The sequence below is a fragment of the Pinus tabuliformis genome, chromosome 6, assembly GCF_031772625.1.
Source record: "Pinus tabuliformis cultivar Carrire ecotype Pingquan chromosome 6, CPIR1, whole genome shotgun sequence".
NCBI classification, from domain to species: domain Eukaryota; kingdom Viridiplantae; phylum Streptophyta; class Pinopsida; order Pinales; family Pinaceae; genus Pinus; species Pinus tabuliformis.
The window spans coordinates 2,106,284,650-2,106,428,828 of NC_142292.1; the positions used below are offsets into that span (position 1 = coordinate 2,106,284,650).

At 40.8% G+C, this 144,179-nt stretch overlaps 2 protein-coding genes across 2 annotated transcripts; both read right to left on the reverse strand.

The window, feature by feature from the left end:
- Positions 1-23,000: 23,000 nt before the first annotated feature.
- Positions 23,001-94,211, reverse strand: LOC149267664 (dolichyl-diphosphooligosaccharide--protein glycosyltransferase subunit DAD1-like). Its single transcript, XM_089433807.1, has 5 exons — positions 93,994-94,211; positions 93,854-93,901; positions 23,710-23,797; positions 23,511-23,554; positions 23,001-23,340 (listed from the first exon to the last, which is right to left on the reverse strand). The coding sequence occupies exons 1-5, from the start codon at positions 94,075-94,077 to the stop codon at positions 23,257-23,259; spliced, it is 348 nt and encodes a 115-aa protein (XP_089289933.1). The 5' UTR covers positions 94,078-94,211; the 3' UTR covers positions 23,001-23,256.
- On the reverse strand, positions 78,903-92,600 carry LOC149267665 (uncharacterized). The gene is made up of 3 exons (XM_089394542.1): positions 92,520-92,600; positions 79,359-79,610; positions 78,903-79,235 (listed from the first exon to the last, which is right to left on the reverse strand). The coding sequence occupies exons 1-3, from the start codon at positions 92,598-92,600 to the stop codon at positions 79,050-79,052; spliced, it is 519 nt and encodes a 172-aa protein (XP_089250668.1). The 3' UTR covers positions 78,903-79,049.
- Positions 94,212-144,179: the final 49,968 nt, after the last annotated feature.

A 144,179-nucleotide genomic window follows, 5' to 3' on the forward strand; every position in this document is an offset into this window, starting at 1 on the left:
TGGAAAGACAGGAACAAGAAATTCAACCAAGCAAAATGGAGGTGATCTAGAAGATTCTGATTCACCTGTTGATATGGATGTTTCTTATGATTGTGAATTGAATTTGTCTACATATTTTGAACCAACTTCCTTCAAAGAAGCCGCTTCTCATGATGAATGGAAAGAAGCGATGCAAAAGGAGTATGATGCCTTGATAAAGAATGACACTTGGAAGTTGGTTGATCCTCCATTGGAAACCAAACCAATTGGCTGCAAGTGGGTCTACAAGAAAAAGTATAAAGTCAATGGCTCACTTGACAAGAACAAAGCCAGGCTTGTGGCAAAAGGTTTTGTATGGAAGGAAGGGGTCGATTATGAGGAGACTTTTGCCCCCACAACAAAATGGGCTACCATCCAAACACTTTTTTCCCTAACAGCTCCAAACGGCTGGAAATTCCATACAAGGATGTAAAACTGATTTCTTAAATGGAAATCTAAAATAAAATGTTTTTATGTCTCAGCCTAAAGGATTTGTTGTGAAAGGACAGGAATATAAAGTATGCAAACTTGTGAAATCCTTGTATGGATTAAAGCAAGCACCGCGAGCCTGGTATGAAGAGTTAACTGAGCATCTTGTGAAACACAATTTCAAACATTATGATCTTGATGATGCAACTTTGTTTGTCAAGAAAGTTGGCAAAATAGTTGTATATCTTGTGGTATATGTAGATGATCTTTTGATGACAGGGAACAATGAGAGCTACATTGCATCCATAAAGAAGGAATTGAGGAAATGTTTTGAAATGACTGATTTGGGCTATGTTCATTACTATCTTGGTATTGAAGTAACTCAACATCTGAAGTCTATATTCCTTTCTCAAAAGAAGTATGTTGGAGATCTATTGAACAGATTTGGCATGGCTGAGAGCAATCCTCTAACCACTCCAATGGAACAAAACTTAATGCTCACATCCATTCAAGGAAAATAATTTGAGGATGCAACAAAGTATAGACAGCTTGTAGGAAGTCTCAACTACCTGACTACTACCAGACCAGAAATTTCGTTTTTTGTTGGAATCCTCTCCAGGTTTATGCAAAATCCTTGTGAGGGACATTGGTCTTCTAAAGTACTTGAAGAGAACTCAAGACTTTGGACTCAAGTATACACAAGTGGGTGACTTCAGCTTGATTGGATACTCTGATTCAGACTTCGATGGAGACAAATAAACTGGGGTATCTACTTCTGTTTATGCTATGAGTCTTGGATCAGGAGTCGTCTCCTAGAGATCACGCAAACAATTAGTTCCAACAGATTCCACAATAGAGGCAGAATATGTGGCACCAGCTGAGACAACAAAAGAAATTGTGTGGCTCAGGAAAATTTTGGAAGATTTGCAGGTAAAACAAGTACATTCGATTCCACTCATGATTGACAACACCTCTGCAATAAATTTGGTGAAGAACCCAACGTTCCATGATCGAACGAAGCACGTCAATGAAAAATACCATCTGATTCGACATTATGTTGAGGCCAAGACAATCCATCTACACCATTGTTCCACTAATGAGCAGATTGCAGACATCTTCACCAAAGCTCTTGGAAGAGAAAGGCTTGAATGATTCAGAATAATGCTTGGACTCACAAACATCCTTCAGATTAAGGGGGGGAACGTTGACACCTAATCATGAGGATTGGATGAACAATTGTAAATAATGTAAATAATAAATAATGGAAAAGGAAGATTCATCGGGAGATGAAACTCAAGAGTCACTCCCTCATGTATATAACTATGAACAATCTAAATGAATAAACACAATTTCATTTGAGGAGTTACCTCTTGGCCTGACACTTCTATTGCTAAAAACACTCATTCTTTTGAGGTACTCACCGGAGATCAAGGATCGAATCCCAATCCTCTGTTTCTGCGTGTTCGTTAGACTGCGAAAGAGAAATGGGGAAAAGTGAAAGTTGAATAGGAATGAGCCAAAAGGGCCTGATCTTCTTGAGATCTACCTGGAGATCCAACAATAGTTTCAACAGGTCGGATGGAAAGAATTCTTCAAGCGATGCACTGATTTTCACGATGAAGTGGCCCAAGCATTTGCCCAGGGCTTTGGTAGACAGCAAGTAGAGGTTGGAGGAATTTATTTCAAGGTGATAGAGGAATTAATCTCTGAGGTTATAGCTTTGCTCACAGATGGAGAAAAAACTTTTAGAAGCCACATCTTATCTGGAATTAATGTGACTTTCTTTTTAAAGGAGAAATTCAAAGAAAGGAACTGGAGAGAAGGAGTGCAGAGGGAGTGGTTAAAAGATGAATGGCATGTTTTACTCCATAATGTTTAGTACTATTTCCCCTACGAGGGGTGCTACAACCGTGTCAACCTCTACCATTTCCATTCTCTTGCTCATTTGGCATGTTAGATAAGAATTAATGCCTCTTATTTTTTGTAAGAAAGTTTGAAACATATGGTCACTCGGGTTCGAGCCAGGAAAGACCCATATTCACAAAGCTTTGACAAAATTATTAATTGAAAATCAACTAAGGAAGGTTGGGAGAAAATGGAATCATTTTATATTCTGGGGAGGTTTTCAACCCCAACCTATTAAGTCTAAAATGTAACAGTCCAAAAATAAATATCTAATTAACTTTTCTAATTAACATTAAATTCAACTAAGAATAGTTCTTACCTGTCGAAGAAGTAGGCTTACCGCAACAAGGTTTTGGGGACGACTCTCCACCCAACCGTAGGCTCAATTGTGCAAAAATTCTGCCACAACTGGCCACCCCCGAACCCTCAATCAACGTACTACTGCCAATGACTCCTAAGTCTTAGAACACCATTCTCCCAAGAGAATGCAAGATAGAATCTCGGAATGATGGAATGCCTCTCATATTCCTCACCATCTATTAAATAGAACAACATTGGAAGGGGAACCACATGCACACACTCCATGTGTCTACATGCAACTTTCTTTTGATTTTTAGCTTTCTTGTTTTATTTCTTTACTTTTCTTTTGATTTTTAGCTTTCTTGTTTTATTTCCTTCTTTTTGATAATTTTCTTGTTTTATTTCTATTTATTCTTATTTAGAGTTTTTAGTATGGTTATTACTATTTTTATTTTTATTATTTTTATTTATTTTCTTTGTATATATTTTTAATATGATTTATTATTTAACATTTATTATTTATTATTTATTTATTATTAAGTGATTTATTTATTATTATTTATTATTTCTATTATTAATTATTTATTATTTATTATTTTTATTATTTTTATTATTTATTATTTATTATTAATTATTAAGGGGAGGGATATTACATACTCTCCCACTTTAAGGAACTTCGTCCCGAAGTTAAGTTGAATTATTTATTATGTATTATTTGTATTATTTATTATTTAATTTACTTCATGTTGCCAACACCCTCTGCTGAACTAGTATAACCAGCAGGCATCGAAAGTCCCCAACACCCCGGGAAATCTCAAGGAATCTCTGTCCTTTTTCCCACTTTTGGCACCAGGCTAAGCCTGACCCGATCTGTATCCTAGTCCAAGGCTGGCCCCAAGGCTCGCGCCTAACTCAGACCTCATCTGCCCCAAGGCAGGCATCCGGTCCGGTACTCAATGACCCCGGGCATCTCGCAAGGCTGGCCCACTCCCTGCACAACTACTTAAGGTGCACAGCCCCAGGCGTCAAAGTCCTTGACATCCCTTCCAGATTTCGGCATCCCAATCCAATAATAGGCACCTAGCCTAGAACATCAGGCACTTGGCCTCCTCAAGATGGTCCCATAGCTCTTCAAGAGTTATCCATCAAGAGCTATACACAAGACAAAGGAACCACTGGCATATGTAGTGTTGATTGAGTTTTGTCCCCAGCCCATATGGTGTTACTTATTCTCCCTCGTGCGTATGGGCTCGCACGAGATCATCAAATAAACCGGCCCTCTCGGCCCATTTGTGGAGTCTTGTGAATCATCACATCTCAACATGCATCCAATGCATTAACCATACCATCATAGTATCATAGGAAATAATCCACATGCCAACTATTTCATGTCATCATGAGAACGTTCATCTTTGTTAATCACAACATTAGGAATAATAAGAAACTGCATGCTCATGCATGTCATAGATTTGTGCGTAACTATCGCATGCTTCAGTTATACCATCAACATAATTATATTAAAGACATATCATGACTTCTCATAAATGAACCACATGTCAATAATCCTCATATTATAGCATCATAATTCCTATGCCACATTATGCATATCATATCCATCATGAGTATTGAACATTAAATACCTATCATCACTGAGTAAATGAATGTGTCGATATACATAATACCTATGCATATCGCTATTATCATATGGATACATTATCACTATAAGAACCATATGTAAATCATTATCTTCCTACCATGAAACATCGTCAATATGTTTTCATCAAGTTGTCAATTATTTTTCAATAATCATTTCGACTTCTTTCTACTAGGTAGTTGATCATTTACACGAACGGTATAATCATCTAAGTATATCGTTAAATTTCACATGAGCCTCATCATCTTGAGTCTTAATCTCTCGTAATATATTCTTCCTTCCCCAAGGAAATTTTGGTGAAATTCATTGTTTTAGATATTACTAGTGATACCATCATTATTTAAATTAAAATCCCTTGATTTTACATCCATTTACCCTTTGGCTTATTGATTCCAATATCGCTATATGCAATTGCATATAAACACTATTTCATCATGATTTAATCTTTATATCATGAGGATTTGTTGATCCATGTTGACTTATTTAACAATTAGCACTTCATCCACCAAAAATATTTTCTTATCTCATCGAGTTCGTAAAGTTCGTATCTCAATACCACTTGATTTCTTTATCATAAATTCAGTTTCCTCAAGTTGGGCAAAAGACTCTTTCTTATTAAATAGTATCATTATTTTAGATTTTGAAACAGTTGGAAACACTACTACCATCTTTATCCATGGGAAACTTATATGTGAGGTGTTATGTGGAAACCACCTCTTTTAACGTTATGGGAAGTCTTACTCGTGAAATAATGAGTCAAGTACAATCTCTATTAATTGACTTTTACTTCTTTTGTCACTATGTACACAATCCTTCTCAAGGTATCCATATAAAATTTCTAGCAACATTCCTTCCTATATCTTCCTCGTTTATTATCATTTGGTCATCATGCAACTTCACCTTCACATTTTTTTAAAATATGTAGATCATCATTATGACCATTACTAATCATGTTTCTAGCTCTACTCATCAATACCTTTAAAATAACTTTCTTCTTGATAGAACATCCCTACTATTCCATGTCTACTAGCTAAAAATGGAAGTTTCTTCACTTCATAAATTGACTTGAATTGTGGTTTCTTCTCCTTCTCTCCTATAGCATTGATATCCTTGGAAATGTTGTTACTATTTCCAACTTGGGTAATACATAAAATCTCCTGATCATACATCTTGTTATCCATAATTCATTCATATAGTTAGTCACCTATGAAATATTTACAATGTGGCTCTCCCATTGTTATAGATGTTGTTATGCACACAACTTATCTTTTCCAATCATTCTATTTATCATACCTTACAGGTTCCTTCATTATTACCCTGATTTTTCAAGTTCATTAGTTGATTGTCAATATTTTCTTCTTTATGTGCATCATCCTTAGATAGACCTTATAGTGATACCTTTAGAGTACCAAGTCATGATTATACCAAACTCTTCCATTATGTTCTAAAATAGGTTGTTTCTTCTTATTGATTTCTTACCCCTGTTGTGATACTTCTTCTTTACCTCCTTAAACATCTGATCCAAGTTGGCCATTATCACATGAACTATCATTAGCAAGTTTCTCCTTTCCATTTCTCTTTAGACGTCTTTATCCACTATATGCAATTAAACTTAAATCACGAAACCTGATGAAACATTATACTTAACATCTAAACCGAAATCCAAGTCTGTACGATTTGCCATTGAGAATATAGTAGTAAATGAGCAAATACATGTAATCTGAATGGTAATTGCAATGCAAAATTAAATTTATGAGAAGATCATATTGAGAGAGTCGTGTTCTTGCAATAATAGACCAGAGAAATGCCAAGCAACTGCTATTGCTAAAGGATAATGAGAACAACAATCCAACCCAAATAATTAGTGAATAGGATGATCAACATTCAAGGAATGTTATCTCTGTGTTTTTAGATCAGAATGAACAATAAAATAATGAACAGATGCTAGTGAACAATGATCATGTAAAGGTAATAAGATATCAGAGTTTATCCATTGTAAATTGGAACAGATTTTATCAATAATCACTAATTTTGTAGTATTAAAACTTAGAGAATTGTCTCAACATAAAATCAAAATTCCAAAGCTTAAGAATATTTGTGGCATTATTGTGTTAAAAAAGTACTTGAATTTCGAAAGAATTATTATATGTCACACCAAGATTCATGATTTTTAAGGATAAAGATAAATTGAAATTTTTTTTGCTGTAGAGTGAAATATTTAAGTGTCTGTTTAAGCAATCATAACTTATGTTAGAATAACTAAATGGACTGCTTTTAACAAAATAAATCATTAAACAAATTTATTAAATGTATCTTGAGATTTTTTATGGCTATTAAATAATTACTCTAAGGAAATTTAAGAAATCAAACCATCAAAGAAATATTCCACACCACAATAAGAAGAGACACTGTCACCCGACCCAGAACTGGATCGGATGACTGGGAAGGTTATTCCTCCCCAACAAAAAAAAATAATCATTTTATTAATTATATGGTCTGCCTGCAAGCGCACCCGCGAAGGCAAAACCATTTTGAATCCCTTAAATTACAATACCTTTAGCCATAGAATTGCCTGCATAAGACAGAGGATTGTAAACTTGTGGCCACGGCTACGCGTGTTCCTGCAAATTCCATTGTTCCTTTCGACAATAATGTCGAGAAATCTGCCCATACTATAAGATCAACTGATTAACCTCACATTGTGATTTGAAACATTCGTTAAGATTGCTCTGTAAATTAATCTTTGTGATCAACTCAGGTCTGCAGAGAGCCGCAACTTACAAATTACAACTTACAAATTAAAATGCCATGCCCCAATAGACCCTGGAAAAAGTCATGGTAAGAAATTCCCTAGCTGGTAAGATTCAACAAAATAGAATGAGATTCTAGAATTATAAAGTAAAAACAAAAACAGTCGGATGAAAAAGCATGATTTACAAATGTCAGACTTGGACACGCAATGCATGCTAAAACAAAGCGAAAGTCGATCAGATTCAGACATACATGCATGCTAAATGCAAAGTCAATTCACACTTCGGAAATAATTGAAATATGCAGGTAGAATTTTACCTTTATACAGCCCCGTGATGCAACTATTGTATCCTTGAAAATAAATAGAAGAATACCTACAAAACTACCAATCTTTTTTTGATAGGTAATGAGACCCTTTTTTGCACAAAAGGTTCAATTTTAATACGGTGTTAGGGAAGTCATCCTTTACTATAATCTGCAACGATATTTACTCCACGAAAAAAATTCACAGGTATAAGTTTATCAGCCATGCTACGTTTGTGGTCTCAAAGCATGAAATAGCCGACTGTAAAAAAAAACACTCCTTATTAATCCTTGATACAATTTGCACTAACATGTGTAGTGCATGGTGCTACTTTACCTCTACTGTGAGATTTATTGTGAAAAAAAAAAATTGATTTCGCTGCTAAAAAAAAAAAAAAAAACACTTTGAAGTTTTCCAAATTTGTAATTTCAGAATGATGTCTATTAGATTTAAAGCAAGAGATATTCATGATATACTACTTGCAGGGCATTTCCCTAGCTCGTAAGCCGATCTCAAAGGGGTCCTTACAAACCGCACAGTGCAAATCATTGCCTAGATGCTTCTGAACAATTTCGATCATGGGCATCGCCTCCACGGCGCTTCTTGAAGCCAGAGGCGGTTCACAGTGCCCGTCATCGTTCTGTGTAAGATGCTCGATAAGCCGATCGAGGCCAGGGCACTTGGGTTCAGAGTTTAATACGTCATGGGTTCGAACTCGATCAGGCCAGACTCCCTCCCTTGCGCTTCATTGTTTAACTCAGGGAAACAAAGATGAAGCTGATATTTCGCAGTACACTCAACACTCAGGTATTTCAAACAGCTTGCTAATAAATGTTGTAAATTATTTTAGAATTTTATTTTTCCAGAATCGTAAACTATGTTTGAAGATAAGCTAAAGCAATTTTAATGGATTGAATTACAATCAAATTCATGAAATACGTAATACCAGGTCAGATGAATATTTCGTCATGAACTCCAGTAGAGTTTAGTAATTATGAAAGAAGGGAATTGGGGATTAGGACTTTAATACTCCCCATAAATTTTGGGATACCAGCCATCGCGCGGTGGCACGAGCATCACTAGGATCCGGCTTGGACTGCAATTCATATCCGTATGCAACCCCGCTATGAAAGGCAAATAAAACAGCCCAAACACAACGCTTGACATCCATTTCGCTGCGATGCGTTTGTGTACTGCGTTCAATTATGAAACCTACGGACTCGTAAGGACAAGAGTATCACTTTTTGATAGTTTTGGGTATATTTTAGTCTCAGTGGCCAAAGATGAAATTAACAGAGGATATATAAAACCATGGAGGCCTCAAATTACCGGCATCTTATAACAGAGGAAGACAAAAGCAGAAACATCTAGCAATATATATATAATTGTCCCTCTGCCCCTATTTTGTTTTACGACAGAAGAGAGTTGTTTTTAGAGTTGTTATTAGTGTACAATAATCATTTTAAATACCAAGTGATTCAATTTATTTCCAGGAATACAGTTCACTTCACTCGTTAGACGTTTAGGACCAACAACGCCCTGAAACGGCAGAGGCTCTAGAATAGATTTTTGCAGATAAAATACCTTATTGCATAAGTATCAAGGAGAGCAAGTTCACAATAGGTAAATCCAAGAGTCCATAGCTTTTGCAACCAGAATTACTACGTGTATGGAACATACATATCAGGTCAATTCACAAGTGTTTAATTTTTGGCATTCCATGTGCAACGAAGATGCCAGAGGAGTTTCTAGAAGCGATTTTCCCGGGGAAAAACAATATTATCCACTTTCATATTTTCACAAGACTAATGGTAATAAGGCACATAGAAGGCATGCCAAATATCTCCGTAGCACACAATACTAGCAGAATCTATTAGTTTTTCCAGGGACGCAAATACTTTAGTAATCACATATTGGGAAACTTATATCCAGTGCAGTCCCAAATTACCAGTCTTTAACTCCAATAAAAGTAAGAACGTATTTCTGACCAATATGATGGAAAATAAAAAAGAAATGGCATGTCAACAGTCTCCTTTTTCCACGAAATTCCCAGAAAGGGCGACAAATTTATATCACGTTGGTCGATAATTCTCCCTTGGAAAGTTTAGTTAACAGATGAATAGAAAGAACACTGTAATGTGTCAGATTTGATGCCAAATGGACCAACTCATTGTGAACACAACCAGTGAAATTGTAAACAGATAAAACTCTAATAATTGAAGCTCGTAAGCGGCCAATGCAGATCTGTAAAGATATAGTAAGAACACGAATTCCTAATAAGCACGGAGTTATATTTAGGCTTGGAACTTCGCCACATCAAAATCCGATTGGATACAAAGCAGAATACAAAAAGCAAAGATTCCAATAACTCAAATCACTCCCTTAGTCAGAATGCCTTGAAGTGTTTCAATTCTAAAAATAAAAATAAAAACTAACAAACTATAACATATTGTAAGTAGTACGCTATGTCTTTCACTTAAGCTGAAAACTAAGTTTTATTGAATGCTAAGTTATGAGAAAAAGTGAACGGAGATTTGGAACATCGCAGGTTAGAAATCATAAAATGCACAATACTTCTTAAAAATTCACAGAACAAAAAGAACTCGGGAAAACCAAATCCAATAGGCCCTTAAAACTAGAATCTCTGGCACTTAAGTCATTAGAAAGCGAGGGTTTGAAGACAGGAAGCTTCTCGTAAGTAACGATCCTGTAACTTTCAGAAAAAGTCGAGTTAAAAAAATCCCAACAAAACAAAATAAAGAAAAAATAATAATTTAAGATGCCCATAGGCCCTAAGGGTTGAACCCTGCTCTGATACCATATGTAACAGTCCAAAAATAAATATCTAATTAACTTTTCTAATTAACATTAAATTCAACTAAGAATAGTTCTTACCTGTCGAAGAAGTAGGCTTACCGCAACAAGATTTTGGGGACGACTCTCCACCCAACCGTAGGCTCAATTGTGCAAGAATTCTGCCACAACTGGCCACCCCCGAGCCCTCAATCAACGTACTACTGCCAGTGACTCCTAAGTCTTAGAACACCATTCTCCCAAGAGAATGCAAGATAGAATCTCAGAATGATGGAATGCAGGAATGCATCTCATCTTCCTCACCATCTATTAAATAGAACAACATTGGAAGGGGAACCACATGCATACACTCCATGTGTCTACATGCAACTTTCTTTTGATTTTTAGCTTTCTTGTTTTATTTCCTTCTTTTTGATAGTTTTCTTGTTTTATTTCTATTTATTTTTATTTAGAGTTTTTAGTATGGTTATTACTATTTTTATTTTTATTATTTTTATTTATTTTCTTTGTATATATTTTTAATATGATTTATTATTTAACATTTATGATTTATTATTTATTTATTATTAAGTGATTTATTTATTATTATTTATTATTTCTATTATTAATTATTTATTATTTATTATTTTTATTATTTTTATTATTTATTATTTATTATGAAGGGGAGGGATATTACATAAAATAGGTAGGAGAAAGGGCACTAAGAAGGAAGCCAAACAAGTCAAACACCCTGAAACAAGAACCTCCTCTCAAAGAACTTATGTTGTACAAACAAGAAGTTGAAAAAGGGTAGAGAAGACCTATCCTCTTGTTCCTTAATTTCCTAAAGTTTACACTAGAAGAATTGATAGGCTCAGAAAGGCATAGCAAACCTCTCCTCCTATTGAAAGCCTACCTACAGGAAGCCAGTTGCCAGAGAAAACCAAAGGAAATATGATTGAGCCCCAAAATGAAAGAGCCTCAGCTGAGAAAGAGCCTACCCTGTTTGAGATGTTTAAAGCGGGGGGGGAATCCTCACACTAGGCCCTAGAACAAGCTCAGATTGAATATCAAGTTAAAACAAAACCCAAAGCTTGCTAAAGAAGTCATAAATGTGGATGATATCCCACTAAAGGACCTAATTATAAACAAGGAGAGAGCTACAGGTTCGAAAAAGTCAAAGAAAACAAAGGCTGCCAAGAAGGGAATTCCCATGGAGACTAGAGAAAGTAAAAGACGCAGGATGGCTAATGTTGATGTTCTATTGGAAGCAGCTAGTACCCTTAGCTAAAATTGTTTTTGGTCTTTTGATTTTTTTTACCCCTTACTATCAAAAGGGAATTTTGGTCTTCAGTCGACGAAACGCTTGTCAGTGTTTGATCATAGGAAAGCGCAGAGGAGGACAGTTTCATTGTCAGCGCATTTGGGCAGACATTTCGGACAAAAACTCTAACAGTCGGCCTGTCAGCATAATTATCAGTTTTTGGCTGCTAAAATATGATAACAGGATTATCAGCGATTGCAGAAAAGATACCCGAGGAAAGCATAAGCTACGCAACAAAATTCCATGTTTGAAGGAATGAAAAGGTGTGAATCCCAAGAAATGAGGCATAACAACGATGCACATTTTAGTCCCAGTTTTTAGCATGATTTACAGCAAGTCATTTTTTATTAGAAACAAATATGTTTTAAAGATATTTTACATGCATGTACTTAAAAAATATACACTATTATTTTTAGATTACTGTAATTAAGGATAAGCTAGAAAATTGTTTTATCTATTGTACTCTCTATATAAACAATTTCTGAAGAAGGAAAAAGGGTTGGAACTTTTGAAAGATAGTTTTTTTATGTATTGTGTGATCAGATTATAATAAAGCAGTCTATGTGAGCAATTTTGTAGAAATTCCTATGTCATAATTCCTTATTTGTCTCTTGGTTTAATATTTTCTTCAATGTATGAATGCTAAGTGGTTTGAAATTGGAATTCATATTGTTGTGCTCCATTTTCTTTATGTTTCAGATATTTAAATACTTGTTTTTCACATATATATCACATTGATTTCCTTCACTATCCTCCAACTTTCCTAAAAATTGTCAAAGGAATTGTTACTATCTCTCTTTTGTGATGTTTGCTCACTGAACTTGTGATTATATAAAGCTGATTGGGTCAGACTCCATGCCCAATGGTGAAATTTTCCTACAATCCAACCAACCTCAGTTTTTCTTAAATAAATCTGGCCATAGGACTTATTGCAAACCTTCTACCACTGTGACCTTGGGTAGTTGAGTTTTAGGGAGAGATCCCTCTCCAGGTTGAAGGGCCAGCTTTCAACCTCAAAGCGGTTTGAGGTTACCTTAGAGTTTTTCCCACAACCAAGGTTTTCTCTAAGTGATAATAGGACCAATCCTAGGAAGCAGTGAATACCCTGCCAAGTCTACCATCTAAGACAATGGAACTTTCCAAGCATTAATCTGAGACAGCGCAAGGTTTCGAAGGTACATTTGGAGACACCCCTTTGTGGCAGCAGGAATCTCAGGAGTTCACCTCTAACAGCAGACACATTCTAGGGCACGAAAGGGAGTCACAACCTTCCTCTTGAGGCTTGTTTGGATACCTAAAAAATCTGAAGGCATCAAAGAAGATTCAGGATGTAGCATAAGCCCTTGAACAATGAGGTTCATTGGAGTAACAAAGGTCCAAACTAGCACCAGCCAAAGCATCCAAACAAGGGTTTGGAGTAGCTAGACATGCAGTTGAAGGCAACAGCAAGATAATAAGGACTGTTAGGGTGTCACTAGTAGAGTTTGTAACGATTAATGTCAAGCTGTCCCCTGAGATAGCAAGGATAGAAAACAGTTTTGTAAGTTGGTTAATGAGTCAAATTTTTTCCTAGGAGTACTTAATTTTTGTAGTAATCATATATAAATTGCTAGTGTTTACAGTAGAGGGACTGCCACTGTTATGGATGTTATACAACTAGGTCTGCTAGTGTAATAGCACAAGGAGCAGTTGCAAAATTGAAACCTAATGTGAGTTATTGGCGCATTGTGAAATCCACTGCTTGATTATATTGTTGTGTATTCTATATCATCTCTGTCTAGAATTGAAAGAAACATTGTGAAATCGGTACAATTTATCGTGTTCGTAAACCAAAGGGAAAAATTTCTCTAGGGATATTACATACATTTCAGATCTAGAATTTTAATGGGATTAATACACATTAAATACCTCATAAACCCTAATTCCACCTTAATAAAAATACCAAAATAATAAGGTCAGAGCTTAGCCATCGAGAATTAACTTTATTTACAACCAGAAACCATAGATAGCTTATTCAAATAAGTAATAATCTAGGCCATCTTAAATTTCTTGTTGTTGGAAACCTAGTTGCAATTATGGAAGTCCCCCTTGTGTTAGATCACTCAACCCAAAGTGAGGGAAGTAGTTGTTAAGGTCACTGACAACTCTTAGAAATTGCACTTGAGCTTAGGACCTAGTAAGGCTTTGCATTAAGGGGTGTCAATTTGGGGGATGACAAAACCCATCCACAAGCCCAAATTCTTTGTGCCGGGTGGATAATTCTTGCCATAGAAGGAATAGAGTCTTGGAAAATTCCCTTGTGCAATCATATCAAAATGGGGGTTCCCAGTAGTAAAATATCGTGGTCATGGATGAACCTTCTGACTTTAACTCTTCTCTAACCATGGTTAAAATTAAAGGAAATTTTGCAGCCCAATATTGGAAAGCTTGGAAATATATCAAACCATGACTGATTTGGAAGAGCCTTAGATTTCGATTTGGCCTATCATTTAATAAGCACTCAATTTGTTGGTTGCCTATTCTTAGGCATTAACAAAATCCTCTTGGTCGAATCACTATGGTTATCGCAATCGAAGTATGCATGGCATTTTCAACTCCTATACTGGGGCTAGCCATCTTATCTAGCATTCAAATAAATTTCAGACTCTAATATGGACATGCTGCTAGTAGAAAATGTCAAGGAGCTTATTCTTGATTCCCTTTTGTTCATTGGTGGCTCCATAATAAGCCAATCTCATATGCTCAACTTGATAAAATATGGAGGCTCAAATCAAAACAATCTCCATGGTTTTTTTTGCTCAAAAGTGTATTAAAACCCTTTGTGGACCTAGCCTCTTTCTCTTGGTCCCTTATTCTAGGAGTCTAGCCACACAACATAGCCTTGTTCACCCAAAAATTCTTCAACCCTTCTGCCCTTTCTATGGTCAGTCTAAAAGCTTTAAGCACATTTTTTGGTTCTTCTTATTGACAAGTTTTCTTGGCAGTGGATTTCACAATTCAAGATTCAACTTCTTCCTAAACCCCTTTCATGGAAATCTTCCTTAGTATGGAATAACTTGCCCTGGGCCATTGTTTTTCATTCTGCATGGAAACTCGTCAGAATTCATGTAAACTCATTAGAAATTAAGTTACTTTTCTGATTTGGAAAAGGACATATAATTCACTTAATCAAACCATTGGTAATAGACTTTTCTCATGTGTTGTGATATGCATTAACCTCTTATCGTTGATTACAATACATATGCAAAAGAAAGTGTTGGTTGTGGTGCACCTACACCAACTACTAGACTGCTACGAAGAGGCACCATGCACCATACTGCCTCCCCAACCCCCTCTACCAAGTCTCAATAGCCTTGGCAAATTTGGGGGAGGCCAAAGCACGGAATTGGTTGGGTTGTGCGGTACAGGAAAGAGAACCACTGCAATTGGTTGCATAGCCCTTCTACATAGCCATTCAATAACAAGTTTCCAAATCTCCAACTGGTTATTTCAGAAAAAGATAAAACAACATGAGAATGATTGCCAACGGGTTGTCATACTGAACGTGGAACTAACAAACAAGGGATGGGGATCCCTCTAAGAATGACAAGGAACCTCCACCCAATATAAGTCTGATCCACTTGCATCATGATCCTATAATATGTATTGCTATGTGTTGAAATTTGATGACTAAAACAAAGTTTCGTGCAATCCCAACCCGGTTTTAATTTCACCTTATCACTCCCATTCAGTTAAATGCCTTTTCCCATAAACATACATTCAACATATAGAATTCTGGAAATGAAATTTTCAGATTAAAACACATGGGACTATCAACGCACACTGAAAATAAATATGGACATAACCATACCAGCAACACACATAAAAATACACACAGATTTTTGGTCAACTTAGACCCAGGAAAAACCCCTTCAATATTCTCCGGGGAAAACCTATTAGAGAGCTCTTCAAATTTATTTATGTTTCAAGTTCAGGAAAAATACATTTGCAGACAAAACAAAACAGCAAAATACAACTTATCTCTTCAACCCAAAACTCCTTGAAAACCGTGCCCACTTTGCCTTGATTTCTGTGCCCACTTGAAGTTGAAAATATGTATTGTATGGATACGACTGTACGGACTGGACTGTACAGATTTTTTTCAAAAAAAATCAAAAACTTCTCTCGAACAGCATGCAGCTCACAACATTAAATGTTATCTGTATTGTACCTTCTATTGCCTTCTGTGCCTTGATCTCCATGCCCATCTTTGCCCATAAATCACTCCTTCAACTTGCTACAACAAATTTCTCCTTCATAGCTTTTCTCCATCTCTCAGCCTCCTTTCTCCAATCTGCTCATGAAGAATGAATGCATCCTCTCTTTTCTTTTCCGCCTTCTATTTCCCTAAATGACTTTTGGGCAACCCTAAGATCTAATGACTCAGATTCATTTAGATCAAAGGATGAGAATAAATGTGCATTTAATTCTCACTTTCTATTTTTTAACTCACCCATTAAATAAACATTGTACTTTATGTCTAAAGTCACATTTCACTTCATAATTTAGCATTGACTTTACCACTTATAAATTCATTTTCACTTTATAAAGTCACACTTAGGAAAAGAATTATTTTGAAACGTTTCCCTAGGTAGAGACTAACCCATGGGAAATCATTTGTCCAAGGTACATTAAAAATCAACACTCCTTACCAAGGAAAGTGTTTCTCACCACACCCATTTTGTCCCTGAAATGGACATGTTTGCCTCTTGGTAAGGACTTCGTGAGAACATTGGCCACCTACTCATCTGTTGATATATACTCTGGCTTCACTGCCCCCTTCTAAACATAGTCCCTGATGAAATGATATATGATGTCAATGTGTTTTGACCTATCATGAAACACTGAATTCTCCGTGAGTTTAATGCAACTCTGATTATCACAATGAATAATCGTCGGTCCCAACTCCTGATCAAATAGGCCATACAACAACTTGCGAAGCCAAATGGCCTTACAACTAGCCTGGCTAGCAGCCATATACTCAACCTCAGAAGAGCTCAAAGCAACTGAATTTTGCTTTGATTGAACCACGACACAACTGCCAAACCCAATCCGAAGCAACACCCTGAAGTGCTTTTCCTGTCAGAAGCACAGCCTCCCCAATCTGAATCAGTGGAACCTGCCAACCTCACTCCATCTCCCCACCTATAGTCCAGACCATAATCAACAATCCCTGCACGTAGTGAAGAATGTGTTTTGCAGCTACCCAGTGCACCCTCCTGGGCTCAACCATGAACTGGCTAAGTGTGTTCACTGCAAAGCATATATCTGGCCTAGCGTTGACGAGATACATCGAGGACCCAATAAGATGCCTATACAATGTGGGATCCACTGAACTAGAATCTAAAGCATGAAGATTCTTCCAGTTGGTAATCATAGGTGTAGACATGGGTCTACAGTCTGCCATGTGAAATCTACTCAACACATCCACAACATACTGCCCTTGCCCCAGAAAGATATGCCCCTCCTCCTTCCACACCTCAAGCCCCAAAAAGTAATGCATCAACCCAATGTCTTTCATCTCGAACTCCATAGCAAGATTCTCCTTGCAAACACTTCAGTGTCTCTGCCCCAGTAATGAACAAGTCATCAACATACAACACAAGAATGAACGGATCATCCCCTACAACAATGTAGTATAGGTTCAGATCTGCATCACTCTTCGTGAAACCCATCTGCTGCACGTAAGTATCAATCCTTGAATACCAAGCTCTCGGAGCTTGCTTAAGTCTGTAGAGTGCTCGCCTCAACCGAGATACATGGATCTCCCGCCCAAGTACCTCAAAGCCCTGTGGCTGCTCAACATACACCTCCTCTATAACTCCGTTCAGAAATGCGGTCTTCACATCCATCTGATGGATCTGCCAACACATTTCTGCATCAATAGAAATAAGGCACTGGATAGAAGTGTACCGAGCTACGGGAGCGATGGTCTCATCATAGTCAACTACCTTTATCTATGAGAACCCTCTAGCCACAAACCTCGCCTTGAACTTCTCAATGTTGCCATCCGCAGCATGCTTGATCTAGTAGAGCCACCTGGAAGTCACAACTGACTTGCCCTCAAGCCTAGGCACCACTTCCCAGACATTGTTCTTAATGATAGAGGCATACTCCACCATAGCCTCTCTCCATACCTCCTAGCTGACAACCTCCTCATAGCTAGCAGGCTCAGAGTCAACAATGCTGGTAGCCTTGGCTACACAACTGCAAAAATACTCAGGTGGCACACTCTCCATGTTCATCCTCTTCGGAGAACCAACGGACTCTGCTTCCTTCAAGGTGTCTTGAAGCCACTTGGGCATCCTCTTCCCTGAAGAAGCTTCCCCATAGGGAACCTCATCCTCTGCCCCCCAGTTTGGTGAACCTGAAGGTCTGCCAACTGACCCTGCTGTGCCTATACCAGCACTTGTCCTCGAAGAACCTGTATTGGCAACTGTGCATGTGTCAATTGAAGTGCCATGTGAACTTTGTACCAATGGACTCCCTAAAGAAGTGCTCGGTGAACTCGCCACTGGTGCCACAGATGTCACTGACACTGAAGTACCTCCTGTACCATTCGATCCAGAACCCTGAGGTCCTGCTCCTTGTACCTAACCTCCCTGCTAAGGAGAAGTTTGTGACTCTCTCTCATCATACTCTCGTGATCTCTGATAAGCCCTCTCCTCCTCAAACTTCACATCCCTCCTAATCACCACTCTTCATTTAGAAGGAATGAAGATCTGATAAGCCTTCGAAGTCTCGTTGTAACCCATAAAGATACCCTTCTCAACAATGGGTTCCAACTTCGTCCTCTGCTCCTTAGGGATACAAGAATATGTGAGACATCCAAGGATACGAAGATGTCCCACATGAGGCTTCTCTCTAGTGAAAGCCTCCTCCAGAGTCATATTCTCCAATACTCTGTGAGGACTCCTGTTCTGAAGATAAACAACAGTATTGCAGGCCTCAGGGCACAAAAACAAAGGCAACCCCTGATCATGAATCATCACTCTAGTAGCCCAAACAATAGCTTTGTTCTTCCTTTCAGACACCCCATTCTGTTGGGGGTTGTAATGCCCTCTGTGCACAAAAGTCAGAAAACCCACCATCGGTGTACTCACCACCATTGTTTGACCTCAAGACCTAAATCTTCCTACCTATCTGCTTTTCCATAAGAGCTTTGAAATCTTTAAAGCCACTGAAGACCTCACCCTTGGTCTTCAGGAAATTTATCCAAGTTCTCCTAGAGTAGTCATCAATGAATATAACATAATACTCATAACCACCCAAAGTCACATGAGGCATACGACCACTAACATCAGTATGAATCAAGTCTAGTATACCTGTAGATCTGTTGTCGCTCACTGGTAATGGTAACTTGGTGTACTTGCCCAAAGCACACTCTCTGCAGACCTCATAATGCTCGACACTGAAATCAGGAACCCTAGTAGTGATCTCCCTTAGTACACTCAAAGTTCCATGATGCATATGCGCCATCCTCCGGTGCCATAACTCGCACAAGTCTCTACTGCTGGTGGTACTAGTGTCACTGCTACCAGATGTGCTACTCACCAATGCTCCGGCCGACTGAAAATTGGACCTGTATAGTTTCCCAGAGTGGACTCCAATCACTTTGGCCAAAGTAATGGAAGCTCCCCTGAAATGCATCAATACCTGCCCTCCTAAGAAAGTGACGTCAAACCCCTTCTCCATAGCAGACATTGAAATCAAGTTATTCTTCATCCCAAGAACATATAAAACATCCATGACCTTCAAAGGAGTCAAAGACTCCCTCTCAAAGGTCACAGTCCCCACAACAACAGCTCTCACAGTGGGATTATCTCCTAGTACAATCTCAATATCAAGTGCCCTCTCTACAAGCCCTAAAAAGAACTCCCGTGCACCTGTCATATGGCGGGAAGCCCCGTTGTCTATGTACCACACATCGGATAATGTACTCCTACTAGATGTAGAAGTAATAAATGCAAATTCCTAGTCAAATTGTGAAGCAAACTACTCCACCTCTGTTGAAGTTGCAGTACCCTTCTTCCCCTTGTTCTTCCTCTTAGGACACGTAGCAGCATAGTGTCCCATCCTCTGACATGCCCAACATTTGACTTTGAACATATCCGTATCTTTCTTCTTCTTCTTCTCCTTTCCCTTAGCCCCATCTGATGAGGCCTCTGGCATGCCCAACATTTGACTTTGGACATATCCGTATCTTTCTTCTTCTTCTTCTCCTTTCCCTTAGCCCCATCTGATGAGGCCCCTTTCTTGGCCTTCCCTTTGTTCTTCCCGCTCGCTGTCAATGCTACATCCTCCTCATCTTCTATCTTCACCCCACCAATGTCAATCTTCCATATCTCATGTTGCACAATCATCTCAGAATCTGTTATAATTGGGAAGATTCTCCCTAGAGGTAACAGCATCTCCAAAGACCTCTCAAGACTTAGGAAGTCCCACTACAGCTATCATGACTAACTCTGTGGGTGCAATTGCCTCACCAATAGCAGTCAAATCATCACGTACTTGTTTGACCCTGCCAAGATAATGAACTACACTTTCAGTCTTTGTCAACCTGATATTCTTCAAATGTTCTTTGAGTACCATCTTTCTACTCTCATTTGTACTTTGATAGAGAGTGGTTAGAGTTGTTCACATCTGATATACATATGTGTTTCCTCCCACCTGAGGAACCACATGATCCTTCAGACTATCCATCAAAATCCTTTTTGCCTTTGCATTTTTTTTGTGAATTCAACAAGTTTATTTGCAACAGTAGGAAGTACAACCACTTGTCGCACTATGTCCCAAACTGTTGCCTCCTCAAACATTGTCTGGATTTTGTCCTTCCAAACAACATAGTTGGATATCCCATCCAGTCTGTCTTCTATCCTTAAGAACAGGCTATGACTGTTGTCCAAATTTTACAAAACCAAGAAAATGGAGAAATGAAATTTCCAGCATTCCTTGTTGTCCCAAAAGTTCAGTGTGTGTGAAATTTCACCTTGTTGTCCCAAAAGTTGTTGTCCAAACCACTGTCTGTTGTCCCAAACTACTGTATGGTGTTCAAACTGCAATTTTCAGCCTGTAGCTCTGATACCATGTTGAAATTTGATGACTAAAAAAAAATTTCTTGCAATCCCAAGCCAGTGTTAATTTCACCTTATCACTCTCATTCAGTTAAATGTCCTTTCCCATAAACATACATTCAACATATAGAATTCTGAAAATGAAATTTTCAGATTAAAACACATGGGACTATCAACACATGCTAAAAATAAATATGGACATAACTGAACCAGCAACACACATAAAAATACACAGATTTTTAGTCAACTTAGACCCAGGCAAAACCCCTTCAATCTTCTCCAGGGAAAACATGTTAGAGAACTCTTCAAATTTATTTATCTTTCAAGTTTAGGAAAAATACATTCGCATACAAAACAAAACAGCGAAATACAACTTATCTCTTTAGCCCAAAACTCCTTGAAAACTGTGCCCACTTTGCCTCGATTTTCGTGCTCACTTCACGCTAAAAATATGTATTGTACAGACTATGCATATTTTCATATCGATGTACGAACTGTACAGATTTTTTTCCAAAAAAAATCAAAAAACTTATTTCGAACGGCATGCAATTCATAGTGTTCAATGTTGTTCGTACTGTACCTTCTATTGTCTTCTATGTTTTGATTCCCATGCCCATCTTTGCCCAGAAAACTTGCTGCAACAAATTTCTCCTTCAGAACTTTTCTCCAGCTGTCAACCTCATTTCTCCAATCTGCTCATAAAGAATGAATGCAGCCTCTCTTTTCTTTTCCCCCTTTTGTTTCCCTATATGACTTTTGGGCAACCCTAAAATCCAATGGCTCAGATTCATTTAGATCAAGGGATGAGAATAAGTGTGCATTTAATTCTCACTTTTTATTTTTCAACTCATCCATTAAATAAAATACCCACATTGTACTTTATGTCTAAAGTTACTTTTCACTTTCTAATTTAACATTGATTTCACCACTTATAAAGTCACTTTTCACTTTATAATTTAACATTGACTTTACCACTTATAAAGTCACTTTCACTTTATAAAATTGCACTTGGGAAAAAAATTATTTTGGACACTTTTCCCTAGGTAGGGAATAACCCATGGAAAACCACTTGTCCAAGGTACATTAAAAATCATCAGTGTGCATGTCTTCGCATGCCTTGAAGGCAAACTGTTGTGGACACTTCATATTTTGTACTTCCAAGTGGCATTGTCATCAAGAATGACAACCTAGGACAATTTTAGTAGCTTCTAAGCCAACTTCGGTTATGTTTTGTGGCCATTTTGGTAAAAAAATGCTATGTATGTACATATCTGAATACATTAATAGTTAAAGGAAGCATATTTTGAGAAAGCAGTAGTTATTTAAAGAGAATTTATCATACTGAAGAAATAACAATTCGCAAACACCTGTAGAGGAATGATTTCAAGCAAAATATATTGAGCACTAAATCGATAACAAACAGGCACTAAAAAAATCCAGATAACCCAACCCTGTGCAAATTAGTTGTGAACCCAAACAGGCAATTTAATCACTGATGCCTTCTAGAGATGTTTATGTTGACATAATCTCCTTGCTGATTGCTAGAGCATGTGCACGAACAATATAGAAAATTTATGAGTGAGCAATATAAACTTCTGCAAACAAGAAAGACCATGTCAACCAAAAATCAAGGGTGGAATTTATAGCAAGAGTTTCTGTAGTTATGTTTAATCCATAGTACTTTAAGCTCTGGAATAATCTAGTGTTCATCTATTGTTAACATATTATGTTTAAAGTAATCTCCATTTATTATTCATTCTCTATTTACGGTAATGCATTATCATTAACGCATGATCTGCTCATTGTCATTTTATTATATACCAAAATATACCACAGATAGCAGTTTTCTTTTATACCATAATGCCCTTGGGTAGCAAGAAAATACAAGGAAATGTTCAAACTGTCATTTCATTCATGAAAAACTCAACTCAATAAACCTCAGCAAGAACTCGCAGGTCAGAGTTTGACCCACATGTATTCACAAGAAAAAACTGTTCGCAGCAAGTCAGTTTGGCTTGTTTTCTGTGTCAAGTTTGACTAATAAGATGTAACATTGTGATGATTTATATTTTGACAATGGAAATACCCCTCAAACACGACAGTTTAGCCAAAAGCATTTGATTCTAACAGTGCACATTTCCCATGTAAATGTCAGGGAGTGTTACTCATATCTTCCTACCAGAACCTGTTAAACTAGAAGTAGGTAAAAGATCTTGAAGCCCTGGACTTCGCAGTTAGATTCTAGATAACAATAACTGATCCTTTCTATATTTATAGATACCAGGAAAGTAAAAGACAAGAAAATTCTCTATCATTTCTGCTTGATACTTATTGATAGCACTGACTTCTCAAGAGTCAAACCATATAACAGAGTTCAAAGACTTGAACCACATTATGAAATGATCAATATGAAGGTATAATAATGCAATAGCTTATATTTATGTTTGCAATATGTAATAGTACAATGTCTTCTACGCCAAGAATCAAAAGCACGAGAAAATTAAGGGAGCTACATTAACCAAGAAGCCAATTTCAGGCATTTGTGTATTTGACTACCACTAAATCCTTAGCAACGAAATATTTCAAGGAAAGGCAAGTAGCCAATTCTTATTTTGTTGCTTTGTGATGGGTACCCTCTCATTCCAATTCTGCAAGTCCTTGTCCACTAACCTAGGAAGTTCATTATCACCAAGTGAAGTACAAGATTGCACAAAACAAAATCTGCAAATGCTCTTTCTGGAGGGAGATCCTGTTATACAAATCAGAGATACTTGTCAACTACTAGTAAGATAACATAACACCTACATAAAATCTAAAGAATGTATACATTCAAATGTAAAGCCAGAACAGGAGCATCTAAATAACATTTGTCATGTTCCTCTATTATAGACAGAATTGATAGAATTTTACAAGGCATACCTTGAATTCCTTGTTTTCTTTGTTGACTTGCATCCGCAAACAAACTATACACAGATGAGGAAAAGTATGAACAAACAATGATCTATTTAAAACATTTCCATATCAAATAAGAATGAAAGGTGAAAGCTTGATAAAACAAGATAATTGATCTCCAAATCAGTTTGTTGCTGTTAATAGTAAAATTGGAAAGGCCATGCACCTGCAAGCACAGCTGACCCCGTGCAAGATAGAACTCCTGAAAGAAAAGCATTGAAAGGAAATGATCCAACTATTGCCATGTAGACAACCTGCAATATATACACTGCAGCAATTAGTATTCATATAAATCATAAATATAACCCGAGGAAAGACTTGCAGAGTAAACCACTGAAACATGATGTAATATTTAATAGTCTAGGTTACCAAACAAACTACTGAATCCTTTGCGTGGGTTAAGGCAGGGGTGTCCTTTATCCCCTTACCTGTTCCTGCTGGTGGCTGAAGGATTAAGTAGATGGCTGTTGGATGCCAAATCCCAGAGAGTTCTACAAGGGGTTTAGGTTAGCAGGCACATTTCTATTACCCATCTCTTAATTGTAGATGATATTTTACTCTTTTTCTATGGGAGCGATTGGGAAGGAAAGTTTGGATATTCTCAATTTCTACTGTATGGGTAACGGAATCGAAATCAATAGATACAAATCAGTTGTCTATTACTCATCTCTGGATGACCCCCTCTAGGCTTAGTTAGACCCAATCCTGCCCTTTTAAAGCGGGGCCGTTTGATGAAGGTATTAAATATCTGGATTTTTGTAGTGAGGGCTCGAAGTTGAATCCAAAATTCATCTCCTCAATAGGCAAAAAGCCTACTCTGTTTAGAAGACCTATGAAAAGTCAACATGGTTCAGAGCTTAGATGTAAGAACAGCCACAGAAAAAAAATCCCTGGTCCAAACTCTGTTTGTGATTGATAGAAGTATCTCATCCGAACCCTGTTCTGGTTAAATGGAGGACGAGTTACATCCCAAAGAGGCCAAGATCTGCTGAACGTTAGCTAAAGTTTTGTTTGTTTGTGGAAAAGGGCCGAAGCCCTAGGTTCAGGGCCACAAGGCCTCAGTCTGGAGTCTGGACCACAGAATTGCAGGAAGAAGCCTCAGTTCTAAGGAGGCCGAGAGACCTTAGTTGCAGAAGGCCGAAAGGCCTCAACGCTAACCTCAGGAAGGCCAATAAGGCCCCAATAGAAGCCGAAAATTCTCAGGTTTGTGAGAGTTGTCTTAGGCCTTAGAAAAGGCTAGCAAGAAAAACTGGATGAAGATCAATATTTATGTAAGACCCTTTACAAGTTTACAAGTTTAATCTGTGTTGGAAGGATGGCTATGATCAGTACAGTTTTCATAATATTTGAAGAATTCCTGAAAGTCAAACTTTTCATCTCATCAGCCTGTTATCACTGAAAATTCCAATGCCAAAATTTCAAAACCGCTCACATTAGTTTGATGCGCATAAAGCCTTTTTGTAATTTCGCAGCGCAACATGTTTAGGTAGTTTCGTAGCGCATAATTCATATTTTGCACTGGCTGCGCTACGAAATTGGGGAAATGGCTGCAAGAGTTGGAGAGAGAATTTTTTAGTGATTTTGATGAAGCAAGTATCATTAGCCCCGCTCAAAGCTCTCACCAAACTTGGAAACATTTACATGGAATGGAATATGATCAGTGCAGCTGCCAATTTTATAAGGCAACCCTAGCTGTAACAACAGGCTTGTCTGCCCCATACAGTAATTTAGTAATAGTCTACAAATAGCAGGGGCATTATGAAGAAGCTATTGCTTGCTATAATGAAGTTCTTCGGATAAATCTAATGGCAGCTGATGGTCTTGTAAACAGAGGAAACACTCCCAAAGAGATTGGTCGTGTTAGCAAAGCTAATTCAGGATTATATACGCGCTGTTACAGTTAGACCTACCATGGCTGAAGGCCATGCAAACCTTGCCTCCGCTTACAAAGACAGTGGTCATGTGGAAGCTGCTATTAAGAATTGCAAACAAGCCTTGGCGCTGCGCCCTGATTTTCCAGAAGCTGCATGCAATCTTTTGCATACCTTACAGTGTGTATGTAGTTGGGAAGACCGTGAGAATAAGTTTGGGGAAGTTGAGGCCAAGTGGGAAACCGATTAGAGAGAAGGGAAGAAAGTCCTCTCAGTACCAGTGAATCAGTCTACTTGTTTCAAATAGATGCTGGAGAAGAGGTAAAAGCATGCTGTTTTAAATAACACAGCAGTTTCGTAGCGCGCTACGAAACTGCTGTAGGTGATGTTTGTTACAGGCATATTTCTCTGTTTTGAGCAGTCAACTTCCAGGGGGTATTTAGCGCAGCTGAAAGAATATTTTCAAAAATTGAAAGAGATTTTTATTCCTAACATACTGAACTAGAAAAACCTCTTTCAGTTTCTTCAAATTGATTATGAGCTGGGAGAAATGAGTGACTAAAAGTTGCACTACGAAACTGCTGTAGATGCAGTTTTTAATTTCCTGTTTTACACATCTTCTTCAAGGATCGATTCTGGGCAGCTGGAGTAGTTTTTCAAAAAACTAAAAGAGGTTTTTGTTAAGCACGGATTGGTTCACAAAAACCTCCTTCAGTTTTTCCAAATACGGTTTCTATGAGAAATTATGAGCTCTGTCCCAAGACATATTTTTCAGCCAGAATCTTTTTGAAACTTCAAGTTAAGGGAATTTAAAGTGGTTAAAGAATGGTTTCAGGTTGATGCTGCTCGTGGTAAAGAACGCATTTGGATAAGGGAGCTCATGTATTATGCTGCTATAACCATTTTTGTGCTGTGGTTATCACCGCTTGCAGTTTCTGTTATATTATTTGGCTGTGGTTATCACCGCTTGCAGTTTCTGTTATGTCATTTGGCTCATGTGTACTAATGCATATAGAGCTTACTCCAGGCCGAGTTTTTACTGAAATTGTGACTTTCCGCATACTCCAAGAACCTCTGAGATCCTTTCCTCAAATAATCACTGCAAAAAAGCAAGCTGTTTAAAATAATACAGCAGTTTCGTAGCGTGCTACGAAACTGCTGTAGGTGTTGTTTTTAAAACGCAGGCAAACAGTTTGATGGGAGAATCAGAAATTTGCAAAGGGAACACCTCAGTGACATGAAAGGGATCAAAGGAAGCTGCTACAGCCATTCAACATTTGCCAGGTGTACCTTTAACAAAAGGTGAAATCTTTTAACCTAAGTTTAAGATTTTTGGTTATAAAGCCACTTTATTCTCGGTGATTAGGGTTTGGAGAAGAGCTGCATACGAAAAGTTTTGGTTGGCACACCTGTCTACCAAGGAAGCCTCCAGCATATCAGGAGCATGGTGTTACCCTATTCTCTTGGGTTATTAAAGAATTAAAGTATCCACTGCTGCATACTCGGTGATGGGGGACCAGAACCGAAAATTTAGGGATATTTTCAGCCAATACAGAACAGATCAAAGCCTTCGGTATTCAAAGCCAGCATGGGACATTAATTGCCCATCTTATGCCATCTCATGCCATCTCAGCTGAACGAAGAGAAAGCCAGGTGTCAAAGCTGCAAGGAGGAATCAATTTATGAAGAAGATAGAGTTAGAGTTATGGTTGGTTTAGGACTCTTAAACACTACAGTTAGTTCCTTATTGAATTTATGAGTTTGTTAAAAGCAAATAGGTGTCATTAGTGGCAGTCATCGAGCTCCCCTCATGCTAGAGGAGGAAGCTCCAAGTAGTTAGAATTATGTTTCTATATATAGCTGGAAGATCTATGTAATCAGGGTTGGATATTTTGAAGACGGTTTTGGCTTGTGTGTAAACAGAGTTTTAGTAATACAGAGGACTGTTTTTCTTCTCAGGATTCACAATGGATCTTCTTGTTCAAATGTGTGATGGTATATTTTCTTTAATGTTCTTTTACAGTTTGGTAAATGCATAATCACTCAGAACTCATGGATCATGCTCTGACTTCCTGTATGCCTTTGCAAACTGTGGTTTCATGTAAGTTATGCTTGAACATTTAGATGTTAAGTGCCCTGATTTCTATGAAAGATAGTGTTATTGTTTACTGAGATATGAGTGACTCCATAAGCCCAATGGGAATCAATTTAATGTTTGTCCAGCCAGCATACTTTTCATGTGTCTTATAAGAGTTAGCCATCTTGTCATTAGTCAACATTCATAACCTTTGAGAGAGCCCTCTCAGACTAAGGAGGCTAAGCCTTAGTCAAAAGCCTGGTTTGAAATAGTTACACAGAATCTTTCTGATTGGCAGCCTTCAGTGCGTGATTTTGTGATAACATAATGATATTTCAGTTTTTAAAAGGAAGTAATGAGTTTGGTAAAAAGGGAACCAAAGTTAACAAATTCAACTTCCAGCACTCCAAGAGTATGGTCGGTATTAAATAGTAAAGTCAGCCCTCCAAGAGTATAGGTCAGCCTGCCCTTATAGTCAATCCTATTCGGCTCATCATATCACTATATAAAGGTCATTTCGTCCTCCTCTTGGCACTCGATCTCGGATCAAGCAAGATCTGCTATTTATGCATGCGAAGGAGAAGAAGAGAGGCCAAGTTCCCCTAAAAGAAGAAATATTCTGGGGCAGATTGAAGAATCTCTAAGACGTTGTCTGAGGCAGATCCACTCTGGGAAGGAGGCCGAATTCTAGGTAGGAGGCCAAATTCTGGGCAGGAGGCCGAATTCTGGGCAGGAGGCTGAACTATGGAGCAGACCGAAATTATGAGCAGACCTATCTCTGGACAGAAGTTTGACCAGGTTTGATGTGGACTTTGCTATTGGTCAGTTTGACTGTTGACTAAAAGAATCAGATTGTATCTCTCATTGAATTGCATGATTTCTCTATGGAAAAGGTTGTTGGGTGTTTCCCCCAAGTGGATTTTCCCAGGGTAAAATTCTTGTGTTTCTTGCTTGGCTGTCTCTTTATGATCCTACTGGCATTTTCTTTCTACTGTTAATATCTTCTGTGTAATTGCTTTATGATGAATGTGAATGCAAGAAAATTAACCTAAGAAACCATAAGAATTAATTATCAGTTTAGAAGATCATTGAAAAATCAACATCGTATTGAGCATGGTGAGAGAGCACCTTAAAGAAGCCATTTCTATTTCAAGTTATTCTCTAGGGCCTGTTCTGTCACTAGCCCTAGAAGCCATAGTACAAATCTGTGTGTAAGAAGGAAGGAGTATATCCCAAAAGAGGCCAAGAACTGTCCCCTTGTTTGTGCCCTAGAAGAAGGCTGATTTGAGATCAAAAATCTAAATTTTTGTTGAAAGGCCAAAACCTATGTCAAAGGACCGAATGGCCTCAGTCCTTTACAGGCCAAAAAATCTCAGAACTGGTTGCAGGTGTCCGAGAATCCTCAGGAGGGCCGAGCAGCCTCAGGACTAGGCCACAGGCCTAGTAGAATCCGAAAGAAGGCCAAAAGAAGTCCAAAACGATGTAACAAGAAAGGCGGGGTTATTTGAGGAAGTCCAAAAGGCCTCAGAAATAATCTCAGGAGGACCGAAAATTATACATGTGATAGCCATCTCAGAAGGATTCCGAAGTTTCTAAGATAATGAAAAGGGTTATGAAGAGATTAGGGGCTGATTTGAAATTGCATGATCACAATGATACTTTTTCCTAAATCAAGTAAGGGCTACCAAGGCCCTGGCAGCAGACGGAAGTAATGGAAGAACAAAGCAAAGCTTGTGACAAGAGGACTCTCCCAGAATCGGTAATTTGTGATATTGTACAGATGGGATCCAAATTCACAGGGAGCAGGCAGATCAGCAAGTTTGAAGTATGCCTTAATGAAGAAAATTGTGCTGAAAAGAAGTCAACTGTAACTTCCAAAAAATGATGGGATAAATAGCAACTTGAGAGAAGTACAAAGCAAAGGATTCTCCTAGTAAGAGGGAGAGGAGACATTTGCTCCAAATTGTCAGGTACACTTCTATTAGAATTATTATCTCTATGATTTATGTTGAAGGTTACATCAGTTGGATGTAAAGACTGTTTTCCTCAATGAAGTAATTAGAGACAAAGTGTACATAGATTTACCTCAAAAGTTTTTGAGGTACATGAAGGAGTCCCTTGCTTGCAAATAGAAGAAGGCCTTGTCCAAGTTTCTCAAACCTTGTATACTTCAATTGATGGATCAAGGTTGATCTTGTTATTATATGACTTGTTTCTGAAGAACGCAGGACTCACGTGACAGAGGGAGCCGCAGTTGCTTCCATGATAGAAGGACCAGTCAAGCTGTGCTTCAATGTCAGAAGGAATTGAACTTTGAGTTCGAGATGAAGGATCTAGATTTGACGCTTTATCTCCTTGGTCAAGGAAAGGTTAACACTGGGATCCTCCAAATGATGGACTGCTAGATTGTCTCTAAGAGCAGTGTGCTTTATATGAGTGGACCATGTTGATTTGTGGTAGCATCGGATGTGCTCTAGCCCATGAAAATTGGTGGAGAGGCTAAAGCACATGAGATCTCCAAGACCCAGCAATGGTTTGGGCAGATTCTACCCGGTTAAGGAGATATTAAAATAATTAATATTTTTAATTGAGTTCTAAGTCTAAACTTAGGAAAAATAAAATATTAATGGGTATTAATATAAAACTGGGTTAGAAGGTTCTAAATGACATGGATCAAGCCAAATCTAATCTTAGCCGTTGATTAGAGATGTAATCTCGTCCGTTGAAGGACCAACAGGAAAAGTATAAGAGGAGGCTTGAGGGTCAATTCGAGAACACACCAGAGTGATCAGTCATTCGATTTTCTAGAGCGGAGTTTGCTAAGTCAAATCGAATCAGTGATCAATTTGCAGCAAAGGGCAGTGAGTATGAGGCAGAGAGGCAAAGGCAGTGCCGGAAGACCAGCGCAGAGGCAGAGAGGCAAATGCAGAGCCAAAGGGAGCCACACAAAGGCAGCAAAGACTGCGCAGAGGCCAGAAGGACCTGCATCATCCAAGCAGAGGCTGCAGGAGTGACGCAAAGAGCCAGAGAGGTTGCGCAGAGCCTCAGAAGGTTGACGCAGAGGCCAGGAGGGATGACGCTAAGCTTCAGATTGCGCTGGAGAGGGATTTCTTGGAGCAGACTTTTCGAATATCTGCTTCTGAAGAGAGGTATTGCTGCCGGATTTTTTTATCTCTGTCAGGTGAACCAGTTTGGCACCCAGTGTACTCAGAAAAGTGTTGCTTAATAATAAAACCCTTAGAACTGCTACACCAGTTTTCCCAAGTTGGGCTTTTCCGAGGACGAATGTCCAAAAATAACGGTGTCCCTTGTGTGTTTGTCTATTTCTTTCAGTTGTTGATCTGTAGATGGTTGGTATTGTGTTTATTTTAGTGTTTATATGGTTAAATAACTTGTTAGGAATTAAACAAGTAGGTGAAATAAGCCTGAGAATATAGATAAAATTTATAACGGGTAAGCCGGTTAGGCACCCAGATGTACTCAGATAGACTGCATAATAATATAACCCTCTGAATCGCTCCACCAGTTTTCCCGCATTGGGTTTTTCCGAGGACATTTGTCCAAAAATAACGGTGTCACTTGTGTGCTTGTTTTCTTTCAGTTGATGATATGTAGATGTTGTGACTATATAATGTAGATGTTGTGACTATATAGTGTTTATTTCAATATTTAAATGTATTAAATAACTTGTTCGACTTAAACAAGTAGAAGAAATAAACTAGCAGAATACAGATTAATTTTCTAACAGATAGACTTCGAAAATTCAACACTTAGAAATTTCAACATGGTATCAGAGGGTTGCAGATCACAGGAAAGTTGAAGGCACCAGCTGAATCATAGCATTTGCAGTAGAAACAGTTGTCCCGGGTGACAGAAGTTGTTCCTAGCAGAAGGCAGCAAAGAAGGGTTGACGCAGAGGGACTGCGTCATTAGTTTGAGCCAGAGAGAGGCCAGTGCAGAAGCTGAGGAGGGTAGAAGAGGCTCACGCAGGGCCACGCAGAGACTAAGAGGGTTGGCACAGTTGGCTAGTGGAGCATTTCAGCCAGTGTCGAGACTGCGCAGAGCCTAGAGGCTCAGTCCTTCAGTTGTTGGGGCATAGGAAGTTGTGGGCGAATTGCGGGGAGTGAAGCTGGTGGGGTGTTGTTGCTGCCGAGACAGAACAGTACCTAACAGGGCAAAACCAGGGTAGGAGGGAATTGCTACCTAGGAGGATTTCTAGCCGAGAAATCCAGATCAGTGTTGCAAGTGCATAGGAGATCAGGAGAGGTGCGACTCGACGGTTGGAGGGAGGATTTCTAGGAGGGAAATCAAGACTCAAAGGGAGTCTAGCAGAGAACTTCCAGACGAGAAGTAGAGACTCAGAGGGAGTCTAGGAGAGAACTTCCAAAGGGAAGTAGAGACTCGGAGGAGTTGGAAAGAAGAGCAGAGAGATGGCCATGAACGGACTGAGGGATCAGGATAGGCTGGATGGGGCTTCCAACTTTGTGATCTGGAAGGTTAGGACACTGTCCGTTCTAGATAGACATCGCATCAAAGCCTTCGCCTTGAGAACCATGGCTATCCCAGTCGACCTAGCTGACAATGAAAGGTATGAGGATACAATGGCTAAGGCGAAATGCATAATCCTTGATGGGGTCAAGGATCATGTGGTCCAACATATTGCCGAGAAGGAGACAGCAAAGGAAATGTGGGATACCTTGAAGACATTGTATCAAGGCACTTTCGTGCAGAGGACGATGCCACTGGAGAATCAGTTGCGGTCGTACCAGATGCAGAGGGGGGAGTAGATGGATCACTTCCTCAGCAAGTTGCAAGAGATTCGAGACCAACTGACTTCCATAGGGGCCATGCCAAATCAGGAGTTGATGGTGAGGACCGCCCTAAACACAGTCTCCGAGGAGTGGGAGACATTCATCCAGAGTATTTTGGGCAGAGCGAATCTTCCAAGATGGGAAGAATTGTGGGAAGCTCTTCGCTAAGAAGAAATCAGACGGCAGACCAAGACAGGAAGCAGCAGCAAAGGGGCTCGAGTCAAGAAAGAAGAGGAAGAGGATGCAGCTCTGGCATCTGCGGGAGAGCATGGGAAGAGGAAGAAAAAGGACCTCTCCAAGATAAAGTGCTTCAACTGTGGGGAACTGGGGCATTATGCGAACCAGTGTCCAAGGAAGAAGAATAAGGGAGAGGCATCTGACTCCAAGGCAGCACTAGCGAAGGCGAAAAAGGAGGTAGAGGAGGATGACGATTGTGCCATGAGTGCTCATGTACCTCTAGAGAAGAGGTGGGGTGACATCGAGTTGTAGTCAGGAGGACTACAAGCGATGAGGGGCAGGATCCTTGAGGTACCCAAACTCTTGGATTATACCTGGCTACGAGAGCCCCGAAGTGAGAGTAGCAGGATGGCGGATGTTAGTAGAAATGGATGCAGATGAAGTGGCAAAGAGTGCTACAGTGCAGTGGTCCCTGGCAGAGCAGTGGGTTTTGCAGCAATGCGAGAGGCACGATGGACATTGCAGCAATGCAGGATGGCACAGAGGGGTTTGCAATGGTGCGAGAGGCACAAAGGTGTTGCGACAGCACAAAGATTGCAGAGGGAGCACGAGATAGCAACAGAGGGAGCTTCAGCATCGAGAGTGTTTCTAGCCTGACAAGGATGTCAGTAGTTGGGTGGATCAGTTACTTAATTCTCAGTAACTGAGTTGCAGTGCAGTAGCAGTGAGTAGTAGCACGAAGAAGCATGATAAGAGGGGGTTGCAGTGCAAATGCAGTGTTGGGAGAAAGGACCAGCAGCAACACGAATGCAAAGAAGTTGTCGTACAGATGTAGCTGTGGCAGTGGAAGAGCCATGGGCAGTAGTATAGGATGTAGCAGTGCAGAGGATGTTGGGCGGGAAGACCTACCATCAGCACAGGGACCGGTGTCGTATAATCAGGGTGATGCTCAGTGGTGGAGTATCACTAGAGCACAATATTCGCTAAGAGGGAGTGTTGATTTGTGGTAGCATCTTATGTGCTCTAGCCATGAAAATTGGTGGAGAGGCTAAAGCACATGAGATATCCAAGACCTAGAAATGGTTTGGGCAGATTCTACCCAGTTAAAAAGATATTAAAATAATTAATATTTTTAATGGAGTTCCTAAGTCTAAACTTAGGAAGAATTAAATATTAATGGGTATTAATATAAAACTAGGTTAGAAGGTTCTAAATGACATGGATCAAGCCAAATCTAAACTTAGCCGTTGATTAGAGATGTAATCTCGGCCGTTGAAGGACCAACAGGTAAAGTATAAGAGGAGGTTTGAGGGTCAGTTGGAGAACACACCAAAGTGATCAGTCATTCATTTTTCTAGAGCAAGGTTTGCTAAGTGAAATCGAATCAGTGATCAGTTTGCAGCAAGGGGTAGTGAGTACGAGGCAGAGAGGCAGAGACAGTGCTAGAAGACCAGTGCAGAGGCAGAGAGGCAAACGCAGAGCCAGAGGGAGCCACGCAGAGGCAACAGAGACTGCGCAGAGGCCAGAAGGACCTGCGTCATCCACGCAGAGGCTACAGGAGTGACGCAGAGAGCCAGAGAGGTTGCGCAAAGCCTCAAAAGGCTAACGCAAAGGGTTTCAGGCTGAGGTAGAGGCCAGGAGGGTTGACGTTGAGCTTCCAATGTGCTGGAGAGGGATTTCGTGGAGCAGACTTTCTGAATATCTGCTTCCAAAGAGAGGTATTGCTGTCGGATTTTTTTATCTCTGTCGGGTGAGTCAGTTTGGCACCCAGTGTACTTAGAAAAGAGTTGCTTAATAATAAAACCCTCTAAACTGTTGCACCAGCTTTCCCAAGTTGGGTTTTTCCGAGGACGATTGTCCAAAAATAACGATGTCCCTTGTGTGTTTGTCTATTTCTTTCAACTATTGATCTGTAGATGGTTGTGACTGTATTGTGTTTATTTCAGTGTTTATATGGTTAAATAACTTGTTAGGAATTAAACAAGTAGGCAAAATAAACCAGAGAATACAGATAAAATTTCTAACGAGTAACACTTGGAAATTTCAACAGACAATGCTAGACAACAAATATGCTTCAGTGTCTAGAAAGCAGCAATGGTAGCAACTAGGATTGCCACAGCAGGATCTGTTTCAGTGTCAGAGGGAGCACCAAGTCAGAGTAATCGGAAAGCAGTTGTGGTGATGAATTCAGTAAAAGAAGTTTGTCTACTTATGGTTGAGCGAAGGCATGTGGCTCAACATGTGTTGAAGTACTAGCAAGGTACAGTTGGTCATGAAACAGTTAGTTATGATATGTCTCAAACAGTGAAGTATAGCTACAGGGGTTCACAAATTCAGATTGGGCAGAGAGTGCAGAAGACAGAAAGAGTTCCTCAGGATCTCGCTTCAATTTGGGCTCCATTATGATTTTTGGGATGAGCAGATAGTTGGCATCCTCATAAACCCCCTGTCCAGAGCGAAGTTTGTAGTTTGGACTTGTTGAAAATACATCCCTCAGTGAGAGGGAGTGTTGATGTGATAGCATTAGGGACAGACATTCTCCCTAGGTCAGGTATGATTGACCGGGATTAGGGAGAATGGTCTGGAAGACAACAGACATTCTTCCTAAGTCAAGTATATTGACCAGCATTAGGAAGAATGGTCCTAGAGGCCCATAATTACTCAACCATAGAGTTCAATATGTGCCTTTCAGCATCATGCTCAGATTGCGCTCCAAATAGGTTGAATGAGCTCATTTAGCATCATGTCCTAGAGTGAGGCCTTTGGATTTGGGACCAAAGTACTCAAATGAATTGAGCGTGTCCCTAAGGTTTCACCACAAGTCAAAGAGATTGACCAAGATGATGGTGAACCAGGACTAGTCAATATACCATGGGTTAGAGGTGCCAACTCTTGAATTTTCCTTAAACCCTCAATCTAGTTTGAGGCTAATCACGCACACAAATACACTAAGAACCTTCAACCTTCTAGCACTTTGCACAGTGGAAATCTTCAGCAGTGAAATCAATTAAGTACACAGTGATTTGAGCCCAAAGCTCGATTATTTTACTAGCCAATCAATAAAAGAATCATGGGGCTCTCGTACCAGGGATCATGGCCCTCGATCACCAATACAACTAGTATACACAGTATACAACACTAGGACTTGCAATCTACAACATCAAATCTGCAATTTGGCCAATGAAAAATAGACAAGAACAAACACATAGCTTACTTGTCGAAGTAGCCCATCCAGATCAACCCTTTCTACTCTTGTTGTCCTTCACACCTAGCAGGTCCTTTTGCCTCCTTTGACTACAGAGAACACTTCTCTGTCCAGCAGCTGCTAACACTGGTTTTCCTCCTTGATCTACACTATACATCAGCCTCTAAACCTCAGCAACAAGGATTTTGATCTATTAAGATCACTGTACATTAGCCTTCAAGACATGTTGTTCACAATTGTGTTTGTAAACAAACTTCGAGATCTATGCTCAGAACCTCATTGTCCTTCTTGCCTCAAATCCAGGGCTTGAATCACTTCCATATGTGAAAATTTCACTATAGTAATTGATTTATTTCTCCTACTTGTACAATAATAAGTTATTGCCCAATGCTTTAGTAAATATCAAAATAAATGCAGTTGCAGACTTCACAAATTAAGAACTGAAGATTAAAACGCAAGAGAAACATCAACATATGAACAATCACATTAACACGCTTGTTTTTGGACAATCGTCCACGGAAAAACCCAATGCGGGAAAACCGGTGCAACAGATCTGAGGGTTTCTATTATTGGCAGTAAATTTCTGAATACAATCTGGATGCCCCAAAGAAAATGGCAATCCACTCAGAGAAGATAACTGAGAATTCTCTCACACTGAATCTGGAGATTTTATACTGTCCCCAGCTCCTGGATGACCCACTGCACAGTCTCTGCGTGAGCCTACGCAGCCACTGCGTGGCTTCTGCATGGAGACTCCCTCTGACTGCGTCAACCTTGGTTGTTGTTGCTTCTGCTACTGAGAAATCATGATTTCTCCTAGCGAGAAATCGAGGTTTCTCCTGCCAATCACTCACAGTGATTCCTAACACTAATCTCTGCTATCCCCCAGCACTTCTGCATCAACCTCCTCCAGTTACTGCATTGTCCCTCCTTGGCACTGCACTGGCTCTATTATCCTTCACTATCTTCTCTGAAGTATATTCACTAGAACTGGAAATCACTTCCTTCCAGTACTGCCTCTGATCCTCACTGCTTGATCACTTGTTCGAATTCCTTAGCAAACCCTACCCTAGGAATATCGAACTGACTGATCAACTCTCTGTGTGATTTCAAATGAACCCCAAGCCTCCTTCTTATACTTTTCTCGTTGAGACTTCAACGGCCGAGATTAAGTCTCTAATCAATGGCTAAGATTAAATCTTGACTTGATCTGCTTTCTAGAACATTCTCACCCATATTTTAATTAATACCCATTAATACTTTAATTTTCCTAAGTTTAGACTTAGGAACCCATTTAAAAATATTAATTATTTTAATAAAATACAATCCGTGTGGAATTTCACCAAACGGTTTCTGGGTTCTTTAGAACTCATGTGTCTTAGCCTCTCCACTGATTTTCATGGCTAGAGCACATCTGATGCTACCAAAAACTAACACCATAGCCCTCGTAGACCTCGGATCTGTGCTTATCAACCAACCAACACTAAGCACAAGCCTCATACATCTTTGTCACACTATTAATTCAATACTCTTCAAGACAAATCAAGCGTCTCGGCCCTCCACAACCGGATTTGCCTGGTTTTGAGGCCTTACGCCCTTGTTGTGCCAACCTGAAGCCCTTACAACCCTCTCCTAAACAAGACTAAGGCCCTTATGGCCTACTGTAGCACAAACAGAGGTCTCAGCCACCTCCACAAGGCTCTGACCCTCCCTTTCTAGGCAGAACAGAGTCACATGAGCCCCTTTCTAACTCGGTCTTGCTCGAAATGTGAAAATTCTATCACTACAGCAGCTGATTTACTTTTCCTACTTATTCCACAATAAGTTATTCATAAAATTACTTCAATAAACATTAAAATAAATATTGCTGCAGATTTTACACTGTAATACAGAAACAAACATATGCACAAGAATCAACACATTGACACAGTTATTTTGGACAACAGTCCCCGGAAAAACCCAATGCGGAAAAACCGGTGCAGCAAGGGAGGTTTTTATTATTCAGCAATTCTTCAGTACAACAGGGTGCCAAACTAGCTTACCCACAGAGAGAAATAATTCTCCAGCACTTCTCCCAATCCCAGAGTCAACGCGGCTAACCTGTGCATGGCTCTCCAACCCTCTGCGTCAGCCCTTGCTTGACTACGTCAGCCTTGGGCCTCTTTGCGTCACACACGCAGGCCCAGCTAGTGACTACGCAGTCTTCTGCTGCCTCTCCTACCTCAACGCTGATCTTTAATGGCTGATCCTGCCTCTCCTACGTCAACGCTGATCTTCAGTGGCTGATCCTGCCTCTCTGCTCCGTACTTGCTTCCTCCTGACTGCTCACCAGACCACTGGTTCAATTTCTCAACTAACCCCGCTCCAGAAATTGAACTGACTGGTCTCCCTCAGTTTTTTCTCCAAGTGACCCTCAAACCTCCTCTTATACCTTTCACGTTGACACATCAACGGCCTAGATTAAGTCCCTAATCAACGGCTAAGATTAGATCTGGCTTGATCCATGACTTTTGTACCATTCTAACACAGTTTTATATTAATTCACATTAATATTTTATTTTCCCTAAGTTTAGACTTAGGGACTCCATTGAAAATATCAATTATTTTAATATCTCCCAAACTGTTTAAAATCTACCCAAACCCTTTCTGGGTATTGGAGATCTCATGTGCCTTAGCCTCTCCACCAATTTTCATGGCTAGAGCACATCCGATGCTACCTCAAATCAACACTCCCTCTTAGCGAGGACTCTGTTCTAGTAATACTCCTCACTGAGCATCACTCTGATCATCCGGCATCGATCCCTGTGCTGATGCTAGGCCTGCTGCCCAACATCCTTTGCACTGTTGCATCCTGTACTGCTACCCATGGCTCTGCCACTGCCACTGCCACTGTTGCATCCGTACTGCAACTCCCTCTGCATCCATGTTGTTGCTGGTCCTTTCTCCCAACATTGCATCCGCACTGCAACTCCCTCTGCATCCTTGCTATTATTACTCCCATTTCTGCTACTGAAATGGGTTCTTTACCATCCCCATCTTTTCCCTGAAGTAGTCAAACTTAGTCCTTCCAAGGGCCTTGGTGAGGATGTCCGCCACCTGTTCTCCTGTAGGAGTGTAGCTCAACTGTACAACTCCTCGTTGGACAGAGTCCCTGACAAAGTGACACCAGATATCAATATGCTTCGACCTACCATGAAACACTGGATTCTCAAAGAGCTTGATATAACTCTGATTATCGCACATGATCCTGGTCGCCTCCATATTCCTTCTTAATAGGTTAATAAGCAATTTTCTAAGCCATATGGCCTCACACGAAGTTGTGCTTGCCGCCATATATTCTGCCTCAAATGAGCTCAGAGCCACGGACTTCTGTTTCCTACTGCACCAAAAGGTCATTCCCGATCCAATGTTGAAACAGTACCCAAACATACTTTTTCGATCCACTGAACTTCCTGCCCAATCTGCATCAGTAAATCCACTCAATCTGATATCCTTGCTCTTGGTGTACAAGAGTCCATAATCAACTGTTCCCTGTAAATACTCGAGAACATGTTTGGTTACTGCCCAGTGCGCCCTCTTCAGTTCCACCATGAACTGACTGAGGGAGTTGACAGTGTAGCAAATGTCTGGCCTGGTATTGACCAAATACATCAGGGACCCTATGAGCTGCCTGTATAGGGTGGGATCGACATCCTTGTCTTCTGATGCATCAATCTTCTTCCAGTTGGTGATCATTGGCGTACGCATAGGTCTACAGTTCTCCATACCGAATCTTTTCAAGATTTCTGTAGCATACCTCCCTTGCCCAAGGAAGATTTCTCCCTTCTGCTGCCAAATTTCCAACCCTAGGAAGTAGTGCATTCGTCCCAAATCCTCCATATCAAATTTTGTGGCTAGATTCTTCTTGTAGTCCCCAACGAGTCTGGATGATCCTGTCAGGAAGAGATCATCCACATACAATACTAAGATTAGTGACTCGTTCTCTACAACCAGATAGTAGAGATTCGGATCCGCGTCACTCTTGACAAACCCCATCTTCTGCAAGTAGCCATCTATTCGACCATACCATGATCTCGGTGCCTGTTTCAGCCCATACAAGGCTTTCTTCAATCTGCATACATGAGACTTCTTCTCACAAGTTTCAAAGCCCTCTAGTTGTTCAATGTATACCTCCTCTTCTATTACCCCGTTCAGAAATGTCATTTAGACATCCATCTGATGGATCTCCAATCCCATCTGGGATGCAAGAGATATCACGGTTCTAATAGATGTATACCTGGCTACCGGGGTGAAGGTCTCCTCATAGTCAATCCCTTCCTTTTGAGCATACCCCTTAGCCACAAACCTGGCCTTGTATTTCTCAACACTGTCGTCTGCAGCGCATTTGATCTTATAGATCCATCTTGAACCTACCATTGATCTGTCTTGAGGTCTTGGCACCACCTCCCACATATCATTTACCATTATGGAGTTGTATTCCTCCACCATCGCATCAAGCCAAACCTGATGTTGAGTTGTCTCCTTGAAACTGGCAAGCTCTCCATCCTGAGCTACTAATCCCTGATATCTATCTGGCTGTTTTTGCTTCCTCTTATTGTTTCTTGGCGCACCGATGAAGTCCTCTACATCTCGCAGAATCTAACGAATTTCCCTGCTAGTTCTTCCTCTGCTAGCAGGTGCTTCTGTTCACTCCTCCTCCTCATCCTGAGAATCTTCCTGTCCTGAGGAAGAATTCTTTACTTCAATTGGTTGAAGAGGCTTAACCAACAGCTCCTCTTTCGACTGCTCCTCGGAAGGCATCTCGCGAGATCTTCTGAAAGCCCTATCCTCCATGAACTTTACATCTCGTTGTACTACTAGCTTCCTGCTCCCTGGAAGATAGATTATGTATGCCTTAGTGTTCTCGCTATAACCCATCAGATATCCCTTTTCCGCAGTCTGATCCAGCTTCTTCCTCTTTTCTTCGGGTATGCGGCAATATGCTAAACTCCCAAAAATCCTGACTTCAGGTGTCTTCCCTGTGAAGACTTTCTCTGGAGTAATCTTGCCCAATGCCCGATGAGGAGTCCTGTTTTGAACATAGACTGTTGTGTTGCTTGCTTCCGCCCACAGGAATTTTGGCATACCCTGATCATACATCATGGCCCCAGTTGCTTCTACAATAGTCCTGTTCTTTCTTTCTACTACCCCATTCTGCTCCGGATTGTAGGGAGTTGTCCACTGTCTTTTGATGCCCTCCTTAGCACAAAAATCAGTGAAGTCTTTATCAACATATTCTCCACCATTATCTGAGCACAAAACTTTTATTTTCTTCCCAGCGAGATTCTCCACCAGAGCCTTGAACTCCTTGATTCGATAGAAAACCTCATCCTTGGTTTTCAGAAAATAAATCCAAGTTTTCCTTTAGTGGTCACCAATGAAGGTAAGGAAATACTCAGCACCACTGAGAGCTTTGATGGACATAGGTCCACAGATATCTGAGTGTATCAATCCTAGTACACTCTTGGCCATGTGTTTGCTCCTAGGAAATGCTGCCTTGGCATACTTTCCTAGAGCACATCCCCTGCATACATCATCTCGTTCCGTACTTAGATCCAGAACCCCTGTTACAGTGCTCCTGAGAAATAAATCCAAGTTTTCCTTTAGTGATCACCAATGAAGGTAAGGAAATACTCGGCACCACTGAGAGCTTTGACGGACATAGATCCGCAGATATCTGAGTGTATCAACCCTAGTAAACTCTTGGCCCTGTGTTTTCTCCTAGGAAATGCTGCCTTCGCATACTTTCCTAGAGCACATCCCCTGCATACATCATCTCGTTCCGTACTTAGATCCGGAACTCCTGTTACAGTGCTCCTGAGATTTCTCAGAGCTCCATGGTGTAAGTGACCCATTCTTCTGTGCCATAGTTCGTTCAAGTCCTTGTCTCCATGACTGCCTATTAGTGCCATTGGTGATTCTAGTTGTAATCTATACAACCGATTACTTTTGATCCTGATCTGCACTTTCTTTTTCCAGCTCAGGTGTTTGACGTATACCTTTTCCTTGATGAAGTAGACGTCATAGCCCTTGACTTGTAGTTGTGATACGGAAAGTATGTTCATCCCCAATCCTGGTACATGCAGCACATTTGTAGCACGAAACCGTTCTCCCGATTTTGTTTGAAAGACTATGGTACCCTTCCCTACTGGAGTACATTTTTCCTTGTTCCCCATGGTGATCTGAAAGTTCATCTTCTCTTCTCGATATTCTGAGAAACACTCCCTGATTCCCGTCATATGCCACGAGGCTCCACTGTCTATATACCATACTTCTAATGATGCAGCACTAGTCATACTTTTGTTTGAAAGACTATGGTACCCTTCCCTACTGGAGTACATTTTTCCTTGTTCCCCATGGTGATCTGAAAGTTCATCTTCTCTTCTCGATATTCTGAGAAACACTCCCTGATTCCCGTCATATGCCACGAGGCTCCACTGTCTATATACCATACCTCTAATGATGCAGCACTAGTCATACACGCCACTTCTTCTTCCAGCCTAGAAGCTAACATAGAGAAATCGACATATCTTTCTCTTATGAAATCTTCTGAAAATCTATGTGAGTCCCCTGACGTGGATGCCTCTACATCGTGGTCTTGACCCATAACTGATTTTCCCTTCCTGTCTCTGATTACTCGCTCTAATACCATGTGAAAATTCTATCACTGCAGCAACTGATTTACTTTTCCTACTTATTCCACAATAAGTTATTCATGAAATTACTTCAATAAACATTAAAATAAATACTGCTGCAGATATCACACCGTAATACAGAAACAAACATATGCACAAGAATCAACACATTGACACAGTTATTTTGGACAACAGTCCCCGGAAAAACCCAATGCGGGAAAACTAGTGCAGCAAGGGAGGTTTTTATTATTCAGCAATTCTTCAGTACAACAGGGTGCCAAACTGGCTTACCCACAGAGAGAAATAATTCTCCAGCACTTCTCCCAATCCCAGCGTCAGCCCAGCTGACCTCTGCGTGGCTCTCCAACCCTCTGCGTCAGCCCCTGCTTGACTGCGTCAGCCCTGGGCCTCTCTGCGTCACCCATGCAAGCCCAGCTAGTGACTACGCAGTCTTCTGCTACCTCTACGTCTGCCTCTCCTGCCTCAGCACTGATCTTCAGTGGTTGATCCCGCCTCTCTACTTTGTACTTGTTGCCTCCTCACTGCTCACCGGACCACTGGTTCAATTTCTCAGCTAACCCCGCTCCAAAAATTGAACTGACTGGTCTCCCTTAGTTTTTTCTCCAAGTGACCCTCAAGCCTCCTCTTATACTTATCTCGTTGACACATCAACGGCCAAGATTAAGTCCCTAATCAACGTCTAAGATTAGATCTGGCTTGATCCATGACTTTTGGACCATTCTAACACAATTTTATATTAATTCACATTAATATTTTATTTTCCCTAACTTTAGACTTAGGGACTCCATTAAAAATATTAATTTTTTAATATCTCCCAAACTGTTTGGACTCTGCCCAAACCCTTTCTGGGTATTTGAGATCTCATGTGCCTTAGCCTCTCCACCAATTTTCGTGGCTAGAGCACATCCGATGCTACTCGAAATCAACACGGAACACATGGCAGATATAACACATCATCCTTCTTTGCTCGATCTACTCAGATTTACAATGTATCTATTCTGGCTTGGCCTTCTTGAGGGTCTACAGCGAGCTCTTGTTCACAAATGGATGACTGCAATATTGTTTTCACTCTGCCCATGGACTTTCCTCAGGTCTCTTTTACACGCGGCCAAGTATTTTGAGGCCCTCGGCCTACATCCTTCAAGCCTCGGCCTCCTATTCAGCCCTACTCGACCATCCTCTATCAGCAAAAACCCTGGATCTCTTCCATGGATAGATCTTGAATCCTTCTACAGCCAACTCAGCGTCTAGAAATGGCTCCTCCAGGGCTACATCTTTCTAGCCTTCACACATAATGAAGTCCTTCTCATTAATGTTTCCTCTTTTTTATACTTTTCCTAGGGTCACTTAGGAAACCTTCTATATCTAGGGTTTTAGCCTCTTTGACCCTTAGAATACTTAATTATTTCTCTTTTGGTCCTAAACCCATTGCTTGAGTAGAAAACCCCACTTTTGGGTAAATCGCCCAACAAACAATGATCCAGGTGGATATTGGTGGCCACCTGCCAAGTCCACCTGGACCCCCACCATTGTTTCTCTCAGCATTTTCAGTTTCCTTAATTGTAGCACAACTTACTATTTTTAGCAGTTTTTCGGGTCCTGAACTTCTGGAGCCGTTTTGAGGCCCTAAACGACGTTTTTTGGGAAATCTGGGGGCAACATGGGTCCATGGACCGATGTTGCCCTTACCAAAGTGGTAGTGCTCGGATAGATCTTTCTAACGAGCTATTGTACGCATCAAACGGAGATCGTATGCCAAAGTTACGACCCCGGGAAGTTGATGTACCAATTTACCCAAACGGGGCCCACAGTTTGGCGTTTCATCTCCTAGGGTTAGGTTTTGGAATGTTAAGGGTTTTCCATTGTTTCTCAACAATAAATAGGCCTTCGAGCCTCATTGTAACACAGTTCAGAGGCATGTAGCCACCACATCTCTTCTCAGAGATAAGCTACCATCGCCCTAGCTGGTTTATTTCCATTTCTGGTTGTAAGCATATTTCAATATTTTCCATTAATGAAATGAAGTATTATTTCCGCTGCATCTTTGTGTATATGGTTATCTCTGTAATTTGTTGCATTCCTGTTTAAATCCGGATCAGTGGTATCAGAGGCGTCTGCTTTTTCTCTGTTTTTCTTTGCATGTCCCCAACAAGGTCGGGATATAAGGAGTTAGGGCTTGAACTGGTCGAACCTTTGCAAGACCAGCCTCGCAAATCCCGACGGCCTCCCATGGCAGATGAGAAGAAAGACAAGGGGGCAGAAGATCCCATCAAAATCTTGCTCGAAGAAGCCCTCGAGCGACAACGGAACGCGATGATGGACATCTTTGCCCAGATCCTTCAGCGGCTACCTAGAAGCGACGCATCGGCTTCCAGCAGCTACTCGGGAAACGCCACGCCCTTTAAGGTACAAGTTAATTTTGAAATCCCCATATTCGAGGGTCAGATAGACGCAGATGCCGTAGATAAATGGTTAAATCTGCTAGAGGGTTATTTTTCTGTTCATGAATTTTCGAGTCGGGAAAAGATTGTTTTCGCTCTTCTCAAAGCAGCCCCCCACGTCAAGGACTGGTGGGAAACCTACTGCGAGCAGAAGGATGAAAGTACCGGCTCACTATTTTCAGCCACACCCACCTGGAATTCATTCCGGAATGCCATCAAGGAGCAGTACTACCCTGTCGGAAGCTATGAGGATGAATACATAAAGTGGACCACGCTGCGGCAGGGAAGGGACCAAGACGTGCCGGAGTTCACCAATCTTTTCCATACCCTTCGCACAAAGTTGGGTATCAAGGATTCGGAGCAACATTTGATACTCAAATACCGTGGTTGCCTGCACAAGTACATCCAGGAAGAAATACAATTCCTGAACATCTCGCTCGGCGCAGCATACCGATATGCCGTCAAAGTCGAGCAGAAGTTTAAACAAAAGAAGCGAGACTTTGGATCTGCGAATCCAAAGCAGGGGAAAGGTGCCCCTAAACCACAGAACAAAGGACAAAGCCAAGGCGGGACAGCCCAAGACAACCTGCCGAAGCTGCAATCAAAGAACAGCGCCGCAAAGCCGAAAAAGGACACTGGAAAATGGTGTGAGTTCCATAAGAGCTCCACTCACAACACAAGTGAGTGTCGGGCCAAGCAGTCACTGGTGGCTGAGCTAAAGGTTTCAGAATCAGATGCATGTTCCGACTCTGAGTCAGAACCCGATAAGGGGAATGACAAAGGGAAGCAGATCATTGATGCGGATCCCAACGCCACTGTTGCTACCGCCAAGATCCAGAAAAATGAACCCGAAGATCCAGGAGGAGGAGCGTCTCTTCCACTCCCAGATGTGGGTAAAGGGCTCCCCGATACAGTTGATAGCGGGAGTCAAAAGAACCTCATCTCGGCAGAGGTCGTGAAGCGGTTGGGCTTACCGACCACAACACATCCACAACCATACACCATTGGGTGGCTTCACCAAGGACGAGATCTTCGCGTGAGCCAGCAGTGTCGCCTTCCATACAACATCAAGCCCTTTACGGATGAGGTATTGTGTGACATTGCTCCCCTTGAAGTTTGTGATGTATTATTAGGACAGCCATACTTGTGGAAGCGACATGCTGTGTATGAATCAAGGCCCCGTGCTGTTATTATTACATTGGGAAATAAGTTGTACAGGATACCAGAGGTAGCACCACCTACCGCCATCTCTTTGATTACTGCAAAACAATGCAGTAAGATCATTTCCAAAACCAGGAAATTTGTTTTCCTGATGATACACCCTCAAGGAAAGAAGAAGACGGTGGCCGCGGCCTCCAGATGGGGTCCCTCTGCACGACAACTACAGATGGACAAGGTTGTGGAGGAGTACGAGGACATCTTCACCTCCCCTGCAGGGGTTCCTCTGCACTTTCAGGTCAAGCACTCCATCGATCTGACCCCAGGTGCGCCGCTACCCAATGGACCAATTTATCGGCGCTCCGTTCTGGAGAACAATGAAATCAAGAGACAGATTTAGGAGCTCCTGCAGAAAGGTCACATCCGTCCGAGTTCATCGCCTTGTGGGAGCCCGATCGTGTTGGTATAGAAGAAGGATTGGACGTGGAGACTCTGAATTGACTATCGGGCGCTGAACAAGATCACTGTCCGTAATAGGTACCCGATCCCGTGGATTGATGACCTCCTAGACCTCTGACCAACTAAAGGGGGCGAAATATTTCAGCAAGATCGATCTGAAGTCAGGATATCACCAGGTACCAATCGAACCCTCTGATGTGTGGAAGACTGCCTTCAAATCCAAGGAGGGCCTTTTCGAATGGTTGGTTATGCCTTTCGGATTGACGAATGCTCCTGCAACCTTCATGAGGCTAATGGATGACATCTTGCGGCGATTCACCAACTCCTTTGTAGTAGCATACTTGGATGACATTCTGATCTTCAGCCAGAGTTGGGAAGAGCACCTCCACTACATCCGACAGGTTCTCCAAACACTGCGGCAACACAAGCTATGTGCCAATTTGGAGAAATGCACTTTTGGCATGACCCAGGTTCAGTATCTGGGATACATCATTGATGAACAGGGGTGCATGTCGATCCAGCCAAGATCCAAGTCATTCGGGATTAGCCATCTCCAACCACTCTAACAGAGCTCCGCAGCTTTCTAGGTCTTTCCAACTTCTACCACAGGTTCGTGTTGGGGTTTTCTCATATTACTTGGCCCTTGAGTCAAGTCACCAAGGGAGGGGCGAAAGCAAATTTCTTTTGGTCTGAATCTCAACAGAAGGCATTCATGGAGTTGAAGGATCGCCTCTGCACGGCACCAGTGCTCGCGTTACCAGATTTACAACAACCATTTCAGGTCGAGACAGATGCGTTTGACTATGCTATTGGGGCAGTCCTTACTCAACATGGACATCCAGTGGCATATCACAGTGAAACACTTTCAGACACAGTCTGGAAGTACCCCACTTATGATAAAGAGATGTATTCCATTGTACAGGCCTGCCGACAATGGAAGCATTACATTTTGGGGAAGGAAACGGTCATCCACACAGACCACCGACCCCTGCAGTTCATACAGACCCAAGGGAAATTGCAGAATGATCGCCATCAGAAGTCGTCTACATACCTACAACAGTTCCACTTGAATATCAAGTATAAGAAGGGCAGCACCAATAATGTTGCAGATTGCCTCAGTCGACCACCGATCATGGCGTTAACCACTGTGCTCAACTCTTGTGGGCACGAGACTTCTGATTGGCCACTTCTCTACAAAAGCGACCCAGAATTCGGCCACACATACCAGACACTCTTGGAGGGTCGGCATGTTCCAAATTTTCACCTCCAGGATGCCCTGTTATGCCACCTGGGTCACCTTTGTGTTCCTTCAAGCGAGCGTGCCAAGATGATTTGGGAAGCACACTATAGTCGGGTTGTTGGGCATTTCAGGGTCGAGAAAACAGTGGCAGTACTGCAAAATTATTTCTACTGGCCGAATCTTCGACAGGATGTTGGGAAGTACATCAGATCATGTACTGCCTGTGCCATTGCCAAACTGACCATTAAGAAGCACGGCCTCTATACCCCGTTGCCTACCCCTAGTCGACCTTGGGAATCAATCTCCATGGATTACATGTCAGGCCTTCCTTCCACTAAGCATGGAAATGACTGTGTTTTTGTGGTCGTCGACAGGTTCTCGAAGATGGCCATTATGGTGGCCTGCAAGAAGAATATCATAGCAGAAGCCACTGCTAAACTCTTCTTTGAACGAGTGTGGGTGCACTTTGGGATCCCACAGTCTATCATCTCAGATCGGGACAGTCGGTTTCTCAGACATTTTGGTCCAGTCTCTGGTCAATGCTGGACACCAAACTCACGAAGTCCACAGCCTTCCATCCTCAAACTAATGGCCAGACAGAGGTTGTCAACAGGATGATTGTGCACATTCTGCGCATGTATAACTCAAAGCATCCACGCACATGGGACGAGAGCCTCCCCTATGTTCAGCACAGCTACAACCGAACTCTTCACAGCTCCACTGGCCATAGCCCTTTTCAGGTGGGTTTGGGGTTCCAGCCACTATGCCCCATTGATGTGGCCATGCCACTTGCAACTACTCACATAAATTCAGCTCATGTCCAGTCCGAAACAAATAAGGCCACCAGCTTCATTGAGCGCATCCAACATATTCGCTAGCAGGTCCATGACATTCTGGAGAAATCAAATGCCAAGTACAAGCAGCGACATGATCAACATCGGGTGCCACACAAGTTTCAGGTGGGCGACAAAGTCTGGTTGCATTTGCAAAAGGAACGCCTTACTGGAGCCTATCGGAAACTGAGACCACTCCGATATGGTCCTTACACCATTACTAAGGCTATGGGAGACAATGCATTTGAGCTCAGCATTCCCCCATTCTTTGGCCTGCACCCAGTGTTCAATGTGGACCGCCTTCGGCCATACTTTCCACCATTGCTAGACACATCCGACATTGCAGAACAGCTCAAACCCACAGAATTAAATCCAGATTGCATGGAACAAGCTGCAACTGATCGGATCATGGACACACAGATCAAGAACACTCGCCAACAGAATATCCAACTGTATCGAGTTGTCAAAGCAGGCCAACTCCTTCAGCAGGGCAAGTCGCTCACCAGGGAACAAGTTCAGCAAAAATTTCCTCATCTCATGGAGGAACTCAACGCAATGGGGACCATTGCTTCCTAAGGGGGGAGGAATGATCCAGGTGGATATTGGTGGCCACCTGCCAAGTCCACCTAGACCCCCACCATTGTTTCTCTCAGCATTTTCAGTTTCCTTGATTGTAGCACAACTTACTATTTTTAGCAGTTTTTCGGGTCCTGAACTTCTGGAGCCGTTTTGAGGCCCTAAACAACGTTTTTTGGGAAATCTGGGGGCAACATGGGTCCATGGACCGATGTTGCCTTTCCCAAAGTGGTAGTGCTCGGATAGATCTTTCTAACGAGCTATTGTACGCATCAAACGGAGATCGTATGCCAAAGTTACGACCCCGGGAAGTTGATGTACCAATTTACCCAAATGGGGCCCACAGTTTGGCGTTTCATCTCCTAGGGTTAGGTTTTGGAATATTAAGGGTTTTCCATTGTTTATCAACAATAAATAGGCCTTCGAGCCTCATTGTAACACAGTTCAGAGGCATGTAGCCACCACATCTCTTCTTAGAGATAAGCTACCATCGCCCTAGCTGGTTTATTTCCATTTCTGGTTGTAAGCATATTTCAGTATTTTCCATTAATGAAATGAAGTATTATTTCCGTTGCATCTTTGTGTATATGGTTATCTCTGTAATTTGTTGCGTTCCTGTTTAAATCCGGATCAAACAACTTATTGATAGGTTGTCCTTTCTCAAAAATACCTTCCGAGTGACCCAAAATCTAACACTGTCATGGTGACTAGTTGATGTTAATGGCATACCATAGGTCAGAAATGTTGAACAAAATTATGGTGCCTAGTTGATGTTGTATATTTTTACCATAGGTCAAAGATGTTGACCAGGACTATGGTAATTGAATGATGTTGATGCTGATGATGAATTGTTATAACCTTTTCTTAGAGAAATTTGGCAAGAAGAGAACATCTAGATAGTCATTATAAATACCTCCTTAGCTAAGAGGGAGTGTTGAATTTTTGTAGCTATGGTCGGTCTTCATGATTAAATATTTTAGCCACTCAAATATATGTAAGACATGTTCTTCATGCCAACTTCAAAAGAGCAGTAATTTTGAATTTCTAAATTTGAATTTTTGACTAGAAAATAATAAAGTCGAACCTCCAAGAGTATGGTAATAATACAGTGAACTTCCTGCCCAATCTACACATATGATAAGGAAATGTTGGTCATCATGCACGCACTTGAAAAGTTTCATCAATATCTTGTGGGCAACAAGTTTAATGTGAGGGCTAATCATAACAGCCTCAAGTATTTATGGAGCAAAAAGGATTAAATGGGACACAACAACATTGGGTAAGTAAGCTACAAGGGTATGACTTTAACATTGAATTCATCAAGGGGAAGAATAATGTTGTTGCTGATACATTATCTAGAAATCCTTCGTTTTGGTCACTTTTAGAAATTTTAGCCTCTTGGAAGGATCATATACTAGCAAAATATGCAAAATATCAGCATGCTTGCGATATTTTAGATGGTAAAATTGATGATGGAAGATATAAAGTGATGAATGGGATCATCTATTACAAGAATAGAATCTACATAGTGCCCAAAAGTAAGTTTAAGCACAAAATTATAATTGTTGTTCATAATAATCAGATTGTTGGTCACCCTGGTTATTTGAAGACACACAGGTTTGTTGGTGAAAGGTTCTCATGGAAGGATATGAAGGATGATGTTCTCAATCATGTGAGGGTATGCATAGATTGCCAAACAAACAAGGCAATAGTTTCCTTCCCTGCAAGGCCACTACAACCACTTCCTATTCCCAACCAAAAGTGGGGAAAATATCGATGAATTTTATCACGGAGCTACCTAAGGTAAATGGTAAGGACTGTAATTTTTTTTCAAGAGAATTCTTTCGGTAAATCACATTCCAGTGTTTTTGGCCGACGTGTTTCGAACCACTAAGTGTGGTTCATCATCAAGACTTAGATCAATGTCTTGATCCAACCCAGTTATTATATATTGTAGAGACGCAAAACAGCTAGAATCACAGACACGTCTCTACAATGCTTTAAAAATGATAGATTAGCCATTCTCTTAGAAACCTTTAGCGCGTTCTTTCAAATTGTTGAACTTTAACAGCAATTACCCTCCCATGCAGGGATAATTGACAGACTTACAAAAACATGCTCATTTCATGCCAATGCCTTTTGAATCTAAAACTCCACAAGTTGTTGGTCTATTTTTTGAACATGTATTCAGACTTCATGGTTTGCCTAAGAGGATTGTAAGTGATAGGCATATTCATTAGCACTTTTTTGGCAAGAATTGATGAAGTTGGCAAGAACAGAACTTGATCATAGCACTAGTTATCATCCTCAAACAGATGGTCAAACTGAAATTGTTAATAAATGGCTCGAGGGCTACTTGAGGAACTATGTGTCGTGACAACAAAAAGCATGGGTAAGATGGTTACATTTGGTAGAATTTTGTTACAACACTACATATCACATGAGCATCGACATGACTCATTTCAAAACCTTGTATGGTTATGAAGCTTCTACATTTGTGGATTTGGTCTTTTCTGATTCTAGAGCTCCAAAAGTTCTTGAGTGGGCTAAAGAGAACCAAGATATCCTCAATACACTCAAGAAGAATATTCCAATTGCACAAGAACAACAAAAGAAATGTTCTGATTGCCATCAAATCGAGAGGTCTTTTGAGGTGGGAGACAGGGTATTTTTTAGTCTTCAACCTTATAGACAATCTTCATTGAAAATCAGTGGGGTGGAAAAGCTTAAACCCCGGTTTTACGAGCCTTTCAAGGTGATTAGGAGAATTCGTGAAGTAGCATATGGTTGGAGTTGCCTTCTACAAGCAAGATTCACAATGTATTACATGTATCATGCCTCAAAAAGGCTCTTGGGCAACATGGGACTCATTCAACGGAATTACCTCCCATGGATGAAGAAGGTAAATTGATACTTATTCCAGAGACCATTCTACAGGTAAGGTAGAAATGATTAAGGAATAAAGTAATCTTCGAATATCTCATCAAATGGAAAAACTTGCCCTTGGAGGATGCAACACGGGAAGGGGAGGAGATTCTTAAGCATCCTAATCTACAAATGCTTGAGGACAATCATTCCTTGGGTGGGGAGGACTATAATGTCCCCAACTCAAACCATGAAAACTAACAGCAAATTGGTTGTCCTTTCCTGGGCTTACCCAAGAGGAAAAGGACGGGGAGCCACATTGGTTTTGCACAGGGTTGTGGGGGAGCATCCCACCCCCCCTTGAATCGCCTCCCAAAGCACGCTCTGATCAGGAACGCATCAGGAGCGCGCTCCCTAAAAAATTTGCCCTCACTGTTATAACGAGAGCGATAGAGGGAGTGATCACTCCCTTCACTCCAGGAGCAACTTTTAAGGTCAGGAAGCGATTGCTCCTTATCTCCTACAAAAAGAAATAAGAAACAAAATAATAAAAATACAAGTACACAAGAAAAGCTTAAATCCACATTTTACGAGCCATTCAAGGTGATTAGGAGAATTCGTGAAGTAGCATATGAGTGAGTTACCTTCTACAAGCAAGATTCACAATGTATTACATGTATCATGCCTCAAAAAGGCTCCTGGGCAAGATGTGACTCATTCAACGGAATTACCTCCCATGGATGAAGAAGGTAAATTGATACTTATTCCAAAGACCATTCTATAGGTAAGGCAGAAATAATTAAGGAATAAAGTAATCTTCGAATATCTCATCAAATGGAAAAACATGCCCTTGGAGGATGCAACACAGGAAGGGGAGGAGATTCTTAAGCATCCTAATCTACAAATGCTTGAGGACAATCATTCCTTGGGTGGGGAGAACTATAATGTCCCCAACTCAAACCATGCAAACTAACAGCAAATTGGTCGTCCTTTCCTTGGCTTACCCAAGAGGAAAAGGACGAGGAGCCACATTGGTTTTGCGCAGGGTTGAGGGGGAGCGTCCCACCCCCCCTTGAATCCGCTCCTAAAGCACGCTCTGATTGGGAACGCATCGGGAGCGACCCTAGGAGCACGCTCCCTAAAAAAATTGTGCTCCCTGTTATAACGGGAGCGATCACTCCCTTCACTCCAGGAGCGACTTTTAAGGTCGGGGAGCAAACGCTCCTTATCTCCCGCAAAAAGAAATCAGAAACAAAATAATAATAAAAAATACACAGAAAAAGAGTTGTGCAGTTTTTTTGGAGGGAAAGGGAGGGGCCAAAAGAATAAAAGGCCTCCTCCCCTCCCACAGTGTATCATTTTCATGAGATTGAGAGAGATTGAGAGGATTTGATCTTGAGGAGCTTGCAAGGGAGAATAGGGTTTAATCCCATTCTTTTTTTTCCATGTAGCATTTGTGTTTTTTATATGTTGAATGAAAGATGTTCTCTTCTCCTACTCTTTCCCAATTCCCATTCCTCCATTTTATTGCAGGCAAGAAACTCAAACTTCACCAAACATGATGGGTATATGGCTTAAGCCTTCTCTTGTTGGTTCCCTTTTTTATTATGATGGTGGTGGGGAGCAAAAGAAGAAGAAGTGATGAAGATGATGAAGAAGTAGGTAGTGGTGGATTAGGAAACCCTGGAGAAGTGGAGTACCAATATGTAATCTCTCCAATTTTGATTTTTCATCTGAGGGAGTTAATGGAGTTTATTGGGGAGGTGCTAAGCATAGCACAATTTTCTAAATTGATGTTAAAATTGGCAACTAGGGCCAAACTCCATGTGGGTCATCTTATTTATGGCAGTTGATATTTTTCTTGGATCCCTCTCATCGAGAGGTGTAGATTGATCTAAAGATTATCCGATTCCGATAACTTATAAGTATTCATGGAGTTATGAATTTATTTGTGTTATAAGACAATTCGTCAAGGTCGGCCAGCAACCAAATAAACCCCACATGTGCTCAACGTTTTAGTATAAAAGGAGATGACTTGAGAGTCATTTTACACACACACTTCTATCTTGATTTCTCTCCACTTGTCTTAGGTTTTAGTGGAAGAGAAATATAGGAGTGGAAGCCCTAGACGTTGGAGGAAAAGAGGCTGCCCTAGACGCAAATGGAAGGTGCACTGGACGCAGATGGAAGGCAGCCCTAGACGCAGACTAAAGGCTGCCCTAACGCAGACCTAAAGGCAGCCCTAAATGATGGTCTAATCCAACCCTAAATGATGGTCTAATCCAGCCCTAAACACTGGTCTAATTCAGCCCCAACCGCAGTCAAACAAGAGAGTCTTAGCCGCAGCATGAAAGGTCAAAAGGGACAGCATGAAGGGCTGTGTGGACAACCAAGTCTTAGCCGCCGTATAAAGGGTCAAAGGAACAGCGAAGAGGCTGCCCTAGAAAGCGTGAAGGAGCTGTAAGGACAGCGTGGCCCTAACTGCAGTTAAACAAGCCAAAAGGAATAGCATAGGTGTGGAGGGTTATTCCCTTGGAGAATCGCAGTCTTTAGAAGGTTGTCTTGCTGAATTGTATGGAGAATAAGCGCTGTAGGGTGATGCCCTAACCTGTGATGCAGTACAGTAGTGCAGCATGGTGAAACAACAGATGGTAAGCATGGCAAGCATGGAGTTGCAAGGGACAGTTGTATAATAAGTGGGACAGCAAAAGAATGCTAAGGCAAGACAGCAGTTGTGACATGGCAGCAAAGGTACATGGTGCTGCAAACTCATTGGATAGCAGCAAGCATGGACAGCAGATGCATGGGACAGCAAGCATAGTGCTGCTAACATGTATGGGACAGCAGCAAGGTATGTTAAGATGCATGGGGCAGCAAGCATAGTGCTGCTAAGATGTATGGGACAGCAAGCATAGTATGTTAAGATGCATGGAACAGCAAGCATAATGCTGCTAAGACACATGGACAGCAGCAAGGTATGCTTAGACATATGGGACAGCTGCTAGGTATGGCAAGGCTAAGTGGGACAGCAGTTGTGACATGGCAGAAGGCACATGGTACAACAGCTAGCATGGACAGCATGGCTATCATGAACAGCATGGATAGCAGCAGCAAGCATAGTACTGCAAGCACATGAGACATGTTGTATGACAACATGGTTCAACAATGGCACATGGGACAGCACTGCAGCATTAGGTGAGCAGTCATGAGGTCTAGCATTGTGATGATGGGTTTTGCATGGTGCAACACGGTGAGGTGCAACATGGTGATGAGATGCAGCACGATGATAGGTGAAGGAGTCACCTTGGAGAATCAGTTGAAGCAGCATGTTTTCAATTGATCTCATGTATCATATTCTTAGAAATGATCTATGCTATTATCTAGATAGGTCAAAGTGTTGACTTATGCGGTAAATGTACTATCTCTCTCTCTCTCTCTCTGCTGAACTATTGAGGAACATATAAGAAGAATTGATCAAGGGTTTCCCCACATTGGGGTTTGTCCCTGGCTAGCGCCACATCTTGTGTCCTCTTGTCTTGGCTTGTCTTCTACGATTTATGTTTATGTTCTATCTGCAATTTACTTTAATGCTGATGTGATTGTTAATCTGAAAAAGATATTGAGCTAACTGTGAAAATTGAAATAAATTGCTCTAAGCATAGAACATACCTAAAATTAACAGTTGAGCATTGGAGACATTATTGGCATATGGGACTTAGGAGGGATAGAAAATTAAATTGCTAGTGGAATGTGAGGGCCACACCTAGAAGGAATACGCACCATTTGGAGATAAAATCGAAGTGCTAAGGGAAGGAATTCGAAATATTGGATGTAGGGACCCACATGAGGAGGCAAGGAAAAATTATAAATAGAAAGAGCATAGAAGCTATTGGGGTCTTTTGTTCACTCATCTTTTCCTTTGTTGCTCAATTTGTTTAACTGGGTCACTAGTGTTGCTTAGCACAGAGTTCTCCAAGGGGAGAACTCATCCTTCTTTCGGTGGACTTTGAGTGCCACCCTAGGGAGGCAAGCCATTGTTACTTTGGTGAGAGGGTTGTGGAGTATTGTGGCACATCTCAACAGATTGTTTCAGCCAAGTCATACTCCAGGGAGGATGCAATAGAGAAATCATACCACTCATTTCAGCTAGCTTCCGAGGGTATTTTGCTGAGATAAAATTAGTGGAGTCGCTTGAGGGGGAGCTCAGCCTTTGTGGAAAATTTTGGAGTTGGAGGTGGCTGTTATTAAGGGGAACGAATTTATACTCCTAGGGTCTGTGCAAGGGGTCACTGTACAGCATTTCTGTGGAGTTAGTTTCAGCTATCTTGTCTCAAGATTTGATGTGAGACTTCTCCCCTACATCTGGGAAAACTTCCTTTATCATTCCTATTACAGATTAAGGAGAAATAATGAGGATTTCCACAGATTTCATCACTGGGGGACGCAGTCTTTGTTCAGGAAGGCATAGTGCCAAAATAGGGCAATTTTGGAAGGTCGGAATTAGCCAAAACCCTTTCTAGGTTTTTGTGGTTTTGTTGAGAGGAGTCCGGGGTTAAATTCGCAGAATTTTCCAAGCAGTATTCAGGTCAGAAATTCTCTTTTTTTCTAGCAGTACGTTTTATTATTCGGCGAGTAATTGCACCATTTTGTGGGTTTTCCGGGTGGTTGATTTGGGGTAGATTCCTTTCTGGGTTTGGATGAGTATTTTTGGGAGAAGCTACAGCTGCATTTTCAGGCAATTCCAAGCATCATAAAGGAACATTCTCAGCATTTCTAATGCAACAGCAGTTGCCAATTTCTAGGTCTGCGCAGAAGGATATTGGGTCGAAGTTTCCTAACTCTTGGGGTCATTTCCTCCTCTTGGATTTGCTCCAGCTGCTTATGCAAGCCCATGTTGAAGAAAGTGTAACTAGGTTCGGTCTTCATAAATGTAATTTTGATATTTGTATCTATACAAGAAAAGAAAAATTATTTTTGTTATATTTATCAATGAGTTTCTTGCTCATTGAAATAGGTCTAGCATATGTCAAAGTGCTATAGGTAAGTCAAAGAGTCAAAAGAAAAAGTTGAAGACCCTTAAGGGCATGTTACACCATGTATATATTTGTATAAGAGTCAAAAGAATACCTCCAAGCAAAGTCACAAGTCCTCCATGCAACAACATCATCAAAAGAAGCAATTTCGAAGAAGAAAAGTCAAGTCGGCCTATAGTCTCTTAGTCGGCCTAAAGAAGGGACAAACCTCTATACATAGAGGTTGTCCACTCCTTAACGATAAGCAATGATACCTTTGAAATCAGTGAGCAAGAGAAGTTGAGTAAAAGGTGAAGAAAGACAAGTATAAGGAGCCTCTAGTGCAGCGAAGAAGGAGGAGACATAATCGAACTTTAAAGGAGGAGACATAATCGAACTTTAAAGGGTTGTTTTTAGGGGGAATTGCAGTCACACGTGCGAGGAAAGGAGGGTTGTTTGCAGTCACTACGGCAGCAACATCACAATTACTCATCTCTCATTGTTTGGGCTAGAAACTTAGGCCTATAAGGTCTCCTACTCAAGCGAAGAAGAGACTCTCTCAAGCGAAGGAGAAAAGAGTCAAATACACAAGAAAACCTCACACGTGCGAAAAACTAGGGCTGCAATAAGGTCACATTAAGTTTGCAACCTCACATCAAGAAGGAGCTCGGTTGGTCAAGAGAAGGAAGGTATCATCATTAGTGAAGGATCAAAGATAAAGTATCTCTCCTAAGAGCTAACATAACAAGGACTATCATCAGTTGTCGGGGAACGAAGTGCCAAAAGAAGGAGGCCGATGTGCTAGGAAACAAAGTGTCAGAAGAAGGAAGGGCTTGACTTGTGCTTGGAGGATATTCTTGTCAAGGGTCTAGGGTTTGCCATTGATCAATAAGAAGCATCAATAAGAGAAATTTACAAAACGGTTTTCCTCTTTAAGAGAGAGAGGTTTTGCCCTGGCAGAGAGCCAATATCTTGTGTTCTTGTTTCTTGTGTTTTGGTAGCAATTTGATGAAGTAAACACACATACAATAGTAATAAGAGAAGAAGATCAAGCTAACAAGTTAAATTGAAAAAGTGCTTCACAAATTGTTATTAAGTATAGAAGAATCCTACGATGTCTAATTGCCATAGATTCTTCAACAACATATGTGCACTTGTTCCTTGCTATATGTACTCCTTATAGCTCAAAATTTAATAAAATGGCTCAGCTTATTTGCCCACCTTCTTGGCGTTTTTGATGATGCATGCATGTTTATGATTTTATTTGCTATAGCCTAGTTCCTGTGTCTGTTATTAGTTGTAATTTCAATTTGGAACATTATACAAGAGGAAGAGGAGGAGGATAATGTGAGCGGGGATGAAGATGAAAAGAAAACCAATGTAGACCAAACCCCCTTGTGATAATATGTTACTAGGTTTGCAAGAGGGAAAGGGGGTGGAACCACTAAATTTACATGCCCCATTGCAAAATCACTTACACAGGTTAATCTAATTGTGCCAAAAAGCATATCTATGGGAAAATGGCATGGTATGGAACTAAGCAAATAGGAATCAAAACTTGTGTAAGTGTGTCAACACAATGACAACATTTGGGAATCAATCTGAATGGCGAGGGTTTGCGCGAGGAAATCTATGGCCGAGCTCAACGAGAGGGCAGGCACGCTCCAAACGGGAAGCCGGGGACTAAGCAAACGCAGTCATGGACAGGGGGAAATCCTCAAGTTTTATGCATGTCAGTCTCCAGACCACTTCTTAAACGCAGATCATGACATGCAGGGTTTCAGGCGAGCGTTTTCGAGGACTGGTTGGGCCTTTTTCCCTCTGATCCGAGACTTGATGCATAGACCCAGTTTAATTTTCACCCTTTCAGACTTTCGTTTGCCGGATCGACCCCTATACTGGTCGGATCTGGGGACCCTTATTGGAAGGGATCGGGATACTGAAATGAACAGGACTGGCATACCACAGCAATCGTTGCCGCTGGCCCGCAGATGGATCTCCGGTTCCTAAACAGCGCCATCAACCTGACGGTGTTTCAAAAGGGGCTGCAAGATAGGTTTGGGATACGAGCAGTACTAAAGTGGGGATCAGGGAACATTCCCACGGATCCCTTTTCAAGAACAAAGGATCTGCGTAAGGCAAGTGAGATCCAAAGCTACACTCAGGAAACAAATTTTTTCAGCAGATCGGATAAGGTTTTGGAAGGCTCAGATCTGACAAGAATAGAGCCATCCCAGATTGACAGACCCGGTGGGCAAATCTTTGTAAAGACGCCAAAAGGGAACACAATAGTGATTTGGTCTTTTGACAGTGACAGGGTTTCAGACTTGCAGAACAAAATTGCCGAACAGTCTGGCTACCCGGCTAAGGAACAACACCTTTTATATGAGGGCAGATGGTTGCAGGAATGCAGAACCATGCAAGAATACAACATCAAGGCAGGCTCTACAATCATTCTCAATATGAGGTTACGAGGGGGAGCTGAAAGCGCTGGAACTAGCTCGCAAAGAAGAGGGTCTTTTAAGGAAGCAGTGAAGGGTAAGGGGAAAGATTCTACAGCTGTCACTGAACCCCCAGGGCAGTATATTGTAGATCAAATGCCGGAGAGCCCCTCTATCTCCATCGATATACCAGAGGTAAATATCATATTCTTAGATTTACAAAAAAATGCAGTTATTTGTAGATTCAATGGTTTCTGGCCTAGAACTGATGCATTGTACCAATGGATCCACACGGTTTGGACAAAAAATTGCCAAATCTACCTATACCCTAAGGGGTTCTTCATAGTATGTTTTCACACAGAAGAAGAAAAGGAAACAGTTCTCAATCAAGGGCCATGGTTCTGGGACAGTGCTGGACTTTTTATTACTCCATGGTTTCCTGAGTTTGATGCCAACACCATGGTGGTATCAAGGATGCCAGTATGGGTTAGGTTGCATAACCTTCCTTTACATTTCTGGCACTCAAAGGCTTTAACAGCTATTGGAAATACCCTGGGGAGAATGCTAAAGATAGACGGAGAGAGACATATAAAAGGAATTTTTACCTTTGCCAGAATATGTGTCGAGGTAGATCTCAGCCGAGGACTACCTGAAAGCATAATCCTGAACTTCAATAATACACAGTGGAAACAACCTTTGGACTATGAGAATACAGCTTTCAGATGCCGAGGATGTCAACAAACAGGTCATTTGTACAATGCATGTCCAAGCCAAAACAAGAGCAAGCCACAACAAAGGAAGCCGAAAGGATGGCAGAACATAGATGCTACTTTAAAGAAGGGAGATACAGCAAAGAAGGAAGAGCAAAATACAGCAAAGGATAAAGATCAGGAAAATAAGGAAAAAGAGATTAATGAAGAAAAGGAAGAAGATCTCCAGCTGGAAATAAGTGGTAATAAACGAAGTCATAGTCCTGAAGGATCAGATTCAGATAAGGAACAACAAATGAACACAGTGGAAAACCAGCTCGCCATTATTGCCTCCACGCACAACACTGATGGTTGGCGAAAAGTGGAGAAAAAGAAGGGCAGGAAGACTTAGGTCAGCTGGTTTCTGTGGACTGCTCTTCGGATAACTGGAGAGCCTCTTTCTTTTTTATGCTTGTAGGCAGGTTTGTATCCTGCGGGCTGTATGATCCATTTTTCATACAGTCAATTGAATGCTTAACGCATATACTTGTAACTTTTTATTTTTATTAATAAAAAGTTCGATTTTTTTCTTTGGAAAAAAAAGTGTGTCAACACAACAAAGAGCCAAATACATAACAAAAGAGGAGGAAGCCCAATACAAATCAAAAAGATCAAAGGGTGAAGTTGAACATCACACCTCTAGCCCATAAAGAGCAAGAACTGCATCAACATCCACCCATGGTAGTAGATACAGAGCCACAGGCACGTACATCTCTTTAAGGCGTAGAACATTATCAAAATTCCTTGTTCAAAGGTGTAAGGATATGTGGATGCAAAGAAATTTTGGTTTCTCTTTGCATGTGGGATACCATTTGGTCACCTTATTGGCGTGAAATGGTTTCCGCTATCAATGATGCCCCTAAAGGATACAAGCGCCCTAGGTATGACAAAGCTAGAACCGTGGGACTTGATCATGAAAAAGCGAAAATAACAAATGCTTTAGGTAAATTCACAAATGCTTGGAATAAATATGGGGTATCCATTGTATATGATGGCTGGACAAATGTAAAAGGCAAGCCATTGATAAATGTTCTTGGTGTGTCTACTACTAGTGCAATCTTCCTTTCATCACATGATTACTCAGAAAAGTTCAAGACCGCCATCAACATTGCACAACCATTAATTCAAACAATTGAAAGTATTGGGCCATACAATGTCATCCAAGTCATCACTGATAATGCTTCTAATTGTAAGGCAATGGGAGCAATCATTGAGGATAAATACCCCAACATATTTTGGTTTGGGTGTCTGGTTCACACAATGAACCTTTTGATGCATGACATTATTAAGTTGGACAAGCCTCAATACAGATGGATTGGTGAATTGTACAAGAGGGGCAAGAAAATTATAAAATTTATTACCAATCATAGCAATACCCATGGCCTTTTCCACAATCACTCAAGGTTGGAGTTATTGAAGCTTGGGAAGACTAGATTTGCTAGTTATTATCTCACCTTCAGGCGCCTTTTGAAGGTAAGAGAGTCATTGGCTAGCATGGTATCAAGTCCACATTGGCAGGTATTAAAGGACAGGGCTGCAACCGCAACTAACAGGGATGATTTTGAAAAGGTGGAGGACACCACTCTTGACGGTCAGTTTTGGTCAAGTGTGAGGGATGTTTTGCAATACACCAAGCCCATTTATATCATGATTCGTTTTGCGGATACAAATGCACTAGTGATTGGGGAGGTGTATGAGCAAATGAATAATATGTTGGGGCAAATAAAAGATATTGTTCAGCCGAAAGATCTCATTTTGTATGATCATATTCACAAATATGTGTGTGCATGGTGGGATAAACTTAATGTTTCACTACATGCCTTGGCATATATCCTTATGCCAAAATACTACTCTCCATCTTGGTTGGGCAAACCTACACCTAGGGGTGGGGTTAGGATCAAACCCCATACAGATCCAAAGGTACAAGTTGGGTATATGGGAGCATTAGATAAGTTGGTCCCTAACAGGGAAGAGTGTGCTAGATTGTGTGGAGAATTAGGCAAATACTTCAGTCAAACTGAAGTGTTTGGTTCTTTGCATGCAATCGAACATAAGGACAAAATGAATCCTATTGAATGGTGGAACATGTATGGGTTTGGGGGACCTTTGGCAAAATTGGCAATAAAAGTGCTTGCACAGGTCATTAATATTTCTTCTGCAAAGAGGTATTGGAGCACCTATAGCTTCATCCATAACGTGAGAAGAATCTGCCTTAATGAAAACCGAGTAAAAATCTTGGTTTTTATGCACTACAACTTGAGGTTGTTGACACATTATTGTGAATGGGCTCATGCTAATAGATCATATATGACTTGGGACAACAACCCAAAGGAGGATAATTTGGAGGATGGAGCTATACATTTAGAAGAATTGGAAGTAGAGCTTTTGAAAGATGATGATGAAGTAGCAACAGCCATACCACCCCCATCATCCACTAGCAATGCTCAAGTTGCACCAACGTTGCCTTTGCCGCCACCTCCATTTGCAGCATTGCGTGGAGGTCATGTGCCTTCTAGTTCTAGTTCTAGATGTGGTCATCCCACTATGCAAGAGGAGACTCCCATTGCTCATGGATCCTCGAAGAAACTAGAAGTTTCTCATGGAAAGAAGAAAATTTAGAGTATAGATTTACATGTCTTTTCTAGTTTGTACTTTGTAGTACTTTTTATAATTGTTGATTCTTTCATATTTATTATGGTATTTTTTGTAAACAATATATGACAATTTAAGTTTGAAGTTTGAAGTTGGCATTTATAACTCATTGGTAATGAATTATGAATATGATGCTTCATGAAACGTTTCATTTCATGTTTGAAACTTTGATATTCTTTGTTATAGTTTGGTTACTAGTAATGGTTACAAGTACAACTTTAGTGATGACAAATGTTATATAATGAATTTTGAAACTTTAAGATTGATGAAAAACGAGATGTTGCAACTTGTGGACCTATGGTTGATGAAGTATAACTTATTAACTACTAGATGAATGATGTTATATGGTTTAATCCATGTTTTTATGTTTTTGTCGCTAATTCATCATTCTACATGCTTTTATTGACATAGATGCATCCAAATATATAAAAATATATATTATATAAAATTTGCTCCCAAAATCGCTCGCAACCCGAGAGCTTTTGAAAATGTCGCTCCCCGCTTTAGCTCCTGCTCCCAAGCAGTCGTGTGTGTGACAGAGATCCAAACTTGTACAGGGGTCTGTGGTTTGCAAACTGCTATCCAAAGTCTGAAGTCTGCTCTAAGTGCAAAAAATGAGTCTCAAAGCAGGTATGAATTTTGTAACAATAATCAACCAATCAAAGTTGAAATTAATCCATCTTTAGGGCATAATCCAAGTTACTTTATAGTAAGTCCAAATGTCCCTCTAGAAAAATATCCAAGCCTCTGTGATCAAGTCTTTAACATTCCAAATTACATCTTTGTGATTCATATAAGCTAAATTTGTGGCATGGTCCGAAGCTATGGTATATTCATCTAAGTTCAAGTTTCTTATCTCTAAGAATCAAAGTTTGAGAGCTTCCTCACTCATTTAATCCGAGTCACTTATCTCTACAACAAGAAGGCTTATCTAGCAAGCAACTCTAACACATAAACTTTTGTACACTGATGCAAATTACACTATGGATATGAGAAGTATGAAATACATTATGTATTTGGCTATATATGAATTTCATCCATGGGTGAAGCCACATCTAATTTATATAATTACATCTAAGTCTGAGATCATGTACCATTACTGAGATGCAACCTACTCTCTATACCTAAAATTTATGGCACTCTTTCTCTAAATTTGTGGATTGTTGAGATACTATCTTCGTGGATACAGGCAATCAAGTTCGAATTATGATGATAGCAATCCAAGTTTGCATGACTAATGTTGTTGATAAATTGAAGACTTTGTTAAGAAATCTTGAACAAAATTGGAGGATTGACCTGGTTGTTGAACTTTGTAAAAGAAGGATGGCTTTCATTAAAAAAGTCGACATGATTGTTATTCTATCCAAAAATTGTTATGTCTGAGTAATGAGTGGAAAGTTGTAAGTCTGCAGAATCCAGATAAAGTAAAAGACTTGATGTGTCAAGTTACAATCAGTGTGTTGAAACCCTAGCAAGAGTTTGAACAAGAAAGGTCTAGGGTTTGTACCCTAGTATTGATTATTTCCGCTGAAAGAAGAAGCAACCCTAGCCTAAGCATGATGATGAAGTTGTTTTACAAACTGGATGGAGCTAACAAAGTTACATAAGGTCCAAGATTAAGAGGGAGTTGATTCTTTCTCAAAAGATAAGTACTCTATGTCTCCTCTCTTTGATTACTATTGTTGCTATTGTCTTTACCTTTGTCTGTTGTCTATATAATTTGCTTAATTGTATTTGTTCTTCCATGGTCTCTTACTGAGGATTGCAAGTTGATGACAAGGTCCACCTAGGCCTTGGCAGCAGATAAAGGAGATAGAAGAACTAGAAGAATGAAGAAAAGCATGAAGACTTTCCCGATGTGTAGAAACAAGTTCAAAGGAGCGGGTTGTTTAAAGTATGCCTTGATTGTGCCAAAGACAAGATAAGATCTAGCATGTAGCAGATGGCAACATGGTAGCAATATTTGAGAAAGCTCACCCAGTAAGAGGAAGAAGGACCATGTCAAGATGTTTGCCTCAGTTGCCTCAGATTTTTGAAGAAGCCTCATGATTGGAGAAGATGTTACACTTTGGGCTTGAGTAAATGGATCAAAGATGATCCTATATATGTTGTCTTTGACAAAGGGAGTTGTTGTGAAAGAAGTATTGTCTTCAGAGGGAGCAATCAAAAATCCCTATTGTGACCCCAGAGAAAGCTAACCTCAAATCCCTGGATGATGAATTGTCAGTATGAAAAGAAGCTTTCAGTTTGGGTATCCATTGTGATCTAGTGAAGGGAACAGAATAGTCTATGGTTGAGTTAAGATGTGTTGCTCAACATGTGTTACCAGCATGGTATAGTTGGTCATGAATGTTTTGAGAAGTATAGCTATAGACTTAGCTTGGGCTTGTGGAGATTACCTCTCTCATTGAGAGGGAGAACTTATGAGATGGACGTTCTCCCTATGTCACTATGACCTTGGTTGGAAAATGGTTTGAAATATTGGATAGCATCATCGACTAACATTCTTCCAGTGTCATGTACTTTGACCTGATTAGGGAGGTTATCCCTGTGTCAAGTACATAGATCTTGGATGAAGAATGGTCTAGGGGACTTGTTAATTTTAGGTATGTTCTATGCTAGAGCAATTTATTTCAATTTCTTTTCCACATTAGCAATCACATCAGCATAAAGTAAACTGCAAATAGAACATAAATATAAATCGCAGAAGACAAGCCAAGACAAGAAGACACAAGATGTGGCTAGCCAGGGACAAACCCCACAATGTGGGGAAACCCTTGATCAATTCTTCTTTTATGTTCTTCAAAGTTCAGCAGAGAAAGTGAGAGAGATAGTACATTTACAATAGAAGTCAATCACTTTGACTTTTGATATCGTCATGAGATTAGTTGAAGACATATTGCTTTAACTGATTCTCTAAGGTGACTCGTTCACCTATCATAGTGCTGCATCTCATCTATTTGCTGCACATTACCGTGTGACACCTTGTTGTACTGTCACATGTGTTGAACCTTGACGACTGAGCTGCTCTCATCTTCACGCTACTCATCATGTTGCATCTTCCATGGTCTTATTCATCATCATGCTACCCATGCTCATGATCTCATTCATCATTATGCTGCCCATGCTCATATCATCATGCATCATTATGTTGCTCATGCTCATATCATCATGCTGCTTATTATGCTGCCCATGATCTCATACATCACGCTACCTTCCTTCGAAGAAAGATGCTCTGGCTGTTTCAGCAGTTCCCAGTAGTTCCGGCTTTTCCGGCAGTTCCGACTTTTCCGGTATTTCCAGCTTTTCCGACGTTTCCGGCTTTTCTGGCAGTTACGGCTTTTCCGGCTTTTCCGACTTTTTCGGCTTTTCCAACTTTTCAGGCAGTTCCAGCATTTCCGCCTTTTCCAGCTATTCCGGCTTTTCCGATAGTGCCGGCTTTTCTGGCTTTTCCTTAGTATCTCTCCTCCTACTAAAACCCAAAGACAAGTAGAGAGGGGAAGAGATCCAAGTGTGTGTAGAAATGACTTTAAGTCCTCTTCTATTTATACTAAAACGTAGAGGTTGAATAGACATGATTGTTGGGCTTTTGAGCCTACATAAGCTGCTAGCCGACTTAACAATTTGTCCATAACATAAATAAATTCATAACTTCATAAATACTTATCGGAATCGGATGATCTTTAGATCAATCCTACACCTCTCAATGAGAGGGATCCACTAAAAATATCAGCTGCCATAAATAATATGACCCACAAGGAGTTTGGCCCTAGTTACCAATTTTAACACTCACTCTCAACTAGGAAGAACTCCATCCGCTAATCCATATGTCCAACTGTACTATCTTTGCCATCAGTGCCCTACACTGCTCTACTCAGCTCTGCTAGCTCTGCTCAGCTCTGCTGGCTCTGCTGGCTTTGCTCTGCTCAGCTTAGCTCTGCTGGCTCTGCTCAGCTCTGCTGGCTCTGCTCTGCTCAGCTTAGCTCTGCTGGCTCTGCTCAGCTCTGCTGGCTCTGCTCTGCTCAACTTAGCTCTGTTGAACCATGAAGAAGAAGAATTGATCGAGAATGTGTCATACCATTCTCCACTGACCCGAAGTCAGTCTCAGAGTGTGTACCACTGGTCCCAGACCAGTCCTCAACCGACCCGAAGTCAGTGTCATAGTAGGTACAACTCCTACCACTGGTCCCAAACCAGTACTCTATTGACTCGAAGTCAGTCTCAGAGTATGTACCACTGGTCCCAGACCAGTCCTCAACCGACCCGAAGTCAGTGTCATAGTGGGTACAACTCCTACCACTGGTCCCAAACCAGTCTTCCACTGACCCGAAGTCAGTCTCATAGTATGTACCACTGGTCCCAGACCAATCTCAACCGACCCGAAGTCAGCGTCATAGTAGGTACAACTCCTACAACTGGTCCCAGACCAGTATCATTGATCCTAGATCAATGAAGGTCATCCTAGCATAGGGAGTACGGTAGATACAGTGATGCGTCCATCAGTACTACTATGGTCCCTATCCTCATTTCCCTGCTCATTGATCAGATGAGAGGTACTTCCCATGAGTCCTAGACTACATGGGTAGGATGCCTCGACAGGAGAACTTAATCAATCATGTCCTCACAAGAGAACTAATCATCCTGCTACACAATCGCCATGGAGAACACATCATCCAGGCCTCACAGGAGAACTAATCATCCTGCTACACAATCGTCATGGAGAACACGTCATCCAGACCTCACAGGAGAATTAATCATCCTGCTACACAGGAGAGCGAATCATCCTATCCCACAAGAGAGCGAATCATCTTGTCCCACAAGAAAGCGAATCATCTTGTCACAGGAGAGCGAATCATCCTGCCCACAGGAGAGCGAATCATCCTATCCCACAAGAGAGTGAATCATCTTGTCCCCAGGAAAGCGAATCATCCCGTCCATAGGAGAGCGAATCATCCTGTCCCAGTGCGCACCACCAGGGGAGGGTGAGTCACCCTGTGGTCGTATGTTGCTCCAGTAAGAACGCAAGCCCCCAGAGCTCATAGAGCTCAATGTATGCAACATGCAGGACCCTTTTACAAGGGTCTCTCGACGACTCCAAGTCATTCGAGAAAATCACAAATTTGATCTTTCCCCGGGGCTTTGACAAAGTGTAGCGACCTGTACATCATCTCAGTGCAATGGAGCCTCCTTGCTCATCGACTTACCATATCCCAGATAAGGCAGTATCTGATGTCTATCTGTTGGAGCAATCATTGAATACGGGATTCCTCAATAATCGAATCCCACCTCTGGTTGTCACAGAGAATCACAGTGGTATTCATCATGTGTACTCACTGAAGAGTTTCCACAACCAGGCAACTTCATATGAGGTCATACTCGTAGTTATGTATCCGGTCTCGGCGGTACTTATAACAACCGATTTCTGCTTCTTGCTCATCCATGATATCGAAGCAGAATCCAAAGAGAACCAGCATTGAGAAGTGCTCTAGTGATCCTCCACACTACCTGCCTAGTCAGCATTCGAATAATCATGCAGTTTTCATATTTCCGACAGTGTATCTCAATCCATGAGAGATTGTGCCCCTAAGATATCTCAGAGGATTCTTGGCACCAATCCAATGAGGCTCAACCAAATATGAGCTCACCATGCTAATTTCAAAACATATGTCTGAACGGAAGTTCACCAAGAACATCAACGTGATTGAGTTTATGAAACTCAAAGGCATTTCCCAAATCTGGTCCAACATTACTACCATATAAATTCTAAAAGTTAATATCCTCGAGGTAGTCACAGGCTTGCAATTTATCATTCCACGTTCGGAATCCAACTCCCTCTTACTTCTGCAAATGAGAGGGTATGCACCTGTCAGAAACAGGTCGTCCTAATGAGGTGCCAGTATGAGAGGTCTATCATCCACAACCTTCGGGTAATGGTTTGGATCGGTTTCACTCCTAGTGAATCTCAACTTCATCAAACAGCGATCAATCCTCTCATACTACGCCCGGGGTGTTTTGCTTCAAGCCATAGAGGGCTTTCTTCCACCTGTATACATGAGATTCCCGTTCATGAATCTCAAACTTCACGAGTTGTTCGAAAAATGTGGACCTGCTACATGAGGGGAATGGTCCCCTTGTAAGATTTTCCTTCGATACATCTCAGACATGTACCTTCATGCTCTTTTTGAATTTAGGCATCTCGGTCACCATCTGACTCACAGACCTCCAGTGCTGAGTCAATGGACATGGTCCCCAGTGGACTTGATACAACCCTGAACTCTAAAACATCTTTGAAAAATCTATTTTCAAACACGTACCTTTCCATCAATGAGTGCCACCCTGAAACCTTAAACTTCCATTTCCGAGATGGACACCAGGTTCTTCTTGCGATCAGGTACATAAAAGAGATTTTGGGGTTCCTTGCTTTCTTTGAAGAGTCGACCATTTCCTTGATGACCTACATTACTTATCATTCCTCTGATCATTGAAGATGTCCCTGGAATGATTGTTATCTACATCAAGAGATGTGTCTTTGCTATTCGGACACTCCTTTGCATGATGGCCGAACTTATTGCAACCAAGGCATCTGCCTTTCCTTCCACCCTTAGATCTGAACTTCCCAATGAAATGATCTTCTGCAGTGCCATTCTGATAATATTCTCTGCTTCCACTTCACCCTTAACGAAATTAGAAGAGAGACGTGGAACTCATTGATCCTTTTGTCTTGTCCCTATTGTCTTTGGTGATTGCTCTTTCACTCTTGCTTGGGCATTGTCTTCACCTCAGCTCTGATACCATGTTAATTTTAGGTATGTTCTATGCTAGAGCAATTTATTTCAATTTCTTTTCCACATTAGCAATCACATCAGCATAAAGTAAACTGCAAATAGAACATAAATATAAATCGCAGAAGACAACCCAAGACAAGAGGACACAAGATGTGGCGCTAGCCACGGACAAACCCCACAATGTAGGGAAACCCTTGATCAATTCTTCTTTTATGTTCTTCAAAGTTCAGCAAAGAAAGTGAGCGAGACAGTACATTTACAATAGAAGTCAATCACTTTGACTTTTGATATCGTCATAAGATCAATTGAAGACATATTGCTTCAATTGATTCTCTAAGGTGACTCGTTCACCTATCATAGTGCTGCAACTCGTCTATTTGCTGCACATTACCGTGTGACACCTTGTTGTACTGTCACATGTGTTGAACCTTGATGACTAAGCTGCTCTCATCTTCATGTTGCATCTTCCATGGTCTTATTCATCATCAAGCTGCCCATGCTCATGATCCCATTCATCATTATGCTACCCATGCTCATATCATCATGCATCATTATGCTGCCCATGCTCATATCATCATGCTGCTTATTATGTTGCCCGTGATCTCATACATCATGTTGCCTTCCTTCGGAGACAGATGCTCCAACTATTTCGGCAGTTCCCGGTAGTTCCAGCATTTTCAGTATTTCCGACTTTCTGGCGTTTCCGGCTTTTCCGGCGTTTCCGGCTTTTCCGGCTATTCCAGCTTCTTCTAGCAGTTCCAACTTTTCCGACAGTTCTGACTTTTCCGGCTTTTCCAGCTATTTCGACAATTCCGGCTTTTCCGGCAGTTCCATCTTTTCCGGCGTTTCTGACTATTTCGGCTTTTCCAATAGTTCCGGCTTTTCTGACTTTTCCTTAGGATCTCTCCTCCTACTAAAACCTAAAGACAAGTAGAGAGAGGAAGAGATCCAAGTGTGTGTAGAAATGACTTGAAGTCCTCTTCTATTTATACTAAAACGTAGAGGTTGAATAGACATGACTGTTGGGCTTCTGAGCCTACATAAGTTGCTGGCTGACTTAACAATTTGTCCATAACATAAATAAATTCATAACTTCATAAATACTTATCGAAATCTTATGATCTTTAGATCAATCCTACACCTCTCAATGAGAGGGATCCAATAAAAATATCAGCGGCCATAAATAATATGACCCACATGGAGTTTGGCCCTAGTTGCCAATTTTAACAGGACTGAAATTCTTCTCGTGTCATTGTATAGTGCCCTGATTAGGAAGAATGGTCTTGTAGACAGACATTTTCCTATGTCATTGTATAGTGACTTGATTAGGGTTGTAGTCCTGTGTCACTTTGACTTATATAGGAAAATGGTCCGACAAAGGACAATCATTCTCTCCATGTCATTGTATAATGACCTGATTAGGGAGGCTATCCTTGTGCCACTTTGACCTGATTAGAGAGAATGTTCCTAGAGGTTGTAGCCTCCCAGTATCATGCTTTGATCTCTTTCTAGAGTGAGCTTGTTTTGCCATACGTCAGGGGTACTGACTGGGTTATGGTAGTGTGGTTGATGTTGGTAATGATATTGATGATGATGCTTATCCTAATCTTGATAATCCTTTCTTATAGAAGTCTTCAACTTGAGAACATCTTGATAGTCATTATGAATACCTCCCTAGTTAAGAGGGAGTGTTGAAGTTGTAACTAGGTTCGGTCTTCATAATTATGTCTTTAAAGAAGTCAAAAAGAATTTATTTTATCATGTCCCATTTGGACATTTAAAAGAAAGAAAATTGAATTTTAAAAGTATATTTTAGTGTCTCCAAGTTGACCAAGTCGACCCTCCTGAAGACAAGTCGGCCTGGCCAAGGGACTTGTCCCTTCGCATAAGGAAACAACTATATATTGGCACCTATCCTGCACCATTTGCGACCAGCTCAGATCTCATCTAAGTAATGCAAACTATCTTAGGCTAATGCAAGTTATCTAAAGCATAACATCTCTGTGGTCATACGAATTTCTGAGGCAGTCTCTCTATGGGACGTGGCATCTAAGGACAGGAATATGGCATCTTGTGATCAGACTTATTGACAGAATTGTGGCAAAGTTTGGAGGGTTGACTTGGCACTTGGGTAATCAGTCTACTAATCAATTTGTCTATGACTCGGATTTCTCTTGTTGACTAAGATTCTATAAGAAAAGAATTATTGGGTTTTCCCCTTATGGATTTTTCCCTGGCCTCTAGCCTAATTTATGGTGTTCTTTGTCTTTTGTGCATTGTTTTTGTATAATTGCTTGATGACCTAATGAATCAAGTAAAATGCATAATGGAAAATATAAATATATTGTCACAAGTAATTATCATGATTAGAAATTGTAGATTCAATTGGAATTCCAACAAAAAGTTTTGGAGCAGAGGAGAAGGAAGTTATCGGGTGATAGGGAGAATAAATGGAGACTTGTGAGTAGGGTTATTTGGCTCCCAAAAAGGGATGAGAATAGAGTTTTTTTCATCAATATGCAAATTATAAGAAAAATGTGAATACTATTTGGAAGAATCCAACAAACAATTGTTTGATAGTTACAAGCCTCAAGGATATGCTAGGCTAACACTTTGAGGGTGTCTATAACGAAGAAAGCTAGGCTAGTATGTGCCAAATTTGAGTCTTATGTGCTAAACTACGTAGCAGTCAAATCCTACCCAGGTCTACCTAAGTTTAGTTTGTTGGAATTGTAGAGGTTACCCTTGGAGGAGGGGACCTGGGTTAGGGCCTATTGCGGAAGGTAGAGACATAATTTGTCTCACGGAAACTCATGAATATGATAATTGCAAAACCCCTGTGTTTGACGATTATTTGAAGTTAGCAGTTTGGAACAAGGTAGCATAAAATGGCAAGGGTATGGGGGAATACTAGTTTTAGTGAAAGAAAAAGAAGGTCGTCACATTCAGTTAATGAAAGAAGATGCAAATAAACAATATTTATGCTTCAAAATAACAGAGAATGAGAATCACATAAGAATTGCAACATGCTATTTTGTCCCGTAAGTCTCAAAAAATTACAAAAATAAGGGGCTAGACAACAAGGATCCGTATGCAGCTTTAAAGCAAGATATTGTCGCGTACTCTCAACAAGGAGAAGTTCTTTTAGTGGGAGATTTCAATGCTAGAACAACAAATCAACAAGCTAGTATTCTTTGTTGCAAAGAGGATCACAATCCTATTTGGCTCACTGAAGAGGAGAATCCCCAATGGGTGAGGTGTTCAGAAGATGACAAAGTTAGCAATCATTTTGGAGAGGAGTTGCTTACACTGTGTGGTGCTTTCAACTTAATTATTTGCAATGGTCTAGATAGATGGAAAAGGTCTAGGAACTTCACTTGCAACACATACAATGGGGCAAGTGTCATTGACTATGTGATTTGTTCACAAAGCTTGATAGAAAAGATAGACGAAGTTAAGATTAGAGAGCATATTTGGGACTTAAAATCAGACCATAATCGTATTTATATAAAGTTATCATGGTGAGAAGAAAGGCAACATAGGAGGAAAACCCAATGCTCTTGGCAATCACTATCAAGGGCCAAAATTCTTCTAGCACAAGAAAATTGTATTATCTTCAAGGCAATGTTAGAGAGATTAATTCAAAAGGAGAAAATTGGTTTCAAAAGCTTCAACAGTCATGAATTAACAGATATAATTAAAAGTGCACTTGAGAAGTGCAAAAGAGCAAAAAATAGGAAATCGAAATCAAATTGTTTTCATGTAAACGCTTGGTTTGATGAGGAGTGCAAAATGGCAAGGAGAACCTTGAAAAAGGAAGGCAAGGAGAAGATGAATGTAAAATTATATAAGCAAATACTAACAAGAAAAAGAGATGAGTTCATGCAAACAAGGCAAGAAGAGTTAATATATGTGAATTTTAGGCAACAATGGTATGTTCTATGCTTTAGAGCAATTTTACTTCAATTTCTTTATTAGCCCAGTATCAATATTCAGATTAGTAATCACATCAACATGATAGTAAAATGCAGATAGAACATAAACATAAACGGTAGAAGACAAGCCAAGACAAGAGGACACAAGATGTCGCACTAGCCAGGGACAAACCCTAATGTGGGGAAACCCTTGACCAAATCTTCTTTTAGTCTTCAATGGTTCAACAAAGAGAGATAGTACAATTTACAAATCTGATAATTTATAATAGCAGCAAAAGAGCCTTAACCAGAAAATTCAACGCTGATCAACAAGGCAGATTTGACCCTCAGCAAATCGGTCAACTTCAGTAAACTTCGACCTCCAAACAACAAGATAAAACAACCCTCAAAACAGTCAAATTCAGCCCAATCAAAGTCTGGTCAAACAGCCCTAGCTGTAGTCAACGTTGGTCAACAGTCAATGTTTAGCCTCAATTTATGTGCCCAGAAATGTGGCCTGCCCAAACAGAGATAGCCCTCACAAAAACGCAGTCAAAGGAGGTCAATGCATGCTGGTCAACGCTTGGTCAAACTATCCAGAAATTCTGTCTCCTGAAATTTCGGCCTCCCGAAATTTCGGACCTGTGGAGAGAGAGAGGCCCAGAAACTCGTACCCAATCAATGAGGAGAGAGAGAGAGAGATAAGTGTGAAGATGAGTGTGTCCAAATGAGGCTAAGGCATCATGTATTTATAGCAAACGTTGAGGATGAATAGACGTCATTGTTGGGCTTTTGAGCCTACATGAATTTGCTGGCCGACCTTGACAATTTGTCCATAATCAAAATAAATTCATAACTTCATTTGTACATGTCGGAATCGGATGATCTCTAGATCAATCCTACACCTCTCGGAGAGAGGAATCCTAGAAAAATATCAGTTGTCATAAATATGATGACCCATGTGGAGTTTGGCCCTAGTTGCCAATTTTAACACTCCCTTTCAACTAGGGAGAACTCCACCTGCTAATCCATCTTCCAATCTGTACTATCTATGCCATCAATGCACTGCTCTGTTGAACTATGAAGAAGAAGAAGTGATCGAGAATGTATCATACCGTTCTCTACTGACCTGAAGTCAATCCCAAATAAAAAGAGAGTGTCTCATACCACTCTTACTGACCCGAAGTCAGTTCCAATAAAAAGAGAGTGTCTCATACCACTCTTACTAACCCAAAGTCAGTGCCCATTGATCCCAGATCAATATCGGTCATCCTAGCATAGGGAGCACAGTAGTACACGATGCATCATCAGTAGTACTATGGTCACTATCCTCATTTCCCTACTCATTGGCCATATGAGAGGTACTTCCCATGGGTCCTAGACTGCATGGGTAGGATGTCTCAGTAGGAGAAGGATGAACCACTCATCCTGCCTACATGTCGCCAAGGGGTATCGCAGGGGAAGGCTGAACCACTCACCCTATACACAACAAACCACTGGGGGCAGACTGAACCACTCACCCTATGGTTGCTCACTGCTCCAAGAAGTACCCCAAGCCCCCCGAATCTCTCAGATCTCAATGTCCATCTCATACAGGACCCTCATAAGAGAGTCTCTCCATGACTCCAAGTCATTCTCGGAAGGCCAAGAACATATTCAGGCCCTGCTTTTTCTTGGTTTCTAAAGTTTTGTCCACTTCGCTTAGATCCAAACATCAAGGCAATGGCATAACCCGCTTTTCACACAAGAGCATCTTAATCCAGGTATTCAAAGATCTAAATACTTACCTTGCAGTCCCTTGAAAAAGCGTTGCTCTGCTTCGTTGTAACTGACTAACGTATCAACCACGAACTCTGTCACAAATCCTCCTATGACGCGATCAAGCCAGTGATCAAACCTGCTCATCAGTCCTAATGCGATGGAGCCTTATTGCTCCTCGTTGTACCATATCCCGAATAAAGTGGTACCTGATATCCATATGCTTGGAGCGATCATGAAACACGGGATTCTCTGATCATCGGATCCCACTATGGTTGTCGCAGAGGATCATGGTGGTATCCAGCACATGTCCAAACAGCTCACTAAAGAGCTTCCTCAACCAGACAGCGTCACAAGAGGCCACACTAGCAGTTATGTATTCGGCCTCGGCGGTGCTCAAGGCAACCGATTTCTGCTTCCTGCTCATCCAGGATATCAAAGCAGAACCCAAAGAAAAGCAACATCCATAAGTGCTCTTGCGATCCACCACACTGTCAACCCAATCAGCATCAGAATAACCATGCAGCCTCACCTTTCCGGTAATGTATCTGAGTCCATGAATGATTGTGCCCCGAAGATATCTTAGAAGATTATTGGCGGCAATCCAATGTATATGATGAGGCTCAACCATATATTGGCTCAATGTGTTAACTACAAAACATATGTCCGGACGGGAGTTCACGAAGAACATCAATGCTCCAATGAGTTGACGATACTCAAAAGCATTTCCCAATTCAAGTCCAGCAGCACAACCACATAACTTCTTAAAGTTAAGTTCCATCGAAGTAGTCATAGGCTTGTAGTCCACCATCCGAAATCTTTTCAATATCTTCACAACATCTTTTCTTTCAGAGAGGAAAATTTCACCTGGCTTTTGCCAGACCTCCACCATAGGAAATAGTGCATCGGTCCTCGGTCCTTCATCTCAAATCCAAAAGCCAACTCCCTCTTACATTTCTGAATGAGAGGGTTTGCACTTCCATCAGATCCATGCTTGATTTTGTAGAGCCACTTAGAGGTGACAACCGATTTGTCCTAGGGTCTAGGGACCACATCCCAGACATCATTCTTCATAACTGACTCATATTCTTCATTCATAGTATCCTTCCATACTTGATGCTTCACGGCTTCTTCGAATGATGAAGGCTCATTTTGAATGATAGTGCTCATGGCAGTCAAATATCCTTGATACATGTTTGGCTTCTTGCTTTCACAGAAAGTCCCCCTTGGCGCAATGTGTCTCTCGGCATCTTCGAGAGTCTCCCTAAGCCATGAGGGTCTCCTTTTGGAGGAGGAGGGCTCATGAGGAGGAGGATCAATAGGCTCCATAGGTTCATCAACATCAGGCATCGTTTCGCCTTCTTTTGCACCCTGATTTTCGATGTCAGCTTCTTTGTCCTTCCTTAGGATAGAAAGGTTGTTGATTTTCCTAAGGGCCATATCTTCGTCGAAGGTGACATCATGACTTATCTCAACTTCCTTTTGACTAGCTACATAAATTTTATATCCATTAGAATTTTCACTATAGCCCACAAAGATTCCTTTCTTCCCAAATGCACCCAATTTGCCTCTTTTCTCTTTCGGCGCATGAAAATATACAAGACTTCCAAAAATTCTAAAATGAGAGACATCAGGTTTCTTACCAATGAACATTTCTTCGGGAGCCTTAGAGCCCAATGCTTGATGAGGGCATTGGTTTTGAACATACACGGCGGTATTTGCAACTTCAGCCCATAGGAACTTCGGAAGGCCTTGATCATGAAGCATGGCACGAACTGCTTCTACAATAGAGCGATTCTTCCTTTCAGCAACACCATTCTGCTTAGGAGGGTATGGCGTTGTAGTCTCCCTCTTAATGCCAGCTTCTCTGCAGTAATGTTGGAATTCATTGGATTCGCACTCAGTCCCATTATCAGTCCTCAATATCTTGATTTTCTTCTCGGATTGGTTTTCGATCAAGGCTTTGAAGTGTCGAAACCAGGTGAACATTTCTTCATTCTTCTTCAAGAAGTAGATCCAGGTCTTGCGAGAATAATCATCCGTAAAGGTGAGATAATATAAGTATCCTCCCAAAGAGTTTACGGGCATCATTCCAGATATGTCGGAGTGGATCAATTGCAATATATCTGTGGTCTTGCTATTACTTGAGGGGAATGGTCACCTTGTAAGTTTTCCTTCGGCAGATCACAGACATACACCTTCATGCTCTACTTTGAACTTGGGCATACCTGTCACCATCTATCTCACATCGGGTGGGGCCTTATAATGAAGCTGGGCAAACCTCTGGTGCCATAGTTCAAATTATAGAGATGTGTCGCAAGACATGGCTCCCAATGGACTTCCTCCAACTTGATACAAAGTGTCAACCCTAAACCCAAGAGTAAAAGCATCTTTAAAATTTCTTTTCCAAACACGTACCTTTCCATTGATGAATGTTGTCTTGAATCCTTTGTCCTCCATGGCTGAAATGGACACCAGGTTCTTCTTGAGATCAGGTACATATAGTACTTCTTGCAAATGAATAGTGTTACCTTGATTCAATTGAAGGGTAACATTCCCTACTTCCTTCACGGGATAGTTGGCATCGTCTCCAAGGATGATCTCCAAGTTTGTCTCCTTTTCTATCAAATTAGAGAGGGCTTCCTTGTATCCGATGAAGTGCCTTGAGGCACCACTATCAATCAGTCAATTTCCCGAAGTGTCCGAAGGAGAGGCAGTGAAGAGGGCCGATATAAGATAGTACTATTTTTGCTTATTGTTAACAACATTTGATTCTTTATACCTGGCGTTCCTTGATTTCTTGGAGGGTTGACCATTTCCTTGATGTTCCGCATTCCTTTTTCCTTTGCCATTGGACCTGCCATTCCTTTGATCGTTGTTGTTGAAGTTGCCCATGGAATGATTGTGATCATCATCATGCGATGTGCCTTCTATTTGGACACTCCCTTGCATAGTGGCCAAACTTATTGCAAACAAAGCACCTGCCCTTCCTTCCTCCCTTACATCCAAGCTTTCCATGGAAATGACCTTTAGACCCTGCATTATTTCTCCTTTTGGCATGAGCGGAGAATACAATGGGGTTGCTTCTATTAGAAAGCATTCCTTGCTCCACGTTTCTTCTTGAATGCATCTCGACATCAATTCTTCAAACCTTGGAATTCGATCATTGTTGAGGACGGTGGTTCTAAATACATACCACTCAAGTGGGAGTCCTCCAAGGGTGGTGAGAGTAAGTTTCCTGTCCAATGTTGCACAAAGCGGGAGCGAAGCGGAAGCGTTTTTTGGAAGCGGAAGCGCGGAAGCGTCATTTTCCAAAAATCTAGGAAGCGAAGCGTCTGCTATATATATATATATATTTTTATATTTTTTTTGCATTTATACTCAAAACAAACATCCCAAATACCAAATTAATTGTAGAAGACATGAAAACATGCATATTTTTGCATAAATCAAGATAGATATGGCATCCATGATTCCATTGTAGTTACTAGTATGTACAACAATCATCTATATTCTAGCTATTACAAACATACATCAAATTTTTAAGCATATTATAAAACATAAAACATTTAAGCATATTATAAAACATAAAACATAGAACATATTATGATTTATCTAGAAAGTGAGCAACTGTCAACATTTGTCATGTCCAAAATTCAAATAATAATGTTTACAAAATATGTCACTTGGTCACCGCCAAGCCAAAAAGGTTCAAAATTCAAATTCACAAGTCTACAAGTCTAATGAGTAATCTATGACAAAAAGTAGTAGATTGTGAATATATCTACTAATCTCTCCTCCTTCCACCACGAATAGAACGTGGTGGCAATGAAGAAGATGGTGCCTGTGGAAGTCGTGGCACTGAAACTGATGAAGAAGAACCCCCTGCTGTTGGTGTTGAACCATGGAACCTAGGAACCAAGGGACCAGATGGGGGTGGGGGTGGTGGCATATCAACACGGTCATCATCATCCTAGAATCGCTCAAAAAATTCATGCAAAAAAAAAAAACACTAGTTAACAAAAAAATTAAAAACATGAATTAGAGAAATGTTTTATAAGGGAAAATTGGAAAATTCATACCACAATGGACATACCTGGATAAGAGCATCCTCTAATTGCTCTAGTCGCAACACTCCATCCTCCAAATTGGGCTCCTCTGGATTCTTGTCCCAAATCAACAAGTCTTTATTAGACTTTGCATCTTCACAGTAATGGGACAACAATCGCAAGTTGTAATGAACATAAACCAAGCTCTCTGCCCGGTCTAAACTCAACCTGTTCCTTTTAACACTGTGGATGAAAGAATAAGAGCTCCAACACCTCTCTGCAAAAGAAGTGTTTACCACCTGTGATAGCACCCGCAATGCCAAACTCTGTAGAAGTGGAGTACCCCCTCCATGCATGTTCCACCACTCAAGAGCAGAAAAAGTCTCTCGATCTTTAATTGCATGCATGTTCCCAAATGGACCAGTGTTGAGCGTATAGTTGCTCACCTGTCTCCGTACCAATGCAGCGTCCTCCTCATCAGGGATTAATTTACTCAATGCAGCCATATATTTTTGGTGAACCTCTTGATCTTGGTGTGGTTTTCTCCTGCTTCCCCCCCCAGGTGCTGGTGTTGAAAGCCATGATGGATGATAGTATTTAGGTGTCAAAACATATGCTAATGCATGCAATGGAATATTTAGCATTTCCCATCGGTTTTGCACCTCTACACGAATATAATTGTACAAGGTGGTATCTCTAGGCTCAACAATGTCTTTAATCTGCCCCAACATGCTATCCATTTGCTCATACACCTCCCCAATTACTGGTCGATCTGAATCTGCAAACTTGATCATGTAATAAATTGGTTTGGTGAATTGCAAAACATATTTAACCTGTGACCAAAAGTAACTGTCAAGAACAGTGTCCTTGACTGCATTAGCACCATCTGTGTCAGTGTTAATTTCATCCCATGTTTCAGCACACACCAGATTAGTTAAAGCTTGTCTCACCTTCACTAGCCGCCTAAAGGTGAGGTAATAACTAGCAAATCTTGTCTTTGCAATTTTAAGCAATTGCAACTTGGAGTAAGTGCCATAGAAGTAGTTTACCCTTGTATGCCCTGTGATGAATTTAATGAGTTGCTTCCCTTTCCTGTAAACCTCAGCAATCCACCCACATTCTTTGTGTTTCACAATATCATGCATCAAAAGGTTCAATGTGTGAACCAGGCACCCAGACCAAAAGATGTGTGGATGAGTACGCTCAATAATTTTTCCTGCTGCCTTACAATTTGCTGCATTATCTGTGATCACTTGAACCACATTATTCGGACCAACATCTTTGATTGATTTCAATAGGAGATCTGCAATGTTTTGTGCAGATGCAGTGATGGAGGAGGAGTCATGACATGCAATAAACACTGCACCACTAGAAGAAACACCAAGAACATTTATCAAATGTTGGTTTCTAATATTTGTCCACCCATCTGATACAATGGATACCCCAGAATCTACCCACTCATTTGTAAAACGTGTCAAAGCTCTTTGAACCTTAGCTTTTTCTCTTTCTAATAACACTGTTCTAGCTTTCTCATAGTTGGGGGCCTTGTATCCTTTTGGGGCTTCATTGATGGCCTTTACCATTTCATGCCAATAGGGAGAGCGAAGCACATTGAATGGTACACCGCAAGCACAAAGAAAACGGACTATCTTTCCATCCACATCATCCTCCCAGCAACATTAAGGAAATCCCCTATTGTTCTTCTACCTCCAAAGCTTGCAGAAGTACCATGAGGAGATGAGCAACTACCAAATTTAGAGGTTGCACTTGATTCAGAATGAGTTTCTTGTTTCTTGTTTTTTTGTTGTGCAGCCATCTCTATTTGGATGTATTTTCTTCTTTCTTTAGTTGAAATGTTTGGGCAAATTTGTACCCCCACAGAACCCTTTTTTTCATCACTGTCCAGCACCCCACAAAGATGCCTCCTCAGACGGGTATATGAACCACAATATGGTTTTCCTCCATGACAACCATGAGGGCACACAAATTTGTAAGATCCACCACCCTTTCCCCCATCAAGTTTGGTCACATAGTTCCACAAGGGTGTTGATGTAGCTTTCCCATCTTGTGTTTCAGTGTCCCCTTCAAGTTCATCCCCTTCCTCTTCAAACCCTTCCTCCTCATCATACATTGGGTCACTACTATTAGGACCATCACCAATGTCCTCTTCTGTTTCTTCCCTTCTATTCCTCACCCTTGCCATCATTAAAACCAAGAGTGGAATGATACATAGAAGCCAAAAGAACACCATCTTGGAATATGGATATAGGTGGTGGACAACGGCAACCTGTAAATAAAGGAGCAAGTAGAAACAATGGGAAAGAGTAGGAGAGGGAGGAGAAAAATACAAAAAAAATTTCAAAAAAACAAGGGAGTTTGGGGTTTGAACTTACCTCTTTAGCTCTTGTAGATGAAGTCCTCCAAGCTCTTGCTCCAAGCTCCTCCTCCTTCTCCTAGCTCCTCCTTCTTCACTCCTCCAAGCTCTCCTCTCTTCTCCTCTCCTTTCCTCTCTTCTCTTCTCCTCTCCTCTCTTCTCTTCTCCAACTCTCATAAACTCAAAGTGAGAAAATGAGGAATGAATGGGGGCTTTATTCTTTTCATTCCTCACCTTAACCTCACCCTAACCTCACCCTAACCCACCCCCTTAAGGTTGAGTGAACATAACTTTAAAAAAAAAAATTAAAAAATTTTGTTTTTCTCCCTTGGGCGCGCCCCTTTCCGCTAAAGCGTACGGAAGCGTGCGTGAAGCGCACGCTTCCTGCTCCGAAGCGCCGTACGAAGCGCGCTTCGGAGCCGGCGCTTCGGAAATTCCAGGAAGCGCAAAAAAATTTGCGAATCGCGCTTCCGAATTTCCGAAGCGCGCTTCGTACGGCGCTTCCGTACAGGGCGCGCTTCGGAGCTTCGGAGCCGGGGGGGGGGGAGCGCTTCGTGCAACACTGTTCCTGTCAGGAATGACTTCTCCAATCAAGAGTATATCATTCTTGATCTCAGTAATCCTCAACAAATAGGATTGAATATCCTCGTCCTTTCCCTTCTTAATATCCTTCAACTTATTCTTGAGAAATAGAATTTGATTAGCATTGCTAACCTTGAACATGCCGACCAACCTGTCGTAGATCTCCTTGGAGGTCTTCAATTCGGAGATGTAGGCCACCAGATGCTTGTTAATGGAATCCCTGATAATCTTCTTTGCTTTGACTTCAGCCCTATTGTACTTGGTCTTCACAGCAGCCGGTGCATTTGAAGGAGGTTCAGGGATTTTACCCTGCACATAGTCCATCACTTCTTTTTCTTCCAAGGTCAAATCAAGAGACATCTTCCGTCCATGATAGTCGGATTTATCATGGAGCTTGTCTTCAACCAAGAAATAGGATGAGGAACCCATTGAGCCTTTTGTCCTTGTCCAACTGTCTTTGGTGATTACTCTTTCACTCTTGCTTGGGCTTTGTCTTCACCTCAGCTCTGATTCCATGCGAATTTTAGGCAACAATGGTATGTTCTATGCTTTAGAGCAATTTTACTTCAATTTCTTTTTTAGCCCAATATCAATATTCAGATTAGCAATCACATCAACATGATAGTAAAATGTAGATAGAACATAAACATAAACAGTAGAAGACAAGCCAAGACAAGAGGACACAAGATGTGGCACCAGCCAGGGACAAATTTCGGTCTCCTGAAATTTCGGCTTCCTGAAATTTCGTTCTCCTGAAATTTCGGACGTGTGGAGAGAGGGGCCCAGAAATCTGTACCCAATCAATGAGGAGAGAGAGAGAGAGAAGTGTGAAGATGAGTGTGTCCAAATGAGCCTAAGGCATCATGTATTTATAACAAATGTTGAGGATGAATAAACGTGACTGTTGGGCTTCTGAGCCTACATGAGTTTGTTGGCCGACCTTAACAATTTGTCCATAATCAAAATAAATTCATAACTTCATTTGTACATGTCGGAATCGGATTATCTTTAGATCAATCCTACACCTCTCGAAGAGAGGAATCCAAGAAAAATATTAGTTGTCATAAACAAGATGACTAATGTGGAGTTTGGCCCTAGCTACCAATTTTAACAATATATCTAAGCAAAAATAACCCAAAGCTTTTCTGGCAGGAACTTCAACCAAGGAAGAAGCAAATCGAAAATAATATTACAGCCAGTCAATGGTTTGAATATGCAATACAACTCTATGAGAAAGAATCAGAGGTGGAGCCTCCCCCCAGGATCAACACAACTACAAAGCTCTTCATGTTACAGGAGGTGGAGATTGGAATTAAAAAGCTGAAAACAGGAAAGGCAAACGACTTGGTTGAACTTCAAGCCGAGTATCTAAAATGGGGAATGAACACTCTTGCACCGCATATCATGGAAATATTCAACAACATCATTCGACAAGGATTTTAAGGGACTAGACAACTAGCCTAGCAATACCCCTTTTTAAATGTGGAGACATTAATAATCCTTCCAACTATAGAACCATTATGATCAATCCTTTGTTTGTAAAGCTTTTCAGCAGCATGGTAGAAAATAGAATCAGTAAGCGGGTAGAAGTAAAAGAAAAGAGGGCAAAAGGACAAGCGGGTTTTAGGCCGAAGCATTCTACAGTGGATCATGGTATCACGTTGAGACACATTGTTGAAAAAGTTTGGCACGACAAAGAAGAAGTATTATGCTGCTATGTTGACTTCAAAAAGGCATTTGACATAGTCCCTAGAGATAAGTTGTGGTGTTGAATGGAAGAACTTGAGATTCCTTTGCATTATAGAGTCGTTGTCCATAGATTTTATGAAGAGGTGAAAGTCAAAATTAGAACCTCAACAGGTATTTCAGAAATCTTTAGAAGTGACATTGGAGTCAAGCAAGATTTCCCTCTATCCCTTACTCTTTTTGGTTTATATATTGATAAACTAGAAGAGTGGCTAAATCTGCAAGGTGGAGATGGTGTTTGGTTGGGGGAGTTTGTGATAAAGCTTCTTTTATATGTTGATGATTTTGTATTGATTTCTAAATCGGCCCATGGATTGCAAATGCACCTATATGCCCTTGAGCATTTTTGTAGAGTAATGGGGACGCAAGTCAATACTAACAAGACCAAAATAATGATTTTCTCTAATAAAAGGAAGCAGAGCTAGCATACGATCTTCTTTGAAGGCAACATTTTTGAAGAAGTAAATGAGTACAAGTACCTCGAGATTGATTTCAACAACAAACTTAATTGGGAGGACTACAAAAAGAAGAGAATTTTAGGATGGTGGAAAGCATTATATGCTCTTCAAAACAGATGTAGAGAGGCAGAGTTATGGGATTGGAAAACGATTAAAGTGCTTTTTGGACTCCTAGTTTGTCCAGTGATGCTTTATGGGTGTGAATTGTAGGCTAGTAGCACCCCTGTCTCAAAATGGAAACAAATTGAGAAAATCCAAAAACGTTGATCATGAGCAAGTTCAAAATAAAAAAGTTTGATACCTTATGAGATAATGTTAAGTAAAAGATGACCAACTCCCATCGAAGCAATTGCTAAGGTGCGTCTCATAAGATATCTAAAAATAATTGAGTAAATGCAAGCAAGTATATGGCTTAATGTTATCTTCAATGAAGCCATGAATGAAATAAAGAAAACATGGATGAAACAAAACTACACATGCATGCAAAAATGGAATATCTACCTCAATGCTTGTCCCACAAATAGCAAGGAGCTAAAGAATTTTGTTATGGAGAAGTTTTATAAACGGGTATGGGGAAAAGAGTTGGGTAGAAAGAAGAAGTACTACATTGAGGAATTCAACCCTACGTGTGATCTACAACAAAAAGAGTTCATTGGAGTTAGCATTCCGTGGAGGGCAAAGGTTCTTATTGCTCAATTAAGAACCAACTCACATCAACTTTGGTGTCAAACAGGATGGTGGAAAAGGCCTAAAGAAGCTTGGGAAGAACAAGTGTGTACATTTTGCACGTCTAGAGCAGTGGCATCGGAAAAACATTTCATTTTGGACTATGATGCGTTCAAAGACATCAGAGAAAGTTATGGGAATATGTTAGCATCGGTTTCTTGGCATTGTCTTTTTCATGAGGGGATTGTTGGAAGGTTGGGCCAGCTCATCATCAATTTGAATAAGAAAAGGTTTGAATTGCAAAAGGCGAAAAGCAAGGAACCGATGGTCCCATAGACTATTTTTAGTCTCGTGGATGTTAAAATATCATTTCATTTCATTTTATACTTGAGGTGGTAAAATGAAAACTCATTTTCCCGATTTTTTTGAAAAGGAGGATAATGTGAGGCTCCTAGAAGAAGGGTCAAGGGTGACCTTTATCTCCTCTGTTATTCCTTATTGTAGAAGCAAGCTTGAGCAAGACACTTATAGAGGCCAAAGGACAAGAACCCTAAAGGATAAAAAGTTAGGATCCTTATATTTGACTCACATTCTCTTTGTTAATGATATTCTTTTATTCTATGATGTGTCTAGAAGAGATGTTCTGAAGCTAAAAGATATTTTAGCTTTGTATTGTATCATAATAGGGATGAAAGCGAATTTGAAAAGATCATCAATTTATTCTTTGATGAAAATGAGGATGATGTTACATATTCTATTCAGTTATTTCCTTTTCAACAAATAGAGTTTAAGGATTGTTTGAAGTCCTTAGGTTTTTACCTCAAACCTAATGACTATGGGGTAAATGATTGGGGTTGGCTTATAGCAAAGGTAGGAAGGAGGTTATATGTGTGGTGTGATAGGTGTTGTCTAGAGGTGATAAGCCTACCTTCACCAAATCAATGCTAGAAGCCATTCCAATCTATTACATGTCTTTAGCATTACTCTTAAGAGGGTGCTTGAAAGGGTAGGAAGTATAGGTTTCAGATTCTTGTCATCGAGGCAAAGAGTGAAAGAAGGAATTCCCTTGGTTAAATGGCAGGTAGTTGTCATGCCAAAAGAGTTGGGTGGGTGGGGCCTTGAGAATATCCATTTGTTTGGGAAAGCATTAGTTGCCAAATATGTTTGGAGGCTAATATCTTGTAAATTTCTTTGGTACCAAGTAGTTACTCAGAAACATACAGAGCCTGATACCATTGAAGAATGGATAGGAAAGCCTTCACAAAATTATCATAATGTGTATATTATTTGGAAGGTTATAGTGTTAGTCTTCCCTCTAATAGGAAAGTGACATTTTTGAAGGTTGGGAAAAGGGATAGAGTTCATGTTGGTGTAGATACTTGGGTTGGCAATGAGGAAGGATTCAAGGTATTTGAAACCCTAGTTAGTGTTCTTCATGAAAATTATATTTTTTTCTTAATTTGAGCAACCTCCCCTAAACTCCCTACAATTTAGAAGAAAAAATAGAAGATAATTGGATTTTTGGGTCTAAGGAGTAGAGATGAGGAGGTTTGGGAGAATTACATTGCTTAACTTGGGTCAATGTTAGAAAATCGGAAAGGCAAAAAGATTTCCTTATGTTGATAATTACTCGTGAAATCTTAGTGTTCTTATTAACTTCTTTATGTTCTTTCTTTAACTTGGTTCATCAAGCAATTACCAAAACCAAAACACAAAGATCAAGGACAACAAATGTAGGCACTCAATCAGGGCTAAAACCCCTGGATAGGGGAAAACCCAGTTAAGAACTCTTTTTCAGTAATTCAAAATGAGATGGACCAAGACCCTAGACCAACAGACCTTCCTCCTCCACCAAGTTAGCCTTCCAAGATGATTTAATAGTCCCTTCTTATCCAGCAACTTCAGCCCAACAACAATCTAGAAATTCAACTTCCCAACTACATAATTTCGACCCCCAGCAGCAGAATTTCGACCTCCCAGCTACTGTAGAATTTCGACCCTCCAACAGTATTCCAGAACTTTGCACATGTCGGATGAAAGAGAGAAATTTTGGCTTTTACTGCAAGATAATATTCTCCTTCTTCTTTGCTAGATTTTTCCTTCTTCTCCCTTGAAATTCACACTTTTCTTAGCCCAAAAACTTCAGATCGAACTTGTTGTAAGTGAGTGACAAATGAGGTCGAGTTGCTGCCTTTATATAGTGATTCTGCTACCTAGTTTAAGCCGACTTGTCTAGTTTGAGGCCGACTTGGTGGAGGAGGCCTAGTTGACCTATTTTACAACAAAATAAATTTATTCTTCGACAAATAAATCCCAAGAAGGGTTCTTCTTTACATTATGACATGGGCAAGAACACTTGACATAAACCCTAGATTCTAGAAACCTACAATGGAGGCTTTGACCTATAAATAGTTGACCCAAGCATGAAACCCATGCTTTAATAAGTCAATTTCTTTAAATAATAAAATTTATTTTTCTTTCTTTTGACAAATAAATTACATCATGACTCAAATACAATTATGAAGACTGACACTAGATACATTCTTCAACACGAGGTATTCATACTTACAAATATATAGAGGTACATGGAGATCTCCAAAATGAACTACGAAGAGTTCTAGCACACTCAGTGATCTGGACTAGATACCTAACCAGGGTAATCTATCCGAGTGGCATTAAGATGGACTCAAGCTTTTAGCCAGTCTAGGTACCATTAGGCTTACTTGCTAACCATCAACCCAGAGATCTAGGTGTGTATCCAAAGTCAGAGCTCCATGACCAACGCCACCCTCCCTCTTCAAGATCTAGACATCAACATATAGGTCGGCTAGATGCCCTCCCAAGAATCCACCATTAGATGCTTTAACTCTCCCTATCAAACTAGATATATCCATTTGTCCAAACATGCTTCCAGAGTGTTCAACCCTTTTATGGACAGATTTACCTGTACAAACACAAACCCTAATTAGCAATAAACTTTCAAATATACATACAAGTAAACACAAACATTCGGGGTCCTCATTCATTCGAATGTTGCTTTTATCATCAAGTTATACATATGCAATTTGTTGAAAGCTTTCTTCTCCTTTCAAAAATATTGCAGATCTATTCATTCTCTGATTTCTTCTACAAGGTATCCATCATAATATGCCCTCCCTCTCAATTGGGGAGATGTGCTCTTTTCTTCTAACCATGCTCCCTCTCAACAATTTCTTATTTTATAACATCAGAGAAGCTTCAACCTTTCATGAGTTTATCAAGGTCATCTTGATCATCATCATTCTTATAGCTTCCTTTCATCATGCTCATAAACATCTTCAATATCTTGAAGATCATATACCTGCAAAACTTTAATAGCAAGTACAACAAAGTACAAATATACGAAAGCATGAAGTTAACTAAATCATATTACTATAATGGAAGCATTCAAACATTCAAACTTTAGACACCAAATACCTAAGCTTAGTTAGGTTTATAATTAATAAGAGACATACTAAACTTCAATTTCTATCTAGGATTTTTGTCACAAACCCCTAGACTTTATCATCGAGACACAAGGCTTTAGATATCGACAACTTAATTAAATAACAATTCAATCATAGCATTATACATCTAGGGCTTCAATATTACTCTCAAAATTGTATGACAAACTTTACTAGGGTTTGTTGCAAACCCTAGATTTTATCATCAAAGCAAATTCATAATTGAAAACAATATCATTATCTCCTAGAATATCAATCTCTATGAGGGTTTTGTTACAAACCCTAGATTTTACAAATCAAAGAGTATTAACAATTAAGTTAGCATACTCAAATATATCTAGGATTTCATACTAGCATCTCATAACAACATCTACTAAGTGAACCCAATATAAGATAAGATAAGATAAGATAATTTTATTAATGTCCAACAAATGACCATAAGAGGTCAACGGGACTGTCGGTTACAATGATTACATCATGCCAAGCCGGTGGACCAAACGGTCCCCTTTAACATTTCTTTTAAAAAGCAGAAAATACATCTATAATCTAAGTAAATGTAAATGTAGAAGCTAGAAGCTCTCGGCCTCGAAACAAAGCACTGTGATGAAGCAGAGAAGGAGAAGAAGAGGCAGGGATCTCCTATCCAGTTCCTAATCCTAACATCCGAGGTCGAGAGAAGAAACCTGAGAGAAGCATGTCAAAGTTAGATATGCATCAATTTTGACCAAAGTAGGGTTTTGATAAGACAGATGAATATACACCTAAGGTTTCATTCCTAGGAACTTACTATAGACATTATAAGGGCTTTGCTCATAAACCCTAATTTACCAAACCTTAAAGAACTAGGGTTCTATTATAACAATACCAAAACCTAAACATCAGAAGAATAGAAATTATAGATTTCATCAACAACCCTAAGTAGACTAAGAGTTTCATAATCAATATTGAATAACCTTTTAAGGTTCCACAAGAATGATAATATAATGAGGGTAGATCCAATCTGATGATTAACCACCCTAACAAGAATCATTGTGATTCAAAACCCTAGACATAGCGATGTTAGTAATGTAAAGTGAATTTTAAAAGAGAATGAACATACCTTTTACATGAAGAGAACTTTATAACAAAGCTTATATTCTAAGGCATACCTTGAGTTGTTCCTCAACAAACCTTGTAGGACATCAATGCTTGAGGGGCTTCTTTTGCACTAGAACTTCTTCCATGCTTCAAGTCTATCCTTTGAAGTCTTCTTCATAGCCTTTGAGCATTCAATAAGCTTTCCTAACCAGGGAAAAATATAAAGAAAAGATTATTAGTTTACAATACAAACATATTTTGATATAAGAGAGAAACCAAATATAAAAGAGGAGATAAGGAATAAGATACTTATCTTTTGGTAAAATGGTGAAGGCTCCCTCTTAATCCAATCTCGAGGGATACCTATAACTCATCAAAATAATTCAAAAATGTTCTAACAAGACATGTTAGATCTATAAACTCTAGAAATCAAAACATAAAGGAAAACAATTCAAAAATAAATAAAAGACTAAGAGGGCTATGTGAGAGAGAGGACTTAGTAGTATAAATCTTTGACTTCTAATTCTTTGGTCTTGTTCTTCTTAAGTGTATCTTCATCAGAGACATTCCCATGTTCCCTTTCTCTCTTCTTATTTCTTGGATTCTCTGGACAATGGCTTTTGTCGTGACCCATCTTGTGACAGTGGTAACATTCAATCTTGGATAGGTCCATTTTTTCTTTGGTCCTTTGAATTTCTTGAAGGTTCCCTTCTTCTTGTGATGGGAAGAATAGGCATTCAAGGTGTTTTCTTCTTCATCCTCCTTATTGTTTACTAAGGATATTATGGCTTCTTCTTGACTACATGCATTCCACATTTGTTCAAATGTTGGAGTATCCTTCAAACTGTTAAGTCCTAATGCAAAGGCACTCCAAGGTTTTGGTAGTCCTAAAAGGGCATTAATTATGAGCTCCTAATCTAGGACAACTTCATCTATTGCTTGGAGTTCATCTCTGATTCTAGATATCCTTATAAAATATGATGAGACAATATCATCATTTGTCATCTTAACAGTTCTTAATTTATTCTTGAGGCTTGCTACTTGACCAATGCTCTTGATTGTGAATAACTTGGAGAGAGCCTCGTACATTTCTTGGGCGGAATTTATGTTGGATATGTATGAAGTTAGGTTATCCTTAACTCCATCCACTATAAGGTTCATAGCCAAGATTTTGATTTCTCTAAAATTTGTTTTTTTTGCTTCACTTGATTCATCTATAGGTTTCTCGATTTTTCCTTGAACAAGATCCAAAACTTCATTCTTTTCGAGAATGAGGTCTATTCTCTTTTTCCAAGCCCTGTAGTTGGAGGCCCCTTCTAATTTGCTCTCTCCCTTCATTGAGTTTGACATAGTTCCTGTAGATAGTAGGCTTTTCACTATATTTGATCCCCTTGAATTTTCCTTGATCTCTTTTTCCTCAATAGATATTTAACCTGCCTTTTTCTTCCTTCCTCACCTTAGCTCTGATTCCATGTTAGAAAATCGGAAAGGCATAAAGATTTCCTTATGTTGATAATTACTTGTGAAATCTTAGTGTTCTTATTAACTTCTTAATGTTATTTCTTTAACTTAGTTCATCAAGCAATTACCAAAACCAAAACACAAAGATCAAGGACACCAAATGTAGGCACTCAGCCAGGGCTAAAACCCCTATATAGGGGAAAACCCAGTCAAGAACTCTTCCTTCAGTAATTCAAAATGAGATGGACCAAGACCCTAGACCAACAAACCTTCCTCCTCCACCAAGTCAGCCTTCCAAGATGATTTAGTAGTCTCTTCTTATCCAACAGCTTCAGCCCAACAACAATCCATAAATTCGACTTCCCAGCTACAGAATTTCGACCCCCAGCAGCAGAATTTCGACCTTCCAACTACTTCAAAATTTCGGCCCTCTAGTAGTACTCCAAAACTTCGCACGTGTGGGATGCGAGAGAGAAATTTTGGTTTTTACTGCAAAATAATATTCTCCTTTTTCTTTGCTAGATTCTTCCTTCTTCTCCCTTGAAATTCACACTTTTTCTTAGCCCAAAAACTGCAAATCGAACTTGTTGTGAGTGACAAATGAGGTAGAGTTGCTGCCTTTATATAGTGATTTTGCTACCCAGTTTAGGCCGACTTGGTGGAGGAAGCATAATTGACCTATTTTACAACAAAATAAATTTCTTCTTTGACAAATAAACCCCAAGAAGGGTTCTTTACATTATGACATGGACAAGGACACTTGACATAAACCCTCGAAGCCTACAATGGAGGCTTTGACCTATAAATAATTGACCCAAGCATGAAACCCATGCTTTAATAAGTCAATTTCTTTAAATAATAAAATTTCTTTTTCTTTCTTTTGACAAATAAATTACATCACGACTCAAATACAATTATGAAGACCGACACTAGTTACATTATTCAACAGTCAAGCCATGTGAGGATCAACAATATTGAAGATAAACTGATTTGGTCTAAAATTCGTGTAAGAGGAATGCATACTCCAAAGGTGGGATATATGGCCTTGCGAAGATGATAGGGTGGTAGAGGTTCAATGGTGTTAGAAAGCCATATGGAAATCCAAATCCCTTTAACATCTCGCAGTTTTATGTGGCTTGCCCTCAAAAAACAAAGCCCTTATCTAGGATGTTTTACAACGAGGAAATAGACATGAACCTAGCAGATTCTCTCTTTGTAAAGAAAATGAGGAGACTATAAGCATCTATTAGTGTTTTACGCTTATTCTATAAAGGTTTGGAAGGAATTGGAAGTTCTCACAGGGCTAGAGAATGTTTGGGTTGGGGTTTCCACTGATGAAAACTAAAAACATGGTGTTCAAACTTCAAATCCTTCATTGAAAAGTTCCAAAGCTCTTCCTCTGGTTGTAGCTTGGGGTATTTGGCTTGCACGTAATGCAAGCATATTCGAAAACAGATATATTCCTCCCCTTCAATGTGCTGCCCAAAGAAAATCAATCCCTGACAGTTTCAAACAATCATCCAAAGAAAAGCCTTTGAGGCAGATTTCAGATGAGCGAATAGACAGAAGTGGATCTTGGGTATATTTTGATTGCGCTTGTCAAGGGGACCCTCCTGCTTGTGGGGCAGGGAAGGATTATTCGCTTGAGTGAATCTCATGTCTTAAAGTTTAAGGCTGGGTCAGGTTTTGCTGAATTGATGGCTCTGAAGTTACTTCTAACTCATTCTGCTGAAAAAGGTGTCACAAAAATTCAGATATTTGGAGACCCTGAGGTGGTGATTAATTGGATGCTGGGTACTAGTAATCTGGATAACTATTTATTGAGGCCTATTTATGATGAAATTTGGCTTTACAATTCTGCTTTTCACTATATCACCTCTCAAAAACTTTACAGGGAAAGGAATGGAGAAGCTGATGCACTCTCTGAAACAGCATTGTAGATGGATTCAGGATTGTGGCATGCCCCGGAGATTAAAGAGGATCAGTCCTCTGAATTTTATCACAACCCTGTTTTCTGATCTGATTTCCGGATGGCTGTGTAGATAGTCTTTATCTTGTTGTCGAGTACTTGTGATCTTTCTTTTTTTATTATGATATCGGACAGTAAATGAGTTGATGTTTTTTCGGGTCTTTAAAGCAGATGATGTATTATATGTGAAACTCTTGAGAGACGATAGGAGACTACTGTGGGATCCCACTGTGGATGTTTTATTGATGTAATATTTTGGGCCGTAATGTGGGTTATGCCGGGAAACCCTTGTGTCTTGTTAGATATAATATTTTTTTTTTTTGAGGAATCATGAAATGCTTAAACGCATCGTACATGTAATTTGCTTACAGTTATTTTCCTAGGAAAAAAATAAAAGTAGGATTTGGCTTTGAAAACCCATTGGCTGGTTAGAAGACAATCGAGAATGAGTTATGCTAGAAAATGTCCACTGGTACATCGAATAACTGATTTCACTGAAAGAATAGCTGGAACTTAGGAAAGTGTCTAAACAGCTGGGTAACTTGGAAAACACAAAACCCCATATTTGGGGCTTTTACAGAAATGTTAATACATCCATAAAATCGCTGAAATATATTTTTGCTGCAAAGATATAGACTACCTTGGGGGCTGAACAGTACCTATGCATATTCAATATAAATACGAAAGGAAAAAAAATCCTATGACACAATAAAACCGGGGGACACACCTGGACAACTGCCGTGAGAACTGCGTAGACCACATACAGATCGATGATCTGCAAGCCCATTACAGTTTTAGATCAACAATGAGTACGAGATAAGAATCTTCTCCGCCAAATAACAGTAAGGTTCGAGATTTGGACGTTACCTTCAGCTTGGTAGGAGTTGCAGAATATGCAGATCGAAGGGATGCAACGAGAACTTGTGCATCCTTAGCTGTTGAGGTTCCCATTTTCGCTTGGATCTCTCAACTTTTTTCGATCACCCCGGCCTTCGGTCACAAAATAACACTGCTTGCTCAGGATTAATTAAAAATAGGCGGAATTTTAGTTTATACGGAGATGGTGTATATATTTTTTCGGCAGGTAAATATCATCATTTTCTATGAAGATGATGTATATAGAAATTTTTGGGCAAGTAAATATCATCCTATTCTATGAAGATGGTGTATATAAAAAGAAAGAAAAATAAATAAATTCTTTTAATGTCTATGAGGTTAAAGATAGTTTATGGGACAGGTTGCTTTTTTTTCTGCTTGATGTATTCAGCTTTTTCTCTGTGAAGCTTCACAATAAATGCTATAAGCTTCTCGACAAACCCCTCGCTAAATAGATTATCCCAAGAGCTAGCTGCCAACATCCCTGCATAACTTTCCATGTTGTCTTTGAAGGCCTCGCATTCTAAAATGAAATGTTTTTCTGTTTCCATTTTTCCAAAAGAACAAAAAATGCATACTCTTTCCTCCCACACTTCCTTTGGTCTTTTCCAGCGCCCTGTTTCACAACGAAGTTGATGAAAATTAGTCCTTAACTGAGCAATAAGAATTTTGGCTCTCCAAGAGATATTGGCCTCTATGTATGCTTTTGGTTGATAATTATGAGTGGGATTAAACACTTCAATATAATAATTTTTCTTTCTTCCTAGCTCCTTATCCCAAGTACGTTTGTGGAACTTTTCCATAACAAAAGCTTTTATCTCTTTGTTGTTTATGGGACACGCATTCAAGCCAATACCCGATTTACTAAACCATTTGTTATTTTGTTGCATCCAAATTTTTTTGCTCTTGCACAATCTACCATTAAAGACAACCTTAGGCCATCTACCCTCTTCCATTTGCTCAATTTTTTTTAAATACCTTATGACTCACACCATAGCAATTGCTTCAATAGGAGCAATCATTGTTTCACTTAACAAGATATCATAAGAAACTGTACTTTTAATCTTAAATTTGTTTGTAATCATACGCTTCTGAATTTTCTCAATTTGTCTCCACTACATGTCGGAGGTACTGCTAGCCCACAGTTCACAACTATAGAGAATCACCGGAATCACTAGAAGCCCAAAAAGAGTTTGAGTGGTCTTCCAATGCCATAACTCTGCCTCTTTACACCTATTTTGAAAAGCATAAAATGCTTTCCAACCCCCCAAAGTTCTTTCCTTTCTACAACCATTCCAGCTTAGATTTTTGTTGAAGTCAATTCTGAGGTATTTGTAATCCGCAACTTCTTCCAGAATGTTGCCTTCAAAGTAGAACTTATGCTGGTTATGTTTTCTTTCCTCAGAGAAGACCACTACTTTCATTTCGCTGATATTGACTTACATCCCCACACTTCTACAAAAATGCTCAACGGGTAGTAAGTGCTCTTGCAAACCAAGAACCGATTTAGCAATCAGAATAAGGTCATCTGCATACAAAAGAAGCCTTATAACAAACTTGCACAAATAGATACCATCACCCCCTTGCGAATTTAACCACTCCTCAAGCTTGTCCATATATAAACCAAAAAGGGTAGGACACAGTGAGCAACCTTGCTTGACCCCGATATCGCTTCTAAAACTTTCAGAAATGCCTGCTGAAGTTCTAATTTTGACTTTCACCTCTTCATACAGCCTATGCACAGTTGCTCTCAAATGTTTAGGAACCCCAAGTTCCTCCATTCTCTGCCAAAGTTTATCCCTAGGAACCGAGTCAAACGCTTTTCTGAAATCAACAAAGCAACAAAAGACTTCTTCCTTTTTCTCCCAATATTTTTCAATGATGTGCCTTAAAGTTATGCAATGATCATCTGTGGAATGTTTAGGTCTAAAACCCGCTTGCCCTTTAGCACGCTTATCTCTTTCTTCTGCCCATTTGCTAATTTTGTTTTCTAACATGCTTCCAAATAGCTTTGCAAACAAAGGGTTTATCATGATGGTCCTATAATTGGAGGGATTATTGACGTCACCGCTCTTGAAAAGAGATATTGCCAGACTAGTTGTCCAATCTGTGGGGAGCCCTTGTTGTATGATGATGTTGAAGATTTTTGTAATGTGAGGTGCAAGAATCTTTGAGGCCCACTTTAGATATTCTGCTTGGAGTTCAGCTAAGTCTTTTGCTTTTCCAACACCCAACTTCTTGATACCCATCTCTACCTCTTATACTGTGAAGAGTTCAATATCAGTGTTGACCAAGGGGGGAGGGTTAACCTTGGGAACCTGCTCATAGAGTTGTCTTGCATAGTCAAACCATTTAGAAGTTGTAATATTATTTCCAATTTGTATCTTTTTCGGTTGGAGCTCCTTCCAAAATAATTTGGGATTATTTTCCCAAGGAAGATTAGTTCTTCCCTCCTTGAAACCATGAAATCAGCCTTTTTTTTGCTTAATAACTGCTTGTAAGATTTGAACTTTATGTTATCATTGTTTGACTCTTTCCACATTCTCCTTGCCTTTTTGCATTCCTCGTCAAACCAAGCATTAACCAGAAAGCAATTTGTTTCAAACTTCTTAATTTTTGTTCTTTTGCACTTTGCAAGTGCGCATTGTATTAAATGCATTAATTCATGACTATGAAGACTGTGAATTGTAATTTTCTCCTTCTCAAAGGGCCTCTCTAGCGTCATTTTGAAGGTGTTACAATTTTATGGGGTCAAAAGAATTCTTCCCTGTGGGAGATTTTGTTGGACATGCTGAATTTTTGACTCTAATTGTTTCTTTCCAATCCAAAAGAAACATAAATAAATTGGCTTGTGATCTGATTTCAAATCCCACAGCTAATCTCCCACCAAAAATTTGTCCATATTCTCACACAAACCATGCGAGCAAATTACATAATCTACCACACTTGCTCCATTGTAAGTATTGCAAGTGAAATTACTGGACTTTGCCCATCTAGTCAAGCCATTACAAATGACTAAATCAAAGGCCCCACATAGAGTAAGCAATTGTTCACCAAAGATATTGCAGCCCTTGTCCTCTGAAATTCTTTCCCACTGATGATTACTTTCTTCTGTAAGCCAAATAGGGTCACAATCATCTTTACAACAAAGAATGCTAGCTTGCTCACTTGCAGTCCTAGCATTGAAATCACCCACTATAAGGACTTCACCTAGCTGCGAATATGTTGCAATATCCGCTTTTAAAGTTGCAAATGGATCTTTGTGGTCAAGCCCTCTACTTTTGTAGATTTTTGAAACCTGTGGTGCAAAATAGCATGCTGCAATTCTGATGTGGTTTCCATTTTCTGATATTTTAAACCAAATGAATTGCTTATTTGAGTCTTCTTTTTCTAACTGAATGAGACAACCTTCTTTCTCCCTTACTAAAACCATGATACCCTCGTGCCCTTTGCCATTCCCTGCTGCCTTGTTCCACATTGTCATCTTACAGTATCCTTCAAACAAAAGTGTCTTGCACCCTTCATGCTCATGTGTTTCTATGAGGCAAATTATGTCTCTATTTTCCGTAATAGGCTCGAACCCAGGTCCTCGTCTCCATGGGTAACCTTTGTAGTTCCAACAAACTAATCTTAAGGAAACCTGGGTATGACTTGATTGCTATTTATTTTGACATGCAAGACTCACATTTGAGTCTTTGTCCCTGTTTTCCCATACCGACCTTGCTTTCTAATTTCCTGTTGAAGAGTTTGTTGCCTCTTCTTTATTACCATCTTGTTGTTCTGTTTTGGAAGGAGGTCCAAATTGCGCTATCACAGCTTTACCTTTAGAAATCCTTGCTCTCTTTCCTTCATCTCTTGCTGCCCTAACCTTTAAAATTTCCTCCCTTCTTTCCTCCTATTGTTTTACAGTTAAATCTTCTTCTAGGAAAAAACGAGAACCCCTCAAGAGATGTTTCTTGCTTAGAATAATATATTTATCACGCAAGCTAGGCATAATGACTTTTATGGGACTGGCTCCCTCCCCGTTAAATTTACCCACCCTCCATGCTTGGCATATTTGTCCTTGCCATAGCAACTTGTCTTTCAAGAAGTCTCTTGCAAGGTCAAGAGTACATTCATTTTTCCCATAGTCTTTCACCCCTTTAATAATTATGTTTGCTGCCCTATTTTGTCTTTCCTTGCCTTCACTATCTTACATGTTGTCAACCTGAATATTTGTTTCTCCTTCCTTATTAGCAGAATTGCTAATAACTTGAGCCCAATTTTTGGAAACTTTGGTGGAATCTCCTTTCGTTTCTTCTCTTACATTCTCTTCATGGTTGTTTATTTGGGCAATCATTTTCCCTTTATCCTGGGATGATTTCACATTCACCACCTCTGTACTTTCCACTACAAATTTCTTTATGTTTTGCACATCCACCTTCATGCGTTGCCATTCTGTCTTCCCTATCAGGAGAGCTTCCTATAGCAATGCCACTTGTTCTTTTAAAATTTTATTGCTTTCTACTAACGCCTTGTTCTCAGTCGTTATTATATGAATTTTATGATCTCTTTCTTGCCCTTTAGCTTCTAAAACCTCCAACCTTTGTTTTGCATTTAACAATTCTTTCACATAAAGATCAGATGACCAAGTGAGAGGTGTGGATGTGGGACTCTATAAGGCAAAATCATCGACGACTTTTCTTTTGGACTTCTTGTTGCCACGTGCTTGTGGAGGAGACTTGTTTGAGTGTTTTTTGCGAAGGGCTCGATTACTTTTTTTTTAGACCGTTTCTTCCTTGTTTGCTCCCATTTTAGACGAGCTATTCTTCGTTTTAAAATGCCTCGATATTGTTTAGCATTGACCCAAACCCACTTCCCAGCTTTGGTGGATGAGGCAATTTTCACTTGTCCTAAATCATTTGTCTCCACATGTTCTGAAATTTCTGGTTCCTTTGTCATGTTTGAATGCATTTGTTGTTGCTTTCTTGCTGCTCGGTACCTCTGCTCTCACACTGCTCACTGTTCACTGTTCATTGTTCACTGATCTCACTGTTGCCCACACTGCTCACACTGCTCTGCTCATACTGCTCACCACACTGCTCACCATGCTGCTCTTGAAAACATTGCTCATTTTTCCTTTGCAATCGTGCTCACTCTACCGTTTGCACTTAATCCTCTATCCCCTCTTGCAAAATGTTATTCCACCCTTTGCACACAGTGCTATGTAGTATGCAAATTCTCTATATATATAGTAGAAGAAAAGCTTCAGAAATGGGAACGGCTGTAGGAAACTCTGTTTTTTGTTCCATTGCCATTTGTGGACTGTTTTTTGAAGAGAAATGAAGGCAATAGTTCCGTTGCTGGTACAACAGGTTCCACGTAGAAATGTGGGAGGTTCCTACAGGGGCTAATTTCAAATGTATCTAGTAACTCTAGAGAGAATGCATTACGCCATGTCGTCGTAAAGTTGATCCCAGGGAATTTGCATGAACGGAATTTGTATGACTTGTTGAACTACAATGGCATATGCGTATAATGGTATTTGGTTCCAATAAGTACTCTACTCAACGGATAAGTGTTATAAGAATCAAAATATCACATTTTTCTCAGCCATAAAACAGGGTTGCAAAAATAGGGCATATTGCCCACCAACACATTGAGTACCTGTTTGAAGGAATTATATCTTTCTTTCTTCCGTATACCTGATGAGACTCCACAAAATGAGTGCAAAGAAAAATCCCAATAAAGGCATTAACAGGATTTCGAAGTACATTAAAATATATATATGAGTTTAAGTATTTTGGGATTTCGAAGTACATTATATTAGATATTATTTTTTGGGATTTTATCAATGACCATTTATATTCATGATTTTGAATAGTCCACTTATACGAGTTTAAGTGTTGAGGGGGCTTTGCAATACATTATATTAGATATCATTTTTTGGGATTCATATGCGTTAAGGAAGTCATTCATCTATGACCATTTCCATTCATGATTTTTGAATAGTCCACTTAGCACTCATTACATCGGATATCATTTTTTGGGATTCAACTGCGTTAAGTAAGTCATTCATCTATGACCATTTCCATTCATGATTTTTGAATAGTCCACTTAGCACTCATTACATCGAGTGATGCTCACAGGGGTGAAGAAATGGGATTGAAAATAGTGAAATGAATCACACAGCGTCAATCATCACTTCCAAGGCTTACACCCGGTAACTTCCTTGGAGGTCACCCATCCCAGATCGCCTCTGGCTCAAGCGTGCTTGACTGTGGAGTTTTCCCCACAATCAAGCCCACTTAGTTTGCTACCCCATTTGCAAAACCTTAGCAAGTATTGTTCCTCGTGAACCATTCAAGTAGAGTTCTCTTCACTCTTTTGAATTTAAGTATTGAGGGGTTTTCGTAGTGCATTATATTAGATATCATTTTTTGGGATTCAACTGCATTAAGTAAGTCATTCATCTATGACCATGACCATTTCCATGAGAGGTAGTCGTAACTGACTAATTTCTCATGATTTTTGAATAGTCCACTTAACACTCATTGCATCGGGTGATGCTCACGAGGGTGAAGAAATGGGATTGAAGCTAGAGAAATGAATCACATAGCGTTAACCATCACTTCTAGGGGCTTGCACCCAGAAACTTCCCGGGAGGTCACCCATCCCAAATCGCCTCTGGACCAATCGCGCTTAACTGTGGAGTTTTCCCTGCAATCAAGCCCACTTAGCTTGTTACCCCATTTGCAAAACCTTTGCGAGTATTGTGCCTCATGAACCATTCAAGTATAGTTCCCTTCACTCTTTTGAATTTAAGTATTGAGGGGTTTTCGCAGTGCATTTTATAAGATTGTGGGGAAAACTCCACAGTTAAGTGCACTTGAGCCAGAGGCGATCTGGGATGGGTGACCTCCCGGGAAGTTACCAGGTGCAAGCCCTGGAAGTGATGATTGCACTGTGTGATTCATTTCACTAGTTTCAATCTCATTTTTTCACCTTTGTGAGCATCACCCGATGCAATTAGTGCTAAGTAGACTATTCAAAAATCATGAGAAATTAGTCAGTTACGACTACCTCTCATGAAAATGGTCGTAGATGAATGACTTACTTAACGCAGTTGAATCCCAAAAAATGATATCTCATAAATATGAGTGTTAAAATTAATATAGTCAAAACATATATTAAGGAGGGTGGGGAAGATATTTGAAGAGAGGTCTCGACCCATAAAAGTCACCATGGTAAGGGTGCAAGATAAACACTATTTTTTGGGCAAAAAGAAACTCTTGAAAGGCTCACACTTCTTCTTACATGAACATTTAAGCAGCAAACAACAAGAGGAGAGAAGGGAAGAAGTGGAGAAAATTAGAGCAGTAAGAAATAAATGGAAAAGGGCATGGTTATACAATGGTAAAGCAGTTATTGCAGCGTTTGGGCCTCCCGGCAAAACAGGGCAGCAAGATGGCAGTAAAGAAAAAACAGAGAATTCGATAATAGGGACGAAAGCAACAAGATCGGCATGGATGAAAAGGGGTGAAGAATCAAATTTGAATCTTATGTGCCAAACTGCGTAGCAATCAAATCCTACCCAGGTCTACCTAAGTTTAGTTTGTTGGAATTGTAGAGGTTACCCTTGGAGAAAGTGATATGAAATGATCAAATGTTAAAACTGAAGTAGAATTAATTATGCCATTAATGAATAGAATGTTAACTGAAAGTGCTGAAAACGTGAGAACTGCTTGAGAAGAAGACTTTACGACATATGAGAAAACATAAATAAGATGCAAAATAGTAGTGAAAACAACAAATATACAGTGATACCAGACAACAAGATTGATTACAGAGTTCGTCCCTGATGGACTACATCTTCAGCGCCACTTTCAAGATGGGCGACCGCTTTATTAGGATTGAAACCGAAGAGGTCGATTACACAGAGATTTGACCAAACTGAATGTGCACACAGACACTTCTAGTCACTGTCATAAGAAAGCTCTCTGAACCATTTTTCTAACGCCTATCATAGTTCCCAATTCTGACTCTGAATGCTCCTGTTACACTGAAAACAAAACAACCTATATCCCTCTAGAACCTACATACAAAACCCAAAACCACTATCTTCCTCTACAATGAGCAAAAACTACCTCTTATAGCCCTGCAAGTACATTCGAACTTCTTTGGACTAAACATGGCATGAATTGGCTGAATTTTGGGTTTATGAGCCTCAGCCTAACCATGTTTGAACACCTAGGGATAAGGTTTACAAGGTGGTTAAATTAGTGTTAATGCGAAAACACAACAAAAACCAAAATAGACCATATATTAAACAGAAAACCATTGGTGGTTTTGCTAACTGGGCGAAGGGGAGATAGCACATGTAAACGTGGCTTCCTCCCGACAGTTTCAGTAATGGTGCTCTAGTGGTTAACATATTACGGTTAATTGTAACATATAACCCCGACGATTATCCTTCGTTCACATGACCACAGTCTCCGTTGCAGTTAATCCCCGCGCTAACCCCGACTGTGAGTTTAAACTGCCATGAATACTGCTCACATGCCTTATCATCGTGGTTCCGTTATGGTTAACTCTCACAGTTAGGGATTGCGGTTAAGGCCTTGACATCTCCGCTCGTTAACATGGACAACGATCCCCGCGCGGTTTAGGCCCGCGGTTTTGATGACTGTTATATGTATTTTGTAAATGTTTTTTTAATGTGATTTCAATGTAATACAAATAGCCTGAGGGTTTATAACACATAGGTTTTATGTATTTTTTTGGAATTGTTTTAATACATAGATTTGTAATGTAACATAGGTTTAGGACTTAGGGTAATGGTCTAGAACTTAGGTGTAGGTATTTAATGTACGGATTTAGGTGTATATTTAGGGTTTTAGGTCTTAACCTCATTTTTTTTTTCTAAAGACAACCCTTTTTACATCATTTGTAACAAAGTGACATTCAACCCACATGACGACAAACCATATCCTTGCGGACGAACGTCTACCAACATGTCGACAACCAAATCCTGCGAGGTGAATGACACTCACATGTCGACGAACAAATCCTAGTGGAACTGACGACAACCACATGTCGACAGCCAAGTACAAAACCATATCACCATGAAAACCATTAACATCACCTGAACAACTTGAACCATAAACAACACTGTCAAAACTGAACGACACCAGACTGAATTGTTGACAACAACACTGAACCTGTATAACTGATCTGACGAGATCCTCCTAGATCAATCCTCTCCACTTGAAATCTTTTGGACCACAAATGTTTGACTTAAACAAATAGTCAATGAGGATAGAGCTCCCTCACTTTCCACTTTGTCCTGATAATGTACCAATACATTCGATCAATCACCTGCAAGTGATGACCCTGATGATGCTGACCATGGAACATTTTGAATCGGTGACCTGTTCCATACATCTGCAGTATGAACAACTTGCGACAATGGTTAAACAACCTGTTATGGACATGGCAATTGACTTCTTTCCACGAAGTACCATGAATTAGTGATTCATACACATCTTTGAAAACAATCTCTACAAGATATTGTTCAATACTTTTGGCATGTATTAACAATCTATATTGAGGAATGACAGAGACAATCAAAGACATTTTTGACACCAAACCAGTTACTTGACTTGATATACTTTCCTACTTCCTGATTACTAAGTGAACTTGCTGCAATAAACCCATCAAATTATAATATGGAAATTGTTGCAACTTAGTTTGATTTTGAAAGTATTGAATTAGTTGTTGATTTGTTTGAATCACTATTTCTTCATTTATTAAATTATGTTTCCATTGACTAGCACTTTCCCCTGATGCATAAGTTTCCCTTAGACACTTTGACACTGCTTTATAAAAAACTTTGATATGAAAACAAATAGGCTTCCTCTCCACTTAAAAAGAGACTTCTGAACTGTTTAAAACATGAAATGGTGACACAATACAAGAGAAATTTAACACTAACTTCCCCAATAATGACCTGCATCCCTGTAACTATTAACTTCCAAACTTGGACTAAATTGATTCATTCTGACATTAGGAAGAGGAGCTTTAGGCATCAATTATAATTCATGTTGTATTATGTGCTTACGAGTAAGATGTGTCAGGGAAGATGAAGTCTTCGATATCATGAAAGCTTGCCACGATGGGCCTTGCAGTGGTCATTTTGCAGACCACGGGACTGGTCACAAAGTCTTGCAGATGGGCTATTATTGGCCCACCATTTTTAAAGACGCTAAGAAGTTCGTCCAGGCATGCAATAGTGTCCAAAGAATGGGACGTCCTAGGTAGTCTAATGAGATGCCCCTGCATCCACAATTGGTCATTGAACCTTTTGAACGGTGGGCGTTAGACTTCATTGGTCCAATAAACCCATCATCTAATCAAAAGACATACATATTAGTCACAACAGAATATGTGACTAAATGGGTGGAGGCAGAAGCATTACCAAGGGCAACAGAGGACTCGATAATCCAGTTTATTTTCCAACTATTCGTGCAATATGGCTTACCTAGAAAAATAATCATGGATGGAGGGCCACAATTTATAGGCCATAAAATTGCTGCAACATTAAAGAATATCATATCATGCACAGAATCACAACTCCATACCACCCGCAAGCAAATGGCCAGGTAGAAAGCACCAATAAAGTAATCGAGGCAATACTCACAAAGACAATTGCATCACATAGACGTGATTGGGCTACCCGATTGCCAGCAGCCCTGTGGGCATACTGCACGACATGGAGAAATACCACGGGATATTCCCCATATCAGCTGGTGTTTGGCATCTTTACAGAGACTGCCCAACAAACAATATGGAGAGAAATGTGAAAAAAATGGCGGATAAAAATCCTGAGGGTTTCACTAAGGTTGGGGGAAAGGGAAAGGCGGGAAGCGGCCACAAAAAAAAGAACAATGAGGAAAGACAACCGAGCCGCAATAGCTTTAAGATCCTAGAAGAAGAAGATGGAAATAAAGAAACTAGCCAGGAAACGGAGAACATTATCACTGAGAAGGAAAGGGATGTTAGCATGGAAGATATCATAGAAATCAACCAGCAAAAGGAGGATATGCCAAGCAATATGGAGATAAGTAGGGACAATGAGATGACTCCAAGTGAGGCGGGAATGGAGGACCGTGAACTTCAGGAGATTCTAGAAAGGGAAAATATAGATCTATAGAAATTTCTGGAACAAGGGATGACCAAAGGAGTGGACTCCCTGCCAAAAGAGGAATATGATAGGGTTCAGCAACTCTTCATATGCAGATCACAACCAAAGGGCTCTGGAGTCAAAAGAAATCAGGATAGCCAGAAGCATAGAGGGGTCAAAATGATGGAGGAGATACAGGCATAATCTCCAAAGAACCCAGGCAGGAAAAGAGGAAGAAAAAGACAGAAGGAGTTGCTGAATGAATGTGGGAAACACTTGATCAACTCAGGTAAGATGAAAGATCTCACAAGCTATTCCTTTACCAACCTTTCTTAATGAAGCTCACAACCTGGAATATTAGACGCATAGGAAATAGAAGGAAACAAAGAAATCTCAGTAATAGAATAAAAGAAGAGAAACTAGATATGATTTTTATTCAGGAGACAAAATGTTCGATGGATAAGATTAGAGATATTCATAATAAATGGCTAATCAAGTATGAGTATTTAGAGGTTAAAAAAAATAACTCGGCGGGGGGGATTCTTACGCTCTAGGATCCCCAGAAATTTGGAATCCTGGATGTTGAAGTGTCCAGGAACTATCTTTCTTTGGTATGTCAACCCTTAGGTGATTAGAATATATACATGATCAAAAATGTCTATGGACCTCAAAAGCTAGAAGATAAAATCAGGCTACTCACCTCGCTTGAGGAACTAAGAGCAAGACACCCTAGTATGCCCTAGATTGTTGCAGGAGATTTCAATATGATAAGTTCTCTTTGCAAAGAAAAAAGGCGGTATAAGACAGCTAGGTAGAGACTCCATTGCCTTTCAGAACTCGATAAGGAACATGTGGTTAGTGGACACTGAAACAATTAATGGGACCTTCACCTGGAATAACAAGAGGAGAGGGGCTTCACAAGTGGCCTCTAAACTCGATAGATTTATCATTTCAGAGGACCTCTTTCTTTCAGGCCCTGCCATGTCAGCTTCTATTCTTCACTTTGGAGGTTCGGACCATTGGCCTGTACAACTGGAAGCCACTTTTATGTGTACACCAAGACGCAGACCCTTCATATTTCAAAATGCCTGGCTCTCTCACCCTGAATTCACCAGCAATATTGACAAATGGTGGAGAGAGTATCTAAACATTCAAGGCACTAGAATGTTCCTGCTCCAACAAAAACTTAAACATATCAAATCCAGGCTTAAAGATTGGAACAAAAAGGAATTTGGCAATATATTCAAAGCCAAAAGAGAAGTTGAGCAGAAACAGTGATGCAGGAAAGTGTTCCCTCGGCGGACAGAGGCAACCCCTCTAGCCCTAGAGTGGGTCTAGTCACAAACAAGGACAAATCAACAACAATTTTCCTTAAATAGTTCAAGTTGGAGGCCTACCTCAACTAGTGGTCGATGGAGTTCCATTGCACTGCTCCAGCTTCCACTTCCTTCTCCTAATGAGTAATCAACCCTAAACAAAGCAAAGGAAATACAACAAAGCACATAACCAGATACAACAAATGATCTATTTACTCATAAAGTCAAGAAGTCATGAGCTATCTAGTACATCACATACAAGACATAGGAAAACATCATTGATTGCATTAATTATGAAATAGAGTAAGCTTACAACCAAAGTCTTGACGTCACAAGCCTTCTCAGGAGGGTCCAGCCAGCATGTTCCTCAAGCATTCACTCTTGAAAGTGGATCTCCCAATACACAAGTCTCTCTCACTCACAAGTTTTACACAAGGTCAAAAGCACTTCACAACCTTCCTCAAGCTCTCAACAAACCCACACTTGTCACACTCACACCAGCTATCTAACAAGCTCACAAGTACTAACAGCAACACTCCAAAGACTAAGAATTCCAAAACTAGCAGCTCATAGCAATGGTGAGAGTTTAAATAGGAGAAGGAGTCTCCATGAATGGTGGGAGGATGAGCTTATCTCCAAGGAAGGTAGCACAAATGACGGAACAACCACGCCAGAGAAAGGAGGGCGACATAAACAAGGCCAACAACCAGGTCTGGAGTCATCTGGAAGGCCGACTATTGGAACAAACTCGCCCAAACGGGATCATCGTGGGAACATAAATGGTTTGCCGTGCTGACATCGCTATTACATAACAGAGATAGTCATGTCATCGTGGGAAACTACAATCAATAGTTGTGCTGGCACATGAAATTCGACCATCGCGGGAATCACATGTACTTCCGCAATGGCAACGCTTTTGGACTGTTTTGGAGAGCTCATCAGCGCGTTTATTTGGCCAACAGACGCGATGAGGCAGAAGCTTTGGCAAAGTGGGTCATTTGGAAACATCAGAGAGCATGAGCAAGAATGGTTTTGGACTCATGACACAGTAGGAAGACTGGGACGAAGGCAGTGACAAATTACTGTGTAACAGATGCCCCCTAAAGTATGAAGCCTGAGAGAGAGGGAGGGGTGAAATTCTTTATGAAATGGACTGAGCTGGAACACCATTCAAAAGAACCTGCACACAAGTACAATTGATATCTCTGATGATGAATTACATGTAGTCTAGTCATGGGTTCAGCCATCCAAAAGACATATGAAATAGGTCTGTGGTATGGATGCAGCCATCTATCTAATGAGACCATGATGATGATAAAGGTATGGTTGCAGCCATCCATGAAGACTCAGGTATGGTCGCAGCCATCCCTCAATGAGTCATGTAATCATAAAACCAATCCACGCAGCCCAAACATGTGTAGTCTAAGTTCGAGGTCTTGAACCCATCCGATCATAGTACAAATCCTAACATGTGAATAGATGTGCTGAGGTCGAGCATGATAGAAAATCGCTTGATTACCAGTCAATGATGAAAACCGTTAACAAATGTGAGAGAAACCACCAATAATGCCAATGGCTCTCAAGGTACTGTCGAGCACAATCCACGAAGCGTGAAAAAGGAACTGAAGTCGAACACCCGTGGAATCACCCAATCGACGACAAATGATGAAAGTCAACTGTTAGGTGCGAAGAATTTGCCATTGAGGCATGCAAGCTCTAAGGTACCAAAGGGGATCTCTAGGTCAATCTCCTGGATAATGAGCTGATGTCGACAGGAGATGACCCGTCGCAGGAGGGCCATAATGTTTCCCCCATCAACGACACGAGATAAGGAACAAGAGGCAGATGGTGAAACAGAGTATCAGAGGAAAAGGCGAGGGTGTAAACTGTAGAAGGATTATACTCTTGAACATGTCGGCGACACGACTCCGGAGGGGGGTGTGGCAGCATTCAGGCATCAATGGATCAGAGGCTCAAAGGAGATGGCATGAATTGAATGGAATGAGGCTAGAATGATAACCCAACCCGCAGAAGGCCAAATGACGATGTATGGATGTCCCAACCCGACAAGAAGCAAAAGTGTCGATGTTCAAGAGTGACTAGCTGCCATAGACAATCAATGATAAACCTGTTGTTGAGTCCAACCTAGTAATATTTTAATGAGCCCTAGGAAGAAGAAGCTCGAGTCTCATCATGGTGACGAGTCCAATGTCGTCAGGGTTTAACGAGTCTGACATAGGCAAAACTCAGAGTCTTTTTCATGTTTAGAGAGTTTGAAAAAGACACGGAAAAGAAAACTCCAGGGGGGTCCTTTTTCGTAGAGTTGTGTTTCTCAAGCCCGAAAAAGTATAAAACAATACTCGAAAGAACCGCCCGACCATTACGATCGAGGAATACTTTTCGTGGGTAGTGACTTCAACCCGAAAAAGTAGAAAAGCGATCGGAAGCACGTCGTTTCGCAACCAATAACGAGCCTGAAATGACAAAAGCCCGACGATCGTTTTGTGTTTAAACGGTCGAAAAAAGAGCTTAAAGGCGACCGCCTCTCGTTTCTTTTAACGAGTCAAGAGGGAAACTCGGCCATCTTTTCATTCTTCAAGTCGGAAAAGAGCTTAAAGACGACTTTCCGGGATCAAGTGTATATTAAACTGTCATAATTCCACCACCTAAAGCTCTGCACAAAAACACATCACACGTAAACCCGCTCGAGATAAAATGAACAATATTCATAAAAACATAGTTAAAAAACATATTTTGACTCTGCATATGGTAAAACTATGAGAAAAAACCCACATTTATAAAATGTAACTTTTAAATTTGCAAAAATCACTATAAAAAGGAATTAACCCATTCATTTTTACCATAGCACTGTTCAATTCACCGTGGAGCAACTTGGAGTACTGAAGTTGGCGAGCGAAATTCGGCCCCGTCCATGCATCATTCGTCCCGAAACTGGTTCCAGGTAGACACACGTTGCCTTGCGCTTCATTTTGATGCTTTTTTCATGCGTTTTGATCATTCCAAGTGTTAGTTTAGGCGGATTTTCAAACCGCGTTCCGCCGCTCGGTCATCGCGGGTTTACCCTATCGGGTCCGCGATGGCCGATAATTTTTTACACTAGGCGCTCTGATCATCGCGGAAAAGTGATGTACTTCCGCGATGACCGCAGAAAAAATGAACTACAGACCTCACGTCATCGCGTCTGTTTTTAAAACAGACGCGATGACGACGCAAACTCATGATTTAATGCAAATTACGCGTTAAAAATTTCAAACGAAGTACTAATTCAATTTTCCTCGTCTTGTAGGGTATAATGGCATTCGTCTGGCAAGAACGCATGCATGATAACAATGATATAGAAGCTTTTGCCGATGCAGGGTGCCGAAACGCATTACGGGCATGCAGATTGCTCAAATTCTTCCTAACTCCACTCTTGCGGTCACAACCTGACTTGCTGGAGCTACTGATCAGGGCCTGGAATCCCACAAATGGGAAATTTATCATCCGAGGCCGGGATATCGAGTTCGATTCTACAGACATCTATTTTTTGACCGGGTTGTCTCGTTGAGGTGAGAGGCCCATTCTAGAGGGGCAGCGACTCGGGGGTGATTCCCTAGATATGTTGATGGCTCAAGTGTGCCCAAGGGCACGCAAGACAAGGAGCGGGAAGGTGGCAATTCCAACAGTGGACGACGTAATCCTTCGTGCTATGCTTTTCACGGTGACACAGGCAGCGGGTTCCTTAGCCCAACATGAGGCTTCGAAGACTCAGCTTCGACTAACTCTCGAGTGTCTCAATCCCACCATGTTTAACTGGGTAGAGACGGTGACGGCAAACACAAAGAGGCAACTCACCAACTACCGTCGCGGAGAGACGAAGTAGTTTGGTTATGGATCCATTTTAGTCTTGCTCATGCTGGAGCGAGTGCCAGCACTGCAGCTGCAAGACATGGATTTGGACTTACCCAGGCCACGTGAGACGAGGGCCACACGATGGGTTCACGTCATGCCATGAGGAGGTGGCGGGCGACTAGTGGCGTGGGGGAAATTTTTCCGAGAGTGGCTGGAGCGACAGACGATCTTCGTGGAGGATTGGCCGTATGCCAGCATGGACTTCCGCAGAGATCCTGACATGCAGCTGCCTGCTGGAGAGCAGTGGGATGACGGTGGTAAGACACTTGATCTCATTTTTTTATTTTATTTTTATGATGTTTTTGATTTTTTCATGTACATGTCCTAATGACGAACGCTATGGTATGCAGATGTAGGACCAGTGAGACCCCTTGGACTGGCTCCAGAGGCGCGGAGGGATGCGCAGGGCATTGCAGCACTAGCCCTGGCTCCTCCGGAAGATGATACGATGGAGACAGTGATCCAGAACCTTGAGGGCCTGCTAGCAGGGATTCCAGATTACATGGGGATCGAGGAGGTCCCCAGAGCATCCCAGATCCACACAGTAGGAGTGGAACCCAGGATGCATCACCTGTTGAGGCGGGTGGCACGAGCGGCGGTGCACTATAGGGAGCACAACCCACCGCAGTAGACACCTAGGTTTTTATTTCCTGCTAGTGATTTTTGAGAGACATGTGTCTTAGATGTACGGAGAACACAAACTCTATTTGAACATGTACACTTATTTTTGAGCGCCTCGGTGCGCCACACGATATATATATATATATATATATATATATGGTCTATTATTGTGCTTTACATGCTTTCTTGTATGGTGTTTTGATTATATGTTACGCAAATGTCTGTCTAATACATGATTAGCCAATGCATCAGTTAACGTGTTTAATCATCGTGGAATATGTTGATATGTAATGAAATCAAAATTCCTCTCTAACAATTTAACACGTAAATACAACCTTAAAATGCGATGGTCTTTGACGGAATATCGCCCATTGAGCTGGTGGACGACAAGTTGAGAGTCCAGGTTCACAACCAATGTACGAATACCGAGATTAATCACCTCGGCCAGTAACTCAATCACAACACTATATTCAACGACATTGTTTGTGGTACAACCTAAACACACACCTTGAAGATCTATCAACTCACCATGAGGATTGTAGATCACCCACGCCGCAGAGGACAAGTTGCGGGTACTGCGGCAGGCACCATCAGCGAAACCAACGTAAGGTGCACCAGACATCTGCACAAGAAGCAAAAGACACAATAAGCGGCAATCACGCCTTCACACCAAGCCAAAAACATGAAAACACACACACAACACACCTGCTAAGAACACACGTATGTACAAACCAAAGTGCATGGAATTCACACATAGTACTTTTTCAAGTACAGCCCATTTCGGGGCTTATCGAGAGGATTCCCTTCATAATCAATTAGCTCGTAGGCCCCTTTCTGCAAAACTCTCTTTACAATATAAGGCCCCATCCACATGGGCTCGAGTTTGCCTACCCCCAGCTTATCATTCGCTTGATTGTAGAGCAAGAATAAATCTCCCTCAACAAAAGAATGAGGATGGATAGTATGATCGAAGTGAGTTTTCACTCTCTTCTTCTGTGCTTCGATAGCTAGAGAGGCTAGCCGACGGGTCTCGTCCAGCCATTCTGGGTAAAGAAGGCGTTCTTCTATCGGAGTAGTGTTGGGAAGTTATTCGACAACCAACTTCAAAGAAGGGATCTCGCACTCGATTGGAAGGGTAGCCACCAGTCCGTAAACTAATTGAAATGGAGTGAAACTGGTGGCATCCTTCACAGAGGTTCGGTATGCCCACAAGGTGGAGAACAACATCAAGTGCCAGTTAGACTTATGCATGCCAACGTTACGTTGAAGCATCATAACCAAAACCTTGTTGATGGCCTCAACTTGGCCATTGGCTTGAGGATAGTATGGAGTTGAACTATCGTGCCGTAAGCCTAGCTGGGTTGTTAGCTCGGTCATCATGTGATTACGGAAATGCTTCTCGTGATCAGTGACGATGGCTTGAGGGACTCCGAACTGTGAAATAACATGGTTAAATAAAAATTGCGCCGCTGTGTGACCGTCTTCAGTTAATGTGGGCATCGCCTTGGCCCATTTTGTGAAGTAATCGACGACAACGATAATATACCCATGCCCCCCAGCCGAGTGAGGGTTACAGGTTGTATAATCAATGCCCCATTTTGCAAAAGGGCTGACGGTAACAACAGGGTGCAATGGAGCGGGAGGCGCATGCATCTTCTGCTGGTATATCTGGCACTTGTGACAGGAGCGGACGACAATAATGCAATCCTTAAAGATGGAAGGCCAGAAATAACTGGCGCGGAGGATCTTTTGAGCAGTAGCATATCCGGACATGTGACCACCACATGCGCCAGAATGGCAATCATTCAAAACTCGCTCAGCTTCCTCGAATGTTAGACATCGGCGGAGAACAGAATTGGCGCCGAGATGGTACAGGGTGTCCCCAATGATATGATAGGGCTGAGACTAATGACGAATCCGTCGCTGAGCATCCTTAGACACATCGGGATGAAAAGAGGACGTCTGTAGATATACAATAATATCCCCGTACCAGGGATCGAGGGTGCTAATTAGGAACAGAGTTTCGTCCGGGATATGGTCCTCTGACTGAGAGGGTGCGGTAGGAGATGGCAAAGAGAAAAGTAACTTAGCAAAGACAAGGGATTTCTTAGACTTGGCGGTGGTGAATTCCAAGTCGAACTCTTGGAGGATGACGATCCACTTCGAGTACTTGCCCCCCAGCAACTGACGTGACAGAATGTACGTCATCGGGTTGCAATCAGAAACCACGGTCGTAGTATGCAACAAGATATAATGGCGGAAACGTTGGACGACACAAACGGTGGCCAATGCCAACTTCTCGACGTAAGCGTATCGAGTTTCCGTATCTAAAAGATTGCGGCTGAGATAATATATGACATGCTCAGTGTCATCATCGTCATCTTGAATGAGAACCATGCCAATAGTGGTATCAGCAGCGGCCAAATACAGAGTATAGTCACGATGATAATTCGGAGGACGCAACAATGGAGAAGAAATAAGGAGACGCTTGAGATGCTCGAAGGACTCTTAAGCGACAACATCCCAATGAAAAGGGGTATCTCGCTTCAGTAACCGCGTGAAACGTTTAGCCACTTCGGCATAGTTCAGAATGAATCGTCTTAAAAAATTCACTTTGCCCTGCAAGCTTTGCAATTGCTGCAAAGAAGCAGGGGGAGGAAGATTCAGAATAGCCTCGACTTTAAGGGGATCCAAACGGATGCCCTCTTGGGAGACGATAAACCTGAGCAGTCTGCCTGACTCAACGCAGAAGACACACTTATGAGAATTAAGCCTGACGCGGTGGTGTGGACAGCGAAGAAAGATTTCGCGAAGATGAGCAGGATGGTCCTGACGTTTTGCTGAATGAGCTGGTAGATCATCCAGGTACGGTTGTACAATGTGTCGAATGTCATGAAAAGCATAGGACATTGCACGTTGGAAGGTAGCACCGGCGTTCTTCAAACCGAAAGGGAGATTTTTGTAGGCGAAAGTGCCCCACGGACAGATAAAGGCAGTCTTGTGCTGATCGGCGGGCGCAATATTGATCTAGTTATACCCAGAAAAACTGTCCATGAATGAATACATTTCACTCCCAGCACACTCATCAATGAGCTGATCAATGAAGGGTGTGGGGAAGTTATCTTTGGGACAAGCCCGGTTAATATCGCGGTAATGAACACAGACTCGAATGGTACCCTGTTTTTTATTAACAGGGACGATATTGGACACCCAATCTGTGAGTGGGATGGGGTAAATAAATCCAGCTTTAAGAAGCTTTTCAACTTTCGCTTTAATGGCTGCAGCCTTTCGGGGGTGCACGGGGCGTAGACGTTGGCGAACAGGTTTAGCACCCAGATACGTAGGTATCTCATGCACCACTATGCTAGGATCAATGCCAAGCATTTCTTCATAGGACCAAGCAAAGACATCACGAAATTCGCGAAAAAGATCAGTATAAATCTGAATGTCCTCCGGAGTGCAAGTGACTCCGACATGAATATGATCGATAATCCCTGGTTTCGCAGAGATGTCGATGGGATGGGTCTGCATGATGTTTCCCATATTTCCTTCAGAATACACTTGATAAACTTGAATGGGTGTCTGAAGGGGTTGAGATGGGAGAAAGGAGCAAACCGCTCAAGACAGGTAAGCATTTCCCAGTGGGCAGGGAGAAATGAGGAATGATGGTGATGATCAGACCAAGGAGGTTCCTCGAGAGACATGGTCTCGATAATGGATTCATCAGAAGGAAATATTTCCTTTAAAGGATCCGAGGAAGCGTCATCTCCAAGCCAAGGGGAATGAGTGTACGAGTCGGGAGCCCTGCTCGAAAGAGCAGGTTCAGAAGGGGGAGCCGATGTAGAAACAATTTCGACGTAGTTGAGCTCGACAGGACTCAACGGCATCTCATCGCCCCAAGATTCTACCTGATCAGTGGGGGGAAGAACCCACAGATCATATTGATAGGAGCGACGTTAGGAGGCGGGAGTGAAAAAACACCTATCAGAGGAGGGTCTTTAAAAAGTCCAGCTCCCACACTCTCATATGACTTGGAGGTATGCTCCACAAAAGGTACGTTGCCTTTGGAAGAGGAGGCGAAGAAGGACAGCTGGTCTATGGTGACGATCTTCCCCTGATGAGGGAAACGAATGACACAAAATAGAGATGAAGCCACGGCTCGCATGGTGTATGTCCAACTACGTCCTAGAAGGAGGTTGTAGGTAAGATTAGCATCAACAACTTCAACTTCCACTTCGACCGTCTTCCCTTCCAAAGAAATGGGCAAACGTTGGAGTATACCATAAGGGCGAGATTCTCTCCCATCAAAGGCTTCCAAGGTCATAGGAGACTGGCTCAGAGTCGGAGAACCAATAGCCTTCCAACAGGCAACAGACATGATGCAAGTTGAAGCGCCTTCATCAATGACTGTACGATGAATCGTTTTGGAATTGATAATGACCTGTATGAGGAAGGCAATTTGGTGAGGCAGTCTCGGTATATGGCTTTCAAGGTCAAAAGTAATCAGATCCGAGTCAGCCGGGTCTATGCCACCGATGGCCGATAGCAAGGACTTCCTCTGAGAGGGGCAGCTCTGGAGTACTTCTAAGGCAGACATAGCTGACGGAGCCTGGGCTAAGTCCTCAACGATGTTGTAGTGCTAGGTAGCACGAGCATTAGGGTTGTAAGAAGATTTTTGGAGTACACCTTTCGGAGGGGGTCAGACAGGTGTCTCAGTGCTAGGTCTCTTGATATGGAGCGGACCAGAGCTGGACGGAGGAGCACTAGAGGGGACCTCAGGCTCTTTCCCCGCAGGCGACAGATACTCTTTTGCCCGAGTACTGATGTGGACGGAATCGTCCCAGCCGTAAATACTTGAGAACCAAAGGAAGAAGAGGGTTGAGATGGATCAGCCACCATTTGCGTTTGCTGCGAGGGAAAAGGTTCTTTGAGCATAACTGGAGTCCCGGGAACACCTTTCAACAAACGACTAACTTCAGACCGCCTTGGGCAGTCTTTGGTATAGTGATCCTCGTCACAGATAAGACAAGGGTACTTGGGCTTGTGTTTGGCGCCTTCCTCGGGTGGAGGTTTAGGGGAATCCTGCTTAGGTTGATTTTCTTTATTCTTTCCTTTTCCCTTTTTCTTTCCTTTCGAGGCTTTGTCCGCCGTGGTGGACTGGACGGCGTTAACCTCAGAAGTATTACCAGAATTGGATATAGCCTGAGAAGTATTTTCATTCGGAGCATTCGACTTTTGCTTCCCAGGGTTCGCGGAATTTTTCTTTCAGGGCAGATTAGTGGAACCAATGATACCGTCAACAGATGGTGTTGGCGGGCTTTGGAAGTTCCTGGTCTCAGGGCATCAGGCAAATAATCATATAACGTACCAGACTTGGAGTAAACCAAGTCAAGGTACTGAGCACGCGCAATAGCTTACTCTTCAGTTACACATGCCTCCATTGCAATGTCCCGTGCTATCGGACCGACGAATGAAGTCGTGAACCAGATGGTAAGAAGCTGATCGGGAATCCAAAACTTAATCAAACGATGACGTCGTCTCCATTTATGGATATGATTAGAGATATGCATATCCGTTGTCTGTTTTAAGGATGTCAGGAGGTGTGTGCCCATTTCATATCGAATCGGCAACTGAAAATGAGTTAAAAATTCCATAGCCAACGAGTTAAAATCCTGAAAAGATCCGCGAGATAACTCAATATACCATTTAGCAGCAAAGCCAGTGAGAGTCCTTTGGAAAAGGTGGAGCCGGATCGAATCATCAAGCCACGAATTCGATGAACACCATAGATGATAAGTCATGACGTGAGCTTGGGGATCTTCTCCAGCTTTACCATCAAATTTGGGACAATCACCGGGAATCTTAGTTGGAACCGGTGGCCAATACAGATTATGAAGAATAGGATCATTGGTTAGTTTGGACACATCCGGTAACTCCAACGTTGCTAAAAAGGGTAATTGAGGGTTAAAGGACATCTGGGGCTGCGGATAGGAAGGGGTACTAGAGTTCCAGCCAGCTGGCGGTTGCCCCCATTGATTTTGTCCAGACGGATTTGGCCCCGGAGGGTTTTGTCCGTAGGGATTTTGTCCATAGGGGTTATAGGATGGCTGTCCCTGGATTTGCCCCCCAGCATTCCATTGATTACCAACTTGGCCTGCAGGAGCAACATAAGGTTGCTGGTAATTCTGATAAGGACTCACCTACAGTTGTTGATAATTTTGATACGAGGCAAATTGAGTTTGCCCTTGGGATTGCTGGAAACCATAAGGCGGCTGGGCTCCAAACTGAGCTTGAGAGGCAGGCTGCATTTGATAGGCTGGTTGGGTTTGAGATCCAACCTGCATTTGAAAACTGGATTGGGTTTGGGGCCCAGCCTGGGGCTGAAAATCGGGTTGAGCTTTAGAAGCGACAATAATTTGAGTGCCCGGTTGAGGAGGCCCAGAAGGATGTCCTTGAGAGAACTGAGGCTGAGCCATCTGGCCAGAAGGTTGACCTAGTTGAGATTGAGATTGGACCATCTGCCTAGAAGGCGGAGCTTGCTGGGTGTTGGGTTGTCCTTGCACAACTGAGGGTTGTCCTGATGGACCGGATGGCTGAGCGGACTGGACAGTTGGTTGACCTTATTGAATTTGAGGCTGACCGACCTGTCCAGATGTTTGACCATACTGGATGGTAGGTTGGCCTTGCTGAACATAAGGTTGATCGACTTGCCCATAAGGATAACCTTGTTGGACACCAGGTTGACCTTGTTGCATGTAGGGTTGTCTCGGACTACAGAAGGTTGCGCAAAATAGGTAAAAGACGGACCACCAGTGGCCGAAGGTTGTCCCTGAAAGGGTTGTCCTTGTGGGCCTCCAAGTTGCCCTGGATAAGACTGTCCGTAATACTACTACCCTTGAGAGGTTTGCATGTAAGACGATTGGCCTCGATTAGGTGGTCCTTGAAGATGTGCAGGTGATACTTTGCCACCGCCATAACGAGTGGGGGTCCAAGCAACGGATAATGGGACCGTGACTTCAATCGCAGTATGAGGTGGCAGAGGTCCGTGGTAATAGATATGAGCTCCTCTAGAATCATATTAATGAAACAGATTTTGAGGGTCCGCATTCTGAAGAGCATGCAAATATTCATCGTATGCCCCCCTTGCCGGGATAGAACCAGAAGAAGGTGGGGCACCAAGTGTAGGGTCAATAACTCCGGGCACGGATGCCGGATGGGCCACTATAAGCTGTACCTGAAGAAGGTCCAGCAGCAGCGGTCACAACTGAGGATGCAATAACGGCACCGACAACGGGTGTTGAAGAAGCCACACAAACAGTTGGAAAAGTTGGGACGGAAGTGACAAGCACATTGTGAATTTGAGGAATAAAGGACTCTGAGGTCGGAGTGATGGTGTGTGACCACATAGAACTCGTAGAGGGAGTCCTAGAAGACATAACATCCCTTAATGCCTTATAGCATAAAGGCAGCGTAACACCAAGAGGGGTGATACGAAAAGGTGGAGTTTCCGTTGAGGTGGGAATTTCACTGCTCGTCACAACGGATTCTTCACTTGTGACAGGGGATGTATCCTCCATATCTGAAGAAGACATTGGGACCGAAATACCAGGAGGAGTAGGAGGGATATCTTCTTCAGAAGGCTCCCAAATGAGGTTCCAGTGAATTTCGTAAGTCTCGTCCTCTGGAGCGCGAGAGTTAATCGGTTGGATACTCGGAATAACAGGGAGAGTATCACTCACAACCGGTACCTCAGGAGCAAAAGAAGAAGGAGACCCTTGGTCACTTGGAACGGGAGATGGGATCAGTGATTCCGGTAGGATGACAACCTCAAAAGATCCTAGGTAAACTAACGAGAAGGGACCGTACTCAAGCTAACGCAAACAAGATCTAACCGGGTAAATGTGAATCGTGGCCGAATAAATTTTAAGACACGGGAACAAAACTTGACCTTTTCATCTTTAAAGAGTTGAGAAAAGGACAAAAGATGACTCTAGTCGCCTTCAAATATTTAATGAGCCTGAAGTGACAAGTGCTCAGATGGACCTTTTCTTTTAGGGAGTCCGAAAAGGAACGAAAGTGACTACTCTGGAGAACTAGGCAAAAAGGTTTACTAGACAAATCCGTAAAACTGCATATACACCTTGGCAGTCATATGAAAACCAAGGAATTTTCGTACGGCAGTCAATCTTCCCGAATGTTGTGTTCGGTGCGTTATGGCTTGTAAGGCGGCAGACACGGCTTCTTATGGATAAAGGATGATAACCTGGTGGGGTCTCCCCATATACTCGACGGTACATGGGAGCACAATTCCGTACTAGACCACTATTGAGTCACAAAAGGAGGAATCTCCCAACCTTGAGTGGGAACAAAAGTGACTAGGTTTAACAACGCCGGAGCACGTCTCTAGCCTAGACCTCTAAATGTGTGCGTTATGTTCCAATGCGTTGTTAGATTTATTCAGTTCATTTAAAGGTTGATCTTGGATTATGTTTCAGTTTTCAGGCCTTACCTTATGTATATAACAAAACCTAGGATGCAGCTAAAATGAATGAAATATCCTTTTCTTTGATGAAAACCTCCTGGAGGGTAGAGAGATCATTCCCAAACCAAGAAAACCAAGGCAACAAACAGTCACTCAATGCAAGCAGACATCAATTCTTAGAGTGCATGGATACTGCTAATGAGAGATCCAATCATTCGCTTTTCAATATGCAACTTGAAATGCAAATTCACTTTCACTTTCGCATGCCAAATGAAATTCAATCTTTTTGATTTGATGCCTCTAATCTAAAGAAACCAATAAGCAACAAACAAATGTGGAAAAACGGTTGATCCAAACAATTGTAATCTATGTCGAGGTAGTGAAGAGAAATCGAAACAATGCCAAGATTGGTCCAATAACAATCACTAAACAATCGACCCAAAGTAAGCAAAGGGGAAGGTTCAATCAAACCAACAACAAGCACCAAACGAATCATTGCAAACAGGCAACCAAGTGAAATTGATCCAAAAGACTTGAAACAATGAAACTATGTCACAAAGCAAGAAAAACAAGATTCATTTAATAACACTCACAAGAAAGTGCCTTAGCTTCTAAACAGTGAAAAACAAGTCATCAACCGAGTGAGAACAACAAGGGACTAGCAAGACTGATGGATTCAGGAGGCAGAATTGAAAAATTTCAATTCTACAGCAATCAGCGCAGGCAATACACTGGCAATAAAGAGTTGATAAAGAACAACAAGCAGCAAGAAAGCGACGTTAGCGCGGAAGTACACGCCTTTTCCGCGATGATCCAATTTACAGAACCGTCGCCACTGTTAGGTGTAATAACGCGATGGACAGGATATTACAAAAAGGGTGACACGATGACAGCGCGACTGTTAAATTAAAAAATGCGATGATGTTCAAAACAGCAACAGGCGAGCCAAAAACTCCCAAATAAAAAACAATCAATCTTTAAGCAAAAAAAAGACATTTCCCAGATCAGGCCAGGAAACTCAGAAAACAGGTAACTAATCCCCAAAATCTCAAGGGAGACCAAAACAAAAACTCAAGGCAAGAGTAAACAAGAAAAGAACAAAGGCCAACTCCCCAGCAGAGTCGCCAATTTGTGATGCAGGAAAGTGTTCCCTTTGCGGACAGAGGCAACCCCTCTAGCCCTAGAGTGGGTCTAGTCACAAACAAGGACAAATCAACAACAATTTTCCTTAAATAGTTCAAGTTGGAGGCCTACCTCAACCGGTGGTCGATGGAGTTCCGTTGCGCTGCTCCAGCTTCTGCTTCCTTCTCCTAATGAGTAATCAACCTGAAACAAAGCAAAGGAAATACAACAAAGCACATAACCAGATACAACAAATGATCTATTTACTCATAAAGTCAAGAAGTCATGAGCTATCTAGTACATCACATATAAGACATAGGAAAACATCATTGATTGCATTAATTATGAAATAGAGTAAGCTTACAACCAAAGTCTTGACGTCACAAGCCTTCTCAGGAGGGTCCAGCCAGCATGTTCCTCAAGCATTCACTCTTGAAAGTGGATCTCCCAATACACAAGTCTCTCTCACTCACAAGTTTTACACAAGGTCAAAAGCACTTCACAACCTTCCTCAAGCTCTCAACAAACCCACACTTGTCACACTCACACCAAACAAGCTCACAAGTACTAACAACAACACTCCAAAGACTAAGAATTCCAAAACTAGAAGCTCATAGCAATGGTGAGAGTTTAAATAGGAGAAGGAGTCTCCATGAATGGTGGGAGGATGAGCTTATCTCCAAGGAAGGTAGCACAGATGACGGAACAACCACGCCAGAGAAAGGAGGGTGACATAAACAAGGCCAACAACCAGGTCTGGAGTCATCTGGAAGGCCGACTGTTGGAACAAACTCGCCCAAACTGGATCATTGCAGGAACATAACTGGTCTGCCGCGCTGACATCGCTATTACATAATGGAAATAGTCATGTCATCGCAGGAAACTACAATCAATAGTTGCGCTGGCACATGAAATTTGACCATCGCGGGAATCACGTGTACTTCCGCGATGGCAGCGCTTTTGGACTATTTTGGAGCACTCATCAGCGCGTTTATTTGGCCAACAGACGCGATGAGGCAGAAACTTTGGCAAAGTGGGTCATTTGGCAACATCAGAGAGCATGAGAATGAATGATTTTGGACTCATGACACAGTAGGAAGACTGGGACGAAGGCAGTGACAAATTATTGTGTAACAGAAACTCCAGGAGATCAATCAGATCAACGTCACAGATGGCTTTACCGAGGAGCGGAAAAAGCTAGCTGACTCTCTGCAGGAAGAATGGGAAGATCGGTGCAGGCAAGAGGAAATTTTCTAGAGACAGAAGTTGAGGGTGCAGTGGATTAGAGAGGGAGAAAGAAACATGAAGTTCTTTCATAAATACACCATGGATCACAGGGCAGACAACATAATCACAAAGCTCAAAGATTCTCAAGGGATAGAACTTGTCTCTCACAAAGATATGGAATCTGTCCTTGTTCAACACTTCCTCAGTATATCAGAGGAGCCTCTGGTGGATAGATCTAGGTTCATCAACAATTTCACTCAGTACATCCCTCAGCTGGTGACCAAAGAGGACAACCACAATCTTAACAGGCCAGTTTCGGAATAGGAGGTTAGTGAAGTGATTAATGAAATGCAAAATGGAAAAGCTCCAAGCCCGGATGGGTTCAATGTAGACTTCTTCAAAATTTGCTGGAAAACAGTCAAACAGGATATCCTTGAGGTGGTGGAAGACTCAAGAAGATCCAAAAGGGTTCTAAAGGCTCTTAACGCTTCCTTCATAGCTTTAATCCCAAAATAGGAAAAAGCCATGACTCCGGATGGATTCATACCCATACCTTTATGTAATGTGGTGTGCAAAATTATTTCTAGGGTGATCGCCAATAGACTCAAGCCCCTCTTACCAGTTCTCATCTCAGAGGAGCAAACGGGCTATGTGGAAGGAAGACAAATCCTCAATAACATCATCCAAGCTCACGAGGTGGTACACTCTCTCAAAATCAACAAACAAGCTGGTATGATCATGCAGCTGGACCTAGCGAAAGCCTACGACAAGCTAAGTTGGTCTTATATAAGGGCAGTTCTAAGAGCATATGGCTTCGACCAAAACTGGATAAAATGGGTTATGGAACTAGTTAACACGACCAATTTTTCCATCTTGCTCAATGGAGCTCCTTCAAGAACTTTCATACCCTCCAGAAGTCTCAGACAAGGGGATCTGCTCTCACCATTCCTCTTTGTTCTAATGATGGAAGGGCTAGGCAGAGCGATTAAAATGGCAAATGCTGAAGGAAGAATCTAGGGTATCAAACCAACCTTGGATGGAGAGGCAATTACACATCAACAATTAGTGGATGACACAATGTTGCAGGGCATACCCACAGTCAGGGAAGCCAAAGCGATCAAACAAATCTTAAATGACTTTGCTATGGCAGCTGGCACAAAGGTAAGTCTCAACAAATCAAAAGTTTTTTTCTTTAACACTGACATTACTATTTAGAGAAACATCACCAGGGTTCTTGGGTTTCAAAGGGACTGGTTACCTTCCAAATATCTGGGCATAGCTCTCACAGATAAGCCTTTAAGCAAGGGAGTATGGGAGCCTATAATAAATAAACTTTAGGACAACATCGGAAAATGGACATGTAGGTCTTTAAATTTTGCGGGGCACCTTGTGCTCACACAGGCTGTCTTGTAGGGAATTCCCATTTTCATGTTCTCAGCTCTTCCTACTCCTAAAGGTGTTCAGCAACAAATCAGAAGCATACAAATGGATTTTTAATGGGGCAGAGGAGAAGAGAAAAAAAAATGGGCTCTAGTGGCCTGGGACAAGATCTGCAAACCCAAGAGCCATGGCAGTTTGGGGCTTCATGACCCTGAGACCCTCAGCAGAGTTTCGGGAGCTAAACTCTGGTGGAGGTGGATCAAGGAATCGGCAACCCCTTGGGCCAAGCTTTGGAAACAAAAATATGCCAAGAATTGGCAGGAGAAGGATCACATTTGAATGTCAGGGCATATTAAGGGCTCCCACATTTGGAACCTTGCCTGGGAAAATGAAGGTATTGTTCAACAACATAGTTTCTGGGAGATCCGAGATGGGAACCTGGCTCGGTTTTGGGAGGATAATTAGCAACAGGAACCCAACATGTATAAGGATGAATTAGAAACTCTCAAGCATGATACCGACAACAAAGGTCTACGCATGGTAAATGACTTCTGGGACCAGGAAAGGAACAATGGAAAATTGAGAATTTCGAAGGATCTAGGCCACAGTGAAGAGAGCCCTGTGAAGGCCCAAGCAGACTCTCTTGCTCAGGAGCTAGAACATAGGAGGATTTTAGTTTCCTCCTTGCCTGAAGAACTAAGATGGGGAAGGAACATTGAAGCAAACTTCAACCTCAAAGAAGCTAAACAGGTAGTGAGAGGGTTTAACTACCAAAACCCTGATCAGGTATGGAAGAATCTTTGGCAGAGCCCCCACTGGATGAAAATAAAGTTATTCATTTAGCTAGTTCATCAAAGGAAAATTTTAACTTGGGAGAATCTCCTGAAAAAAGGCTTCACTGGCCCATCCAAATGTTATTTATGTGGCTTACAAGAGGAGACGACGGATCACCTTCTCAATCTATGCCCTTTCACCTGTACCGTGTGGGAATGGGTGGCTTCAACCTTTAGGCACACTGATAGGGATAGACTCAGCATCTCCAACACTCTGAAGAATTGGAGGAAAAACCTCTCAGGGAATGAAATCATCAATAAAGCCTGGACTCTGGTTCCAGGCTTTGTTATCTGGGATGTTTGGAAAGAACATAATAGTAGGATCTTCAAGAACAAATCAAGCAAGCCCCATCACATAATTGATCAAATCTTAAGGTAGCTCAAAGACACAGTCAAAAGCTTGTTGTGGAAACTTCCCACGGACCCTCCTCTGCCCCAAGATGCGTGTATACTACTGCATTTGGGTCTCCAGTCTATAGGCCCGCAGGGCATAATTAAGGGTGTGAGCCAAATAAATGCAGATATAAATATTTGGAAGCCTCCTCCACATGGTTTCCTAAAAGTCAATATAGATGGAGCGTCTAAGGGCAACCCAGGGTTAGCTGGTTTTGGGGGTGTTATAAGAGATGAACAGGGACGAATAAAGGAGATCTTTCATGGCCACTTGGGGAAGGCCACTAATAACATGGCGAAACTCATGGCCTTAGAACAATGCCTGGAATCTTGGTGAACTCAAACTCACACAATGTCATCATTGAAGCAGATTCAAAATTGATTATTAGAGTGGCCAAGAAAATATGCAATGGTATGGCACCGAATAAAGTGTCGAAACACTGGATACTTTCACAGGTCTTCCTTCGTATTTATACCCACCTGCAAACCTTAAAAATTATACTCTTTGTCCATGTAAAAAGAAAAGCTAATATGTTAGCTAATTCTCTGGTGAATGAAGGAGTGATTAGTAAGGAAAGGGACACTCGACTCGTTTGGGAGCTGATACCCCCAGGCAAACTGTTAGAGGATTGCCTCTGTGAGGCCACCAAAGATAGGGATTGTTGGATCGACAGGCTGGAACGATGAGGCTCAGGAGACAGGCGGGAGTATATGGTTGCTTAAACTATTTGCTTGTTGATTGGCAGCAGTCCGCAGATTGTATTGGCATCAGTATTCCAACGGATTTGAGCAGATGGTCAAGAACAGCGGAGGAAGACCGAGGACGCAGTGGCGAGCAGATCAATTTTGGACTGACAGATCTCAGTTGAATCAGATCTATGGTGTTTGGGCAAGGGAGTTACCCAAAAGTTAACGAGAAGTGGGCTGGAGAAACCCACAAATGGATTTCGGGTGGAAGAAAGGCCGTAAGCGGTAATTCCCCGTTGGCTCTGATTCCATACACACAGTGACACGTAACAGCGAGATGAGAGAGGGAAACCGCTTTTCGGGCGGATTTGGAGTGTGCAAGTTAACCGGCTGAAATAGGTGTGAGCCGTTAGATCTGGTGGAGCGAGATCGACGGTTGACAGTCGAGGAGCTTGTTTCGAAGTCGGGAAGGGTTGTGATCGTTGGATCTTGAATAGATCAATGGTGTAGAAGTGTCGACGATTCTTTTGAAGGGCGGATCTCAAACTTTTATAAATTTTGGTTTGAGTTACCGTCGGGTCCGGAGTAGTAGAAACGGGTTGGGAAACCCACAAGTGGATTTCAGGTGGAGGAAAAGTCGTAAATGGTATTTCCCAGTTGGCTCTGATTCCACTCACTCAGTGACACGTATCAGCAAGGTGAGAGAGGGAAACCGCTTTTCGGGCGAATTTGAAGTGCGCAAGTTAACCGGCCGAAATATGTGTGAGTCGTTAGATCTGGTGGAGCGAGATCGATGGTTGACAGTCAATGAGCATGTTTTGTAGTTGGGAAGTGTTGTGACCGTTGGATCTTGGATAGATCAACGGTGAAGAAATGTTGTCGTTTCTTTAGAGGGGTGGATTTCAAATTTTTTAAACTGTGGTTTGTGTTACCGTCGGGTCTGGATTAGTGGAAGTTTAGTGGAACTTTGCGACTTTTGGAGGGGTTTGTTAGTTTTGCGGAAGCTCTAAAGTTGTCAGTGGATGACAGAGAGTCCTAGGGAGTTTAACACTCCTTCCTGTTTTCAAGTTTTTGGAAATCCGTGTGAATTAGTTTGATCCTGGCTTTGTTTTTCCTTTTGATGGCATTCCCACAACAGGCTGGTTCTTGTTTGGGTCTTTGCACTTGCAAAGACATGTAACATATGTAATGTACTTGTATGGTTAATAGAAGGCTCCATACTTACTTAACCAAAAAAAAAAGATGTTTATAAAAACCAACGTTTTGGACTACTATGTGAGTCTATCCTCAGGATGAATACAAACCTGGTTTGAGATGTCAATGATGTATACGAGTACGTATTAATAGTTATGATATGTGAAATACGTTTTTCATGTTGACTTGTCATAACCATTATTTGATTTCTTCAATATGGGTTTCCAATTGTCGCTAATATTTAGGTCGTCATCCCCATTCATAGTGTTGCTTCTCTTTTATTTATCTAATGCCTCCTTTATTTTTCTTTTAAGATAGTTATCTTCTCTTTGGATCAATTTAGTGTTTTCTATGCAAATATGGTGAGACGAAGAGCACACGTGTTCTGCAAGAGTTGAATTTGATGTTATCTCCCTGGCTATATTTGTCGCATGTTCTTTTAATCTAGTGAGCATGGACCTTCCTGTTTCGCCTATGTATTCTTTGCTTCAAGAACATGGTATCATGTATACTCCTTTTTGAAGTTTTGGATTCACTGAGTCTTTCACTAAATCTATTGACTTCCTTATGGATTTTGGAGGTGTGAATGCCACTATAATGTTTTTTTTGTTTTCTGTTTTTGTTTTGTTTTTGTTTTTTTGTTTTTTGTTTTTTTTTTTGTTTTTTGCTTTTTGTTTTTTGTTTATTCTAGTTATTCAGTCAGTAGTGCCTTTGTATAAGGTAAGATGACCTTGGGGATTGATCCTAATGGAAATTGACATCCACACATGGTATTCATCGACCCATGGTATTTATCCACTCATGGAATATACCCTTGGTATTGTAAGTGGCATCCACCCGTGGTATTCATCCATCTAAGGTATTTATCCACCCATGGAATTTACCTATGGTATTGTAAGTGAAATCCACCCATGGTATTCAATCACCCATTGTATCTGCCCACCCATGGAATTTACCTGTGGTATTATAAGTAAAAAAAGACTATAAGTAACAAGTAGATTTTTGTAAAAGGACATATTGTCCACCACAATGTAGCTTTTACAATTAATAAAAAGTTTCTTGGTGGTTTTGTTTAATGTGCATTCTCCTATTTTCTTCTCGCATTTCAATTTTTTAGATCTTAGGGCCCTTCCCCCAAGATCTGGATCAGTGGTATCATATTCAGGTTATGGCTCCATGGGAATGAGGGTTTGACACATATTTCAATTTCAAATTTTATAGCAATCTTCAACGAACTTCATGCATGTGCTACAACCTACATAAAGAACTTTCTTGGGCAAAGCGGGAAGGGTTTTTTTTTCCTAGGATTTTTTTGGGCAACGATTTTGCAAATCAGATCTGAAACTTTTGGTGAAAATTTTACAAAAACAAATAACAGATCTGGATTCCTTGCGAAACAACACCCAAATTCAAAAAACAAATTGGCTGAATCAGAGTCTGGATGAGGGAGATATCGCTGATTTAAAATCATTTGTGTTGTAGAATTTTTTCCTGATGGCAACTCGTGGACGATGGCTCTCCTATAATTTTTTGTAGTTTTTGTGCAGAATTTTAGAAAAATGATTACAAATTTGCACTCCTCTTGAAAAATCACCCAATTTCAAAACAAAAAAATTGGTTGAATCTGAGTTTGAATGAGGGAGATATCGTTGATTTAAAATCATTTATTTTTTTTTAGAAATTTTGTGACGGTGGGACAGCTGCAACGCGAATCCGAGTTTCTAGAGTGTCCAGATAGAGATTTCAATCACATGGGAAGATGTAGAATCATCGTTATGTTTCCAAAAATAAGTTATAATAAATATTTTGAGTTATATTGACTGAGTTATGCCCATTTTAAATTAATTTTTATATTTGGAACAACATTTGGAGTGGGTTCGCTTTGGAGATGTTCCCTTCCACCACGCTTTAGTAGGCACATGCTTCACATTCATCAGTTTCAGCATAGCATCATCCGTCTTGGATTCTTTGGATACATGCCCTCCCACCCCACGCTATGTAGGCACTTGCTACTTCATCAACATTCAACATCACGGTTATGGGTCAACCGCACAAAATCCTTGTCATTGAAGTCCATTTTCTAGGCCGCACACTGTTATTATCACAGTTGGTCACAAACATTACAGGGTATCTCTATCATCAAATCTTCCTTTATCATGGTTATGGGTCATCCACAAACCCACACTTCATCGAAGCCCATTTGCTAGGCCGCACATTGTAAGTATCACAGTTGGTCACAAACATTACAGGGTATCTCTATCCTCGAATCTTCCTTCATCACAGTTATGGGCTAACCACACAAAACCCTTCTCTTCTGTGGCCCTTCATATTCAACAAAATATTCCGAGGAGGGAACTTCACGCAATGGGGATCATTGCTTCTTAAGAAGGGAGGAATGATCCGAATGGAAATTGGCATCCACCCATGGTAGTCATCGACCCATGGTATTTATCCACTCATGGAATGTACCCATGGTATTGTAAGTGGCATGCACCCATGGTATTCATCCATCCAAGGTATTTATCCACCCATGGAATTTACCCATGGTATCCCCTAATCAGGTGCTCAGTATTTAGCTCAAAATTCAAAGTTTTTAGATTGGCTCGAAAACTATATGGTTGCATCCGTCTCATCAAGACGACCGCAATGCAATTTGTTTCGTTGAAAACAGAGTCCGGATGAAGGATAAAAGGCCTACTGTTCGTTTTCCTAAACAGCTAAAAAAATTGTAGAATGAGACAGAATGATGACATGGCAGTGGAGTCAGCAAGGAGAATCTTCTTTAGTTTTCACCTAATGGAGTTGTGAGCCTTTAACGTGGAATTTGATTTTTATTTATTTATTTAAATATCATTATATATATTTATTATGTTATATTATATGATTTTTTAAATTATATATTATAATAATATATATATATATATATATTAAATCAAATCCGAAACCAACAAAATCTCAAATATGTAAGTTAAACAAATAAGTTTATTAAAGTCAACGTAATATTTAATTTGGAAAAATTTGTATGACAGACGGACGAAGGTGGGTTTTGAACCTATGACCTCCCCCTCTTATTCCAATGTGTTGCCAACAGGCTACCGATGATACATTTGAAAGGAGGCCACCGCATATTGCTTTATGTTGTAACTTGATGCTGACGACGAGGTGGTAGGAGCCAGCCCTGCGGGCCAACCCCCACCCATGCGACCTTCAAACACGTGACCAAGGGTCAGTGCCAACGCTAGCACTAAGCATGATTAGCCATAATCATGATTAGAATTTAATTAAACCATTTATTAAGTTGGCGGAATTTATGGCGGAGCCACCAAATCTGGAACCACCAACAAACTTGGCGGACTTAACTGGAGTTTCTCCAGATTTAGCAGGGTTTCCTAGGAAAAATTGAATGAGGCATAACTTACTCAATTTTCAACCAAATTGAGATCAGAAAGAAGTGTTTTTAGCTAATTTGGACCTTTTGAACACATTGGTGTAGGTATCGGGAGCCATAGATCTTTGTAAACAACATTTTTTCCACATTGAGCTAATATAGAGGCCCAAGCCATGGAAGCTGGACCAAGGAGATGTAGCCCAGGAGGGGTGAACTCCTTCATCAAAACACTGTGTTAATGTGTCTCTTTGATGGTTTGCTGCACTATACATGTTTTCTATTCATTATTCATTTTTGAAGCTATTTTTCTCATGAAAGTTTTGTTTAACTTAAGGAAATTTACCTATTTGTAAGCACCAACAACTAAGGAAACCTCAGCACAAAAAGCAAGAAGCAAGCACATGTTTATAAATCTGTAATTGTTATTAGCACAACAAAACTAATCATACAAAAATAGATCAAGTTGGTATCAGAGCACAAGGTTGAATTGCTTGCTTGCTTGAGTTTGTGCAATTAGGGTTTTAATGGTTGCAAAATTGTGATGCTTACAAGGTTAAAGTTGCATAAAGGAGAAGGGAAGCTATTGGTTGCAACTCCTGAGGTAATGCCCAGAAGAAGGAGAGCCAAGGCCACAATCTCCAACACCCAAAGTTCCAATTCCGGCTGCACTTGAAGCTCCTCAAGTTTTGCCTTCAGTTGAGATTGAAGAGGCACAATCAATACAAATTTATGAGCCTGAATCCATAGCCATTATGTCTGGAGAAAGAGAGCCTGAAGGTCCCTCTTTAGAAGAGGAAGAATTCAAGAAAGCTTTCTATACTTTGACTGAGATGGTTAAAGTCCTCTATGAAGAGAGGAACACCAGAATGGTTGGAGAGAGTTCTAAACCTCCACATGGAGAAGGAAGCTCAAAGGACAAAAAAGATGAGAAGAAGGATTCTAAAGGGAATGGTGGAAAGCCACCTCCATCTCCACCATCCTCGTCATCTTCCTCATCGTCTCCATCATCTCACACAACATCATCTTGCACTACCACCATTGAAATTGCCCATACTCATTCAAAACCCCAAAAGGAAAAACTCCATTACTGAAATTGGACATAAAATTCAACCTTCCCATGTACAATGGAGAGGTGAATGCAGAAAAGTTGGACAATTGGATTCGACAATTGGAGGTATACTACAGAATTCATAACCTTCAAGAAGACGACATAAAGATCCAGTTGGCTTCACTGAGGCTAGAAGGAGCTGCACTAGTTCGGTGGGAAGTGAAGACTCAAGAGGAAATGAGAATCCATTGTAAGATATCTATCACTTGGGTTGAAGTTGTTTCTGCAATTAAAAGACTTTTTTATCTTTTAGCCTATATGTAAAAAGCCATTATGAGTTGGCAAAATTTTAGGCAGCTTAAAGCTCAAACAGTCGAAGACTATACACATGAGTTTAGGAAAAGAGCTTTGTTATTAGGAGTGAATTTGAATTCCCATAATACACTGCTAAAATATATTGTGGGTTTACACCTATCTGAAACATACTATTCTTATATTAAATCCAACTAATTTAGATGAAGAATGCATGCAAGCCACGCATCTTGAATCTAGAGGAAATAACACTTATGAAGAGGATAGTAATAAAAAGCCACCTAAGGAAAGGAGAAAGAGAAAGGAGGAAAATGGAAGGGAAAGAAGAATACAAGTGTGAAGAAAGAAGTGGATAAAATCACATGAAAACATTGTTCCAAAGAGGGGCATGATGAAGCCCACTGCTAGAAATTGCATTTAGAAATGAGTCCAAATAAGTTCAACAATAAATGGAAACAGAAAACCACTGCTATGACTCAAGAAGATTTAGGTTCTGAATCAGGTGATAAAAATAATATCACTGCGATGGGAATCAAAGGAAAACAAGATATTGCAAGCACTAGTTCACAAAACTGTAACGCTACTACTAATCCATATGAAAAGAGATGAATTGAGTTATTTCATGTTAGGGTAATATCTAAACACACCAAGATTGGCACACTCTTGGATAGTGGGTCACAAGTGAATCTAATCTCTGAAGACTTAGTCAACAGATTGAATCTTGAAATTGTACCTCACCATAAACCATACCCTTTGGGATGGATAATAAGAGACACTAGTTTGCAGGTTACAAGAAAATGTTTGTTTAAGTTTGAAATGACTACAAATTTTGTTGACGAAGTAGAGTTAGATGTGGTATTGCTTGATATTTCAGGTGTGGTGTTGGGTAGTCCATATTTGTATGACTGGAAAACAATATTTTACCGCCATGAAAACAAGTATCACTTGTTCAAGGATGGTGTGGAGTACATAGTGAGAGCTCATCGCAAAAAGATGAACATTTCTTTGGTTAATGCAGGGGAGGCAAAAAGACTAGTGAATTCAAGTAAAAGTTTAATACTTCTCATGTTCAAGCCAAATGATGATATTGTTTATGAAAATGTTGTTGCATGTAATACAGGTTTCAATTCTAATTTGGTTGGTTCAGTTCATCAGAGTCATGAAGTATTTCGGGTTGTTAAATAATCGTCCTTCAAGGAGAAAGAAACTTCACATGAAATATCTTTGCAGCAAGAGGTTTCTCTTTGTGATGTTAGCATACCAGGGTTAACAAAATTTCAAAGTGTAGAGACACCAATGCAATGCAAAAGTTTGTTGAACAATGGGCTCATTCAATCATCCCTTACACCATGTTGTGCACCAATGGTTATGGTGCCAAAGAGGAATGGTAAGTATTTCAAGAAAGAGGGCAAAATGAGTAGTTTTCACCAAAGCAAAGTTGTAAAAAGAGGTCAGTGCAAGAATATACACAACACTTGTAATGTTGTATGTTCTTTGTAGTGCTTCTGCTATATACATGTATTTGAATTATGGCAAAAAAGAGTCCTTCCTTGAAGAAATTGTCCACTTGGGTGACATAACCATGTTTAGAAAGTTTTCTTATGCACATGTCATCTATGAAGGAAAATTGTTTGATGCTTTGAACATATCAAAGTACAAGTTGGGTTTCACTTCTTTGATGCATTCGAGCCATGATATTGGAGGAGGTAAGTTGAAGGCAAGCCTCTCCAAGTTGGATGCCATTGTTGATTGGTCAACGCCCAAGATCATCATTTTGATAAGAGGTTTGTTGGGAGTAGCCCAATGTTGGAGGAGAGTTGTTGTTGACATTTCTTCTTTCGAAGCTCCTTGGCATGCATTGTCATGTGTGTGCAAAGTCTTCCAGTGGGGAGGCAAACAGCAAGAGGCATGTGTTGCTTCAAACCAAAAGATCAGTTCAATTCTTTTTTATGTTCTTTCAAACTTGAAAGGTTCATTTGAGTTTCAGGTTTATGCAAGCAACTTCACCATCTTATTTCATTCAGAAGATTTCATGGTGTAAAGATTAAGTTGCAACGATCCATGCACTTTCATTGGATGGATACTTGTCAAAATTTCCATTTTGTTCAAAGGTACAAAAGAGGTATAAGCAACAAGTTCATTGTTATGCCTTTTAGGCCTATTGGTTATGTAACTGTTGTATTCAAGCGTCATTATGTTTTACATGAAAGTTATATTTAGAAAATTTCATACTTTCAAGATGTACAAACAGGCTTGAGTCATGTAAACCAAATAGTGAAATTTGTCATCCATTTGCATTACATTTTTTATGTCATCTTGGTAAGAAGGGTGTTGCTTTTGACGACGACATGGAAAAAACCATGAGTTTCTATGAATGAATGAAAATGGTGCAACAAACAGTGCAAGATCAACTTGAAAACGACAAATACAAGTACAGGTATTATGTCAATCACAGGGTTCAAGTCGACGGTGTAAGCTGGTGTCCGTTTTGCAAAAAGAGGCTTCAAGTTGTTGAACAAAGAGAGAATGTTCAGATTTCACATGTAGGTCTTTAAATTTTGCGGGGCACCTTGTGCTCACACAGGCTGTCTTGTAGGGAATTCCCATTTTCATGTTCTCAGCTCTTCCTACTCCTAAAGGTGTTCAACAACAAATCAGAAGCATACAAATGGATTTTTAATGGGGCAGAGGAGAAGAGAAAAAAAAATGGGCTCTAGTGGCCTGGGACAAGATCTGCAAACCCAAGAGCCATGGCAGTTTGGGGCTTCATGACCCTGAGACCCTCAGCAGAGTTTCGGGAGCTAAACTCTGGTGGAGGTGGATCAAGGAATCGGCAACCCCCTGGGCCAAGCTTTGGAAACAAAAATATGCCAAGAATTGGCAGGAGAAGGATCACATTTGAATGTCAGGGCATATTAAGGGCTCCCACATTTGGAACCTTGCCTGGGAAAATAAAGGTATTGTTCAACAACATAGTTTCTGGGAGATCCGAGATGGGAACCTGGCTCGGTTTTGGGAGGATAATTGGCAACAGGAACCCAACATGTATAAGGATGAATTAGCAACTCTCAAGCATGATACCTACAACAAAGGTCTACGCATGGTAAATGACTTCTGGGACCAGGAAAGGAACAATGGAAAATTGAGAATTTCGAAGGATCTAGGCCACAGTGAAGAGAGCCCTGTGAAGGCCCAAGCAGACTCTCTTGCTCAGGAGCTAGAACATAGGAGGATTTTAGTTTCCTCCTTGCCTGAAGAACTAAGATGGGGAAGGAACATTGAAGCAAACTTCAACCTCAAAGAAGCTAAACAGGTAGTGAGAGGGTTTAACTACCAAAACCCTGATCAGGTATGGAAGAATCTTTGGCAGAGCCCCCACTGGATGAAAATAAAGTTATTCATTTAGCTAGTTCATCAAAGAAAAATTTTAACTTGGGAGAATCTCCTGAAAAAAGGCTTCACTGGCCCATCCAAATGTTATTTATGTGGCTTACAAGAGGAGACGACGGATCACCTTCTCAATCTATGCCCTTTCACCTGTACCGTGTGGGAATGGGTGGCTTCAACCTTTAGGCACACTAATAGGGATAGACTCAGCATCTCCAACACTCTGAAGAATTGGAGGAAAAACCTCTCAGGGAATGAAATCATCAATAAAGCCTGGACTCTGGTTCCAAGCTTTGTTATCTGGGATGTTTGGAAAGAACATAATAGTAGGATCTTCAAGAACAAATCAAGCAAGCCCCATCACATAATTGATCAAATCTTAAGGTAGCTCAAAGACACAGTCAAAAGCTTGTTGTGGAAACTTCCCACGGACACTCCTCTGCCCCAAGATGCGTGTATACTACTGCATTTGGGTCTCCAGTCTATAGGCTCGCAGGGCATAATTAAGGGTGTGAGCCAAATAAATGCAGATATAAATATTTGGAAGCCTCCTCCACATGGTTTCCTAAAAGTCAATATAGATGGAGCGTCTAAGGGCAACCCAGGGTTAGCTGGTTTTGGGGGTGTTATAAGAGATGAACAGGGACGAATAAAGGAGATCTTTCATGGCCACTTGGGGAAGGCCACTAATAACATGGCGAAACTCATGGCCTTAGAACAATGCCTGGAATCTTGGTGAACTCAAACTCACACAATGTCATCATTGAAGCAGATTCAAAATTGATTATTAGAGTGGCCAAGAAAATATGCAATGGTATGGCACCGAATAAAGTGTCGAAACACTGGATACTTTCACAGGTCTTCCTTCGTATTTATACCCACCTGCAAACCTTAAAAATTATACTCTTTGTCCATGTAAAAAGAAAAGCTAATATGTTAGCTGATTGTCTGGTGAATGAAGGAGTGATTAGTAAGGAAAGGGACACTCGACTCGTTTGGGAGCTGATACCCCCAGGCAAACTGTTAGAGGATTGCCTCTGTGAGGCCACCAAAGATAGGGATTGTTGGATCGACAGGCTGGAACGATGAGGCTCAGGAGACAGGCGAGAGTATATGGTTACTTAAACTATTTGCTTGTTGATTGGCAGCAATCCGCAGATTGTATTGGCATCAGTATTCTAACGGATTTGAGCAGATGGTCAAGAACAGCGGAGGAAGACCGAGGACGCAGTGGCGAGCAGATCAATTTTGGACTGACAGATCTCGATTGAATCAGATCTATGGTGTTTGGGCAAGGGAGTTACCCAAAAGTTAACGAGAAGTGGGCTGGAGAAATCCACAAATGGATTTCGGGTGGAAGAAAGACCGTAAGCGGTAATTCCCCGTTGGCTCTGATTCCATACACACAGTGACACGTAACAGCGAGATGAGAGAGGGAAACCGCTTTTCGGGCGGATTTAGAGTGTGCAAGTTAACCGTCTGAAATAGGTGTGAGCCGTTAGATCTGATGGAGTGAGATCGACGGTTGACAGTCGAGGAGCTTGTTTCGGAGTTGGGAAGGGTTGTGATCGTTGGATCTTGAATAGATCAATGGTGTAGAAGTGTCGACAATACTTTTGAAGGGCGGATCTCAAACTTTTATAAATTTTGGTTTGAGTTACCGTTGGGTCCGGAGTAGCGGAAACGGGTTGGGAAACCCACAAGTGGATTTCAGGTGGAGGAAAAGTCGTAAATGGTATTTCCCAGTTGGCTCTGATTCCACTCACTCAGTGACACGTATTAGCAAGGTGAGAGAGGGAAACCGCTTTTTGGGCGGATTTGAAGTGCGCAAGTTAACCGGCCGAAATATGTGTGAGTCGTTAGATCTGGTGGAGCGAGATCAGTGGTTGACAGTCAATGAGCATGTTTTGTAGTTGGGAAATGTTGTGACCGTTGGATCTTGGATAGATCAACGGTGAAGAAATGTTGTCGTTTCTTTAGAGGGGTGGATTTCAAATTTTTTAAACTGTGGTTTGTGTTACCGTCGGGTCTGGATTAGTGGAAGTTTAGTGGAACTTCGCGAATTTTGGAGGGGTTTGTTAGTTTTGCGGAAGCTCTAAAGTTGTCAGTGGATGACAGAGAGTCCTAGGGAGTTTAACACTCCTTCCTGTTTTCAAGTTTTTGGAAATCCGTGTGAATTAGTTTGATCCTGGCTTTGTTTTTCCTATTGATGGCATTCCCACAACAGGCTAGTTCTTGCTTGGGTCTTTGCACTTGCAAAGACATGTAACATATGCAATGTAATTGTACGGTTAATAAAAGGCTCCATACTTACTTGACCAAAAAAAAAGATGTTTATAAAAACCAACATTTTGGACTACTATGTGAGTCCATCCTCAGGGTGAATACAAACCTGGTTTGAGATGTCAATGATGTATACGAGTACGTATTAATATTTATGATATGTGAAATACGTTTTTCATGTTGACTTGTCATAACCATTATTTGATTTCTTCAATATGGGTTTCCAAGTGTCGCTAATCTTTAGGCTGTCATCCCTATTCATAGTGTTGCTTCTCTTTTATTTATCTAAGCCTCCTTTATTTTTCTTTTAAGATAGTTATCTTCTCTTTGGATCAATTTAGTGTTTTCTATGCAAATATGGTGAGACAAAGAGCACACGTGTTCTGCAAGAGTTGAATTTGATGTTATCTCCCTGGCTATATTTGTCGCATGTTCTTTTAATCTAGTGAGCATGGACCTTCCTGTTTCGCCTATGTATTCTTTGCTTCAAGAACATGGTATCATGTATACTCCTTTTTGAAGTTTTGGATTCACTGAGTCTTTCACTAAATCTATTGACTTCCTTATGGATTTTGGAGGTGTGAATGCCACTATAATGTTTTTTTTGTTTTCTGTTTTTGTTTTTTTGTTTTTTGTTTTTTTTTTTGTTTTTTGCTTTTTGTTTTTTGTTTATTCTAGTTATTCAGTCAGTAGTGCCTTTGTATAAGGTAAGATGACCTTGGGGATTGATCCTAATGGAAATTGACATCCACACATGGTATTCATCGACCCATGGTATTTATCCACTCATGGAATATACCCTTGGTATTGTAAGTGGCATCCACCCGTGGTATTCATCCATCTAAGGTATTTATCCACCCATGGAATTTACCTATGGTATTGTAAGTGAAATCCACCCATGGTATTCAATCACCCATTGTATCTGCCCACCCATGGAATTTACCTGTGGTATTATAAGTAAAAAAAGACTATAAGTAACAAGTAGATTTTTGTAAAAGGACATATTGTCCACCACAATGTAGCTTTTACAATTAATAAAAAGTTTCTTGGTGGTTTTGTTTAATGTGCATTCTCCTATTTTCTTCTCGCATTTCAATTTTTTAGATCTTAGGGGCCTTCCCCCAAGATCTGGATCAGTGGTATCATATTCAGGTTATGGCTCCATGGGAATGAGGGTTTGACACATATTTCAATTTCAAATTTTATAGCAATCTTCAACGAACTTCATGCATGTGCTACAACCTACATAAAGCACTTTCTTGGGCAAAGCGGGAAGGGTTTTTTTTTCCTAGGATTTTTTTGGGCAACGATTTTGCAAATCAGATCTGAAACTTTTGGTGAAAATTTTACAAAAACAAATAACAGATCTGGATTCCTTGCGAAACAACACCCAAATTCAAAAAACAAATTGGCTGAATCGGAGTCTGGATGAGGGAGATATCGCTGATTTAAAATCATTTGTGTTGTAGAATTTTTTCCTGATGGCAACTCGTGGACGATGGCTCTCCTATAATTTTTTGTAGTTTTTGTGCAGAATTTTAGAAAAATGATTACAAATTTGCACTCCTCTTGAAAAATCACCCAATTTCAAAACAAAAAAATTGGTTGAATCTGAGTTTGAATGAGGGAGATATCGTTGATTTAAAATCATTTATTTTTTTTTAGAAATTTTGTGACGGTGGGACAGCTGCAACGCGAATCCGAGTTTCTAGAGTGTCCAGATAGAGATTTCAATCACATAGGAAGATGTAGAATCATCGTTATGTTTCCAAAAATAAGTTATAATAAATATTTTGAGTTATATTGACTGAGTTATGCCCATTTTAAATTAATTTTTATATTTGGAACAACATTTGGAGTGGGTTCGCTTTGGAGATGTTCCCTTCCACCACGCTTTAGTAGGCACATGCTTCACATTCATCAATTTCAGCATAGCATCATCCGTCTTGGATTCTTTGGATACATGCCCTCCCACCCCACGCTATGTAGGCACTTGCTACTTCATCAACATTCAACATCACGGTTATGGGTCAACCGCACAAAATCCTTGTCATTGAAGTCCATTTTCTAGGCCGCACACTGTTATTATCACAGTTGGTCACAAACATTACAGGTTATCTCTATCATCAAATCTTCCTTTATCATGGTTATGGGTCATCCACAAACCCACACTTCATCGAAGCCCATTTGCTAGGCCGCACATTGTAAGTATCACAGTTGGTCACAAACATTACAGGGTATCTCTATCCTCGAATCTTCCTTCATCACAGTTATGGGCTAACCACACAAAACCCTTCTCTTCTGTGGCCCTTCATATTCAACAAAATATTCCGAGGAGGGAACTTCACGCAATGGGGATCATTGCTTCTTAAGGAGGGAGGAATGATCCGAATGGAAATTGGCATCCACCCATGGTAGTCATCGACCCATGGTATTTATCCACTCATGGAATGTACCCATGGTATTGTAAGTGGCATGCACCCATGGTATTCATCCATCCAAGGTATTTATCCACCCATGGAATTTACCCATGGTATCCCCTAATCAGGTGCTCAGTATTTAGCTCAAAATTCAAAGTTTTCAGATTGGCTCGAAAACTATATGGTTGCATCCGTCTCATCAAGACGATCGCAATGCAATTTGTTTCGTCGAAAACAGAGTCCGGATGAAGGATAAAAGGCCTGTTGTTCGTTTTCCTAAACAGCTAAAAAAATTGCAGAATGAGATAGAATGATGACATGGCAGTCGAGTCAGCAAGGAGAATCTTCTTTAGTTTTCACCTAATGGAGTTGTGAGCCTTTAACGTGGAATTTGATTTTTATTTATTTATTTAAATATCATTATATATATAATTATTATATATACAGGGACCCAACTCCTTAATCTGGGCCCTTGGCAAAAATAAGTATAGATTTAGATAGGTAAGCATTCAAAAGAAAAATTGTAAATCAGGGTCTGCAAGTCTAAGTGCACCCACCCAAAAAGAAGAAAAAATGTTAGGAAGGTCGGCCGGGTAGGTAGCTGTGAGGTTGCAGAATGATGATTCATGATCAATCTTGTGTTTTAAAGTCTTATATCTTTTTAGATCACAGTTATCAGGCAGTTTTTCATCTGGAGGAGCTCGAGCTAGCCATAACTAATTTCCCCTTCTTCTCATTTCCCAAGTCATTTACTAACTTCCTCAAAGAGGTCAAGATCTTCTTGATTCCTCTTAGTTTCATCATTCTCCATGTCATTTGTCTTGGTGAAGATCTGCTTCGCTCAAGCATTCTTTATTTCTCATTTACAAGTTCTTTTCCCCAAAATTAGCCTAAGGACCCTTACCTTAGCGCTTTCTTATCATCTCCATATTAACTACTAACTCTAGTACATAACTCCCTATCAGTTTTCCCCTTCCCCTACTAAAACTATGTATATAATACTCCCCTATGTAAATATCCCCTCCCTGGCATTATAGCCATATTTATTCTAAGTCAGGGAAAAAGCAGTCTATCTGGGGCTGTTTTTAGCCCATCCGAGTCTTAAAGGAATTAGTCTGACACCTGGTCAGGCTAATAACTATTGTTTCCTAATCCTAACCCTCAAAACCCTCTTTCCAACCCCTAACCTAAAGTTTAGTGCACAAATCCTTAAACCCCCTGTTGGTACCATTCCTTGACCTCCTTTTTCCTCTTGAAACACATTGTTTGCCTACCTTTTCCCTTCATACATCTCTTAGACCCCTTGAAATTGATTAGTTAACAATATTATAGTTGTTAAATGCATTAGAATTGATTTATGAGTTTTATGTTAAAGAATTAGGGATTTTTGATAAAAAGACTATAGGAAGTTACAACATCCTGTAATTGGTTTATTGTTTGACATATGGCATGACAACTAAGCTAAAGAAAAGGGTAGGGATGAAAAATAGAATGTACAAGCATGGACGAACACCTATCCTACAACAGAACCAACACTCCTGAATGCGCGGTCAATGATGGTCAAAGCACAACATGTTGGCGACAAAAGCAGCAACAACATAGGGTTCTAAACCAATTTAGTTTTGTTCCTTTTTGAAATCGGTTCAGAATGGAAACAACTTAAAAACTATGCCATAGCAAAAGCGGCAACAGCCGCATAACGAATGTACATTCGTTCTAAAATGTAAACGGTGTTAGTTTTTAAAAAAGACATATGTAAACACAGTTACGTGTTGTTGGTTAGTTGTTATCAGTGTATCGTTTTGAAAAACAGAGCTTTTGAACTTAATACCAAAACTCGGTTGCAGTCACGATTTCGAAATTGCGTTGATTCTATAGTTGCTTGAGCGCAGTCCAGTATACCTTTGAAACGCGGACGGGCCCTACGTGGAACGGGTATATTGTCATTTCATTTCATTTGCAACTTTTGAATATTCAATATTATGCACAGTGATTAGAGTTTGGTTTATGCTTTCGTTGATTTAATTAGAAATTCGTATGAGTAATGTTTATGATGGTGGCTTGAAGGATTCATCGCTGAGATCATTGAACTGTATCCTGTAAGGGATCTGATCTTTCATTATTTTTAAAAGCATCTTCATGAACCCTGTTTCTCATGTATTTGAATTTTAAGTGTGCTTATGATTTTAGTATGTTTCAATATTTCATGAATGATAAACATTGAATGCTGAGTGTTCACTGAACAGGGGTTTTATGCACAACATCCTCGTAAGGGGATTGAAATCTTGGTTTAAGTAATACACAGTGTTTTTTAAATAGGTAGATGAATTGAGTGACCTGAGTGTCCAGGTGATAGGGAGCATACCTCAACCTTCCGTAAAGAAGTTCTGTAACCTACCATCATGAACACTTAGTTAGGAATCCTTTATGTCTATAGATTGTAGACGCATGCCTTGAAGTTTACTTATCCTAGTCGATAATAAATATAGCCTAATCTAGAACCCTAGATAGGACACTACATTTTGGCGTCGTTGCCGAGGAGGCGTAGTTAAAGGATTTAAAAAGAAAAAAATTCAATAAACAAAAACGAGCAAAAACATAGATTTAGAAATCATGTTCACTTATGCCTAGATCTAGAGATAATCAAGGTAGATTCATAAAAACCCCCCATCCAAAAACTAACCTATCATCAGGAGCAGACTCTTTAGGAAATACAACACCAGCTGAGGAAGTCACCATACAAGCATTAGAGGATAAACAAAAGTCAGGGCAAAGACTTACTCTCATCGAAAGGCAAACTTTATTAGCACATAAATCGCAGAAGAAACACTTTCCTAGATCCTCTACACAAGGAGAAAGTAGCACAGTGACCGAACAATCTTTCTTTAATCTTCTCTTTAAAACAAGTGACACTGACACAGAGGAACCTATTAAAATGGCTGAGGAAGGAGATGGATCAGTACCAAATCAAGGACGAAGAGATGAAGAAGAGTCAACCTTTAAGTTTCCTATTCAAGAACCACAAGAAGATGATGAGATCAAAATGAAAAACATACCTCCATCCGTGCTACCAAACTTTTATGGTATGGCTTCAGAAGACCCAGACTCATTCTTGTTCGAGTTTGACATTGTATGTCGAACATATGGTTACACAGATGATGCCCATAGGCTTAGACTCTTCCCAGCGACATTAAAGGCACTAGCCTTAAGATGGTTCATGAGGCTTGGTGAGCATGCGATAATTGATTGGGATGGCATGAGAAGAATATTTTTAAAGAAATATCAACCTTATTATAGATCCCAAGATTCCAAAGATGATATCTTTAGAATGAGCCAACAAGAGGATGAAACCTTAGAGGAATACTTAGAACGGTTTGTCTACAACTTACAAAAATCCAAACACCGAACTATGCCTCTTGATTTGATTCGCACAATATTCTTGAAAGGCATCTGAGAGGAATACATGGATGATCTTAATTTGATGGGCAAAGGTGACATTTCTACCTTACCTTTTGAAGAAATCGCTGAATTATGCGAAAAGTATTCAAGGAGCAAAGCTAAAATTGGAAAAAGAACCTTGTCATCCAAAGTCACAAAATCTGCTTCAGCAAGTGTCACAAGGGCTGAAATAGGGAATCTGTTAGAAGAATTTAAAACAGATCTGTTAAGCACCTTAGGGAACCAAATTGACACTCTAAAAGCTAAGAAGAAACAAGAAGATGAAGATCAGATAATGGCTATCTTCTGCCCAAAATGCCGGAAGAAACATGCCTTAAAAGACTGCCCATTAGAAAACATCCAAGTTTGTGCCTTCTGTACTGAAAATCATGATATATTTAATTGTCCTAAAGTTAAGGTTTTGCAGAACTGTAATATGGCAGCTAATGCAGAGATGGAAAATGTGTATTACATGGGCACAAAGAGACCATGGCAGCCAAGACCAGCACCTCAAGGTATGTTTCCAAATCAAAATTTGCAATTTCCTGTAAATGATCAAATGTATGCTCAGAATTCATGGAATGTACCCATGCCATGGCAGCACCAAAATCACCCACAGCAACAATGGAGACCATCTCAACAATACTCTCAATCATATCATACATATCCTCAATCATACCAACCATATTCGCAGCCATATCAACAATATCATCAGCCATACTCATCACATCCTCAACCATATCAGCAGTATCCTCAGCAGCAAGTTGTTTACCAACCTCAACCTACTCAACAAGCACTGCCTGCTCCTCCATCAATAAATCCACCACAACTGCAATTTCCATCTAACTCACAACCTCCCTATTACACAGTAATTTGTCACCATTGGTCACCGTCCCTGTTACCCCATTCCCGTACTTTGGAGGACTCATTCCGGGACCTGTGAGCAGTGACATAACTTAAAAACACTTGCATTATGTTCCCCTAAGTATGGACTTCATGTGCCCTGAAGACACCTCCTACAAAATATCCCTGAAAAGTGCCCTTTTTCCATTAGCGCGGTTCCACAGTGTACTACCCGCGCCAATGAGGGAGATCCTCAAAAGAAGGCGTGCCCATTGGCGCTCTGTCTTAGAGTAACACCCGCGCCAACCGAGTTTGGAAAATATTTTTAGCAAACGTGCGCCCGGATGTTTTTTCCCTTCAAGTCATGAAGTCTTTTGAGGATAAAGCTAATCTTCTAGATGTCAAGATTCATCATCTATCCCTTACATCTATCCACAGCGGCTTTTTGGAGATAATGCCAATCCATAATGGTTGTCTTGATGCATTGTATCTTCCTCCCCTTCTCCATCTATAAAAGTCTGTCCTCATGCATTTGACAAGCTAGTTTTTGGAGTAGTGATAACGCTTGTCTTGAGTGATAGTAAGAGTCTTGGAGCATAGGGAGGTTATGCTGCCGGAAGTCTGAGAGAGAAAGGTCTATTGCAAGACATATATAGCCGCTCGCCCAGCCAGAGGAGAGATTCAACGTCAGAACTTTGGTTGTATCTTTCTCTGTTGATTATTCATTAAT

Excerpts from the sequence above, each read along its gene's own strand:
- LOC149267665 (XM_089394542.1), bottom strand. The coding sequence starts at position 92,600 with ATGCTTGCATTACGTGCAAGCCAAATACCCCAAGCTACAACCAGAGGA. Across the intron at positions 79,611-92,519 it reads TTTTCAATGAAGGATTTGAA|GTGGTAAACACTTCTTTTGC; the intron begins GTTTGAACACCA and ends GTGCTATCACAG. Across the intron at positions 79,236-79,358 it reads TAGAGGATGCTCTTATCCAG|GATGATGATGACCGTGTTGA; the intron begins GTATGTCCATTG and ends GAGCGATTCTAG.
- LOC149267664 (XM_089433807.1), bottom strand. The coding sequence starts at position 94,077 with ATGGGAACCTCAACAGCTAAGGATGCACAAGTTCTCGTTGCATCCCTT. Across the intron at positions 93,902-93,993 it reads CAACTCCTACCAAGCTGAAG|ATCATCGATCTGTATGTGGT; the intron begins GTAACGTCCAAA and ends ATGGGCTTGCAG. Across the intron at positions 23,555-23,709 it reads GGGGTCAGCTGTGCTTGCAG|TTTGTTTGCGGATGCAAGTC; the intron begins GTGCATGGCCTT and ends ATCTGTGTATAG.